This window comes from Sturnus vulgaris, chromosome Z (genome assembly GCF_052056855.1).
Source record: "Sturnus vulgaris isolate bStuVul1 chromosome Z, bStuVul1.hap1, whole genome shotgun sequence".
Lineage (NCBI taxonomy): Eukaryota > Metazoa > Chordata > Aves > Passeriformes > Sturnidae > Sturnus > Sturnus vulgaris.
Genome location: NC_142283.1, coordinates 51,011,901 through 51,156,079, shown reverse-complemented (window position 1 = coordinate 51,156,079; position 144,179 = coordinate 51,011,901).

Genomic DNA, 144,179 nt, shown 5'->3' with positions numbered 1-144,179 from the left:
TCTCTATTTTCTTCCTCTCAGTGATGCAGAGAGATGGGGAATGGGGTTGTGGCCGGTTCGTCACACATTGTTTGTGCCACTCCTTCTTCCTTAGGGAGACCCCTACTCCAGAGTGGGGTGTCTCCCGCAGGAGACATTCCCCCAGAGACGTCTGCAATGCAAGTCCTTCCTGCAGGCTGCAGTTGCTATGAACTACTCCAGGTCCCTTTCACAGAATGCAGTTCTGCAGGAGCAGGTTCTTCCAGCACAGGGCTCCTGGAGCAACCTGCTCCTGTAGAACTGCCCAGGCAAGCCCGGTTCAGCAAATCTAGAATGGGCTCCTTTTTCCACAGGGTCACAGCTTCTTCCAGGAGCCTATTCCAGCATGTACTTCTCATGGTATCACAGCCTCCTTTGGGAGCATTCACCTGCTTCCTCCTGGACCTCCATGGTCTCCTCTCCAGCCTAACTCATCATGGTCTTTGCCATGGGCTGCTTTGGCACCTGTAGCACCTCCTCCCCCTCCTTCTGCACTGACATTGGTGTCTGCAGAGCTGTTTCTGTCACATATTCTCACTCATGTAATCTCCAACCTCAATTACTTTCTCATAACCATTTTTTCTCTCATGTAAATTATGACAGAAATGCTACTGCCACTGCTGGTCAGAGGTGGAGATGGAGATCTTGGAGATGGCCAGCGTTGGCTTTGCTGAGCATGTGGGAAGTTTCTGGCAATTTTTCACAGAAGCCACCTCTGTCATCCTTCCCCTCTGCTATCAGAACCTTGCTACGCAAACCCAACACAGTTGTTATTATCTTCAGAAATTTATTAATAAAAAATACAACTCCAGTTCTCTGAGTAACACTAAATTCATATGTGGCATGTACACCTTTGAAAAGGCAACTTTTTATTTTCATATTTGGCAGCTAATATTGGTGTGGCATGACAATACATGGCAATTATCATCTTCCACACCTTTTTTAGAGTAGAGCCTTTAAATTCAGAACACTGTATGATAACAGCAAATGGTGAGCATGGCTAGAAAGGAAAAAAAAACAAACCAAAAATACCCTACCACCTTGCTAACAGTTGAAAATAATGCACCAAGGAAAAAAAAAAAACAAGGTCTGTTTATCATAGTCAGCTTACATATTCAAGGTTTTTTCTTTAAACTGATAAACCAGCTTCGAGTCTAAAAACTGTCCCACAATTTATTACTAAATATCTACAAGCTTCCAAAAAAAAGCTATTTGTCCTAGAGATAAATGGAAAGGCAGGGTCAAAACCAAACTATTATATATATCAGCATTTTATTTCCACATAAGCTGGAAACCTCCAGCAGTTGCAGCTGAAAGGTACTGCAGTTTTTACATGAAACTCAGTCTGATGCCATAAATGTTATGGCCCATTTATGACTGATGCAAAAAATGCATAAAACCTAAAGGGTTATAATCTCTCTCCAAACACCTTTCAAGCCCCTGAACCTCAAGACAGGGATTGGCAGAAAGATGTCCCATTTTTCTAAAAGAAATTCTGGTTTGAGACCATCTGAGGAAACTGAACATATATGAATTCATGTGACCCAAAAAGATGTATCCGAGTTCTGAGTGAACTGTGTGGTGTAGTTACTAAGCCACTCCACAATATTTGAAAAGTCATGCCACTACCCATGGTGACTAAAAAAGGAAAACGTTACTCCCATTTTTAGAAAGGGTGAAAACAGAGATGCTGGGGATTACCAACTGGTCACCCTCTGACCAGTAAGATCATGATGAAGATCTTTCTGGAAGACATGTCAAGGCATATGGCCAGGAGGGAGGTGATAAGAAACATTCAACATGATGTCCTTTAAAAAAGGACAAATTACACCTGACAAGGCTGGTGGCCTCCTGCAATGGAGTGGCTGTATTATTGGATAAGGAAAAAACAACTAATGCCATCTGTCTTGACTTCTGCAAGGCCTTTGTCACAGTCCCACACAACATGATTGTCACTAAATCACTGAGGTAAGTGCTCAGTGGACAGACAATTTGATGCATAAGGAATAATTTGGATTGGCCATATGCAAAGAGCTGTAGTCAATGGCTCAATGTCCAAATGAAGAACAGTGATATATGGTGTCCCTCGGGGGTCAGTATAGGGCTGTTCAATGTCTTTATTGATGACATGGACAGTGGGATTGAGAGCACTCAGCAATTTTTCTGGTGATACCAAGCTGAGCAATGCAGTTGATAGACATGAGGGAAAGGATGACATACAAAAGGATTTTGCCAGTCTTGAGGAGTGCTCCCGCAAAACTTCATCCAGTGCAGTAAGACAAAGGGCTGGAACACTTCTCCTATGAAGAAAACTGGAGAGATTTCAGGTTGCCTCACCTGAGGAAAAGAAGGTTCCAAGGAATCCTGATTATGGCTTTCAATATAATAAAAAAGGCTGATAAGAAAGACAAAGACTTTATAAGATGGCCTGTAGTGATGCAAGGGGGAATGGTTTTAAGCTGAAAGACACTAGATTTATATTGGTTGTAGGGAAGAATTTTTATTTAGAGCTTTGTTAGACACTGGAATGGGTTGCCCAGAGAAACTGTGGAAAAAATTCACTTTTAACTCTTTTATGTTTTATAAAATGAAATTTTCACTTTAGCAGTATTTCAAGGACAATTATCAATATAATAATAGCAAGGTTAGATTTTACTTACTTATTTGCTTCTTTTGGCCAAGATTTTCTGTGCTGATCCTCTTTAGCAGTAGATGTGGTATGAGATACTGAAGCATTGTAAAGAAAAACTGTATAACATCTACATTAGAATAAAAGCCAACAATGTAAGCTAAAAATCAAATATTTCCTACCAAAAGGTGTACTGAAATATTGGCTGAAATTCAGCTCTAGTAAGTCTTCACCAACAGTGTATAAAGTTTTATATGACACATTGAGATTTCTGAGGCATCTGAGAAAAGACAGTAAAGTCTGTCAATGTTTTAAATTTTGTAATTAATACTGCATATGGCTTTAATGTAAACCTGGACAGCTTCATTATAGTTGCCTTTGTTCACACATAACTGCAGGCTACTTGTTTCACATGGTTTATAAAATAATCAGCATCCATCTTGCTTTCTACAGCCTCTAGATCTCCGTAGGACATGATGTCTAACACAAACCATGTTTTGCAGAAGAATACTTTGATAAATATTATTTAATATGAAATATATTGTGTCCATATTTTCCTGATCCTTCAGCATATTTTCCCCTGTATAGTAATGGCTATATATTGTTGCTATGGAGTATGGCCATTTATTATGGAGCATTTGTGTTGGCTGATCTCACTCTCTGTGTATATTACCTAGCCAGTACAATATAGTATTCACAGTACAAGTACCTAACTGTCAACTGCTGTTCATAGAGAACATCTTTTTTTGGGCATGTTAAAGATAAATTGCCTAATCAAAGGACAGCCTGCCAAAGAGACACCTCAAACAGCCAGATTTATCACTGTAGGGTGATTTAGAGGGAAAATAACAAGAGAGACACAGCATCAGGAAAATTTTACATTCAAAATAGGCAACCCTACTTCTGTCCCTAGTGAGCTTCAGCATAATAGGTTATCACACAGGAGTGTATGAAGTCATGGCTTTTGCATATATTTCTACTAAAGTTTTGTTTTGTTGGTGTAAGGATACAGAATATCTTGTTGACATCAAAGTTTTAATTGTAACCAAGCTGACCTCATAGTCCTATAGTAAGGGATGTCCTCAATCACTGTAGCATTTTTGAGTGCCCTTGTCATCATAAAGCAGATAGGTGTATTTTATTTTGTGCTTTGTTTTGCTGTAGTAAATCGCTGATGATTGATTGGAGAAAACAGCCATGGAAAACTTGAGCCACTAAAACTAGTGACTGACAAAGAACAGAGTCTCCTTGACCATTGTTCCCACATGTCACCTCCCTGTTTTTTTAAATAGCTGTATACTTGAATATTAACTTCACCAATCAAGTGCCATCTTATTTGGAAAAAGGTACCTTACTAGATACGGTAACTGTGATTTTGGAAGTCCTTAATATGGTACTAATTGATGACACTGCATTTTCAGATAATATTCTGTACTATTGCAAATTCAGAATTCCTCATTCACAGTGTTCAAAAACAATTTTTAAAAATAGCTTTATTACTCAGTACATCAAGGTTTGATAGATGTGGGGGAAGAGATGACATGCAGAGGAACCTTGACAGTCTTGAGGAGTGGTGCCATAAAACCTCATCAGCTGCAAGGTGCCAAGTGTAAGGTCCTGTAGATGATCCAGAGCAATCCCCAGTGTCCATACAGGTTGGGGGTTGAAGGGATTGAGAGCAGAGAAGGACCCGAGTGTACTGATGAATGAAAAAACTGTACAACTTCATTGAAGAATTCAAGATTAGGTTGAATGAGGCTTTGAGCATCTTGATATGGTGAATGACATCCATGTCTATAGCAACAGGGAGATGACCAGACAATCTTCAAAGGCCTCTTTAAATCCAGTCTAACATATTTTTTTCAATATTCAGAAATAATTCTGTTTTTTCTTAGAGTGTCCAAAGAGTTCTGAAAGATCAGAAGAGACCAGAAGAGCTGCAGTCTTCTTTAATAATCAAAATGGTAGTTAAACCTTAGTAAAAGCATTACCCACAAGAGAATTCCCAGATCCAGATAGTTCCAAACTGATGTAACAGAATATACCAAATCCAGTGCCAATAATCAGTGCTTTTCGGTCAGGAAAAAAAATCTGAGTTCAAACAAAATAATCATAAAGTTAGTGTGCTGGAAGTAGTAATGGCAAACAAATCTGGATGCAACCCTACAAAAATTTAATACTGACCTGTAAAAATTATATTCTAAAATTGCCAGGATATTTAATGCAATATAAGCTACATTTTTTCCATGTTTGCGCTTTCCAGCATTTGAAAGATTAGTTTTTTGAGGATTCACTTTACATTCTTTAATAATCAATTTATGATATACATACATAAAAGGAAAAACCATGAATAAATTAATTTTGTAATACAGTCAGGCCAATGTTAATCTATGTCTTTGTAGATGTATTTTTTTTTTCTCATAGTCTGGGATATACAAATTTTCTTATGATGTTTTCCAGTCTTAATTTAGGAAATGTCCTGAAGTTTCCAGGTACAATTTGTCCTGATCAACATTTCCAAAAACACTAGGGAAGTCAGAGCTTCCAGAAAGAAGCTCCAATCAGTATTTTGCAGAAATCCATGTCTGTTCTTACTGCACACAAAACTATTTTACCCAGATCATAGCTGTTCCTATTTTTTTATCCTCTCCCTGTATTTTATACTTCCATTCATGCAGATAAATGGATGTAGGAACACAAAACCAAGTGTTTATTTGGTTTCCTTTTCATGGAAGAGATTCATTTTAAAAAGCAGTAACAAATAAAATTATGTATTCTGTAGTTCAAGAAGGGGCAAAGGTAATCACTTATGTGTGCTTTGATCAACTGTGTCCTCTTCTATCACAACCAAAGACTATTTAAAATGTCCTTCCAGCTATGTTTCTGAGGGCAACCTGAACATCACACAGCATTTCTCCTAAGATTTTAAAAAAGAAAAATTTTACCAAGAGAGATCATTCCATTTCCAATTAAAAGGGAGTGAGTCTTTTGAAGATTTTGTCGCTAGAATAATAAAAAACAAGAATAAGAAAAGAATACACCAAAGAAAAATCCATGACACTCGAACTGTGGATTTTGAACAGGAGAGTGGTGGAGTCAGAGTTGTGAAGATGTTCAAGAAATGAATAGACATGGCACTCAATGCCAGGGTCTAAGTGACATTATGGTGATTGGTCAAAGGTCAAACTCAATGATCTCAGAGGTCTTTCCTAACCTAAACAATTTTATGATTTATGATTCTGTGGTTCTATGATGTGGTTCTGATTCTATGATAGTAAAACAGGACAAGCTTCTCTGTGAAACTTATGAAAGAGTGCAATCTAGCAACTTCTTCTACCTACAGTTAAAGAATACATATTTTTGGGATAATTGAGCAAAATCACTGTGGCTAAATATTAATTTCATGTAAACATAAATAAGTTAATGAAAATCTGAGCCTGAAAGCTGTTGTATACACAGAAATCCTTTTTCATTAATATCTTGTTGCTAGTGACTTTCCCAAAATTCCAAGGAATACGTCTTGTGCCTTTTTATGCTTATTTTTTAAATAAAAAAATAAATTTCCAACCTTAACGATTCTGTGATTCTGATTCTGGTGATTTTGTGTTCTCCTTTGGAATAATTTAGCCACATAAGACATTTATGTGTTTTTATGAGGGAGAGTAGGTTTTATATTACATTATTGAGAATAGTTCAAAATTAAGGTGGTCTACCAATGCCAAGAAAACATAAAGACAGCTTGGGCTAAGAATTTTTTTAAAAATTTATAGTTTTCTTAGAAAATATTTTAGTCTTTTAAACCTTCTAAATTCAATTTTCTTTTAAAACCTCTGACCTTTTCCAAATATAAATTCAATACAACTGTAAATTCAAATTATTTTCTTCCATTTTCAGCTATTTTTTTCCACTTTCCAGCGCACAAGTTGCATATTTTTAAGCTTCATTTGCATCAGAAATATTGAAAATGGCAAAAGGAAAAAAATTAAACACAAGTCAATGCTCCTCTATTTTCTATTGTAAGTAAAAAAACCCAGGATAGTAGATATGAAATGTTAAATGAAAAATTATTTTATAATATATAACTAATATTATATATAATACTTATTGTATAAAGTAGTATCAAATATCTATGAAAAATATTGATTTAAAAAAAATTTTCTTTTCAAGAAATAGAAAATTATTCCGAGTTGCACAGACTACTTCCCAAGGTTTATGAAAATCCTTACTGCAGGTTTTTGAAAACCTCCAGATAAAAACATGACCATGAACAAAGGCTGTCAAGCTCATTTTCAGACAGTTGCCTACAGCTAATCCATATTCTTTGTAAAATTCTTCCTTCTTTTTATCCTTTCCTTCCTTTATTTTGTTTTTTTTTCCCCTTTTTCATTTTCTGTAACTTAGAATAAGTTAGATCCTGGCATAGAGTTTTGGTGGGGTGGTGTTTTTTAGTCTGCCTTTCTCTGTTACAGAGGCATTGCAATTGACTGCTTACCTCACTCCAAGGTATCTTTTAATTTAGAAGGCCAATACGGTTTTGTGAACCCACAAACAAGAATTGCCTTACACAACACTGCCTTCGACCTTTAGCTCTACATCACCATTCTCAGCAGAAACGTATCATGTTGAACCGAGAAAAAACAAGCAGCTTTTTAACCTACAGACATCTTTTTGTTCACATTAATTGATCCTTCACACATATAAAATGCAAGCAAAAACCCCCAAATATGATACCTTCTCCTTGATTTTGGGCACTAGTGAATTTTTAATCCTTACTGTTAATGAATAAATTAGATAGAAAGTATTACACAAGTTAATAGTTTATTATCACTAATTAACTTTCAAAGTAGAAAAAGGGATACCATTTTTCAACATTGTTTATCAGCATCATTTTACTTTACTTTCCAACTCTGTTTTCTGAAGATATTTTTGCTATAGTGACTGGTAATATGCATTCATGGCTACTAGAGCTTGAGGAGGCAAGATCCTTTCCCATCAGATGGAGATGGACAGAAGGAGCAGAAATCTATGGCAGTTGCTTCCTCATTTTTAACTTCTACTCCTCCTAGAGGGAAATGTCTTGGGGAAATGATAGTCAGAAGTAAGGTGATGGCCCAGATGGAGAGAATGCTCACAGCAATTTCATTTCCACTCTGCTCTTTTATCACTCCCACAGCTCCTTGGCCCACTCGGGGGTTGTTCAGAAAAGCAGTTCAAACTGTCTGTATTGCTAATTGCACCTTCACTGGTGAGTATGCTTTGAATGCAGACCTTTCTTCTCCAGAATTTTGTTCCCAAATTAAAAGCACAAAGAGACAAACTGACAGGATTTTGAGGAGCTCAGATTACACTGCTTTTTAACTCCACTGGCTGGCATTCAGAGACCCTGACATAACACATATAGATAAGACTAAGAGGATAATCTTCTCTGTTTCTATTTTGTGTTACTCTGTTTTGTACTAGTTGATAACACTCCACCTTTAAAGCAAATACAGCTTTTAGAAGAATACTGCTGGAACTGAACACTAATTTTTTGATACCACCCAGATACTGAAGAAACAGGCAATGTTGTTTGAAAGAACACTTTCTCCTTACTCACTTATCCCTTAAACTTAAAGAATTTGGTTTAACACTGTAGTTTTGGATGTGTAGAAAAAAATCCAAGTTATTTCATCCTATTTCACTGTAACATAAATTTGGCAGGTAAGTTATGTGACTTCTCTGGAATTATATTTCCTGTAATTGTTTTGAAAATCACACCAATACCTTACTGAATGCGTGAATGTAAATACCATAAGAATGGTACTTACATACTTTGAAACTTTGCCACTGATTTGTTATTTTCATATTATAATCAAACATATCTTCTTGCAGAATCTAACACTGATAATTTTAATCTACACTTCTAATAATGATATTTATGAAAATTTACTAAATCTAATTGCTAAAAATCTAGTAAATAAAAACTATGACCTATTATGTTGTTTGTTTTTCCAATCTGGTGGCCTCAACCCTCTAATTGCCTGGAAATTCCTTCTTTTTCTATTATCCAGGACACAGCTTTTTGGAGCTGTTGTTCTAGGATGTCTTACAAATGCATCCAAAATGTAACACGATAAAAGCAATTATTGGACTCTTTTCTACCTAAATAAAGGGGTTTTTTTCATATTAGAATTCAATGCAGAACTACATTTCAACAGTCTTATTCCTTCCGCAGCATTATATGTTACGTAAAGGGTCTTCTTCATCAAATATATGCATACATATATAACTATTAATACATATGTATGAGCAAAAAATAATTTACAATGCTATAGAAAAGTTTTGTAAGCACTTCTATATTCTTTACTTAATGCATCTGCTTTTCTTTATTTAAATGCTCTTCAACATAACCAAGGAATTTTATTCTAATCAACAACTGCTTGTACTGAAAATATACCTCAAGATTATTAAAGGAATTGCCCTGATTTGGGAAAAGAACTGAGGAAGAATTCTACTCCGAACTGGTGGTTAAATGTCAGGTACTTAACTGAGCTAGTCATCAAATCTGTACCAGAGATGCAGGTAATTCTATATCTATAATAAACGTCTGATTTGCTCTGATTTCTCTACCTTTTTTTTTTTTTCCCTAGGCATGTTTATCAAGTCTTGGGTATTCACAGTATGGAAATACTTTTTTGCGAAGTTTAATTTTGATAAACTCATGGAAATATTAACTTGCAGAAAGGAACTTAGATTGTTCATTGCAATTTAAATTCAAGGGCTGCCTCTTAAGGCAGGATAACAAAAACAAGGACAAAAAAATCAGATAGAAGACATAAGGAAACAAAGATACAGTACAAAATTGAAGAAGAAAACAGAGATATAGCACAACATTCCAAAATCTGACAACACACAAACTGACAAGTTTCTTCAGAATTGCTATAGATAGCATTTTAAAGAAATGAAAAAAAATTATGTTCTCCTCAATGGGATGGCATAAGAAGTCTAGCAGGGCTTCTTGAATAAATAAGAGAAGCACACAACCAAGCTACTTTTCTAAAGCTGGACTTGCTGATCTTTAGTGCCCCACTTGAGCTGTTCCTTCAAACACAACCTGCCCTAACAGGATGATTTGAACAGTATACCGCAGTTAATGCAATAACAGCCAGGAAAGAGGTTTGAAGGGTTATACAACAAGCTACTGACCTCTATTAAATTTATTCAATGTATTTGTGGGAGATGGAATTCTCTAAAGGATAGGGTTTCTTGCTTATATGATCTCAAGAACAGAAAGCTCCAGTTTATTGGTTCAGATACCTACTTTCACAAAACATAGATCTTTACTACTGCATATCACCAGTAATACTGATGTGTACTAGCTTTCAGTGCAATTAAAGCAATCCCTATGCTACTCTGTATATGAAACAAATCCTGAAAATCAGGTATAGATTGTATAGATTGTATACAAGTATACAAGTACTACAAGTATAGATGAAGTATAGAGCTTGAATCATCATGGACTGATAAGGTTCACTGTGCTTTCTCATGTTGAGTTTCAGATTGTGCCCACATTTAACAACTGCAGAGTGAAGAACATGTACAATAAAGTACATTTCTCACTCACTGACTTCATGAGAAACCAGATTCTCTCCTCAGATCACCAGACCAGGACCGCATTTCTCTTCGAGAAACTTCACCTTCAACCAGTTGGCATCCAGAATGACTTCATTCCAGGCATTTAAATAACAAATAAATTAATGATATTGCTTTTGAGGAGACAGGGTTTGGTGCTTTAGATTATGATAACACATTTTGTTAAAAGAAATCACTCATCAGGCACTACTATAACGTTTAAAGGATTAAAACTGTCACTGAGAAGTTACACTTAATAATTCTGAATTCCTTAGGACCTAGAATTCGAAGATTACACAAAGGATACAAAAGTGTATACCCAGGCCTTACCATGGTAAAATTAAAAATGGAATGGTTTAGTCAAAAGAAAAAAAAAACAACAACCTTTCCCTCCTCCAAAACAAACTTATCCCAACTCCAAAATATTTTCAATTCGATAGTTAGCATGTAAATAAATGACTGCAAAACATTTTCATCTGAAGTGTAATCAAACTTAAAAAGTCAGCTTTTGACAGGATATGGTGAAACAGCAAAGGTAAACAAACTGCATAAAAAAATCAAAATAGACAAAGTATGTAAAGAATGAAGATGGGAGAAATGGCATTTGCTACATTGAAACCTTAAAGCTTGCCATGAGTTCAGTAATTTTTAAATTATGGAGGTGATTAAAACTCTATGTGGATCTGATAAAAAAGAAATGGTTTATGAAAAGGGTGATATGTTAGAAGGTATTCCATTTGAGAATAAAATTACTATATACATCTCCATCCTAGATTAAGAGAATGAATTTTCCCATACAGGGCTTTTTTTTAAATTCAGAATACTTTTAAAGAGATTGTCAGCTTCTTCTGTTAAAATAACTGTTATATTGAATAAGTATTTCACATTGTTCTTTTCCTTTTGTTAAAACCCTTCTTTTTTAGAGAGTTTCTTTCTCTAGAAACCATCTTTTTTTTACATACTTGCCCTATACATTTGTATACAGACATAAGTATGGATTGAAATGATAAATTTTCTTGAATTTGATTTTTTAAAAAATTCTATACAATCAGTTATTTAATGTAGTGCTAATGAAGGGCTGTAGTTTTGTTTCCTTTCTTCTACAATACGTATGCAGACATGGGTCTTTCTATAATATTTGACTACTAAGTACTTTTCTAGTAATTTAACTGGTAAAGAACACATTATTTTTGTTGACTACACTTATTTTTTTCTCATATTATTCGTTTTTCCAAAAATTTCTAAAATATAAATAAATGTCTTGCCTGACATGATTTATAATGCATAATTTTGTTGACCAATAAAGACCAGTATGTTTAGAAACCATCATAATTTTCTCTAGATTAGAAAGAATATAACAATTATTTAACTTCTTGTATAATAATTCAGATTACTTTTCAGTGTTCTAATACAGAGATACTTATTATATAGGTATTTCTAAGAGAGATACAGAGTCTCTCTCAGACCATTTTCTCAGCATTACTATTACTGAAGTTATAGACTTCTGGATGTTCGGATCCAGTAAATCATATATGATAGGCTACATCAGGGCATAAATTACCTAATCACACAACAATATTTCTTTTGTAGTAGAAGATGGTGCTTTATAACATACGGCCTGCTGCCAAGCCATGCTCCCTACTAGGAGAAGTAGCACTTGTTACACATTGGAAGACATTTGCCTTTAGATCTAAGGCAGCTATTGAGGGGTCACCATCAGGAGGGATCTCTGAAAGATCCCAGGTGATCCACCCTTGTGTAAGGCTCTTGTAGCCACAGTGGCCTATCTTCTACTTGAGAGATAACATGTGAGGTAGGCAGCATATATGGAAGACCAAGTGCAAGGTCCTACCAAGTGAGTTATGGCAACACCAAGCACAAATACAATGGTAGAATACACTGAGAACAACATTAAGGATAAAACTTGAGAGTGTTGGTTGACAAGAAGCTCCACATGACCCAGCAATGAAGACCTGCAGCCCAGAAAGCCAACTGTGTCCTGGGCTGCATCAAAAGCAGCACGGTCAGCAGGCTGAGGGGGGGCATTCTGCCACTCTGTTCTGTTCTTGCAGTACTGTGTCTATAAGGCCCACAAAGATGATAAGAGGGCTGGAGCACCTCCTATCAAGAAGGAGTTGGGGCTATTAGCTCAGAAAAGAGAAGGCTCCACAGAGAACTTATAGGAGCCTACCAGTCCCTAAAGGGGGCTACAAGAGAGTTGGAGAGGGACTTTTGACAAGGGCAGGTAGCTATGGGACAAGGGATAATGTCTCTAAATTGAGAGCAGGAATAGGTATATCTATTGGATTAGATATAAGGATGGAATTTTTTGCTGTGGGCCATGGGAGCAGGTTGCCCACAGAAGCTGTGGTGGGCGTCACAACCCTGGAAGTGTTTGAGGCCAGACTGGATGGAGCTTTGAGCAATCTGTTCTAGTGGAAAGTATCTCTGCTCATGGCAGGAGCATTGGAACTGGATAATCTTTAAGCTTCCTTCCAACCCAAACCATTCTGCAATTCTGTAATTCTATGCTTTCAACTCAGCCTACTTTTATGATTTTATGATTCTATGAAACAATTCAGGACTGGCTTGCCACCTGCCCCTTCACACGATGTTAGACACATTCTCTTTGTTCATGTGAAGAATGAGAAGTGTCAGCATAAGCATTACCACACACTTCTTAGGAGCACCATAGTAAATGGACAACTTTCCCTTCAAATTATGAATGGGAAAGGAAATTCTCTGAGGGAATCTCACACAGCTCATTTCATATTTTTCATGCTAGATGAAAAATATGAGAACTACAACTATTGAGCATAAGGCTATCCTCATTATTATAGTCACTCTGTCACCTTTCCACTTCTACTGCATTTAGGACTAGAAATGTGTCTTATGTTGTAAGACTTAACAAATATGCAGTATGCATAAAATTCTAGCTCATGGTATGCTAGACTTTAGGTACTTTACTGGTAGTTGAGGGGTTTCCTTGCACCAGAGTTCTCAAACAGTGTTACTGTCTTGACGTAGAATCATTCTTCAATAAGGGACAAATACTTTTTCCTGATGCATTGCTGTGGTGGATTTGACTTTGGCTCTCTGAGACCCCAACCCAGTCAAACTCTTCCCTTACCTCTTCAACGGGAAAGGGAGAAAATACGGTGAAAAAAGCTCATTACTTGATAGATCACTCACCAAATTCCATCACAAAGGAAAGAGGCTCAACTTGGAGAAGATTTATTTTACTTATTTTCAATTAAAAACAAGGTAGGATGGTGAGAAGCAAGGACAAAACCAATAGGTTTTTTAGTGGAACTGGGCAGTTTTCCCTCCATCCCACCTTCTTTCCGCCCTCTTTTTTTAACTTCACTCCTGACTTTTCTACCTCTTCCCCTCCCAAGGCAGTTTCTGCATGGGCTCTCCATGGATTTCAGCTTCCTTCAGGTCATATCCACCTTCTGTGGTATGGGCTCCTCCATGGGCTGCTTGAGAACCTGCTTTATCATGGTCTTCTCCATGCAATTCAGGGGAACATTTGCCCTAGCCCCTGAAACACCTCCTTCCCCTCCTTCTTCTCTGGCTTTAGTGTTTGCTGGGCTGCTTCGCTCACATTTGCTCACTCCTCTGATTTATTGCACAGCTGTTTTTATCCTTTTTAAAGTAGACATTTCTGGAGACTCCACCAGATGAGCTGAAGGAATCAGCTATGCTCTGCAATGGATCCACTGGAGCTGGCTGGAACCACTCGTATTTGGCACAGGGCAGCCCTCAGCCTCTCTTTTTAGAGGCTGTCCTTGTAGCCTACTCCTCCACTGCAAACAGCCTGCCACATAAACTAAATATAATTGTAATTCCATAGTGTGTCACACCAGATATTACAGTGTAGTTTAATGTCTTATAAGCCAATCAGTTAATACTTTGACTCTCACTCATTAGGACTAACAAAATCATTAGTAAAAGAATTCATGCATCTTCTACCCTTTATGAAGCATCATTTTTTTGTCCAATTTCTTCAATTATTCAATTAGAAGCGTGAATTTTAAAAACATCTGTGGATAACTTACAGGTGGATATTTCTCATTTCAAGCTAGAGACCTATTGTTGACATACTTTTTAAGAAAGCTCGCCTGCTGCACCCTCTCCAATGTTTCCAGGACAGATGGAAATAGATGGAAGTGTGACTCCTAAACTGTTCCAGTGGCAGCAACATCAGCTAGAGTTTGCTTAGATGCCTGCAAGAGCTGAGAGTATTGAATCATGAGAAGTGCTCTAGCAATGTTCTTTATACAAGACTTGGTATCTGCTTCTGTAGCTTACTGTAGTCTCCATATGGAAAACAAGAATAAAGCATGTCATTCTACTATTTCTAGCTTTTTTTTTTCTGCTCATCCATTGAAGAATAGTCCTTGGTTAAGTTCAGGTTAACTGTTAGGAGGTTTTCCTGCTATGAGGTAAGTCCAGAGCCTTAAATTATTTATTTTCCTTAATGCTGCATGAAACAAATGGTTTGTGTGTTGCACAAAAGTCGCTTAGACAGACTTACATACATAAGCCTTTATTCAGATGCAGCATTGCTGATAACAGACATAAATTCTAAGTGTGAAAGTAGCTTCTGGGGAAAACAAAAAAATAGCAAACAAAACAACACAAGAGGAAAGTGTAAGGGGTAAGCTTCCCAATGACAAGTCAAGAAAAACATGGATGTTATTAACCTCTTCCCTGTGCATCCCTCCAACGTAGCAGGTGGTAAAGCTGAAGGTTGTGAGAATGTTGACTTACCACAGATGTCCCTACTCCTGTACAATTTTCAGCCTGATCCTCTCAACTGGATTGTCACTGCCTATGGTAATGTTAGTGTGGATTACAGCATGCTTCATCAATCATGAGCACTACGTGCTGATTGACTATTAAGTTCTCTTGCATATTAGGTATTATTAGGTACTGCTTAGTGCTTATGTCTGAGCAGTGAATTAAGAGAATAATGGGTAAGAGCAGATCCAAATGGTATGAGAAAAGCTCCTGACATTTTAATGATAGGAAACCTAAAAAAAAGTTCAACCTTTACATGTGATAGACAGTACAGTTTGTTCACATTGTTTTCATAAGTATGAAGATACCTCCTTTCAGATAACTTCCTTTTTTATGTGTGCCAGTAATAGCAAATTACATTATTGTTCCTCAAAAAAAAATCATATTACATTGATCTCTTTAACTTCTCCTTATTGTCTGAACAGATGTTTTTTTATGATCTCTCTAAATGTTAAATTACTCTAATAATCCTTCTGGACTATTTTCTGAATCTTTCTTCTGAATCTGAATTGGTTTAGTCTTTCTAATCTATACAGACAAAAATGCCCTTATTCCATATATTTAGGTCAGATCTGTATTCTATATGTATAAATGAACCTTGCCAAGTGAGTATCAGAGTGGAACCCACAGTATATTGAATCACAATTTAGGACACTTAAGAGTTTTTCACTGCACAGCCACCATTAAAGGACCATATTGTTATAGGAGATTTATTATGCAAGCAGGTTCTGCTGAGATAAAATATTTTTCATTTCCTCAGGAAGCATACCTTTATAAATCCCTTTCTTGTGGAGATTTCCAATCTGCAGATCCAGCAATGTGGTGCATGAAAATGTTCTGCTCTGCCTGCCTGAACCCCTACTGACTCAACGGAGACTCCATTTTGAAGTACAAAAATTTTTGCATGTGTATTTTCAAAGACCAAGGGTGATGCAATGCACAAATAGTCAGATAAAAACTGAGGAGATTTTTATGGCATAGCATGGCAGAAAAGGCATCAGGCAGCTCAGTAAAATACTCATCTGGCCTGTGGTGTTAGCTCATTTCTCCTGAGAATGAAAATATTTTTATTGTTCTTGCTAGATTCTTCACTTTCATTACACCCAAACAAGTATGTGGGTAAGCACACAGAAACTGCAGAAGATATTAAACTTCTCCCAATGTTTGGTGAGGCTGGGAAACTATTTGTAACTCACTGTTCACATAACAAGCTACAGTATTAAAGATGGAAGAAAAAAACGTAAAAACTGATCATATGTGATGATTGTTGACATCATTCCCGATATCACAACAGATTTCGGAAGAGTAGGAAGACCAGGCAAAGGAAATTAGTCCCTCAGAAGTGACTTAAAAACTGCTTCTGAGCATCCATGGAGGAGCTCAGCTAAGAGTAGACTCCTCTTGTCAAGGGTAAGAAACAAAAGAGAGGACACAAAGTCCCATTTCAGCTGTGATTTTGTGCTGCTAAAGAGCCAAAATATCTTGCTGAGGTTTGAGACATTATTAATCCCTCTCATTCCTGAATGCTGCAAAACATTTTGTTTGTTATCTCATTGATCTTGTATTTAATTTGCCCCAAACAGCTTGAAATATTTCATACTTAACCTGAGTATTTAAATCAACCGCAGCTCCTGCTAATATACTTATGATCTCTCTTATTAACTTGTTTTTGTTTTACTTTCACTTAGTTTTGGTTTATTTTCACACAAAATATCTTCAGTTAACTTGATAGCTTCAAATATTTCTTCAGAAAAGGAATATCTCAAATTAAAACTTCACCATATTTGCAAGTGATCAAATAACAAAGGGGAAAAAGTTGTGATAGAAAAATACAAAAAGTCCTTTTAGTCTCCCAGCATATGTATGGCAGGCCACATATCACAGCCTAAGGATGAGATGCACATTTTTCTAACTAGGAACTATAGAGAATAAATCAAATAACCTAATTTCTATTGCAGTACAAATCTAGAAAACAAAAAGGCCTTGTTTCTGCAGAACCTTTGAAAATAAAATATTCACATTATGAAGTTAGGTCAATATAAATAAGAGCCTGCAAATTTAGATAAAAGTATAAAAACAAAGGAATTAGCTGCAAGAAAACATGGTCTGAAGTTATGCAAAAGCATACTAGTATTATCCACTTACAGTATCATATTTATATGCAAAGGGACTTAGAATATTTTCCCATATCCATAGCTCCACAGGATGTTTCCAGAGAGCTACAGTAAGTACCATTGTTTTCAGACTACCATTCTAGAGAAAAATTATGCATGGGAAAAGGAGTATTTTCTAGACTCTGGACAGGTTTTCCTCTAAAATATAAATCTGCAAGAGGACATTCTTCTCATCAAGCAAACAGAATATAACATTCAGCATATGTTTTCTACATATCAGTGAGCATCACCACAGGGTCAGTCACAGGATGGCAAACATAAAGAAGGATTATTTTTATTGTAAGAATTTTTTTGAGGGATTAATCAGATTCAGCTGTGTGTGGGACCTGTCTTTGGGTGAATAGTGTTTAGTAAACCGGATAATGCAAGGCAGAGTCTTTCAGTACTACCAGGTCAATGACTCTGACCTTGCTTTAGCTGGTGAAGGCTGAAAATGTTTTAATAAGGGTGCTGTACACCTTTGCTTGTGCAAAACAAGCCGATACTGCCTCTCCCGCTCCTTGAAGACAAAAATCTGAGATAAAGCTACCTTCACAATTTGTCTTAGAGATCTGTCATCCATGTTAGTGGTGCCAGCAGTGAAACAGAAGCCTGCATAGACAGGAAACACAAGTGTCTCAGAACTCTCAGAATTATCTTTGGGTTCTTGTCGGTACATATTGGAGAGGGAGGCCTATGCCCATCACTTGGGAGGTTAATAGGTCTCATTGCTAAGGGCAGTAGGCTAGTGCAAAACATTAATACAGTGTAAAAAGGGAAAATAACACTAATTTACAAGCCTATTTTCATGTATTACATTTTTAATTCTAGTAGGTATTAAAGCTATGTATGAACATGGCACTTGGAAACAGATTCGAGAAACCTTTGGGAATTTTCATCACAGAAGCCATCAATAAGCAATTGCACTTTAGTACAGAGGAGGTCATAGTTATTCTTGTGCCAGGTGATGATTATCTAAAGACAAATTGAGGTGATGAAATTTAATATTAATGGGCCCCTGAGATATATAAGAATCTCTTTTACGAGCTCATAGGGACTGGAAAAAAGTATATATGTACTAATAATTTCCAATAACATATACAAATAATTTTCAATAGCAGCAGCATTTGGTAAACTGTTAAGATGTCTTTTGGCCTGCCAGCACCTAAAGAGGGCTACAGAAAAATAGGAGACTTTTGATAGGGACATGTACTGACAGGACAAAGGGGAAAGCCTTTGAATTGAAATGCAGTAGGTTTAGATTAGATATTGGGAAGAAATTCTTTATTGTGAGGGTAGTCAGGTACTTAAACAAATTGCCCACAAAAGCTGTGGATTCCCCATCCCTAGAAGTATTCAAGGGTAAGTTGGATGTGGCTTTGAACAGCCAGTACGAGTAAAAACTGTTCCTGTTCATGGCATGAGGGCTGAAACTGGGTGATTTCTAAGGTCTCTTTTGACCTAAATTATTCTGTCATTGCCTGATAATCAAGAAGAGATAATTACTTGTGTCTCCATAACTGAAAAAAAAAAAAAAACAAACATCAACAAAAACAACAACAAAAAATAATCAAAACCTCAAACACAATAAAAATCCAAAACCAAACAAGTAAACAAACAAACAAAAACAAACAAAACCCCAAGTCATTTGTTCAATGGATTTTAGGTACTTAGAAAGACAATACTTACTAAAAAAACTTTTTATTAAAGTGAAATATAATTCTACAAAACCTTCTCACTCCATGGACTTGACACTCATGCAAGGACTGAGTTTTCAACAACTCTGAGAAGTACAGCAATGCTGAGAGAAATATAAGCAGCAGTAATAGTGTGATTCTTGTTCTCAGCACACAGAAGTTTCTTGATGTCAGTTCTTTAATCAGAAATTCCATGTAATTTTTTGTAATATTGCACCAGAGACCTAGTCTCTGTTTCAGAATACATTTAAGATGGAGATGTCTTCCCTCTTAGACCTTTCTAATTGTCCAATATAAACATATAAAAAATAATGCTAGATTTCAAAGAAGTCCTTATACTGCATTTCTAGCTGTCATTGTTCTTTGTTGATTGCTTTTAAAAGATGAAGCAGCTTCTAAGCTAGTCACATGCATTATCAATTTTCCTATTTTTTCAAAGACCATGGTGTTCTTTTTAATACGGTGACCTTAAACAATAAATGCTTTAAAAGTGGGTTTGTTTTTTTTTTTTTAAGTTAAGGTGCCTCAATACATGGACTAATGGCCACAAAAATAAGTCCATATCCCTATTAATTGCTTCTCAGTTTGGTATTGAAGGCATCTGAAACTGGTGAGCAGTTTTGTTTATGCATCACTTACAAAAACTCCACAAAATATTAATAAAAATAGAAAACAAAACATAAATCTAACTGAAGTAACTTTCCACATTTTCTTCTCCTAACCATGCTTGTGTTTGTGATTTTTATAATTTATTTCATAAAGTGATCTCACCTTCTTAAGAGAAAATTAAAATCTTAAACCAGAAGCCTCCTTAACTCTTACTTCAGGGAAAAAATAAAGCTACTTTCTTTTCTATTTTATAAACATCAAGCATTTTAATATTCACCTAATTCACTAAAGACTTTAAAAAGCAATTTTCTTCTGGGGTATTTTTCTCCATTAAGTGATTCACTTAGCAGTATGGTTTTCTAGGCAAACGAAGTGTGGCCTGATTTTATACTATGTATGAAACAACCAGTTTTCATGCTTATCAAATACACATGGAAAACAGAATAGTATTCACACCTGTGAATAATGTTTTTGTTTAATCTATAAAAATAAATACAAATAAAATTTAAAGAAATAATTCTGTATCTTTTTTTTTGCAAATGGAATCATAGGGAGAGGCAATTCCTATTATATCAAATTAATCAGTAACTTTCTTAATTTTTTAAGATTTTGCTGAGTTTTTTGCTGTTGTTTTGTTATTCTGAGAGAGGAAAAATACAAAATAAAAACAGAAAAAAGGAGTCAAACTCAATGTGTCATTATATGTATAATCCTTGCAGATATATTTACTGCTGATTTTTTTTTTATCCTGCTTCTATCTATTTCTACTGTTATTTTTTTCTCATAAAACTCTTCATATGTATATTTTTTATTATTATACTATAAATGATTAGTCAACAGAATTCTCTTAGAAGATCCATATTTACATTAATATCCATGTAGCAAACTTAATTGAGCAACCGAAGAGTGGTTATTTCGTTATTGATGTCTTTGCTGCATCATGAAGGCAGCAATTTAGCACTAAACTATAAATAGAAAAAATACAGTGGATGAAACTAGCTTGTCTTGTGTTTTTAATATTCCCTTCAGGGTAAAGTATGACATAACCTAATTACAGTGGTAGAGATTTCACTGCAGGGAAAACTGTTGTTATTCCATTTGACAATCAAGTAATTATCTTCTCCACTGGATGTTTTACTGGGTACTACTAATTAAGTAATCTGCAAGAATTTATTTAAAATTTAGGAAATGGTAGTATTCTTATAAAATTTGGTCTTCAAGAATGCCAATAATTTTTTAAAAACTCATTCTTTTTGGTGGAGTTTTAAAAATGCTACCTGTCAGAGTGCTTAGTTAAGCAGAAAGCACGTGTTCTTTCTGAGTACACCACTGCTTCTAATTTCAGGGCATGGACTCAACTTGCAGTTGCTTCATTCTCCTTGGGGCTGTAGGGCTTCTGCTGAGTGTGCTCAGAGCAAGTACTTAGAAACAGTAATGAAAGTGATGACAGAGCAGAGTAAGAGAGAGTAGATGATAAGCAGCAGAGTTAGAGGGGAGACAACAGGACTCAAAATTCCATTTAATCATCCAGATGTTCCAGGAGAGGGGAAGACCTTAACACAGTATCTCACTTTATGAAAGGATCTGCAAGCAACTCTAATCTGCATCTCCACTTATGGGAGAATCTGCAAGCAACCCTACTCTAACCTTAATTTTGTGGTTAAAATTGGGTAATTACATACTCCATCCTCATCCTCAGCTTTTTTCTTATTTCCTCTTCAGTTTTCCCTTATGTGCATAAAAGATTTGTTCATTCTTACCGGATTAAATAATCTTAAGAAAAGCCAACTATCTGATTGTATGACAAAGCATAACATGTCAAATCTCTCCGTCTGTTTCAGAAATAAGGAACTTTTCACTCATTAATGTAAGTTTATTTGGGCTGCTTATTATGAGTTAATAACCAAAACCAGTAATTAGAGTTTTCTTTTATATTATCAGTACTGTCCTCACCCATAATGTCTTTTTGTTGCCAAGAAGATATCTTTTTTTACCTTGCAGAGAATACGTTTTAAGAGATTACATCAAGGTAAATATTAAAAATAGAATCTGCCTTTTAATTTCCTGAAAATACACTAATGCAAATTTAGGAAAAAACTTTATGAAAATATCACTTGTATCTTATCAAAAACGTATCTCATGTATACACCTCTTAATTTTTTTTCTGAAATATATTTTCTTATCTTTAAACTACTTTCTCTGTGATCACATTACTGGAAATAAAAATCATCACACTCTTCATTGTATAGACTGAAAGAAAACATTCAACTATGCCTAAAAGATGTTTGCACCTATATTCTCATTGTCAGAAACCTAAAGAAAGGAAACATGTTTCCATGAAAGTAAACACTGGAAAGGGCTCTATTAAAACCCTGACATAAGTACATAGAAGTTATACAAAAGTTATTTCTCATCTATATGTGCTACATAAGCACACAGCACTTAAATGCATTTTATTGTACAAGTATAAAACACTTCAAGCAACATGAAAAAATGTAATTACATATACATAATTGATGCATTTCCCTAATGTAGCAAAATTGACATTTCAGCTCTTAGTTAAGTTAATGTTAGGTGTATTTAGAGTTGTAGGTAATTTCCTTTTCTGGATTTAGCTCTGTTATGTTTAAATCTAGTCAACACAAAATATACTTGGATTGAATTTGCAGTATTGAGTGTAGCATTCCTTTGACAGTTAGATTATAATTGTTTTGCTACTTCAGAGTAAATGTAAGCTAAGGATCTTGTTATTTCTAGTAAGTGTTGTGACTTAGAAATGAAAATATGCCATTCTGACTTGGTGCTACCGGAAAAGGGTGTGGAACCATCACAGACAAAAAGAAAAAAATGTTTCATCACTTTCATTAAACTCTAACGGATTAGGAGATTTGTGTTTACGAATTTCTAATACTTCTTGTTCAGAGACTCCATAAGACCTCAAAGCAAGGATAATACTGGGCACCATTTAAAAAAAAGAGTAAAGCATCATAGAATGTCTGTCTCAAACAACAGAAAACTTTCCAAAGACAAAACAGAGTATTTTTCAATCTCATACTGTCAAGAGAAAGCAAAATATACCATGTATGAGAGTGAAAATAAACGTATTACAACTCAAATTGTTTTTCCTAAAACAACTAACTTCTGCCTTCCTCAGCTCCTAAAAAGATAGCTTTCTTCACACAGGAGAAAATCTAGGCAGGTACTAGAAAGAAAATATGCACACAAAGGTCTGTGAAGTTAAACCAGCGATGCTCATGTCAGACTGCTGCAGCTACTGAATTTGTAGCTGATGAATCCATTTCTTTTATGTATGTGTTCTTTCATCAGAAATTATTTATGTTCTACTTGCAAACAGGGGGGGCGAAGCATGGCTAGGGTGCCATTCCCTACCATGCACTTCATTCCTGGGATGAGCAGGAAGAAATGGATTAATGTACGCCTAAAGTGCACCACTTTATACTGTTTCTCCCTCAAGGAAGCTTCCAGAACCAGCACTGCGGACTCCGTTCCCTCCTGCCACTGCTGCTCATCCCCTCCTGGCCTTCAGGAGGATGCGGCTCTGGGCAGCGATTGCAGCTGCAGTGCCTGCCCCACAGGTACGGGGAAGGGAGCAGCAGGAGCCCCAGGCAGGGCGAGCCCGGCCGAACGCTGCCGAGCCGCGGGCACAGCGCGCACACGGCCAGCGCTGACTAACGGAGGAGCGGCAGCAGGGAGACAAACCCCAGGGCAGTCAGCAGCACAGCACTGGCAATCCGGCTCTTTAGGGCTTTGTCTGTCATTGCTTTTTGGTAGCTCAGGCTCAGGGAGGGGGAACACTGGCTGCAGACAGCATCCGCCATCTCATCTTTATCTCGGGCCACACGGTGCATTCACCATCTTGTCTTGGTCTGGGGAAGAACGGTGTCACCGCCAAGCTGCAGGGACAGCCACCAACCATCTTGTCTTAATCCCAGTGGCCACAGGAACTGTAACAGTGGTTGAGTACCTCTTTGTGTGTAAATCACCTTCCTTTCTTGTACACTTACTTTATCAATATTGTTGCTGCTACTGTTCATTTCTCATCCATTGCTGTTTTCAGTAAATCATTATCTCAACCTGTAGTCTCTGCCTCAGTTCCTTTCTCACCAGAAGGATGTGAAGGGGAAAGGGAGAGGTTAATTGAGAGTTAATTTTCCAGCTGGTTTTAAACCACCACAATACCAAAGCAAAACACTAATCTCTGTGCTTCAACACTCTGCATTGCCTAATTCACTATTGAGTTTCACTACAGTGCCCATAGTATCACTTTATTTAAGGTCTGTCTTATTTCTCTTCAAAACAACAAATATGGGTGTATATGGACTAGTTTAGTAACTAGTTGAATCTCATTTTCAATCACCTATTAACAGGTTTGAGGATACAGAAATAACAGCTGTTGACTTTAGAAATAGCTTGGAATACAAATCCTCCACTACAGACCTGGTGGATCAAGTTCTCATTCTCCAAGTTAGCAGACCCTTGAAAAAAAGCCACTTTAATTTGTGGTAAAATTATTTTAACCTTTGCACTGAAATGCAAAATGTTCTTTTTTTGTTCCTACTGGAAGTCTGAACAAGTTCTGGGTAAGAGCTAGAATGTGTCTGTGTTGGAATGGTTACAGGTTACTTCAACATGGGTATCAGGATGGAAAAGCTACATCATCCTTAATTCCTTAAGGAAATGCTTTTCATGTGATACATGTCATGATCGTCCAGGGTGATAACTTCGTATAGCAGTGGTAACCATCCCAAGTGGAACAAATCCAAGTCTGCAATGCACCGTGTACACATTCCTCTAAGGTAGCTGCCATTTCAAACAGTGTTGAGGCTGAACCTCCATCTCAAAAGCGAAAAGCAGAAAACTCCCACTGAGCTGGAACAGGTAGTTGAGAACAGTTTAAAAAAAAAAGATAAATTTGCCCATTAATGTTCTATGTATAAGGTCTATGGTTTACAAACCACATCTCTTGTAATCACATGTTCAGAAGAAGTGAAAATTTGGGGTGGTGATAGGGGAACAAAACTAGAAGATAATAAGTTCTAAGACTTTCTCTACTCTACCAAGACACTGTTAGGCAGTATTGACAGTACTGTCATGTTTTTGTCTCCAGTTCTTTCTTGATATTTACAGCAATTAAAGTATTTTTTGATGCAGTCAAATTCTACCAAAATGAGCTACAAAATCTGGAAGTCATATCTATTTAAATGATATAACAAAACAATGTAAAATTCAGCGAAATTCTCTATTTACTTATCTATTTATCTTCTAGTAAATGGACAGCAATGAATTTACTGGCAACTATGCTCAGGCAAGCACATCTTTAAAGGGAGGCCTAACATTCTTTACTTCTGCTTCCAGCTCATTCATTTATAGCTCATGTAATATTATTGAAGTGAAACCTATTGAACGAAATCTGTATGATAAAGCACTTTATCAAATACAAGATCCGCACTTTCCTTCAGTATCTGCTTTCTGATTGCCATCAGTGATAATATACCAGGGCGCTCAGCATTACAGTGCTGGTTTTCTTTCCTTAACCTGTTGTTATTGAGGAGCAAGTTCTGGCTGCTCCCCATGGGGAGGAAGCCAGGAGCTGAGGGCAAATGCATGGCTGCCCTCCACTTACATGGACCCAAAGAACTGAGGATGCAAGTCAGGTCAGAGTCAGAGAATGTGGCCAGCAAGAACCTCGGTTCAGTGACAGCCTGGCAAGGCTACTGGGGCAAAGTAGGTCTGAGACCAGGAGAGAAAGCCATGTCCATGCATCCAGGCTGGGTTGGGACTGGGGTCATATGAAAACGGGCAGCCAAGTCAATCATTATTTTAATGGTCTGAGAGTGTTGTCTACACATTTCATCAAGCAGGAGGCCTTTTTTTCCATGAGAGTACCAATACAGCTAAACACATTTTAGTTCAGGGGTTTTACTGAAATATTCCTTGTGACGCATAATAAAACTCTCACTAATAATTAAAATCAGTGCATCATATGTAACTAGAAAACAACTGTCAAATCTAACATTAAAAAAAGAAGAAAACAGAATTCATTGTCTTCATTAATATCAAGGCAGAAAGACTTCTTATGTCCAGCTTAGACAATATTTAGTGAAAGTCTGCATTTTAGGACACAAGCCTTCCTGAACTAAACATATTTATATGTAAACTATTCAACAGTCATAATCCGCTATTTTTTTCCCCCTAATTTTTATGGGTTTACACACTAAGAAAGACCATGCATATCCATCAGGAAGTACCATAAATTTTGTGTAAGTATAAATTAAGCTGTAACAGAAAGAGTAGAATTAAAATATTTCAAGCTCCCCTAAACCTTCTGTTTTATCTATACTCTGTGTTCATCTTTTCCTGAACATCAAGCTATTATCACGAAATAGATATGTTTTAAACATTGTGCTTTTTCATTCCCAAGATGCAAATTCATTATTTTCTATGAAATCTAGACAATAGTCTAAATTATTTTTATGACTGCACAGACTTAAGAAAATAATGAGATTGATATATCACAACCGTGCAACCAAAGAGATGTTCTAGTGAGCTACAAAAGTCTCCAAAACAACCTTCACAGAAACATGTCAGAGAAGCTAAGTAGAACTGTCTATCCCAGGAAAATCTTGATTCCAAGTAAGTCTTTCCAGAACAAGTGCAATGAGATTCTCTGGTTAAACTCTTTTAACCTGTTTTACAACCTCTGCTTTAATGACCTGGTATGCATATGATAGATACTGTTGTGAAAGAAATTACATTCAGACAAAAAAAATTAAAATTAACTAGTTATTTCACTTTTTAAAAAAGTAATTTAAATTAGTTATGTCAATTTATTTGAGTGAATTAAGAACTTTTTTTTTCTGATAAAAGAAATATAAAAATTGGCTTTTTTCTATATTCCAAAATGCATTCAAAGCTCAAACATACTATGTCAGCTAGATTATGCTGGACAAAGCCTGTAATGTGGTAACTTGAGCATCACTGTCTGTTCAGCAACTTACTTACTACTTACTTGTTAACCTGGTAGAGCAAAAATAAAATGGTATTTAATCAATCCTTGTGACTGATGAAGTAATCACAAGTGTAGACCTGGTCTCAGAGTTGTATTACACCACAAGTGATCATGTGAAGGTTTTTGAGTATTGCTTCAATGTTACATGTAATCATTACCAATTAGAGTCTCTAGAATCCAAATATCAGAACTTGGAGTTAAAGCAAGTCCAGAATTAATTTTAGAACTATAATTTCAGATAGCAGAATAGATGAGTGGAAGCTAAGATTCTCACTGAGTTTAAGAATAAACAGATTTACATGGCTTGTATTTTATATTACAAAGAAGAAATATGGTGACTAGAACACTGATACTAATTCCTGTACTGATTCTAAAACAAAGGAGGTGGGCTGCAAGTGAAAATGAATTAGATGGAAAAAAGTGAAAATGGAAAAACTAAGACATTAATCTTCAAGTTAGAACATGCTAGGCATGGAAGAGTATATGACAAAAATGTGCTATTTGTTCCCCTATAGATAAGCATCAAGAGTAAGGCAAACTAAAGAAAGCATTCTATCTCTTTAATTCACTGTAAAGCTTGTTTGGGATGTTTGCTGTTTAGAGACTTTCATGGACAAGGGATGGGTCTTCAAAGACAGGTTTCCCACATGGATACAGGTTGGTGTAGTCGGCAAACAATTAAAAAAGCCTCAAACAAGTGGTTAACATCTTGAAAGTTTTAAGAAACAGTTAAGATATTTCGGATGTACTTGCATGTTTTGTGTGTCAAACTACAGAAAACATAAATTTAATAAAAATTGAGGACTAGAAGGTGATACTGCATGTCACAGCGTAGAGAGCGACAGTAAAACCCTAGTTCTGAAAGAAACAGAGGACAAAAATGTGCTATAGTGAATGGAGTGTATTGTAGACCAGCTAGGATACTGAGACTCTTGCTGCTGAGCAGAAATGACAAATCATCAAGCACTTTTCTACTACTCAAACCATCTCATCATTAAGGAGAATGGGGATGCACAAGAAGCTGAGATGTGACAGAATCTCACACAACTGACCATGGGGATGTCCTATATTGTATGACATCATCCTCAGCAATAAAACTGGGTAAAAAAACCAGAGTGGGGACATTTGAAGCTATGGCATTTGTCTTTCTGTGTAACTTCTACATGTGATGGAGCCCAGCATTCCTGCAGATGGCTGAAAACCTGCCTGTCTATGTTACGTGTTGTTACATGTTGTTTTTGTTTGCTCACACAGATTTTCCCCTTGCTTATTTAACTGTTTATCTTAACCCATATTTTCTTACATCCACCTTTCTGATTTTCTTCTCTATCCCACTATGGGTGAGTCAGTGAGAGCACAGCTGTGTTGGGTTTAGCTGCTGGCTGGGGTTAAGCCATAGATTTTGTGAAGCATTTTTTTTTTCCCTCCTTAACTAACTTACTTTGCTTTTTCTTTCCTCTGCATATGTTTGCTTGTTTTTGTAATTCTTCATCTTAATAAAAAAGCCATTATTAAAACCATAAAAATTTAATTTAATCCTTACCTTTGAAAATACTACTTCTTACTCTAAGTTCAGGAAAAGAGGACGATCGTAAGCACTGGTGCTAAGAGACCACGAGTGAATTTCATTCTTCACAAATTATGGACCTTCAAAGGAAATTTAAAACTCAGAATTCCAGAAAAAAATAACTAAATGAGTTCTTAGATCCTTCATCTGCCTTTGCTTTATATCACTGTTTCTTAATTCACCACCCCATGAAGCCTTTTTTTCCATAGTGGCAATTTGTTACTGGATAGATACTCCTTTTTCATGTTACTTTCCAAAGGTGGGTGTGGACAAGCTTCTTAGGAAACTCCATATGGTTTCCTTTTTTTTGAGGGTGAGTCAGGAGAATGACAGTGGAAGTTACTTAGCTAAAAAGAAATATCCAAATCCCAGACCTCTATTTCAACAATTAGGGCAGGTCTTCAAATCGTATTTGATTTACAAGGCCTTGTAAAAATTTTGAATTTTCTTATGGTATGTCATTGCTCTCCAAAGCTGCAAAAATGATGATGCAGATAAACTAAGACCATGTATTTAATATTGATTCCATCATTAAAAAAGATCGCAGCATCACTTAGACATGAAATTACAAATATTTTTAAATTAATTTTATCATCAGGAGAAATGACAGTTCCATACTCCAGAATCCATTTTTTTCTCCTAAAGTCATTCAGAGCCACTCTGGCCTGGCATAGAATGAGTATTTGGGACCTGGGAGTGCATTCTGTGTGAGGGAGAATTACCACTGTTGAGGGACTGATAAAAGAGGTGTCATTAGGAAGCAAGCATAAAACAAAGTACTTCCATGAAATTAGTAACACTTTTAGTTACAAAGTATTTTCAGTTACAAAGTAATTTCAGCTAACAAAGCAAGAGGAAATTTTAATTTTTTTCAATTATTATTTTTCAGCATACTAGCATCACAATCAACTAGACATATTGATGAAACTTTAAAGTTTCCTAATTCTCCTGGGCATGGAAACATTCTTTTTCTATGTCTTTTACTTCCATTTCAATATGTTCCAAATTTTAATTCTACTTTCACATTCTATTATTTTGTTGTTTGTTGCGGTCGAGGTTTTTGTTGAGGTGGCGCAGGTGAAGAAGCCTTTGTGAGGGTTTCACAGAGATGTTTATTTCAGCCACACGTGAGCACAGTCCTGGAGTTCAGAGGCAAAGGCAAAAGCAATGTTTTGGGGCTTTGGGTTAGGTACATGGGGGTGTTACAAGGATGGGATGAGGGCGTAGGGGCCAACAGGGAACCAGGGTGGGTGTGGCTGGTGAGGTTTTGGGGTCCCTTTGGGATCCCTGAGACTGCTTCTGCAACCCTCAGCAACGGAGCACACTCCTGAGCCTTGCCCAGATAGAATTCTGGCCCACGGTGAGCTCTCAGACCAGCGGGGTGGAGAGACTGGAATGTGTAAAAAGGCACAAATCCATAGTTTATTCTATGAAGGCATCCAATCCAGCATATTCGACTGAAATTGTTTTACAGGTGTTTTTATATCTTTTGAGAGTTTTACAGTTTGCACCAATTATCAAGGGAATTCTACATTATAACCAATCCCCGAGGGATTTCACATTCAAAGCTAGCCTATGGATACTAAAAGAAAATGAACCACTAATATTGAAGATAGATAAGAGGGTCTACCAGGGGGTGGGAGCTGGATTCCTTTTTGTATTCGTCATTTAACAATCCATTTCTTATCTTTAAGCTATGTTTTTCCAAGGGGCTTGTTCTGAGGATGCAGAGGGACTTTCTTCTTTATGAATGTTTTCTGCTCCCTCCACAGGTGGGAGTAACCAAAAGGCTGACAGAGAGCAAGGGGCTGTCCTAAGGAACAGAACAAGGGTTGTCTTGACCTGATAGAATAGGATTCATTATCAAAAGGAGATAACTGAGAGCCTTCTCCTATCTTTCTAACTGGGAGTGCCTTTCAAGGTCTCCACAGTTGTTTTTGTCTATTTGTGATAAATTATACTTACTAAAAGATGGTGTCCTTTAAGTGCTGTTGGCTTGGATTCGTTTCTTTAAAAGGACAGAATTTTTTCTGCTCTGCTATAGTATTATGCCCATGCATGACCCACGATGACATTTTTCCACCAGCTTCTCCACCAATAGACCTGCTCAGAGTACTCTTGGGATCTGTTTGGTATTGTTTTAAAGTTTCCCAGGCACGTTGACTTTTGTGTATGTCTGCGGGTTAAAGACTTTGTGTATTTTTCCTGCAAGATATATTGATGATTTTAATCTTTAAAAAAACAGTGATTGAATTTGCTGTAACAATATTATTGTCTCTTCCTTTTAGTTCTAGGTTTTTGTTATCTCCCATCTAGTTCAGCTAGAGGTCTCTAGGAAACTTCCTGAATAAAGGTCAAAAGCTTGCCTCTAACCAGTGTATCTTGTGACCTTTAAAAGGAAAATGTCTCTTGCCTCTTGTTAATTATAGTATTTATAGATAACACCAAGGTGAGCAGTGCATCAGGGATGCCTGAGGGATGGGATACTGCTCAAAGACATCTGAACGAACTTGAGAAGCGTGCCCATGGGAATCTCATGAGGTTTAATACGATCAAGTGTAAGGTGCTGCAACTGAGTCAGGGCAGTCTCCTGGTATCAACACAGGGGGATGGACAGATCAGAGCAGCCCTGCCCAGAAGGACTCGGGGGTGCTGGTGACTGAGAGGCTGGACATGACCCAGCTATGGGCACTCACAGCCCAGAAAGCCAAACGTGGCTGGGCTGCATCCAGAGCAGTGTGGGCAGCAGGGGAGGGAGGGGATTCTGCCCCTCTGCTCTGCTCTGGTGAAGGGTCATGCTCCAGCTTTGTAATCCTCAGGACAGGAAAAAGTGTTGAAGCAGGTCCAGAGGAGATAAGCAAAAATTATCAAAGGGATACAACACCTGTCCTAGGGCTAAGAGAGTTGTTCAACCTGGAATAAAGATGTGCCCTGTCACTATATAAAGGGGGCTTCAAACAAAGAGAGAGCAGACTTTTTACTAGGACCTGTATCAAAAGAACAAAAGGTAACAATTTTAAACTAACAGATGTAGATTCAGACTAGATACAAAGAGTATTTTTTAAAATGGAATATGATGAAACACTGGGATGAACACTGTCCACGTTACACAGAGATGTGAATGCACCATCCCTGGAAACACTCAAGTTCAGGTTGGACAGGGCTGTGACCTGACGTCGTTGAAGATGTCCATTGTCATCACAGGGAGGTTGGATTAGATGACCTTTAAAGGTTCCTTCCAACAGAAATAATTTTATAATTCTCAGATTCTATGATTGTGTAAGATTCTTGATTGCTCACTGCCTTCTCTGATGCTCTTTTCATCAGGTGTGGCCAAACAACCTTTGTGTTATCATTGGTAGCTGTTGGAAGAATTTAGATTAACAAGTCGTCTTTTCTATCTTTTTCAATAAACGTCATGCATATATAATGAACCAAATCTCTGACTTTTTGGAAGCTACATGAGTTGAAAGGCATTAATGTAAGCACAAGACACATTCAATTTCAAAATTCACCACCATGCTTACTCAGTGATTTTTTACTCCATGTTACTGCAGTTTTCTTACAGTATAATATTTCAACATGATCTAATTCACTTCAAATCTTTTATTTTAGTATTTTTCTTCAATAATAAGAAAAATAAGCTGTTTCATTAAAAAAGTAAAGATAAATCAGTCAAGTACCCTCTGCAGGGTTTGGAAACTATTTTTGATAAATCCTGGAAGATTTTTCACACAATAGTAGAAAGGTAATTATACTTTTCTGTAATGTACTCAGTTAGGAGGGTAATTGATACTTATTGTGGCTCATAGTTTATATAATTGTGTCACTTTTATTTACCATTTTGCTTCCAATCTTTATTTGTATTTGAAGAAGATAGTGCTGTAAATTGTGAAAAATTAGTGCAGCAATCACAAAGGGATGAAATACTTCTGACTGCTATTGAACAATAATCTAGTACTTCAAAGTCAGACATGACAAAATCAGTGGCACTGTACTATTACCTTTATTATCGATCCACTAATAAAAAAGAAACTCTGACCTCGGATCTCTCTCTGGAACCCAAGAGAATATTCTTTTCTAAAGATGCATCGAAGTTTGCGCATTTTGCTCTAATGTGAGATTAACGATACCTTAACGGCTTAGGTATACCTAAAACTTGCTAAAGAAACAGGCTTTAAGACGCCAGTTATGTCAAAGTAGCAGGTGATACTCCAGATTAGGGAAAAATTACCTCTATGAAATTGATTTTATTCCTATTTTTAAATTATTCAGGGTATGTTATTAATAGTGATTCCTAGAGTTGCTACTGAATACTTCCCCTAAGCCTATTACTGCAGACAGGCGATCTTCACAAATTACTCCTATTTTTCATTACATTTCTTCATGAAAAAAAAACCAACCTGTTTATTCATGTTGATATTGTAATATTTTCAAGTAGTGCTAAAGAAGCACATTATGAAATGAGTGTACTCTGTGGAATGAGGACTTTGGGGGAAAGAAGTCTAAAAATAAAAAAAAAAAAGAAAGGTCTCTGTCTCAAGAACAAAAATATTTACCTAGAAATACACTAGATACTGTATACAAAATACTTACCCCTCCTCTGGTCTAAAAATCCCTCAAAACTCCATGGAATCCATCTTGACCTCTGATTTTTAAAATAAAAAATTTTCAACGGCTTTGAAGGTAATAAGATTGAATGAAATTATCAGATGAAATCTTACTGTATCTTTGCTTTTCAGAGAGAAGCAACTTTCAGTCCTGCGAGAAAGCCCACTAGGTCCAATGTGGCACTGTTTCTGCTGCACCCAGTGGTGTGTGGAGGAAACATGGGTTCAGGGACCTTCTCTGCTACAAATACCATCTTATGGAGGCAAAGAACTCACTGTCTCTTGATGCCAAAGACTGCCGGACTCCAGATACTGCTGGAGTCCAGGGAACCATTTGCAGGTTATGAGGGCTGTCCCACACCTGTCCTGGTCCTGGTGACTTCTAGAGAAGCTAAGGATTAGCACTAATACAGATTCCCAGCCTTATCTACATGAGGCCTTTAATCTTTCTGTGTTTAAAATGCATTTTAAAACTGAAGAGTAGTGCCTTCTCATTTATTTATCATGTCCAATATTCCTTTGTATTTTGACATGGTTGTATGGTGCTTCACACAACAGCATTCCTAATTGGTTTCAGTGGGGGTACAGAGACACAAGGCAGTGGAAAAACACTGAAATGCACAAGCTTTCAAGCAAAATCTCCCTACCAATAGCCACAGATACATGGTCCTGTCAATGAGAGCAAATCATTGCTTTCTGGGTCTACTACCAAATTAACAAGACTTAAATAAAGTCAGAGGCTATCAACATGAGCCACATTTTCAGTTTGAAAAAAGGCAGAATTAGGTAGTCCAGTATTTGGTGGTCAAGGACTTCACAAAATTCTCTACTCCATAAAGCAGGCATATCCTGAACTTTTCCAGAACAGTAGTGTTAAAGCACTAGATACTCATGTAATCTTGGAAACATACTTTTTACCGACAACCCCATGTTATGATGAAAGTATTTGGCTTCCTAAGTCCCAAACCTGTGCAAGATCTTTCTTAGGAATAGAGGTTTATTAAGTTTTTCTATAGCCTTCCACTATGGAAGAATTCCAGTCTTACTCCCACTGTCTTTTCCCATCCCATGGTGTTCTGAAGTGTTACCATCAGTAAGTACACACAAATGATGCTGGACATTTGGAGATCAAAATATAGAATATTGACTTTTTTTCCCCTCCAGCTACAACAGAGTGGACAGGGGTCTGACATTTCTAATAAAGCAGCTGACAGTAAAAAAATGTTTCTGTCATTGGCAAGTCTGAATAGGACAACAATTTTATCAAATTTTGCACCAACAAGTTTTGTTATGTAAGAACAGTATTTCTGTTTCGAAATACCTCAAATCAGTTTTAGAAAGCTTAAAATACTTCAATATACTTTTTTTAAAAATTAAGCCTCTTAACTGACTTAAGTAAAAGTTCACAAAGTGGTCAATAAATAAGAATTACATCATACTCAGAATTTGTTCAATTATTCATGTAAATTAAGAGTAAAAACTATACCTTATTTTTACAGATCCTGGTGGATTACCAGCAGAAAGGCTGGTGAGCCTGAACAGATTCTCAGGGAATGAGAAGTATGACAAACTTCAAGTTGTTAGTAATTTAATCTGACCTCTTGCCCTCAAAAACATAATGTTAAGTGTGAAAATACAGTAGTGATGTGTAAGTAGTTCCAAGCAATAAGAATCATGCTTTCAGGCTATTTAGTAATAAAAATACAGTCCAAAGCAGAGAAAAATGTACTAAATTCAGTTTCCAACAAATGGCTTCAGTTTTATAAGGAATCTTCCCAATTTGTAACATTAAGAAAAAATGTTCACATTAATTGGTCAACAACAAAGGATATGATGATTAGAAAATTCAGAAATCAAAGAAGGAATATGTAAGGGAATCACAGAATATGATGAGTTAGAAGGGACTCATCAGGGTCAGAGTCCCCAAGAGTCACACCATCTGCCTGGAGTATTGTCCAAACACTTCTTGAACTCTGTCAGGCTGGTGCTGTGACCACTTCCCTGGGAAGTTATTCCAGTGCCCAACCTCTCTCTGGGTGAAGAGTTTTTGCCTTCTATCCAGTGTAGCTGCCCTGACCCAGCTTCATGCTGTTTCCTTGAGTCATGAGAGAGACAAGTTTGGTACTTGCCCCTCTGCTTCCCCTCATGAGGATGTTGATTTTTTTTTTTTGTTTTTTGGATGAAAGAGTAGCATAAAATCTAACCAAGGTTCTGGGTGTATTCTTCTGCCTTGCAATTCACCTTTAATGTCAACGAGTATTTGCTTTTTCTGTTATTCTATCCTGGTAAAGTTTTTCTCAACCTGTGCAAAGGTTCATGAAGAATGTGGGCTTCTTGGTAAGTAAGATTTAATTACTTTCGTATCACCGGAAGAATTTCTTTACGTAGTAATGGGAAGGTGCAAAAAATTTACAGAAATATCTGTATCCTCTTGCTCTCTCGCATGAACTTCTGCAGAAATCCTATAAATTGACATAATTTAAAATGCACACCGAGAAGAATGTATTTTCTAACAAGTGAATTCCACAGAGTTATGTAAATACTGTGGCATTTCATAAGATCTATTTGCATAGGTCAGCAGCCATTTCAGGTCATGTACAGATAAGATAGGAGACTAGGTGAAGTAATTTTGTTCTTGTTTCATTTAAAAGACATTACACATATATGTATGCATACACTGTTGCAAAAGATTCTTTTTGGCCTTTATATACATAGTACTTACCAGATGGTTTTGCCTAATGTGTATGGAGAAGGAAATAGTACTCATTTATCTTAGGCTCTTCAAAAATAGTGAAAAATATTACGTTAAATAAGACTGATGTTATGTTTTAAGTACTAGGGACAGGCCTTAGATTTCTTTCACATTACACAGAGTGATAGGATGATTGTAATATGGACTGTGCCTGCCATCACTGTATCAATTCTTCAATGAAATCTTTAACAGCAATTTCACATATGGCACTGTAAAACCCAGAAGCCCACATAAAAGAAGTGAGAAATGTTAACTCTCTACATCTAGCTAAACCTCTCATGAAAAAAGTAATTCCATACTGTGTGTGACAACCCAGTCCTGAGGGGAACAGATGCTCTGCATTTTTCAGACCCTATAAGTTCTGCCATGCCATAATAATGTATCTGAAAAACCATGGAGCAAATACTGTGTTGATGCATTCAGGTCCTACAGTAGATCAGGCTCTACACCATCATCTCAGGGTGAGTCAATAAATGGAAGAAAGCCTTGAATCCTGAAAGCAAGGACAAGTTTTCACTGTGCTTTTGAGCCTATAACAAGAGTACTAATATTAAAAAAAATGAAAAAGAATATTAAAGCTACTCTAAAGGAAAGAAAAATTAAGAGAATTGCAGCACTTCTTTCAAACTTCAGAATCAAAAAGTTTTCCTAGTTTCTTGATTTTTTAAGTTCTTCTTCCAAGATTAAAGAGGAAACCAAAAGGTGTATTCCAGTTGCAGTACCTGTTTATGATCTTGACCAATGATCATCCTCAAAATCTTCCACCTTCATTTGTGTGCATATGCATAATCACCCAAATACAAGAAATTGACTGCTCAAATGTTCATAGGCTTGACCTTTTCTAGAAACTCCCACAAACTATGGAAGTTAAGGACAGAATGGTATAAGTTTAAAATTATGAGTCATAACTGTGTGTCGTAGTAAAGGTAATTACCATGTTACAGTTGAGTTTCATTTTCAGTCTTATGATCACCAAAAATTATTATAATTCTTGATTATAGCCTCTGCTGAATCACCTAACAAATGTAACACATTACAAAAATGCTAAATTTTTAGCCTTCTCTAAAGAAAGAAGAAACACAAAAAGAAGATGAAAAAAAATCAAAATCCCCAGAGAGTTGCTTTTAAATTAACTGACCACCCTCTCACTAATTAACTCTCCTTAAGCCCCTCTTTTGTTTCTAGCCCATATGTCAGTTCTAGTCTTTTAATTATCAAATGGTATGTAAGCCTTTTGTACAGTATTTTTAAGCTTTCAGAGAGCTCTGCCAAGCTGCATCATGCACCTTTTCCTTAAGCAAAGATAAAGAGGACTTATAATAGACCTGTTAGTCCTGCTAATTAGTTGATGCTTTTGACACTCTCTCCCTAAATGCCCAAACATTTGTGAAAGATGTTGTCAGATCTTCCTTCTGTGTTCTGATGTACTTTCCATCTTCATGGCTACTGGCCCAAACCGAAGTAAAGCACCTATACAATCCTTTGAACATTTTCAAACTACTGAGGGAGCAAGATGAAATGTGAGTACATCTACAAGCAGACTACTGTACTCCAAGCATATGACTATCATAATTACAAAAATATCCCGGACACGTTGGTGAAATTTGAATGCTGAAAAATGAGGGCAAGAATCTGTGCAATCCACTGAAGGAGCAATTTGTTTTACCTTCCATATTTTTTTTTAGGGTGAGAAAATCTTTTAAGATATATTTACAGAGTGGAAATTATGTACTAAACACAATAAACAGCATGACCCTAGCCTAGCTGCTGTGCAGTGCACTTCTATGCTTGTAAATAAAAGCTGCAACCTACACTCAGTCAAATTACTTAGGTATCTATGTCGTAATTTCATCATAGTCAGTATGGCAGTGTTTCTGCCCAGGACAGTTTGACTTGTTCAAAACAGATATCCTGTAAGAATACAGAGAACAGCTAAAAGTTGATCAGGAGATGAGTGTGAACTTACAGTTCCAGTTACGTGGGAATCACCAGGAGCTATGCTAGTCTAAGTTCTTGTCTTACCTTTAATTTAGAAAAAGGGAAAAAAAATAATGTGAAAGTCAAAATAATAATAATGTGAATGTCAAAAACAACAAGAAGACAAGGTAGGAAGGACATGGTTTGCCACAAAAATATTATTGTGTTTTTGCCTTTCTCTATCCATTTTTATACCTGAAATAATTTACATAAATATATATATATATATAAAACTAGCTATGTATCTCATTCAGAAGAAGGATGCCTTATGAAAGTATTTTAGAGAGCATGGAGAAGAATCCAGAAAATTTTATTTGCGGGCAGAAGGCAAAAAAAGACAAGTATTTAATAAACCTACTATTTTATGCTGTATTTTTATTAACTCCTTGCAATACACATGCTAAACACAAGGGCTGCACCTTTATTTCCCTACACAGAATTACATAGAAAAGGGATTCGTCTAAATGAACATATTAATTTCTCAGAGATTTAAACATGTCGTTGAAGTTTATGTCTTCTGAAGCTCTGTGGATACAAGTATACCAGGAAGAATGATCAAGTTAATGTGCAGTTCCTGGGAGAAGTTGCAGAGGAACAGCAGGAGAGTTACTATGGTCAATAACATTCCCTAAACTTCTTGGCAAAACATAGCATTTGGTGGCTGATGATTTTAAATTCTGCCATGGTAAATTTATTATTGGGTCCTAGAATTAGAAATGACACAAGGACGGTCAGGTATCTTCCATGAAGAGTCATCCTTCAGGAAAGCTCAAGAAATTCTTCTTCCCATTATAAAGGATCATTTTACCAGATTTGTACACTTCAATATATTCAACACATATAATGACAATGTTATTTTTTTTCTCTTGGAAGCACATCTTAGAGAAACACCTTCTTCTGCAAAGATATTAAAAAATCTACACTATTTAGAAATTTCTTTTTATCCAAGATTTTATCAGTGGAATGCTATGATTTAAGATTAAATATGAATACTTGCAGGTATGTGCATTCACAATACTGATAGACAAGATAAGGACATACAAGGACATAAAAAACCTATAATCAGTTTTTGAAGGTTGTCCTCGAAGCAAAAGGACCAAAACACAGACTTTGAAAACTGCAACTCTGCCTGAAAATCAGTGTTTTCAGTGGACTTGGAAGACCCTGAAAGAATAGAAGATAGTAATTACAGGACTGTCAGGGACTTTTTTTCTAAGGATGCATTATTCAGATAATCTTCCAGGTGACAGTACCAAACTGCACTAACCAAAATGAGTGTTTGTGCTCATACACAGATTAATCCAAATCATTGTCAGGGGTAGGGTTTTAATGAAAGCAACTAAGAGATTTACAATAGCAGTTTAGATTTATGATGGATAAAATATGCTCCAATTGTAAAAATAGTAAATAACATTAGTACTGCTCTTTGTTATACTTTTGATCCCAAGAGGCTTAAAGCAAAATCTTCCATGGGTTAAAATAGAGAGTAAAGAAAAACAAAAATACAGTCCTCTTGTTCATTCACCCCCTTTGTTCATACAAAGCTGTGCCATCTCTTCTGGCTCTGTGTCTTATGCTATTTTGATTTCATTCCAGTTACTCAATAGTCCCTGATTGTTTTCTTTTTATTTCTTTTGTTGCCTATACTCTCCACATATATATACACACATATATTTTAGTCATTTTTCTCTTCTCAGTAAAATGCTAATCTCATCAATAAGAAGAACAAACTGTCTTTCATGCATCGTCTCCTCAATTAAAAATTTGATACATTTTTGTCATACCAAAACTGTGTAATTACTTCTTTCCCAGAGTAATAAAAGAAAAAAAAAATTTCTACGTTACCTTGTCATTCTGTCTCAAAGCAACTTTTTCACTTCTACTATACCATTTTCAGGTCAAGGAGGATTAGACTGGCACATGATATGCAAGATTTGGACAAAACATAGAGGTGTACAATGAGATGCTGATGTTATTAATTTTTCTGTACAAATCCTGAATAATGCTCCTTGAATTATTCTGAGGTTTGTCTTTATACTGAGTTATTTCTACATTTTGAATTTTTCAAGGTACATGCATTCAAATGTGAGTATGATGGTATAATTTGTGATGTTATAAAGACAATAAAAATAAATCATTGGAGAACTTTTCTGACATAAGCTCATACTGTACTGACTAGCAAACAGCATGTGCTTCTGTTTCTAAATCCACTTCCCTGATCACATAAGGGCTGATTTTGACATATATAACTTTTTAAGTATTCTTGCACCTCTTTGTTCTTCCTTCCAATGGTAAGGCTTCTATCTTCCCTTTCACTTCTACTTTAGCCCTTAGGTTTTGGTTATACTTATTTCTTCCTCTTCTGCCAGACTTACATTATTTTGTATTCCCTCATACCTTCAAATGGCTTACAGTGTATTCGATTCTCTTCCCTAGACCAGAGAGTTAGAAAACTTTCATTTTGTTGCTGGCCTTTGTCCACTGATCAGGGTATTACACTACTGCTTCCCTGTACACATCAGCTTCCAAGCACTTAATTTAATATTCTCCTAGATCCCACAGCCCCTGCATTCAGTTAAATAAAGCGTGTTCTTTCACCAGCTCCTTAAATCTTCATCCCTAGTGTCTCCATCATAACTTACCAGAGGTAAGCAGTCAAGCTTAATATTTCAGTCACATCTTCTGTGTCCAGAGACATTAACCGCCTCTTGTAATTTCAAACCCTCAGTGTTTTTTCAAAAGTTCTCTGGCTATTACAATAGATTTCAAAAATAAAGGGGAAAAAAGTAAATTCAATCCTACATTTATAGTATCCTACCATCATTTGTTGACCACCTTGAGACTTCTTATTTAAATGACAAGTATAACCAAAAAGACGGCAGACTGGGAAGCTGTGTGCCAAAAATGACCAAAGGCAAATAGTCTCTGACACTTTCACTTGGTGGGTCTCCTTTCTCATCATGTGACATAATCCCTAGAGAGTGACTAGCAAGCAGTTAAAAAATAAAAACATTTCCATAAAAAAGTAACAAAAAAAAAAAGGATTCACTTGTTTCTCCTTGAAGAAAAATTCTATTTGCTGACTCATTCATAATTATCAATGGTTTATATCTCAATTACTCAAGAGTTGCAAAATGCAAGATTCTACAATCCTCCTGTATTATATTTTCTAATAATGTCATTATTAGAACATTTGGTAAATTAAAAATTAAAAGACTCTTACAATATTACTTCTAGTCAACATAATAGAGAATTGTCACAAAAATATTTTGCAATATACAAAATCACAGTAGGTCCCTGAGTAGGCTAAGTTTTAGCCTACAGTTTTAGGAACATATGGTCAAGTTCACACAGATTAGCCACACTACTCACCTTGGAAGCACAGAAAGAAGAATTTAAACCAAGGAAAAACTAACTGTAACCAGTAGCTTAGTACCCTTAAATTACCTATAATATGATTTAGGGTATTTTCTATCATTGATTAGAGACTTGATTTCCATCTCACAAAAGACACCGTCTGACTTTTTGGCTTAGCATTTCTGCAGAGTGCTTTTGACCAAAGATTAAAATTTATATTTCTCAAAGGTCAGATACTTCAAGAAAATGCTCTTTGATAAGACAGATAGTACCTGCGAGCTTCCAATCCACTCTGCTCCAATCCAGGATGTACCTTTCAACGCAGACCTCATAGTCTGCAGCCCTCCTCTAGTGGGAAAAGTCAGGATGCAACTCTCTTTGGTACCTCTGGATCTTTGTATTTGAACAACGGGAAGGGAAAAGAAGATCAGGGTAACTCAGGGAAAGGAAGCTCAGGAAAGCTCAGGGAAGAGAAGCTCAGGGAAGGGGAAAGCTCAAGGAAGAGAAGAGAAGCTCAGGGAAGTTCCGGGAAAGGAAGTTCCGGGAAGGGAAAAAGATCCATGTTTTTCAACATTTGAAATTCAAAAAATTCTAGGAAATTTATATTATTAATCTCAATATTTGAGAAACATAAAATCTATGATTTAAGTTTTTTAATAATAGTAAACATTTCTATATTGTGAGAGAAGTAAGCAGATTTAGCGACAAATATTTGTGTATTATACCTTTTCGTAATTGTACACAAATAATTTTTTCTGGTACAGGTTATTTACCAAATTCTTTGAAATTGGTATTTGTTCCGTACTTTCTTTTTAATGGACCAAAATGTCATCAGTTTTTTCTGGACTCATATTAATTATCTTACTATGCAGATAATATGAAAATGACATTTTAATTCACCAAGTTAAACCTTATCAAGTAAAACTATCCTTTCAGTTTTCCCTGGTAAACACAAATTACTGATAATAAAATGTGCTGGGTAGATTTCTAAATGACAATTCTCTTTAAGAAGCATTTGTAGAAGGAGGAGTTTTATGATGCTTGAGTTAATTTAACATGTTAATATTTTCAAGTGCTGGTTGCTTACAGGACTGATTTTTGGATGTAAAAATAAAGTTCACTGAATGCAAGCACTTAAGTAATTTATTTACAATTACAATTATATAGACGTTTGAATATACAGTTTTGGGTGAAACACAGCAGTATTTCTCAACAGGCTCAAAATCAGATGACACATAAAATGAAGAGTATATCCAATTGGGATTTTTTACAATTTGAATAATTATTAATATTCTCTGAATCAATGTCTTGCTATAGAAAAAATAGTAAAAACACCATTAGAATTTTTGGAATCTAAATATTCAAAATGAATGCACACATACAACACATCATCTGCAAGATCAATATATGTGAATCATGTAGATGCATAAAAATATTGTACATTAATCTTACAGTGTTCAGGGTCTTATTTTATAATTCAAGGCTCTAAAGAATAGATTTATCATGAATGGTATGTGACATTGGAACAATAGTTAATATTTTCAGATCCTAACTTGGAAACAAAACAAAGCTGCTTTCTTTTTTCCACAAGGACCTCTACGTTGTATGGTATGTTACATGATAAGGAATTTTACAGACTGCTGCACTGTGAGAAATTTTACACAGTATAAGATGCAGAAAGAGCTTGCAGTTGCCTGACTCAGTGAGTTTACTTTTATAATCTGTTAAAGAAAACACACTTTTAAAAAAAATTACTTATAATCAAAACACTCTTTCATTTCACAGCAGAGGACTGCTCTTTTGTTTAAATAAATCTTAGAGAACCATTTTAAAGTGCCATGCAAAGTTCTCATCCCGGCTACCTTCTCTTTATGGTGTAGAATTCTGTTCACAACACATGCAGACAAGTAATTTAAACTTTAGGATTAAATAAGATGTTTTCACAAGAAATAGAACTGTTATTTTCACATGGCTTACAGTAAATGTGCCATAAATTACAAAATCTAAGTTAACTAAGAAAGAGTTGCAATAACATCCCTGAAAACATTAAAAATATAAATCCATAAGCAATATAACATTAATCTCATGTTCAATTAATTAACCACAGCAAACCAATCAGGAAATTTGTCTTTTTCTAATGCACTTACATGATTTTGGAATTAATGCACAAAATTATTTCTCTTCACCTTATGAAATGGGGCATTTACTAGCCATGGATCTGCTATGGTAAATCTAAGTAGAGTTTAATTATGAAAAAGCATTAAGAACAGAGAACCATGTGCCAGTTTTTGAATTATTGTATTTGAACACAAATAGTTTCTTCATTTAACATAGCATTTTGAAATTATTTCAGTGAAACAGATATTTTGCTGAAACACTTACGTTGTTCCATCTTTGTCACAACATTCATTTGATGAAAAACCAATTTTTGATGAAAACTTTCAGAATTGTTGTGGTATTTAACACTGGGAAGCCTTTAGCCAATGGCAATATTCTATTGCATTGAAATTTATCAACGAATAAAAATGTTATATTAAATTTAATGATATATTTTCTGCCATCCTGGATCCAGGATTTTGTGTATGGAGCTTGTTACTTAAGAACCCTACTTATCACTTTTCCTGATGGCACAATTTCATTGGTACATGCTGGCTATACCTCTCATTTACCTATCAGCTCCTCACGGGATAGGATGTTCATTATGCTTTGGTCAGATGCTCTGATCACTAACAAATAGAAAAAAAAGAAGCAGTCTTTAGAGGCAAGTGATAAAGAGAAAGGATTATTTCAAATAGTGATGAGGAAAAGGAAGGGGGAAAGGGAAGAAGTTTCTGCTGATTTACTGTCCTAGTACATAGTTTCACTAGAGAAAAAAATACGAAAATTATTACTCAATTTTAATCAGGTTATTCAAAGAAAAGAACTGCAATTAAAGGTTGTCCTTTAGCCTGAAAATCAGATACTGAATTTCCTATGAAATTTACTGCTGGAGGGTCAGATATGAAGAAGCCTTTCCCCATTTTTCCCATTTTTCCCCATTTGAAATAAAGAATCAAGATATGTTCATATCTTTAACCAGTTAAAATACTTAAAATGCATATTATTTTATGTACTGCTCTGCACAGAAAATTTGAGCAAGAAGGCTTTGATAGAGGTGGAAAAAGCTTAGCAGCATCTGCACTCAGTATAACCACAGCCCCTGGTAGTCTTCAAGCCTCTTTGGAAGTCTGAATAATTTAGCCAGTATCACAGTGAGTTCATGCACTTGCAAAACATACTTCTATAACTGGTGTGCTAATGGTTACATTATTCACATTTCTGATTTCCGCCTTTCTAGACAGAAGTACGGGATAAGAAGCACATGCCAACTTTGGCCCTGAATGTCCCAAGACTACGATTTGGAAGATTGACATGACTACCCAGGTTTATCTCCTGTAGTTTAGCTTCCCTTCACCATGAAGTAACAATTATGAACTCACAAGTTTTATCTTCTTCCCATCACTTCTTTCTCCCTCCCATTTGACATTAGAGAGAAATTATGCATTTGATTATAGCAACTAAATTCATGACGGTTCTTATCACGAGAATTGGTATCATATAGCTAACAGATCATTAGTAACCACTGAAACTGTTAAGAAAAGACATTATTAATTCTCTAATACCATGTCATGCAATGGAAGTGCTGTAAAATATAAATAATCAGATCTTTGGAAATTAAATCCTGTTCATACATTTTTGAATCTGCTGTACATATTCAGGGGTCCTGAAATGTACCCATTTTCTGGGGTCTGACATTTGAATTTATTAATTTTCAATATATTATACTTGGCATAATGTCCACAAAAGAAAAAGCATGGGAGATAAAAGCAGAGTGAGGTGGTTTAATTAATGTTAGCCTAACCTTGGAAAAAGTAAGAAATGTCAGTTTTCTCTGTGAGCCACAAACAGACTGAGTTTAGTCTCCAGATACAAAGGCAAGCAATTATGATTTGTTTCTTATGGACAGGGAAATTTATAAAAAAAATGGGCCTTCTTCCTTCAGCATTTGTGAAACATGGGCTAATACTTAATTTCACTGACTCTCATAGTAATAAAACTCCTGATCCTAAATCCATAAAAATCAATAGTGTAATTGATTCAGGCATTACCTCTGAGCTTACATCATTGCAAAAGTTTTATCAGCTGCCACTTTCTCACCTAAGTTGTTGTTCTAAATTGTAATACAAAAAAACATTGAGTAACCATGTTATAGGCTACCAATGAAATTGCTTTAGGATAGCTGGAATTGACTCACACTTAACCTAGCTCTTCTGCTTGTATACTTAATTTTAGGGTGGCAATGCTATTTTTTTTGGATGCATGCAGGGAACTTTTGACTGGATGGGGCTATTGAGTCTTTATGAGAATGCTGGTTTTTATTTAATGTAGTAGCAATTTTCATTCTCTGTGCATTGCACTGCAGTGGCATCAAGCCACTCCTGTTTTACACGGTGTAAACCAAAGTGATGATAGTGTATAGCAGGGGAAAATTACAGTAGAACAGGAATACTCTGGTGACTTCCCAGGTCAAAAACTGGTCAATAACAGGTCCACTGCTAGGCAGTACCAGATCTTTTTATCTCACTGACGTTTAAATATATTCATCACAGGGTTCATTCAGTTCCATGCTGCTAGAGTAATAAATAGCTGTTATTCAAGAGATATTTTGATCTAATTTATCAAGGCACTTCTTGATACCTGTTTTTCAGACCCATTCACATTCCTTGTGTCTACTGCTGCATATGAGATCTTACATGTACAGTTGCAGAATCACCATCTGAAACTGAGGAGCTAGACACTCTTTATTAATTATTATTTTTTTTATTTAACATTTTCTTTCTCAGCTTCGCTATAAATAATTTCTAAGACATTGAATAGAAGTGTAAAAGCTAAGTTGCCTTTTAATCGCAATAAAACTGCTGCTAGTCACTAGCAACATTTATGGTATCCTAAAATGCTACGTACAATTAGAGCTAATCTTCAAGCATTTAATCCATTAAAAACTGCTCAATCTGTATATTCAAAACCACCCATTAATTTATAAAGACCTTTGCCAGCAGGAAAGTGGTTGTAATCCCAACAGGAATCCTCCAGATAGGGAAACTGAAAAAATTAGCAGACTACCTCATCATTACAGAAGAGCCTCTTATTTCTGGGGAAAAGGAGAGAATATGAAAGCTTAAATGAGATTTGGCTGTTACCATGCCCTGGAAAGAATTTGAGCAAAATTAGCTAGGTCAGGAAAACAGAGTATAACCGTGAATATCAACTTCTAATACACAGAGGCAGATTCAAAATTATTTGGCTAAACTAGGTGCTAATACTTTCTGGACTTTAAGTGTTATTTTCTTGATAAGGCTAGTTATTATATAGGGGAATGGCACTGGGCCTTATGTGCTCTATAAAACAAGGAACAAAAACTTCGAAAGTTCAAAGGTTCAAAACATTCCATATGGACTATAAAAATCTAAAGAAAAGTACAGTATAGTAGATCTTAATGAAGCACAAAATGTATAGTCCAGCTTTATGAAGAGAAGCAGAAAAGTAGATTAATTAATATTTCTGTCTGCAAAAAATAAAACAGAAAATTCTTTTTCCCTGAGAACACCTTTTTCTCATTAGGAATAAATTACTTCAAGCATTTAAACAACAGCTATAGACACAACAAGGAGCAAGGAAGCTTGTTTTTTTACGCATCTGTTTCTTTTGACCTATTTTACCGATAAAACACAACTGTTTTCTGTTCTTGTCATTGCAACTGACTATGTGTGGTAAGAACTCCAGCCTATGGCACTTTATCTATAACCCTCAAAATGGTAAATTTAGATGACAGTCACACTACCCTTTCCAAAATATAAAACATAAGGCTTGTATTCAGTTTCAAAATTCTAAACATTAAACTCAGAACAACTTGTCTTTGTTTCTAAATTCACCAAACAATGGAAAAAAAATGAAGACAAAATGACTACAGTACATAATCTCTTCTGAATAGGAATCAGCCTTATCTTAATAACTACCAAATGGGACTTGGTCAGCATGACTTTTTCACAAGCACAAATCCCTCAAAAACATCAGAAATGGCAGATGGGTGGTCAGTACCAACAATAAGCAATGTGTTTGGGGGTTTTTTGTGAGACAAGCTGCATGATTCTGCAAAAATACAGTCGTTAGTTTGTGGAAATATTCTCACCCCTACAATTTCTGCATGAAAAAATACAAATATTTTTTCTAAATAATTACAGAAAATAACAAATGGAAGTTTCTAGTGCAGACTATATAGGCCTGCTCTTGCTAGCTGGTCCAATGTGCAAATTAACAAGGTCACTATTTTAAGCAGGCCACTCAGTAAGAATTAAATAATAAAAGAAAAAATAGCTGGTGCTTCATTTCAATTTCTTAGGACAGTAATACCACTTACTCCTGTTTATCACACACTAATATCCAGAATGTAAGACTTAAATATATGAATAAATAATAGGTAAACTATGAATTTAATTGCACAGGAGGCAGGCACATTCTTCTGGATTTGTCCAAATCAGTAGAGTCATAAATCCAGGCCAATGCAGGCATAATATAAAAAAAAAAAAGTCTAAAGTCTGAAAGTCTAAAAAAGTCTACTCATAATGGTTAGTTAGGAGAGTGTGTGTTCAAGGTAATACCAAGCATCTAAATTAAACTCCTTTGGAGACCACTGTTGAAGTACGTTGCATTGGTTATGCTTTAGTTGTCTGCTTCTGGTATATAATGTGAATAATTTGGTTTATTTTTTCTTTGCTTTAAGAAGTTATTAAAAATAACTCAGAACAAAGACTAAAATGATAGCTATTATGTATCATTGACCTCCAGGTCATAAAATATGCAAATCTGTTTATATATATGTCCCATATTTACATTTAGTGTATGTATACATGTATACATATTTAATAAATTAATTACATGCACATACACAGACATAATAGAAAATAATCTGGTAATGTGTAATTTAGAAATACAAGCATTGACTTTTTTTCCTAATACATTCTCTTTTCACCACTGTAAATTAATAGCATTGACCCTTAAGCCCAGATATTACAGACCACATTAATTCGGAGGACTTTTTAAAGTTAATTATAAAACTTTTTAGTATTATTTGGATGACGCCTGTTCTCTCATTTTGTTGGTGTGATGCTGCTTAGAATCAGTTAAAAAAATACCCAATAGAAGAAGTTGTCATCGTCCTTCTCTTTTATAACCTGAAATATTTGCACTGTTGTATACGTGCTGCTTTTCAGGCATCACATCAGAAATTTATTTCATGTTATGCTTTATCTATGTACCCTAACATCACCTACTTTGTCTGAATGAGACTTTGAAGATACTGTAAAAAGAATTTAGGTTCTGTAAAGATACATGTATTTCATAAATCTGAAAATTATTTATCACTGTGAATTAATAGCCCCATTGACTTATCAGAGAAATCTGGGACTGTGTTTATAAGTAAAGCAAGTTTATGAGTAGCTTTAGCTTTGCAGTGCAGCACTTAGCCCACTCATACATTGTCTTTGTATAGAAGTTTAAGCAGAAGGATGTGTTAACTTGCCACATAAAATGTAATTTTCACTTTGCTATTTGTGTTGTAAAATCTTCAGTGTAGTAGGACAGAGATGTCTAAAGTAAGATGCTTATACAACTAATCTTCTTTTGATTTCATAGTTTCCCTAGTTCTCAACATAATACAATACAGATATTCACTGCATAATTCAAAGATACTACACTGTGTTCCATCATGCATGGTAAATTAAAATATTCCATTAACTAAACAAATTTCTGGTGTCATAAATCAAAGCACACTAAGTAAATCACAGTAAGTGAAAACAGAATTGCAATTACATCATATTGATTAAGGAGAAACTAGAAATAGTAAGATTTATCATGTTTAATGGGCAGAGATTATTATGAAACGCAGTTTTCAGGCTTGGACTTTTTTGATATTTATATTATTTTTCTGAATTTCATGTATAGTGTTTTTTTACTTCAAGGCATTATTAACCCAAAGGAAGACATTTTGAAATTTAAATGTTTGCAAACTTTTTACGAAGCAAGTTATTGCACAGTGTTGAAAACAGATACCAGGGTAATAGAATCATATTCATATAATGATAGTGAAAAATGTCTCTTAAAAGAAGTGATATTTACATTAAATATGTTCTCTGTATACTTCAGTCCTGCTTTGTGTTCTATAAAACAAACAGAGCAAAGTAAGAAGTCGCTCAGCAGAGCAGCAGGATGATATAGCTTACAGAACCATTTAGGCTGTTGTATGGGTGCATCTCTGGAGGGTACATTAATAATATAGAGTGCAGCCAAATCAACTGATCAAATTGAACATTGTAGTTGGACCATACAACAGTATTTGTATCCATCAACATATTTTAATGTAATTTAAATACCGATATTTAAACATGCAAATGGGGTAAACAAACGTGCAAATGGATTCTTAGTCTCATTTATCAGTTTCTTCTGGGCACATATCTTCTTTTACACAAGACTGACAAATACTGGAAGATTGCAGTATATCTGTTGTAATGCAAAAATTTGACTTATGACATGTTGACTTACGAAATAACAACATCCATTACTTTTGTCCTCAAAATTGTTGCTAAAATGAACAGATGGGAAATCTGTTTGGTGGCTTGGTTTCAGTGAGTCTCAGGAGTCATGTTTTAAAATTTTGGTTTGAAGTGCTCAGAAAAATTACTTGTTAGGTTTCTGAGCTGTTCAATTGAAATCTACTTCAGGTAAGAAGTTTATCATAGACTTTTTTTGTTAGATATTTATAAGCTCCTGCAAGCTTTTATACATTAACCTTAGTCATGTGTTTTTCAATGATGCGTGTTTCAAGATCTTCCTGAAAGTTTTAGGCCTGAATTTCCCTCATATTCTCTTTGTCTCTCATATGTACCTGGCTAGCACAGCTGGAAAATGCCTAATATTTATTTAAAAGATGTTTTCACTAGTTTAGAATTGCACTAGACTTCATTATTAAACTATTCCATTAAGTGGCAGCCTTATTGAAAATTATATTTAGTCAACATGATCTTGCCATACTTTAGAGCAGGATTAAGGGAAGCAACCTTGCTTTCTCTACATAACTGCTAACATTTATTTAATAAATTCAAATATAATTGGGATTAAAACTTGAAGTTTAGTGCCTTTCAGTAGCTTCCCTCTGTGAAAAATCTGTTGACATCTGTAAATTATAAGACTGGATATTCTGTTTGCAAATATCATTGAAAATTCTTCATGACTGCACAGCAGAAGTCTTAAAAAAATCTACCATGAATACACCTTGCTAACCTCAAGATTCAGTGTATAATCACCATATCTGCTAGATGACTAAGCATTCTTTCCTGTAAGTCAGTAATTAGGTGAACTTCTCTTCCAAGTATTAATTTTGCCAGCCAGAAGCAACTGACACATCAGGTGCAGGAATGCAGTCATCAAAATCACACTCCCAAGAAAATCCCAAAGGCTTTTGTCTGGCTTATAGCCATAGGAGGAAACAGAGAAAGCCACCTGGCTGGAATACAGAGGGTAATGAGCTGGACTTTTCATAGTAATGCCAAGAGGAATTGGGATACTATGATTTTGAGGGAATAAGAGGGCGTATTTTATGAAGAAAAGCTGGTGAATGTGGGAACAAGTGTCTATCCTACTCCACAAATTCACAGAATCACAGAACTACTAAAGTCAGAAGGCACATCTAGAAATCATCCAATTATTTTGGAACAGTGTGTGATGGATGCACGCCTCCTGTTTGAGAAAACTGAACTTTGATCCAGACAGACGTTCAGCAGGTGGGCTTAACTGAAGTTAATCCTGTTGACTTCAGCTATCAATAAGACAGCACCAAGGCCCCCAAATGGCTTGGCTGCATACCAGACTGATAAGCATCCAAAGCTTCATGAATAGAGAAAAAATTCTGACAGAAAACCAACCACTTTATGCTATAATTACCTGCAGGCACCAGGGTCCATTGAGCTCTCCCTTCATAGCAGCTGTCTGAGAGATACTTATCTCCAGCTGCTGGAAGATCCCTTGGTCAGCACTGGGTATCACTGGGTTGGTGACATATTAAGCATTCATGTAACATTTAAGATATGCATTATAAGTTTATATGATAATATTCATATCCCATACTAATTTTAATTTTAGCAAATGGTACTGTGGAGTAAATAGCATTGATTGCCAAACTGTAATTATTAAATGCTTTATATACCTAAATTTACTAAGTAGACATCAATAAACTTCCCTTCCTGGAACTTCCTTTCCCTTCCCACCTTCACACAGACCTTTATCCTGAAAATACCAAACTCTTATCCTCCCATTTTGAGAAGAATTTATGTGCACCCTAACTTCAAGCATGTGTTTTCTGTTTTATTGTAACAGAGCCAATGTGTTCACACCCCACAGGTCTGAGCTCCAGCCCTATTTTCTGGACAGCGCTGACAAAAGTTAAAACCTGTGTCAAAACTAGTTATTAGGAAAGCTATGCTGAAGCTTATATACATAAATTCTTCCAATGTTGCATTGATACTAAATAGAATCATAGAATAATAAATTTACAGAACTGCCTGGGTTGGAAGAGGCCCTAAAAGTTATCTAGTTCCACTCCCTCTAACGTGGGCCAGGACAGTTTCCACTAGACCAGGTTGGTCATAGCCCCATTCAATCAGGCCTTTAATGCTTCCAGGGATGGAACACACCCATAATTTCACTGGAGAACTTGTTTCAGTACTTTGCCATCATCTGAGTAAAGAATTTCTTCCTAACATCTAATCTAAACTTGGCTTGTGTCAAGTAAAAACCATTTCCCCTTCTCCTCTCAATTTTCTGGCTGTATAAAAAGTCTTTCTCCCTATTTTCTATAAATCCCCTTAAGGTACTAGAAGGCTGCAATTAAGCCTTCTCTTCTCCTCACTGAAAAATCCCAGGTTTCTTATCCTGTCTTCATATGAGAGAAGCGTTCTTGGGCCCGCTTCTGCATTTACCCTAACAGACCTCTGTCCTCCTTGAGCTGTCGACCTCAAACCTGGACACAGTAATCCAAGTGGGATCTCACAGAACCAGAAAAAAGTGGGAGCTGGCCAAGCCTCTTTTGATGCTGCCCAGGGTAGGTTTGGATTTCTGCACTATAAGCACACATTACTGGCCCTTGTTATACTTTTCATCTATGAAGACCCCCAAGTTATCCCTTCCTTCTGGTATGTCAACTGCACCACTCAGCTTCTCACGCCCTGCAAGCTTGCTGAGTGTGCACTTGGTCCCACTGTTTGTGTCATTAATAAAGATATTAAAGAGTACCAGTCACAAGAGAGAGCCCTGAGGAATCCATCACCAGCCTCTACTAGCCTGCACCTTCATCAGCCTCTGAATTCCTTACCCACTGAGTGTTTCACTCATCAAACCCACGAATCTCAAATTTGGAGATAAGGATGTCATCTGGGATTGTACAGAAGGCCTTACAGAAGTCTGTGTAGATGATACCTGTCAGTCTTCTTTTGTTAACCATTGCCATCACTCATCATAAGAAGGCCGCTAGATTGGTCATGCATGATTTTCCCTTTGTGATGCCATTCTGGCTGCCTTGCATCATTCCTCGTGTTTTATGTGCACAAGGATCTGCTCCATGATCTTCCCAGGCACAGAGGTGAAGTTCACAGGCTCTGGGTATCTAAATTTTCCTTCCTTCCCTTTTACAATAATGGGAGCAATGTTTTACCTTTCTACTCACCATGTACTTGTCACAGTTTTCCAAACATGATGGAAAGAGACTTGGCAACATTAAACAGCTTCCTCAGGATCCTTAAATGAACGTCATAAGGTTTCATAGACTTATGGCTATGTTGGTTTTGCATGGCCTGGTTTTTGGCAGCAGGGGGGCCACAGAGGTGGCTCCTATAAGAAGCTGTTGAAGCTTCCTGCCATGTCCAGCAGACCCAATCCCTGATGGCTCTGAAGATGGTCGTGCTGCTGGCCAAAGCTGGGCCAATTAGAGAACTTGGTAGTGCCTCTGTGGTGACATATTTAAGAAGAAAATAAAAACAAAGTAGACACACAGTTTTTTTCTACCCAGAGAACAGGAGGAGATGAAAACATGTGAGAGAAAAAACATGGTGAAACAACAACCAGTGTCAGTGGAGAAGGAGAGGAGGGGCTCCAGGTGTTGGAACTGAGATTCCTCTGCAGGCTGTAGTGAAACCATGGTAAAGCAGTTGTGCCCCTGCAGCTCACAGGGATCCATGGGGGATGCAGAGATCCACTCACAGCCCACGGGGATCCACAGGGGATGCCAAGATCCACCCACAGCCCATGGGGATCCACAGGGAAGGCAGAGATCCACCCACAGCCTGTGGGGATCCATGGGGGATGCAGAGATCCACCCACAGCCCATGGGGATCCAGGGGGGATGCCGAGATCCATGCACAGCCTGTAGGGATCCATGGGGATGCAGAGATCCACCCACAGCTCACAGGGATTCATGGGGGATGCAGAGATTCCCCACAGCCTGTGGAGATCCACGGGGGATGCAGAGATCTACCCACAGCCCAGGGGGGAGGTGCCCATGCCAGAGCAGGTAGATACCTGCAGAAGGCTGTGATCCAGTGGGAGACCCAGTGGAGAGAGAGTCCCTTGCTTCCAGGCTGGAGCAGCCTGTGCTTGGAGCACTGCACCCTGTGGAAGAATGACCCAAGCCACAGCAGTGTGGGAGGACTGTGTTCCTGGGGGAGGGACTCACATTGCAGCAGCTTTGGTGGGACTGCTGCTCATGAGATTGGACCCACGCTGGAGAAGTTCATGGAGAACAGTCTCCCATAGACCCCATGGTCTCACAGGGGATGGATTCCTCTCTCTGACCAGTGGAAGATCTTGATGAACTGACCAAAACCCCCACGCCTTCTCTCTCTGCACAGTCTATGGCAAGAAGGGAGGGATTAGGGAAAGCAAATGCGTTTTGAACTTGAACCTAACCCTTTGCTTTTTTTTTTTTTTCTCTCCTCTGCCCAGCTGTGGCAGAGAAGGGTGAACAAGTGGCTTTTGTGGGTGCCTGATGTTTGGCCAGCTGTCAAACCATGACAGTGGCTATTTACCTTCATCAAGTGGTCTCAAACCTGTTCTTTCATTGTAGTTGTTGTAGGGAATTCACTCGCCCAATCCCCAACCAGAAGATCAGAAACTTGAGACGAGTGGGGATCCTGACTACCAGTGGAGATGAAGAGCTCACTGATTAAGTCAGCCTTTTCCACATCAGTATCACCCCTTCTAACCTCTCATTTACAGAGAAGGCATGTAAGATTGGAAAGAAAAAACAAAAAACTGTATGACACTTTGACAACTTGAAGATTCAAGTAGCATTCTATAAAAACTAGAAGGGTCAATTTTTGTCTTGAGCAACTATCATGAAAATACGTCAAAAGATGACCTTTCTTCACACCAAACCCAGAAACAGTAACTTCCTGAAATAGCTCATCAATGTTCTAGTTGTCTGCTGATTGTAAGTAAAATTAAGAGCAATATATTCCACAGGTTAACAAGAGAATCTGGAAGCAAAGAATAAAATCTAGTTAGTCTTGAAGAAAAATTTGTCTACTTGGCAGCTGAATATTTGAACCCATTATGGGTAAGTAATACACATTTTTATATATCATTGTATTTATGTATGTGTATCTTCTGTATTGGTATAATGAGGTTAGAACTGCCTGATTTAATGTCCATAATAAGGAGGAGACTCAGGCTCTTTTTAGAATGCTAGTGGATCCCCAATAAGGTAAAGAGAAATGACCTCCAGCTTCATTTACGTGTGTTGTAAATTGCAGCTTGGAAAAATTTATAGTGTAACAACTACAACAAATCAGAAAGAGTCCTCTGGTAACTCACTGATTCTGACCTGTCTATATCTTCCACATACATGGAGAAATAGGCAATCAACTTCATTTGCTCTTTTCCTGATACATACCCTTAAAAACGCTGAAGGAGGTGTTCTGATGTGGTGGATGATTTGAAGGATGTAATTATCAGTATTTAGCAAAAAAGCTGTTTGCTCTGTTTATGTGCAGATATGCATGTTGTGTATGCTCGTGTATGCATTACTGGTACTCCATCTTCAGCCTCACCAGCTTTCTCCTTCAGCCAGGTGGGCATGGAGCTGTGGAAGACTTGGCACTGTCAGCATGCCAGATTTGGCAATCACTATCAGAAATGCAGGTGTCAAAACTCTTCAAAAGTTGTGAGTTAAGGTTACTGATTTTGGAACATTGTTACACTTTCAGGCTTAAGATGAATAATATTTAGTCATTAACAGAAAAATAATTGCTAAAGCTGGTGAAACAGCAAAATAAAACCATTACTTGTTCTGCTGTCTCAAAAACCTTAAGTATCAGGAGTAATAATGTGTGGAAACAAACCAAGTAGATCCCTGATAACATCTTCCCAGGAACTCAAAGGGAAAAGAAAGTAGGCACACCCTTTCTACCTCCCTTCTGATCGGTCTTTCCTGTTCTCGTTGTCACTTTCTTTCCCACAACTCGTCTTTAGTTTAGCTTACAAAAAATACAGCTTCAACCTTCCCAAGCACACAGTGACAATTTGAAAAATTGATCCATTTTTCTCAAATAAAGTATCTGATCTCAAAATCCTTAGTGAAGAAAAACCCCAATTGAACTCAATGAGTTAAAGGAATGGCGGGACCACAGAAACCAAAGCAACCTTCTTCTGGCACGTCCTATGAACCTACAATACATTTTCCCCACCTACCCCCCTCACAATGTGACACAGCCACCCGAGCCCAGGCTAGCTCTTTGTGTGCACACTGGCGCTGTGGCCAAGTGTGGAAAACTACCCTAGAATAAGATTTCCTGGAGCCAGAACCTTAAGAACCAGTAACTCTTCAGCGTGGCTTGTATCCAGGGTTGGGCAAAGGAGACGAGGAAGACTCTCCCCTTCTGAGATTCCAGACAGTTTACTAACATGAGAAAATTCAGAGGCAAAAAGCCTGAAAACCTCCTGTGCTCGAGATTAAATATGGGGGCAGATCAGGGGGTGGGTACAAACAATTGCCCAGTAGGGAATCCTTAGGGAAGGAGGGGAGGGCAGGATCTTACAGGGTTACAACCAGTGAGGGAAGCAGGGGAGGAGAAAAGGTCACAGGGGCCAATGGGATATCGAGAAATAGCGGACTTCCAAAGGGGTGGAACAACTAGGGATTGGCCCAGGGTAAGACTGACAAGGAAGGGGCTGGAACAAGGGGCGGGGTTACTATGAGAGACAAGGGACTGCAACAACAATGCACTCTTCTCAAATTTCTAAATGATTGACTTCTGCCTACAATAATGCTTCTGCATTATCCAGGAGAAACCAGCACTATAGTAAAAAGCAAAATAAGAAAGGACGGCTTTTAGCTTGAAATAATTCTGAAAATTTTATAGGTAAATAAGTTGCAAATTTCACTTGTACATCTCATGATAAACAAAAAACAACTCTTGAGTATTACTCAAAGTAATATAAGTTATGTACACTGGCCATTCTTTTTCCTGATTATAAAATTAATGTCTATAACCAGGCAGCAAAACAAATGAAAAGATACGTTCCCTTTTCCTTCCCCACATTATGCCAGTGCTTGTCTCAGTTGATTTACTCCTACAGAATAGTTCCAAAATATAGCAGCAATCTCTGAGATGCTTTCTCTGTCATATAGCATTTAATCTGTTAGTGCCAGACAGGAGTGTTTCAATTTGAAAGGTGTTTATCTAAAAAACCCAACAAAATCACTGCTTTGTGAAGAAGAAATTCCCATTTTCTTGTTTTAAGAGTGGCAGGGACAGACACAAGAGCAATCAAAGGAAACAGCTGACGATTTGTTTGTCTTCGCAGAACAGGATTTTAATTTCAGGAAGAATTTGCTCTGTGATTGAGTGGGAATTTAATTCAGTAAGATCTGTTGGACTTCAGTTTAAAAAAAAAAAACAAGAAAAACAACAAAAAACTTAATTAATTATAAAAACAACTGATGGTCTTGCCAAATTGGAAAGTAAGCTCAATGATCTTAAACTGAAAACAAATGAAGACACTACAAAATAACACTAACATTACAATGGGAATACAATTATAGATATATAATAATTGTGAAGCAATGGCAGATACTGTAAAAAAGAGAAAGATATCTATGTGCTAACAGTAAGAAGAATCTTGTACTAAAAGAAAAAAACATTTTCAGACACCAGCATGTGACTCTAGTCAGAAGTCAGCCTCACCTCTGAGTCTGCTATATGTCATGGAGCAGATCCTTCTGGAAGTTCTGCCAGGTCATATGCATGACAAGGAAGTAATAAGACACAGTTATGTCCACACAGGGATGATTTAGGCACAATTTGCCTTTTGTGAAGGCTGATGGCCTTCTACAATTGAGTAATTGCACTGGTGGATAAGGGCAACTGGTGTAATCTGTTTTTACTTCTGCAAGGCTTTGATATGGTCCCGTCCCTCATAATATTACTGTCTCTAAATTTTCAAGATATGCATTTAGTGGATAGATTGCTACGTGGATAAGAAGTTGGACGAGTGGTTGCTTCCAAAGAGCTGCAGTCAATGGCTTAATATCCAGGTGGAGGCTTGGTGATGAGTGGCCTTCCTGAGGAGGACACTGTATGGCGATGAGTACTACTTTGTGCCTTTGTTAAAAACACAGACAGCAGGACCGAGTGCATCCTCGGCAATTTTGCTGATGACACAGCAAAACTGGCACTGAATGATGCTGCTGAGCATACCTGGGGGAAGCAATGCTGCCCAGAGGGACCCTGAGAGGCCAGAGATGTGGTCCCGTGCAAACCTCATGAATTACAACGAGGCCAAGTACAAGTTCTGGCGCTGGCAACACTCCAGTATCAGTAGGGACTGAAAAGTTAATGGGTTCAGAGCAGCCTTGAGGAGAAGGGCTTGGGGATATGGATGAATGTAAAATCTGGCATAAGTTGGCAATGAGTTCTTGCAGCTCAGAAAAATTATTCTATCCCAGAAAAACTGTAGCCAACAGACTGGGGGAGGCGATTCCGCCTTTCTGTTCTGCTCTACAGAGCCCTCACATGGAGTGCTGTGTCCAGTGCTGGAATTCTCAGCACAACAGAGATGGGGACCTTTCAGCGGAGGTCCAAGAAAGTCTTTAAAATTGATCAGAGCATTGGAACACCTCTTGTGTGAAAAAAAACTGAGGGAGCATTATAGTTTAGGTTTGCTAATTTCAATATACTAATTTTTTGTTGTGAGACAGAATTAGGAGTAAAAGCAAGGCAGGCCTAAAACTTAAAAAGGTATGAAAGAAAAACTTTACTAACAACACAAAGAAAAGTAAAAATAAATAAATTCAGAATAAGATCTTCAGACTGTTTCTTCCTCCCCTCTCCTAGCCTTGTTAACAACAACATACAAAAAACACTTCAGTCAGTTCCCAACTTAAATGGACCTTTTCAGTTCACTTCAGAGAAAGAAGTTTCCTCTTGTCAGGCCACAGAGACTTCTCCACAAAAAAAACCAGTTCTTTTGTGGCTTCACTTTCCATGAACTCCTCCCATCTTCACAGCTTTCCCAAAGCTATGCTTATGGGCCGTGTTAAACTCAAGGGGTATTTACTTTTAAGAATGAACTGTTCCAAAACAAAAATTCTCTTCATCTCTCTTTCTCTCTATTCATGTTTCATCTCCAGAAACAGAGACTCCCTTTTCTCCTTGGGGCAAAGGATTCTCAACACAGATACTTTTGGTCAATAATCTATCAAATGGAACACTCCAACCCCGCCCATGTCTTTCTCCATAGTTTATAGGAATTTTCAGTGCAGTACAGTCCACCCCTACAGGTTACAAAAGGATTTTCAGCCAACCTTCATAGCATCTCCTCATTCTCCTTCCATCTAAAGGAACTTAGCTCTTACTTCACTGACCTTCGTGTCTTCTCTCTATTCTTTTTCCCTCTCAGGGGAGGATTGAAGGTCTGCAAGTCTTATCTGAGCATTAAAAGAGTTAGGATCTCACACAGGGAAGCTGCAGTCAGGCCATGCTGGAGGTGTGCCAGGATCTCAGGAGACTCAGGCCGTGCTGGGAGGGTGGGGATGGGGAATGGCTGAGATCTCACTCAGCCTCCCTGGGGCTGCAGCACCCACTGCCCATGGCCACCCCTCCTCCCTGCCGGGACACGCCAGCTTTCCAAGCAGGGGGCCCGGTCGCCTCCCCCAGGCTGTGTGGGCGGCTGGGCAGGCTCAGCCACCCCTCGCTGTTCTGAGCTAGGGGCAGGGCCCTGCCGAGCTGCCGGCCCGCGGGGGGAGGAGAGAAGGCTAAAATCTTAGCAACAGGCTTTTTTCTCTCTCCCTCCCCGACCCGGCCATTGGGGCCCCCAGAGTTGAAAACAGGGCCCAGCAGCTTCCTGAGCCCACCTCTGCCTGGTCCGGGCATTTCACCTGGGCCAGATTGGCTACCTTGAGAGAGGCAGAAAATGAAAGAGACCTTTTTTTCCGGGTTACTTCCTTCAAACCAGCACAGGGAGTTGGGGTTGCTCACACTGGTGAAAAGAATGACTCACAACCCCTTATTGCAACCTTTCAATATGTAAAGGGAGCTTTTAAGGAAGATGGAGAGAGACCAGGGCCTGTACTGACCAGACAAGGGACAGCATTTTAAGACTGAAAGACAGTAGCTTTAGACTGGACCTAAGGAGAAGAGTTTTTTTATTATAAGGGCAGTGAACCACTGTATCAGTTGCTCAGAGATGTTGATGCTGCTTCATTGAAAGTGTTCAAGATCGGGTTGATTGGGTCTTTGAGAAACCTCGTCTATTTTATGATCCATGGCAGAGAAATTGGAACTAGATGATCTTAATAGATCCTCTCCAACCCAAACAATTCAGTGATTCCATGATGATTCAGTGCTGTGATTCTGTTACACAAAGAACACGTAAATTAAAATATTTTCATAACTGTTCCATGAGTCATGCCAATAGATGTGAACAAGATGCACAAAAGGAAAACAAAACAAAGCAAACAAGGAAATCACTGTATCTATATTTCATCCTATATCCTATCACTATCTCTATATTTCATGTTCTTTGTAATTATATGGCAGCTGATTTTATTCAAATGAAGCAAGAACACTACTTTCTCATTAAACTTTTGAATTCCACCTGGGAAGAAGCCTTCCACCACAGAAGATTGATGTTGCGCAGAAGTAGACTTGGTTTTGACCATTATTTTGCCCCAATGACTCTTCGTAGAATTGCAGACAGTTGATCCAACTCCTTGAGTTTATGAAACACATTGACTGTGATGTGCTGGAAGTAAAACTTAAAAATAATTTAAAAGTGAATTTTTCATCTACATGTGCATAGAGTACCCAAACCTTAAATCCATTAGACTAAATGATATATGATTTATACCCACAATTTTAGCAAATTATGCAATCACCACAGGATCACATGATAATTCAGGCTGGCAGGGACCTGGAGAGGTCTCCAGCCCCAGACTGTGCCCAGAGCAGGCTCAAATACAAGTTTAAGTGAGGCTGTGTAAGAGTCAGTCTGGAGTTTCCCTCATTTTTGCCTCACGACCGTCGCAAAAAGACCCTGAGGACTCCCACACAGGTTGACTCTGGACAGTGGTCTTCTGGCCTGCTCGAGGTGGGTGCTTGCCAAGTGACTGTTTGCAGCTGTATTGTGCTCACTGGGCTGTGCTGTCATGGTACTACCTGAAGCCCACATGTACTGCATGTAACACCTGTCCCTCTGAGCACCTCACAATGGTCCATAAATCTTCCCACTTCTTGGCCAGAAGCCACTCGCTTTGGAAAAGGACTGTAAAGGAGCGATCCTCCGGAGAAGACCTTTGAGATCTCCCCATGGATGAAGACCCGTCCATTGGCTGGACCATGAGGATGTCCGTCTCGTCTGTTAGTAACTGTTTTCCCATTCCCCTCTTTTTCTCTCTCTATATTCTGTTTCCTATATCTCTCCCGTCTATTGCAACTGGCTTATTGGCATTCAATAAAAATGCATTGCTGTGAATAAACTGATTTCGTCCCCTGCTATTTGCCTATTAGCACCTCTGAGATCAAACAAACCATCATGACCCCCGCCCTGTGTTGGCAGATCATGACAGGCTGCTCAGACTTAACCCAGTCAAGATGTGAGAGCTCCCAGGTAAAAGGTGGAGTAATGTCCCTGGGGTCTGGCTTCACCTCTGGACTGTCTGCACTGGGGACAGGCCTCCTGTCATCCCCACCTTAAGAATTCTGTGTTTCAATTTATGCCACTACATTTTGCCCTCTGGCATAAGTTCATGGCAACCATGCATTGCTGTGAAGAGCTTTGCCTTTGTCTACTCCAAAACTACTTTGCTACTCAGCAAAAGTTTATTTAAGCCCTGCTCTAGGTGATTCATTGTGCTCTGCCTGGTACTGCTCAAAATTATATTAAAGTAAATTTGTGCAAGATGTAAAACAAAGGCCTAAGATCTTAAAAAAGTGAGTGTAAAGCCCCAGTCAACTCGCTCAGTAAGAATTTTGAAAGGGCTTATAGTGGTTCAATGACTCTAAGTTGGACATATGGGAGAAATATCATCAAGATATGCTCAACAGGTCAAAACAACTTTACTGGCAAACATTGGAAAATCAGGGAACTTTGGCAAAAGATTTAATACAACGTCCAATCAACAGAAAACAATTCTCACGGCATTAACTTGGGTCATTCAACTTACCAAACTTTAACCCATCTTAAGTTACCCAAGCCCATGTTAAGTCACCCAAAATATTCCAAGAAGAAGGAATTAGAAGGAAAAGAAAGAAAGACAGACAAGATACAAAAAACCACACAATTAGCTACCTATTTCTGGGTTCCAGTGATGCTCAGATAGAAACTCCCAGAGGAACGTAGGGTCAAGAAAAGCACAACAGCCTCCCGCTTGCCCTTAAATACCCCTCAGCCTTCATGGCCCTCCCCCTAGGTGGGACTTCCAGTCATTTGGCCACTGAGAAGCAGGGCTAGAGTAGAGTAGAGCCCTGCCTCCAGTGTGCCAATAATTGTCAGGCACTGCAGGGCTGGGATACAGGCTCTCAGGCTGGGGGCCATGTTGAGCACTTCACTATCTTGCCAGGGCAAGGCCTTACCTGCTCTTCTCCCCCACACACATGCATCCCAAAATGTCTTGAGACATCAATCCTTCCAGTCCCTGACAGTGAGACATCATAGGACTTCTTTCTATACAGGGCTATAAGAAAACAGTTTCAGTGGTCAAAATTATTAGGGATGAAATGGAATATTTAGTTTGATCTGAAACTAAGTAAGTCTCTTTTGGATGCATATTTAGAAACAGATCTTTAAAAATTAAATGTTGCTTAAAGAAAAAAAAAAAAAAAAAAAAAAAAAAAAGATTGGTATGAAATATCTAGAGTTTTCAATTGATTACAATTTTTTTTAATGAAAGTTACGTGTCTGAACAAGCATTTGCAGCCCAAATGTGCATGTCATAGAGTTAACATATGTAGCATTTTTCCTTGCCTTTGTCAGGAATAGTGTGGCTGGCAGGACCAGGAAAGTACTTGGCACGGGTTAGGTCACAGCTTGAGTACAGTATGCAGTTCTGGGCTCTCCAGCTTGGGAAGGACATTGAGATGATCAGACATGTCCAAAGAAGGGCAGCAAGGCTGGAGCACAAGTCCTGTGAGGAGTGGCTGAGGGAGCTGGGGTTGTTCAGCCTGGAGACGAGGAGGCTCAGGGATGACCTTATCACTCTCAAGAACTGCCTGAAAGGAGGGTGCAGCCAGGTGGGGGTCGATCTCTTCTCCCAGAAAACCAGTAGTAACAGGATAAGAGGGCACAGCTTTAAGCTGCTCCAGAGGAAGTTTAGGGGGAACATTAGGAAAGAATGGTTCACAGAAAGAGTGATTGGGAATTGGAAGGTGGTCCCAGGAAGTGTTTCAGAACATATTGGATGTGGCACTTTAGTGGTGTGGTGCAATCAATAAGGTGGCATTCCATCATAGGTTTGACTTGATGGTCTCAAAGGTCTTTTCTAACCTAGCTGATTCTGTGACTCTGTAAATGCGAGCTCTGATTTATGTGATTTTTCTGTCATAAAATGTTATTTAATTGTAAGACTCCTTATATTCCAAACCAATCACTGGATTTAATTTGAATGCAGTATCAATAAAAGGTCTGATAGAAACCCAGACTTTCTCTGACAGCAATTTAAAGACTTGCTCTCTTCCACAGAAAGGCTACAGTTCAGGATTCTTGGATAGGAAAGCACTTCAGTATATTTTTAAGAATGAAAGTATTCCCAGTCACTTCAAGGTAAGTGTTATTTTGTCCCTTAAGGACACACAGGGATTTAAATCACTTTACTGGTTGAGAATCTAAACATTTCCTATGAGATGCTAAAGCCCACAAAATTTTCTTATGTGCAGAATATTATCTCAAGTATTGCAGACAGAAGCTGGTAAAAAAGAGATTGTAAACCTCCAAATAGCTTCTTTTGTAAGAATACTAAATTGCAGTACAGCACTTTGAAGATATTAGGTTTACTGTAAGTAAACACATCTGCATCAGTAATAATTTATGACTCTTTTAGTCAGAAAGAGACTCAGAAGAGTGAGGCACGCTATTAGGCGTTATAAACACAGGGTCTAACAACTTAGATATTTGAAGAAGAGATAATTTCATACATGTTAACAGAAATTATATATCATATTTTACTTTAAATTCTATTAAAACAATCTATAACCAGAAATAAACTTTGTGGTTAACAAAATAGACTTTCTCTTATTAGATGAAGCTGAAAGTAGCTGTCCCCTTTGTTTCTGTCTCCTCTCGGTCTTTGAGGCATTATTTATATTCAGGTGATCACATTATGCTAAATTATATAGATTTGTATGTAATGTCTCTTGAATCACATGTTGTGTGTTTATGACTTTTAATGAATCATTTATATTCTATCTATTCAACCACAAACTTTCTTGCTATTTTATTATTAAAGGAGGGGATGGACAAGGTGAGACTGCCTTTAATATTTTCATTTTGAGGAAAAATACTCCATTTTTAGAAAAAAGTGCAAAGTTGTTTGGAAGAATAAGAGGATAAGCATGAGAAATACTAAATAACTCACTCTGTTTCCTCTGGATTTTTTTTTTTTTTTCATTTATTGAATATTGAATTAGAGAATACAGAGAAGGAGCATAGTACGTGATCATTGATTTCTTTTGACAGAGAAGTTTAATGGTCTCTACTTTCCAGTGTATATCAGGTATTTTGAGTGTATGTGTCATCCTCAAACAGATGCACTTCTTCAGTGTGACTCTTAAATCAGAAAGAAATATGTAGGCACACATGTATACTTCTGTATCTTTGATCTAATCACTATGAAGACTAAATTGACATGTTAAGAGACTGCAAAGATGACAATTACAGTGATTATTAAAGGAAACCATTGATTGTTCCTGGTTTACAGGGTGGAAACTTGTTCAAATATGGGAAGAAGTTTAACAAAAGATACAGAACAGAGAGGAGAGGAATAGACAGTAATGTAGTGCATGAATTGGGAGGAAGAAGAAGAAATTGAGATAAAGATCACGTGTTGCAAGACCTTGAGGACAAAACTGAACTTCTGAAGTTAATATACGTGTGCGTACAGAGTCAAATGATACTTACCCAAACAGAAACATTGCAAGGACAAAAATAAAGAGTAATAGCAAGGTTAAAAAAAAATCAGAGAAGTTTTGGTACTCAAGAAATAATTTCAAACTTCTTGACGCAAAGCAGCTAGTATGCAAACATACAGGTATGCCTGTGTATATATCTCTTTTTGTGGGTTCAACATGCAGTGACAAATACCTACAAAGAAAATGAGTGCCACACACTCTCTTAGAGTTTTGCTCAGTCTAACATTTTTCAATGCAATCCACTATTTTCTCTTCATCCTTCCAAAACCTTAGGAGCCTACTTTTTCCAAGCTTGGAAGGGGCACATTTATGCTTCTGCAGCAATCTATCCATGGCAAGCCTGCTGACTGCATCAATTGTCTATCACATGAAAAGGGATATTTTGCCAAACCCTTTGTGTTTGATTAGTCTATCAATACCCCAGCTTAGTTGAGACCTTTGTGCCCGACCAACCTGTCAGTGTTGCATTATGAGGATGCTTCACTGGACAGTCTGCTGGATTGAAGGCAATTTGACTAGCACTTTCAGAAGCACATGCAAACGGAAAAACCCCTTCCAGGTCCCCACACCTTTAATTTTGAGTGCCTCAAGAAAAATCTGACACACACTAACAACATGAGAGAATCATCTTTCCAGACTGCAACTATCAACTATTACTGACTGCCAGCAACTGTTAGTGTCCTTGAAGGATGGATGTGTAAAAAAGTTTATGGACTAGCACTCCTTACTAATATAACAGAAAATTGTGACAGGTTAAATTCAAAAATTGTCAGTCATAGTATCTGGTTGCAAAAATGTGATCAAAGCAATATACTTACAAGGCCTAATCCCTAACAAAAGCTATTTCAAAATTATTGTTTATCCTGCATAGAGTATGGTTCATATCCAATAACTGTCGCTATGAGTGAGAAGACAGGTTCAGCCTGCTAACTGATCCAGAAATTACAATGAAGTCTTCTCTATATTCTTCCCATTTTAAACTTACTTTTATATTCATTTTTATGTTTAAGTGGAGTTTGAATGATTCTAATAAAATACATCATGTTCAGTGGGGGTAGTTGTACTTTGGAGATTGGTAATGTCAGTATTACATTGGAAATAACCTTTGGGAATGGAGGTGAGCATCTGTGATCTTGGCATGGTTGCTGGTTCAACAGCAAGAAATGTTTTTTCTCCCTCTGTTGACAGCTGCTATGTGGCTTATCACTTACAAGGTACCACCATGTTCTCCCTCTTGCAAAGATTTTTACAGAAGCTGGCCATGATGTCTCCCCTCCACTGTCCATTAGGCCCCCTTAGCATGTGTGGAAAGTTGGGCATGACTGTGTTCCATTCAGGGAGTAACAACCTCATTTTCTCCCTATATCTTTCTATATTATTATAATTGTGTCTATAACTGCTCACACCCTTCCTTCCTCTCCTTTTTCCATATTCATCCCCTCATAACATGTGTGCTGACTGCAATTTTTTCTCTCCTCTTTTCCTCATGGGTGGTCACATTAATTATTTGCACCTGTTACAATTCCAGTAGGCAGCTTTATTTTCCATCATCGTTCTTTTCTCTGGAAATGAATAACTACCACCTTTCCCCATTCCCCCCTCCCCCCCAAAAAACCCAACCAAAACTCAAAACCCCACCAAACTAAAAAACAACCAACCAACCAACCAGAAAAACAAAGCCCAGACAAAAAATACAGAAAACAAACAAGCCAACATCCCCAAACAAGCAAACAAACAAACAAAAAGCCCCACCAAACAAACCAAATAAAACTCCTTGCTTCTAGATATGATCCTGTACAAAAACATGGGAGAAATTTTAATTAATGGCATTCTTACACACCTATGAGTTCAGTGAAGGAAATCCATACCATAATATCTGAATATGAAATTTCACTCTTGGGGACATAATATAAATATGACTTATTTTAAACTGAGTGAAAAAGCCTTTATGACAGACTTAAGACAGGAAGGGTTCTTTCTTTATTACATATGGAGTTAAGTATACTTTTTTTGACATCTAGCACGTATTGTATGAAATATGCTTCTGAAACAAATAAGCAAGGCAACAAACAAACAAAAACCCACAATCAGTTTCACTAAAATGTGTGCATGCAGTTTTACCCAGTAGCAGTTTAAAAAATAAAGTGAAATGTATTTTTTGCAGTCATTACACTGATGGGGAGAGCAAGAGCCCTGAGGTCTTGCAGGAATCTATTGTTTACAGTGTGTATCTGTGCAGCACAACTGCCAAATCATTAAACCACCTTCAAACAAAAGTCCTAGCTGAGACAGGTGTTAGCACAGTGGGTACTGAGGAGGATAGAAGTGGTGTTGGATGCTGTAAAAGACAAATATTTTACAACTCAAATTATGGGTGGACTACTACAGATCTTGCTACAGCTGAGCAGGGCTGATGCCAGCCATTGATTTGATGTTTACACACACCAACCCTCACTAATTCAAAGAGGCAAGGTCATTTTAATTCTCTTTGTCTGGTTCGGGTTTTTTTTTGCTTTTGTTTTTGTTTTTTTTTTTTATTAAAGCAGCAAGCGTTAACAGGAAGTCTGCAAAAGTGTTAAGTATTGTGTTTATATTTTAGCTTATCTGCCACAATTGGAGGACAGATTTCCAGTGGCACAGGTGTTACATAAGAGTCCTTTGACTTACAGAGCCTTTGACATAATCACACAATTATTTAAGTGAGAATTTGTCCAATACACAGAAAACAGATCAGTTTATTAATTTGATTTCCAAAAAAGAAGAGGGAAATAATACTGGGAGATCTCAGGTCTCACTGTGGCTTTGTGCATGTCGATTTAATGTGGATCTAATTCTGAGAACTTTCACCTTTTAGAGGAAAGTAGTGCTCCTGTAGGGTAGTAGGTAGAGGTGTATGTCATGAAGCATTAGAGAGAAGAAAATATACATCCCATGAAAACATGGGATTGCCATATTGCCTCTGTAGAATTGTAAAAAGGACTGATCAGCCTAATTCAGAAATGTACATATAGCTAAATAGTTGTTTTAACTGAATATGGAAACCATGTCCTTGTAGAAAGAGATCTGAAAAATTTTTGTAGGATCTTTTTTTCTTATTCAAGCTGAAAAATGTAGGTTTTTTATGTTGAGCTTGACAGATAATAATACGTGTACTGCTTTTGATATATTAAGGAAGGCCAGAAATAGTAGTTAACATGACAACACGGAGCAAAATTAATGTTGTATGCACAGAAACTAAGTTTCAAAGAGGTATCTCAGAATTGGAGTTCATAAAGGCGTTTGAGAAAAGTGTCCACTAAAATAATCTGATTAAAAGATTCTCTGAGGTGATGTAATTGCTAATAATTACTAGTTGTTGATCACACTAGTTAAGAAGATAATATTAAGACAGAGATAAACTTAACCTTTCTCAAGGAAGGAGGCATACGGAAATTTCCTCCCCGAAACCCAATTCAGTTTTTCAAACTAATTTGTGAAACTTGAAGTTTGAATACCATGCACTCACACAGACTTAAAAATTGTTACAATGGGAATTCTTCATCAGAATTTTTCTGGAAGCACCTGTAAGTTCCATCAATCCCACTGTCATAAGAAAGTAAATAGTAATTTACCAAGAATTTCAGCAATTTTTAAACCAAACAGAAAAGACCTCTGCAAAATTTTCTACATTTAATATACATTTAATATTGATCTATAGAACTTTTCTAGAAAAGGATTTTTACAATGTGTCTTCTGCCTTGCACTAACTTTTTTAGCTGTCTTATTGAGCAAATGGTCTATCAGTCTTATATTTCTGCAGTCTAACACACCTAGACTTCAGTCTCAACAGGATGACAGTACAGTGTAAAAAATTGACTATAAGAATTATAAATGGTGGAAACTCTAATAAGTTAGTGAACAGTGAGAAGAAAAAAAAAGGTTTATCCTTTTTTTTTTTCGGTTTGGCTTTTCTTCCATGAAAAAATGCTGGCATCAAAATCTGCATGATTTCAAGGTTCATTTGTAAGTGTGATACAAATGATATTCAAATCAAGTACAATTAGGAAACACGCTGTCCCTGTTTCAGACAGTAAATCTGTTATTTCTTCTTAAAAATTTATAATGGAATAGAATAGACTATTTTACAAGGTTGTTTCCCACCTTATATAGAGTTGACAATTCCTGAGTTTATATCTATTCACCTTTATTCTTATTTGTCTTCATTCAGTATTTTCCAGCCTACTCACATTCTACCATTCTTTCAAATTTCAGCATACTTGAAACACTTTCCTGCCTGTTACCTGCACATTTAGGAAATTTATTCTTTATTATTCAGCCTGTTGATAAAATACCAAGTATTATAGGCATATGGAAGATCAAATTCTTTCTTTGACATCAGACTATCTAATATGATTCTCCTGCATTATCCTTTTGAATACATTTTACGGGTGTTACATGAAGGTCATATTTTTCTTTCTTATGACACAGAGTCAGAATGACTAGCAGACAATAAAGACACCAAATTGATTGGTGCAGTTGACACACCTGAAGGATGGGATGCCATCCAGAGAGACCTGGACAAGCTGAGAAGTGGTCCCATGGGAATCTCATGAGGTTTAACAAGACCAAGTTCAAGGCACTGCACCAGTTACCAACACAGGCTGAGGATGAACAGATCAGAGCAGCCCTGCCCAGAAGGATTTGGGGGTGCTGGTGGCTGAGAGGCTGGACATGACCCAGCCATGGGCACTCACAGCCCAGAAAGCCAAACGTGGCTGGGCTGCATCCAGAGCAGTGTGGGCAGCAGGGGAGGGAGGGGATTCTGCCCCTCTGCTCTGCTCTGCTCTGCTCTGCTCTGCTCTGCTCTGCTCTGCTCTGCTCTGCTCTGGTGAGACCCCACCTGCAGGGCTGCATCCAGCCCTGGGTTGCCCAGGACAGAGAGCTGTTGGAGACAGTCCAGAGGCAACCAAAATGATTAGAGAGATTAGCACCTTTCCACTGAGAAAAGATTAAGGGAACAGGGATTGTTCAGCCTCAAAAGGAGAAGCTTTTGGGGTGATCTAATTATGACCTTCCAGTACCTAAAGGGAATTTATAAGAAAGGTGGAGAGAAGCTTTTTACAAGAGCATGTAGTGACAGAATAAGGGGGAATGGGTTTAAAATGAGAGTAGTTTAAATTAGATATTATTAAAAAATTCTATGGTAGTGAGGCACTGGAACAGATTGCCCAGAGAAGATATGAATGCCCCATCCTTGGATGTATTCAAGCCAGATTGGGTGGGGCACTGAGCAAGCTGGTCTAGCAGAAGATGTCCCCATCCAAAGAGACTAAATGATCTTTAAACTCCCAACTGAAACCATTCTATGATTCTGTGATTCTATGATACTATTCTATGACATGTAACATCCGCTGTATTTAGCCTAAAAGGGCTGACAGCTTGTTAATTCAATTTTAATCCACCATGTCTGTGTATAAGTAATTTTAAGTTTTTACTGTGCGTTATATATTTCCTTCTAATTATTTACAAATAATTCAAAATTTTGGCCTAATTTTTTCTAGGAAAAAACACTTAGGTAAAATAAGCTGTAATACTGATGTTGCTCTTTGTGAAAAAGACTCATGAAGTGTAATTTTAAAATAAATTAAACATTGCTGGACCCAGTATTGAACCTTTTGGGACAACACTGGTGAGAGGCCTCCAATGAGACCCTGTGACACTGATTATTATCTTCTGGGGTCTGCTGTTAAACCAGTTCTCAAATCAAGTCACTTCCCACTCATCCAATCTGGATCTCATCCAATTTCCTGGCTTTACCTCTGAGAATGTTGTGAGAATTGCAGAATCAGAGGTTGTAAAAGACCACCAAAATCATTGTATCTGACCTTGGACTGAATACCACCAGGTTACCTAAACCATAGCATTGAGTGCCATATCTAATAATTTCTTGAAAACTTCCAGTGATGGCGACACCATTACCTCCCTAGGCAGCCTGTTTCAATACTTACTCACTGTTTCAGTGAAGAAATTCTTCCTGGTGTCCAACCTGGACCTCCCCTGGCTCAGCCTTTTCCTCTTTGTCTGTCACTGGTTACTTGGGAGAAGAGGATGACCCTTCCATCTGCGACAACTCCTTTCAGGCAGTTCTAGAGGGTGATAAGGTTTCTCCTGAGTCTCCTTTTCTTCAGGCTAAACAATCCCAGCTCCCTCAGCTACTCTTTAAACCCTTCAGCAGCTTTATTGCCCTTCTCTGGATGCACTCCAGTTTTGCCCGTGAGTTTTTGCCTTCTGATGCTGAGACATTCTTTTACACTTTCTCACACACTCTTTCTGATAAACAGTGGATTGTTTGCATTTCTCTTTGGAGGAAGAGAAAATTGACTGACATTGTAACAAGCCAGTTGGAGTCAGAGGTTCTTTCAGCATTGTCCAATCCACGGTCATTGTTGGATGTCTTTAAATAGACATGCCATGTAAATAAAGCTCTTTTTTCCTGTTCATCCAATTTGGAGTCAGGTCTCTCTGTGTGCATCACAACTGCCACACTCCAGCACCTCAATGTCTTATTTTAAGGGCCCTGCATTGGAGGGAGATCCTCACCAGTGCTGAGTACAGAGGGACAATCACTTCTGTAGTTCTGCTGGCTGCACTATTGCTGATGCAAGCCATGGTGCCACTGGCCTACATGGCCATCTGGGCATGCTTTGACTCAAGTTCAGATAGCTGTGAACTAACATCCCCCACAGTCCTTTTCTGCTGGGCCACAGTCCAGCCACTCTGCTCCAAGCACTTCCTGTGCCAAGGACAGGACTCAACACATCTCTGTATTGAACCTTGTACCTTTGTGTAAGATTGTTTAAGGTTTTTCTGGGCTTTTCTGCACCATTATGTTAGTGGTTTGTCTCAGTCTCATATGTTTCTGTTTGGGTCCAGGATTATTAGAAAGACAGTCGAGCCGGATTCTTGTGTTCAGACTTCAGTGTTTATTATATCTTATCAAAATTTATAGAAAGCATAACAGCACTTCTAGCTCCCTGCAAGAAGAAGGAAAAATGGCTGCAAGCTGAGCCTGTTTCAAGGCCTTTTAAAGCTAAACAGACCAAATAAGAGTTTTACATCTATATTATTTATACTTTTAACCCAAGAATAGATTCCCGTGACTCTTAGAGTGACTTTCAACTGACCAATCCAAAGATAACACCCTAAGTTCCATGAAGAAGCAGGAAGAGAAGAAGATGAACAAGATGAAAGACACCACCCAAAATTCTCCATCTTGTCCCCTAACTACCACTATACATAAAAACCTCAAATTTAAAACCCATCTCCCAGTGAAAATGCACACATCTAACCTACTACACATTTGTGATCTCTAACTCATTTTTTATATTTACAAATCTTCTCCAAGGTTTCAAGTCCAGTGCAGTGTTTTCCAGGCAGCCTGTGCCAAGAAGCACAGAAAACTCAAAAACTCCATATTTCTGAGATCCAACACCTTTGGTTACCAATTTAGCCTGTCCAAATCCCTCCGTAGAGGGATCTTCTTGCCCTCCAGCAGATCAACACTCAGCCCCAATTTAGTGTCATCTGTGAACTTGCTGAGTCTGATCCTCTTGTCCAGATCACCAGTAAAGATACTACACAGGACTGTCCCCAGTACAGAGCCTTAGGGAATACCACTAATGACCACCCAACAGCTGGATGTAACTACTTTCATGACTGGCTGCCCAGCTAGCCAGTTCTTGATCCAGCAAAGAGTGTCCCTGCCCAAGAGAAGGGCTGCCATCTTTGCCAGGAAAATGCTGCTGGAGACTGTCAAAATCTTTGCTGTAGTCCAGTTGGTTTCCTCCATAGCCTTTCCCTCATCCACTAGGCAATACATCTGGTCATAAAAGGAGATCAGAGTGGTCAAGCACAGAGAGACAGTGTCAAAAGCCTTGCTCAAAATTGAAATAGATTATACACACTCATCTCCCTGTCATTAGCAGAAGGACTGCAGAGACACTAAAAAATTTAGTATAGGTCCTGCTAGCATACACAAAGAACTCTGTTAGAAGTCGCGATTATTTTTGCCAACACTTTGTCTGTAATAGTATTCTTTTTCTTTTTTTCTTCTGTAAACATCACATCTTCACATCTGGGAAAACAAATTCTTTGATTAGATGTTTTGATTTGATTTTGGACAGGAATACATTTTTGGCTTTGTGTAGAAAGTATGTTTCTTAGGTCTGCAAACTGAAAAGGGTCAGTCCAACAAATCAGTGGGGAATGAAGGTAACAAGATTTATTTTTAAATTGTTGAGAAAATGAATACTTGTGGTATTTTTTATGAGCAGACTTCTGCAAAAGACTATTTTGAGCATTAGGCTATGGCAATCAAAGACCAAGATGTATGCGTTCATATGGTACTTCTTTATTGATTAGCATATTTAAACATTTCCAGTTCTGCTTCTACAAATATATTTATAGAATAATCTCTTATTAGAAATATTAATCACACATACTGCATTTTATATGTTGGCATTTCAGATTTTATCCTTATGCTATTAAGCTAATGCTCCTGATTGATATAACTGTACTGGAGGTGTCATGCTGACAGAAGCATATTTTGGACAGCAGAAATGAATTAATATCACTCCATAAATACCTGATAGTTCATGTGAGACATAAAAAATAGCTTAGGACAGCTTGTGATCTATTGAAGAAACCCTGTTTATATCCTCAACTTTTAGAATTATCTGATTTAAGTATTGATGTTAAATTTTACACAGAGTAATATGCAGTAACCTGCAACTAAGTCTTCTATTTGAAGGTACATTTTCTTCTTTCCATTGCAGCTTGTAGCAGCAACAGACAACATTAGACAAAATATTTCTTCATCAGTACATTGTGTCACTTAACATTTATAAATGCTATTTCTTACTGGCTATTTAATGATAGGATTGACAACATGGTGCTTACAGGATGGAGAGAATTACATCAATGAGACCAAGTAATCTAATTACCTTTTCATCATAATAAACCTCCTGTGAAATACAGAACCTGATTCACGTTTCATAAACTTCCACTGAATCTGTCACAAACAGGCATTAGTTGAAAATTTGAGGGTTCTGAAAAGAATCACAGAATACCTGGGTTTGGAAAGGACCTCTGGAAACATCTAGTCCAGCATGCCCTGCTAAAGCACGTCCACCTAGATCAGACTGCACAAGATCACATCTAGGTGGGTTATGAATATCTTGCAAGCAAAGAGACTCCACAGCGTACATGGGTAGCTTGTTCCAGTGCTTGATTAAAAAACCCAGAAGATTTTCCGCATATTTAGATGGAACTTCCTGTATTTTCGTTTGTGTCTGTTGTCCCTTGTCCTGTCACTGGGCACCCCTGAATATAGTCTGGTCCCATCCTCTTGACATTGTCCTTAAGATATTTGTACACACTGATCTCTGCTCAGTCACCTCTTCTCCAGGCTAAATTAGGGGCCTAGCTCCCTCGCCTTTCCTCATAAGAGATGATGCTCCAGTCCCCCAATAACCTTTGTAGCTCTCCACTGAACCCTCTCAAGCAGTTCCTTGTCTTTCTTGAACTGGACATCCCAGAACTGGATAGAGTATTCCACGTGAAGGCTCAGAGTAAAGTGTGAAGTGTAGAATAGAGGGGCAGGATCTCCTCCCTCAACCTGTAGGCAATGCTCTACCCAACGCACCCCAGGACACCACTGGCTTTGCCCACAAGGCCACACTAATGGCTCATGGACAGCTTGCTGTCCACCAAAGCCCCCAGGTCCTTCTCTGCAGAGTTCCTACTCATCAGGTCACCCCCTGTGCTGGTGTGTGGGGTTATTCTTCCCCACGTGCAGGACCCTGCACTTGCCTTTGTCAAAATTCATTAGGTTCCTCTCTGCTCAAGTCCTCATCATCTGCAAACTTGCTGAGGGTGACTGTCCCATTATCCAGGTCATTGATAAGGAGCTGAACAAGACTGTACCAGTACTGACCCCTGGGGAACACTGCTATGGGCCTGCAACCAGACTCCACAGCCAGCCTCTGAGCTCTGCCATTCAGCCAGATCCACCTCACTGTCCACTCATGCAACACACATCTGCTGAGCTTACCTGTGAGTTTGTCATGGGAGACAGGGTCAAAAGCCTTGTGGAAGTCAAGGTTGACAGCATCCACTGCCCTCTCCTCATCTACCCTGACAGCCATGCCATCAACTGAAGGTAATCAACCTAGGCAGGCATGATTTCAAAATCATAACATTCCACTAAAAAGCAAGTTATTCTTACAGATTGTAAACGAGTGTCTTTGACAATGTGAATACAGATTGTCTTCCTCATTGCCTTTGCTTTTTTGCTACACTTAATACCTTAAAGACATATATATTCCATGGTTTTATTTAATTCCTTCAGATTACTACTGTGATCATACAAATAGATAAACATATTATCCAGAGCCTTGTAACAAAATCAATACAAACATTGTGAAAAATGAGAAAAGGATAGAGAGACTAATGCTGTCATTTCACTAGCAAAGCCCAAACCACAGAAATGAGAACACTTGCTATTATGAAATGTTCTTTAAATATATATATATATCCTACATGTTTCTGAATAATTAAACCAGTTCCTTCAAATAATAACATGGGACTTGAAGAGTCTACCTGTTTTAATTTATAATGATTAGGATTATGGAAGAAAAATACTGACGGTAATGCCTTAAACAGCCCCATCAGCTTTCAGGAAAATATTCTATGTCAAAAATTATGCATACTTATATGTATGGATTAGAAAAATTTTCCTTTTTTCCTTTTTTTTTTTCCTTTTCTCTTTTTTTCTTTTTATCCCCCCTTTTTATTTTCTCTTTTTCTCCCTTCTTCCTTCCTTTTTGTTCCTTCTTCCTTGTTCCTTCTTCCTCTTCCTTTTCCTTTTCCATATAAGAATAAGCTTTTGTGGAATTTTATTTTCTTTTAAGACAAGGTATGGGAGTGTTCATTAAATTATTGGATGTGTCACTTAGTTCTATGGTGTAGTTGACAAGGTGGTGATCAATTAAAATTTGGCCTTCCTGACCTCAAAGGTCAACCTAAATGATTCTCTGACTCTGTGATTCTATGATTCTGTGATTCTATGATTCTTTGAAGTGTTACAAAATATATGTTTTTGAATTTATTTGCAAAAAAAATCCTTTTAGATCCTTCCCAAATTCTCTCATTTTTCAGAGATTTTAAATCTACTTTGGAGGAGTAATGAAATTCAAGATAAGCAAAATGTCAAAAAAGAGCAAGGCACAGGTTATGGTGTTATTTGCAGCTGCAGAATGTTTTTCCCTAATGTAGGATGGAAAGTACACACTGTGCTCAGAGTGAGTCTCTTTAACACAATGCATTTAATACTCTTGAAAAAGTCTTTCTTGTGTTTCTGTTAAGTATATTTAACACTTTATCTACAGTATCTTTAAATGTCACTTGACTATGGCTAAAGTACTGACATAATATTCCACTGCTAAAAAGATATAGAAGAATTGAAAGTTTTCCTTCCTGGCAGGGCCTATTTCATTCTATCATACAGATAAGCCATACAGGAAAGAGTTTCATAAAGATGATAAAGGTGGTTTGGTCCATTTCCATTTCATGAGTGTAATTTTTTTTTTCTCTTGTCCTGTTTAAGTCCTTGCTTTCTGAACATCAGCAAATGTTTTATTCTCACTATACTAAAAGCATTAATTTATTTCTTCTTTTTATTTTTTGCTCATTATTATGCCAAGTAAATGGCATAAAATATTTTCACAATGGCAGCTTCTGCTTTGAAACTGCTCCTTTTACATACACCTGCATGAATATATGTACTGTCACAAGTACATATTTGTTACTGCAGGTTCAGTGATCTACACTGATGAAGAGAAGTTTGTGAAAAGCTTGAATGTACATAGACCTTCTCCACCATTCTCAAGATGCAAAGTTTTATGAAAAAAATGCTTTGATATCTTATCCTTAAACGTAGTTATACAAATAAGCTGAGTCAGGATATGAGTTCTCCCAGTTCCACATTTCCACAAAGTTAAAGTACTGTACATCATGCATTGACTTCAGCAGCACAGTGAGATAAAGGAACAACAATTAATTAAATTGCCATAGATTGCCAGTGTCATGTGTCACCTGCAGAAACCAAATTTGCAAGGAATCTCATCAAGAAATAATTAACAAGTGAACAGATTCTACAGAATATCAACATCTCAAATCTGCATGTTTCCACTGGGAATCAGAAGTTGACTGTTTCTGTACTTTCATCAGAAAACCTGGTCTTTACATTTTCTACAACTTATGCTTAGAACTGCATATTAACTATGTGATGCGACTAACAGCAATCCCTCTGGCATTATCTTTCATAACTATTATACCTCTGGGGTGCTGAACCTCCATTTGCCTGGAATTTTCCTGTCCCCCCAGAGCATAGGCCACAAGCCTGGAATTTTCCTGTCCTTTCTCCTTGATTCTCCGCTGCATATTTTAAGTGTCTTGATTCAATTGGCAATACAAAAGCAAAACATATACTCACAGACATGAAAATGGGCTACTCCTTACTTTAGGATGGAATACTGTTTTAGCACACTAAATTGTTTTCCCTGCCACTGACTTCAAAGCACTAGAAAGTATGTTCTTAGTTCTGTACTAAAATACTATGAACATATACCTTTACATACGAAGTACACTGATTAATGTAATTTAATTGCTTTAAAGTTTGTTTTAAAGTATTGAATAAAAAGATATGTATTTTCTCTGCAATATGCATAATTTTATAAAAGCTGTTTAACAATAATGTTTTGAAATGATTCAGGAAAAATATTTCTACAAGGAGTTTACCTTTTGTTTGGGTGAATAAGAAATTTAGAAACAATTAGCACTGAAATATAATTACCTCACCTAGGGAATTCTTGATCTGACAGGCCTATCTTTTAGCACCATGCATCATATTTAAAATGAAATGTTTTGTTCAGCACCTACAATCAATCAATTAATGTAAATTATCTACAATACATTAGTAGTGCCAACTTTCCAAGGGAATATATTTATGTAGGTTATTTTCCCAGAAGAAAATAAGGGGTTTTGTGTTTATATGAAATAAAAAAGCCAGAATGGCTAGAGATAAATAAAGTATAAAACTAATAAAAACCTTCTAGAAAGAAGTCATCCTTCAAATTAAAGTTGTTTATTATTTATATTATTTCAGGGGTCTATCCACTTTTCTTGTTGATCTTTTTTGTGGTATCTGTTCTCTCAGTTGTTACTGGATTCAAAATTTTTAATGATACTTTGGGGTAAAGACAGATCAATTCTGTTTTGCACAAGGAAAAACAAATCCACAAAATCAGCTAGACCTCCTAAATTTTCAAAAGGATTTTATTTCAGTTTTTATTTCAGCATTTCAAGCATATTCTTCCAATGTCTAACCCATATGAAACATGTAAAAAAGTTTCAAACTAAGGACTCCTTTCTTTTTTTTTTAGTCAAAAGAATACCCCATTTAAGAACTTTGTTGATGTTGTTCTAGGAAATATGCACTGAGTTGTCCATCTGTAGCAAAATGTATTTGGCACAAGCAAAGCAGGTGAACTCCAGAAATAATAATAAAAAAAAATTTCAACTGGAAATGAAATTTCTCAATTTCGAAGTCTAGGACATATAGACCTTTTAGCTTAAGATTTTATTCATGATGGAAAAAAGGATAGAACTAACTCAAGTAACAGAACTTCTGAATTAGCCAATTGCTACAATTCTGTTTAATAATTTTCCAGTTGATAAGTTATTTTATTGTTTTGACATATATTCATATTTTCATATGATTAATTATGACCATTTCTGTTTCTTCATATTTCTCAGCATCTAACATTATTTCCAATGTTAATCTCTTATGGCACTTATAAGAGATTCATATTAAGAAAAATTATTCATGTTTTATGGAAAATTCCTCTAAATGTAAGTGAACTATATTCAGATTACAAGCCAGTACTGCTAGTGAACTTTGCTCAAGAGTCAGTAATTAGTAGCAAATTGTCTCATAAAATTGCTAAGGAAGTGCTCTTTTGCTACTTCAGTTAAATGTGTTTGTAACTTATGCACAATATTGTCCTCGTGAAAAGAAAGCCCAGCTGTCTGAAATCTGACATGATTTATGGCATGTTATTAATAATGAACTTTAACAAAGCAGACAGGATGGAAAGATACTGATGGGAAACTTCAGATTTTAACAAGTACTTAGAGCACCTGGAGCATGTAGATTTAGTTTCATCTCTGTTCTGAAATCCTACAGAAAGCTGCGTATACACACAGAAATATCTATGTATTATCATTACTCAATCTGGAAAGTCAAAAGCAACTAGATGTGATATTAGTCACATCAGGATGTAAGAGCTGCTTGCTACAGAGACAGATGCTGCTTCAGTGGACTAGTTGAAGCACTCATTAAATGGGCATGCCTTATTCGTTATATTAAAAACACAGACATGTTTCCAGGTTTTCATTGCCACCCTAAGGCCTTACACATTTAACACAGAAATACATACATAGCTGTAATTGCCTTCCTATTGTTGGCAAACACCTTTATTTCAAGGGAGGTGTGGTTGTATCTTGTGCCAAAAAAGCAAAACTGATATTCGTATAAAATTGGACATAATTTAGTTACTAGAATCAAGATTTCCAAATAAATTACTACCTCACAACAGTACTTTGATAAAAAGCATTTGAAAACAAAAAGTCTTGTAAGAACTGAAGACATTTTAAAATAATTTTGAAATAAGCAAAAATAAAGCAAAAAATAAAATTATTTTGTCAACATGCTGAGGAAGTTTATATTGAAACTCCATCCTGTTTTTGCAAATACAATTAAAGACAGCTAACAGTACAACTTTTAATTTAAAACCTTCATCTTACACAACACTTAAATATGCATTTTTGTCCCCTGAGAAACTATAAAAGTTTTAATGGTTCAACTTTAGCCGTATTTCCTTCATTTTAGTGATTATACTGGGAAAAAGAGAAGGTGTGCTAATTTTGCATTAATTGAGTTTTGGTGAGAAGGGAATGAGCCCAGCCACAGAAGCGATGTTCTAAGAGAAGCTGCTAACAGCTTCCTCTGCGCCTGGCAAAACCAATTGCTGGCTGGCTTTGAGAACAGGCATGCTGATAAGCCAATTAGAGAGGTAAACACACCCCTATGAGAGTCACATTTTAAAATGAACAAACCCCGGGAACGTCTTTTTTTCTTTCCCAGCCAGGCCAGGCCGGGCAGGCTTTGCCGCAGGGCTGGGTCCCTTCCCGGGAGCGCACCCGGCGCGGTGCCGGCAGGGCTGGGCCTTGCTGCGCTGCAGCGCTGGCTGGGCCCGGTCCCCCTCTCCCCAGCACAGCCACACTGCCCCACAGCTCGGCTGAAATGCTGCTGAATTCCACCTGAAACCACCGGGCAGGGGAGGAGGAGCCATCAACCCATGGGTGCTGCCCTGTGTGCTGGCTTGGCTGCTGAGATCCTAACTCCCCCCCACAGCACAGCTGCTGAAGAATTCTCCACCATAAACAGCTCCGGCCACCACCCTGCAGGGATCCCAGGACCATCTGCAGGCCTCAGGCAAAATATTAACTCTTTCAGTGCACACATGGGACTTGCAGACCTTCCATCCTCTCTCGAGTGAGAGAAAAGGACAGACTGAAGACACATAGAAAAACAACACGAAGACACCAAGGTCAGTAAAGAAGGAATCAGGTCCCACATGGGAGGAGAATGAGAAGATGCCTTAGTCTTTGGCTGAAATTCTCTTGTAAGCCATGACGATGGACTAGGATACGCTGAATATCCCTATAAATCATGGAAAAAACATGGAGGTATGGAGTGTTCACACTGTAGACATGAGCAAAGGCATCCATGCTGAACAAGCAGATGTTGAAGTAGCTGTGATCCCATGAGAAATTTGAACAGAGAGAGAGAGAGAGAGAGTGATGAAGGCCCTTTGCTCCAGGGAAAGAAGAAGAAGAAATCTGCTCCCTGAGAGAATCTCAGATATAGGGAAAGAGAACCTTTTCTTTTGAACAGCTCATCCTTAAAATAGTACCCCATAAGCTGACCTGGCCCATGAATGCAGCTGTGGGAAGGCTGCAAGAGATGGGAAGGACTTCATGATTGCTGATTTCCAGGTGGCTGCTATATGTGGAAATTTGTCCTGGTTTTGGGCAAATTTGGGGGAAAACCTCCAGAAGGAGCCCCCAGACAGCAAACCCCACGACTCCTCCCCCCCCACCCCACCGGGTTCGGGAAGAATTTCCTCGGAGAAGAGTGGGAGAAAAAACCTGTTTATTTAACAAGCAAGACACTCCCCAGCACAGGGAAAAAAGACAACACCAGCTGACAAAAAAAACTCTTTCACCGTTCTGAAGGGATGACAAACTCAGTCTCTCTGGCGAGTGGTCGCTCAGTTATCAGTCTCTGGCGCTGGGGATGACTGCTGCAGGTGACAAAGTGTAGCCTCCCGGTGTTTCTTGGGGTTCCCAGGTCCCCGTCCGTTCAGATGGTATCCAGGAGAGGGAGGGGACGGGGTGGAAGAGAAAACAGTCCAGGGAAAAAGTTGGACTGCCTAGCTGAACTAACTAATAAGCAGAAAGCAAGGGCAAAGCGAAGGAAAGAAAAAGGCAGAAGCGAGCAAGCAGACAAGCAAGCAAGCAAGCAAGCAAGCAGGCAAGCAAGCAAGCCGAGCTAAAACCTCTCCTAAACATAGACCATGGGGGAGGTGAGCCGGCTGATAATAAGACAAAACAAAGCTTCACTCTCAGACTCAGTCCTGGAAGCACAGGACATAATACCAAACATAATCAGGACACTCGATTGGAGATAGAAACACCATAACATCACCCTAGGACAAAATTAAAAGCCATGAGAGAACTGTTTTCTTGTGAAGAAGTTTCCATAGCATGACAAGAGAGACTCCTCTCCCTAAGAAGAAAGAGTGTTCTGGAGGTGATAAACTGACTGAATTGCTTCTGTATGTTGTCAGTGGGAAAGAAAAGAAGGTGTGGGGGGCAGGAGAAATGTTCTGAAGGTTTTATTCAGATTCTTACTATTCTTTTAGTTCTGTTAATAAAGTTTTCTTTATACCCTTTAAGGTTTGAGCCTAATTTGTCTTCCTCCTAATCCTGTCTCACAGCAGGAAATGAGTAAATAATTCTCTTGGGCACTGGACATTTGGCCAGCACTAAACTCACCACATAAATTGGTGCATTGACTGGGAAATCTCAAATAGGTGAACTAAAATCACTACATGAAATTGGTTGTTTCTGCCTTTTTTTGAAACTGCCATAGAAGGGAAGAAACATTTTCATTATGAAAGGTAGGTGAAATAAATAGTCAAAAAGGAATAAAGAGTGGGGTCTGTTTCTGAGAAAGCACATTGATGCATCTTTTATGCACAGTACTTCCTACTTTTGCTATAAGAGTAGCACAGACATTTCATACTAACCAATAGTGGAATGTTGATCTAAATAATAATATGAGCTCCAGAAAATGAGAGGCATATTATGGAACTTATATTTTTGTGAGCATAGGGTTTTGGATTTTTTTGGTTTTGAGATTTTTTTATATGCTATCACAAAATATGAAGTCAAGTGTTATTGTGTGTAATTCTTGCACTTGATATGCATACTATTAAATAAGAAGACAGCTCTCTAAAAATAAACATTACAAGATACAACCTATATATACCATCAAGAAACTATGTCCTAGAGATCTTCAAATCTGAGTGGGTGATCAAGCTCTTTGTAGCAGACACTGAAGCTTCCTGTTGACATTCTTGTGCAGAAAAAGAAAGTTACCAATTTTCCTTTAAATACTATAATGCTCTTAGGTTAACTGCTTTGTTAATGAAATAATTATGAAAATTTTCTATAATGGATTTCTTTGTCAATTGTCAATTATTTTTATCAACATTGGTTGACTCATGATCCATGTGATGCACAGCCCCACAAAATAATATATGGTACGCCCCTAGTTCACTATAATCGCTCTGAAAATTGACTCTGCTTTGGCTTTCTATGCTAGTGCATTTATAATGGAGTAACTCATAACAATTTTATTATAGACAGAGGACTTAGCAGGAAAAAAAAAAAAAGAGGAAGGAAGCATGTGAAAACATGCAGACAGACTCAAACAGGGACTAACTAATTCACCAAAATTTGTAGAAGGAAATGGGACAGAATCATGAGCAGAATGGAAGTCTGATGCCTCTCACTACCTCCCACTAGTCACTACAACATGATACCTCAACTTTTCATGGCTGAAATAGTGCAGGCTGTCTGAGTGAGATACTAGGATAGTATTTCTTCCCTCCTATTATTTAATTTAAAGTTCTTTATTGCAGTACACTGGAACCAGGAGATAAAGGTTTATTCTTAAAATATTCTGAAATGTGTTTCAGGTCATGTTAGGCTTGCTTGTTTGTTAACTTTCCTGAACAAGTAAGTGAGATCTATTGTGCTCCATACTTGCACATCAACTATTAGTAACATTACAAGGAAATATCTAAGGTAATAAGAGAATATAAATCTAAGTCTGGATTACTTCAGTAAAAGTGAATGATCATTAGTTTTGCTAATTTTGAGTAAAGGGTATAGAAAAAAATTAGGTAGGGAAGAGGAGAAAAGGCAAGGAAAGATAAGTACATGAGGAGGAAAAAGAGACCTTAACAAAAAAAAAAAAAAAATTAAAAAGGAGAGAAAAAAACAAAGCAACTTAGAGACAAATAAATCAAGAGTCAATAAATAGAATGAATATAAAGAAAAAAGTGATATAAAAACTTGAGAACAAGGTTGAGAATAATTCATATATGGTCATAAACTTTTCAACTTCCTGTTGCTCATGATATGATAGAAATTTACTTTGCATTATATCTTTATAACATTATTTAATAATACTTGCACAATGCCAATGTTTGCGTGTAGACAAAATATAAGCTATTTCTCATTCCCATAATACCAACACTTTTTATTCAGCAGCTTTTTAGAAGCTGGCATCAGTGATATGTGCTTTTTTATGGTTAGAAAAGTTGATTACTGATAAAAGGATCATAAAAAATTCTACTTCAAATAAAGACTACTGAGTATATAGAAATAAATTTTCATTAAACGTGGTATTGAGTTTTGGAGAAGAGGAGAACGTACATTTTATAACATAATCCTACAATAAACCAGCTGTAGGATGACTTTAAAAAAAAAAAAATCAGAATTCTTTCCTTTGAGAAGTCACATAATACTGCTCTGACTACTAAAGACATTCCTTTATTTTCTTTCTCCAAGTGTATCTCTATCCCAGTTGTTGGAAATTAACATTTACATATCTTTCTCTCTCAGTAGAGCCAGGCACAAAACAGAAGGAGGGGAAACTTCCTTTGAGAGCATAGTCCAACAAAAGCCATTGTAGAGTAGAACTCAGGCCTCATGAACTTTGTGCCACTTAGCAGTACTACAGATAATTTCTTTCTGGCTTTCTGATGGTGAGATCTCTGGCTTTACTAAATATGTTTAATAGGTGTGTCATTCTTAAACCACTGGAGCTCTAAGAACTTCCATAGAAATTTCCTAGAAAACAGCTGCAGTATCCTGAACACAGTGTGACAGCAGATTTGTTTTCATGAAGTTTTATGAACAATATGTTTTACAAGAAAAACCAAACTGTTGAAACTGGCAAAAAAAATTAGAGAAAAATAAAAAAGAAAGAAAAAAATTAAATAAAGGCTGTAACTGGTGCTTTTAAGAACCTCTCTGCCTGAATCCAGATGAAAAAAGCGATGTTGCCTGTCATTCTTGTCTGCCAGCTCTAAACAGTTTTAAATACATTTGGAAGCATAAGTGTAAGACAGAACATCTGTCCAAGCTGCCCTCAAAACCCTGCCTGTTTCTTAGCAATTTCTCTGCTGCTAAATAATTTTTCATCTTGACTCTGCTTTCTAGGAAGGCAGCCCTGGAACAGGATATAACAAGCTCTTCCTTGTCACCTCTGAGCCACAGCCCATTGATTAAAATGGTCTATAGCCTCCCCCTTTCTGCCATCCTCCTTCCCACACAGTCTTTAAAATTACCCTGGGAAAAATCTAAAGGAAGCTGAGTGGGTGAAGGGCTGTTTTGAAGAAGACTTGATTTCTAAGACCTAAAAGGGGCTTAGCAGGATTAAATTTTCCTTGCAACTTGGATGATTCTACAGTAAGATAAAAGAATTCCCATAAGGATGTCTAGAACTGAATCTCAAAACTGCTGTTATTCCCTTGTGTATTGCATCATTTCTAATCTACTTGCTCTGGAGGGACATAGTGACACCTCAGCAACTTTCCTCTTTGGAAGTTCCCCTTTCTGCTATGAGATTTCTTGAAAGAAAAGAGCATGTGTAAATACAGAGGGTGACAGTGAAAAAATTGCTGACACTGAGAGAGGGATAAAGGATGATAGATGTGTATATATATATATATATATATATATATATATACATACACATATACACATACACACACACACACAAGTAATATAAATAGAGTAATTATATAATTAATTAGATGATTATATATTAAAAACTTAAATTTGAGGTTTTGAAAGATAGCTCATAGGCAGTATGAATTGTAAAAAAAGAAGTTAAAGATTTCAAAACATAGACTTAAATCTGCATCCAAATATTTTTATATATTAACTTATTTTGCATATTCATCCTTTTATAAGTACAGGTTTCTTTATATCCTTCAGTTAGCTTTATCATATTAAATACTAAAAGTCAAATAAGATTAAGCCACAAACCCCACTTTTTAATCTGCATAAAGAAAACAGAGATGACAATAATTTCTATTATATTTTTTCTCCATATATCTCTTTAATAATCAGTGTTCTGTTTTCCAGTGTTTGAAAGATTTTGAAATTCTACCAAATCAAAAGACAAGAACAGCAGAATAAAATATTGACTGTCAAAACGCGAATATATAAGTAAGTTACATTTATAGAAGTTTTCATGTGATGAGTATCAGATAGTTGAGATATGATTCAGCCAGGCCTACATGGGCAGAAGATGATACAAACACACAAAATTTATCTCCAACAGTAAGAAAGCCATGAAAGAAGTCCTGAAATTGCAGTATGAATTCCACAGACTCCACAGAAAGGAAGACAGGTATTTTACTCAGGTCCCAAACAAGTGTTAATTCTCACTGATAACAGATGCAGCCAATAGAAACACAGCCTTATGTCTGCAAGGCACTCTTACATATAATTAATTTAGTTCCAGAATGTGGGGGAACCAGCAGTTCTCCCCATTTGTCCAGTGACATCAAATTAGAATCTGAGATACTGAGTGGCTTGAAACGAAATGTTTTCATATGAAGATCACAGTTGAAAACATAGCCAAGAATAAAATGTTTCCCTGTTGTGAGGTCTCACTCAGCTCTGAATCCCACATTTACTTTAATTCATGGGCAATCTATTTGCATTAAATACATGTGTAATAAATGTCTCAATAAGATACTATGTCAGCCTTGTAAGAGTCCAGGCACCACAATTTCTATGGATGTAATTCATTTCCAGGTGTCATGAGACAGATTTCCAGAAACCTATTTTGGTAGGAGGCTTCTGGATGAGAATTTGAGAACACAGCTGTTGTTGCTACCAGCCCAGCTGCTTGCTTTTGCATATGCTCCCATGAACCACAGGAGGCTCACAAATGTAGGTTTTTCAGCCAATGATCCACAGACAGATTGCTGGCAGTTTTGCAGCTACAAGGCAGAGGGGACCACATGTGAGGATACAACAAAGATTATCATTATTTAGGCATACAAAAGATTTTCAGACTGGTATTACAATCTTACCAGAATTTGCCTGCTATCTGCTTTGTGCATAAGTACTCTTCCTTCCTAGACTCACATAAAACACAAAGAGTTCAAATATACTGTGATCTCTACAACCCTTCTCTTTTTCCTGGATCTTTTCCAGAGCATTGCTCTTTAGACATTGGCCACACTTCATACATGGACCACTAAGGAGAAGACTGGAAGACTAAAGTTATATTGCACAGATCAAATGAAGAGAATAATACCCTGTGATAAACACAGTTGTAGTAATATAGAACATTTTCTGTTTCTGTCAGATATTTATGTTCAAGAACCGAAAGATTAACTGTTACTATCTACAGAACATCCATACACTAACCACTGAAGAGGGTCACCCCTCTTCACAGCTTAGGGAAATTCTTAGTAAATGACAGAATTTACAGACATGACAAAACTGCACCTTATGGTGGACCAATCTTTTGAGTTCATTGCTTGATGAAACATCACTACTGTTGAGGAGCAGTAGAGATGCTTGAAAATTATTAAAAATCAAAATACTAAATATACTGATTAAATAAACACCTTAGAAAAGCATTCACATGTTTGAACTCTACAGTGGCAGGTCAGGGAAATCTATTGATGCACTTGATCCTCAGTTTGTCTTCATTTCAAATGCAATTTAATTACTGACAGTAACACTCATAGAATGAATTGATTTCAAGGTAAGAAAATGTAGATAACAATGCTGCTCTTTTTTTTTTTCTTTTTTTTTTTTTTTAATAGAGAACATAGAGAAAGTACTCTTATTTCCCTGATATTTTCACAGACTCAGTACTGACATTTTCTGAATCTTTCTTGTTATATTCATTTACCAGACAATAGCAGCACAGGACAAAAGTGTATAAAATCAGACTCACAATCAGATATTGATTAGTGCCTTAGTTATCCATCAAGAGTTTAGTATGCTGACTGTTGTAAAATGAGACACGACAAGCTGATATTGATAGTAATAGGCTTTGCATCAATTTGTAATAAGATAAGAATCTGTGGTTTTGGTCAAAATATTAAGTTATGGCTCTGTCTGGATAGTATGACATTTCCCTCAGTTACTGGCGAGGTAAAGAGCATTCATTTGCAAAACAACCTGGAAATAGTATACTAATTTTACTATATATATACTAGTCTTTGGGCAATGATCTACTCTTTCATATGCTTTTATGTTTTTATGTTTGTATCAAACTACATGCACTTAATTTAGCATATTGACGAATTATGTTATGCCCCTCAAGTTGCAAATTTTTGTTTGTACATGCTTGCAAAATGTATATAGCAAGATTGAACATGCATGATTTTATATGTATTTACAATTGCTGTAAAATATATACACATTGCAATTCAGTAATGCATGCATGTATTTTCGACTTTAATGTATTAATTATAAACATACCAGTAAACAAACAAAAAACTAAGAAAACACAGATTGATTGGTTGATCTCCCTGTCAGGGAACCACAACAAATAAAATGAAATAAAGATGCATATGAAGCAAAAAGGAAGAAAGAAGAGCTTAATAAATGTAAAGTCCAAACCTTTAAAACCCCTTCCTATACAGTCTGTACTTGACTATTTCTCAAAGCGTGAATTGAACTATTTCTTTAGGGGAAAAAATGCTTGTGTGTGTGTTGTAGTTAATAATTTAAGTTCTATGAAGAGCAAATTATCTAAATTACAGCAACTATAACCCATCCTCTCCTGTTTTTAAAATTTATCAAAAGTTTTAATAATTAACTTTTTTTTGCTTATTCTACAATCCTCCAGTTAGCTTCAATACTCAATTACAAAGTACCTTACAAAAGATGCTCTTCATTTGTGAAAATATGTTCTGTAGCATGTCAACAACTCTTGAACAAGATTTAAGTCAGTTACAAAATTTCACCAAGCAAAGCTGCAGGAAGGAATATTTATGGTGACATAAATACCACAAAGATTATATTACAATGTGACTAAAAGAAACATGTTTTCAAACTTAATTTTAGTTTAAAATGCAAGTTTTATTTAAAAATCAACTCAGATACACACACACAAAACTGACTTCAAAAGTATACAGGTAACCATGCACATATGTGTGTCTGTGTGCACTTCACCCCATAAATTTGTGAACAGAATTTTTACGTATTATATTGATGCTAAAATACTGATTTATGGCTTGCCTGTAGATAAGCTACAGCGTCCAGATTACACAGACTTCATACACCTCAGTTCCCTCATCTGTAGAAAAGTTACCTTCCTCAGACAGTGTTGTGAAATTGATAAACCACTTCTGATCTGATAAGTGTAAGAATTTTAAAAATATAAATATTTGTAGCTGTGAGAAGCGTACTTTTTCTCTAACTAATAAAATAATACTAGAATCAAGTCAATACTGTAATAGTACGAATGACTTTATTACAATTCTGTTCAGGTAGATTTAAAGTGAAAATGTTTTTCTGCCAGTGGAAGTGAAGTATATTTCAAAATAGTTAGTCCATAGGGAATGCTATAAAATATATTTAGTATTTTAAGACTTAGAAATAGCATTTTCAGCAAGTATCCTCTGGGGCAAAGACCCCTTTTCAATGAATGTGAGTGGGAAAAATATTCTAGATTGATATTTTTTCTGCTTTTTTTAGTCTATTTTACAATGTGCAATTCCTTTGTAGCCAGTCAGAACTTCTGTTTGAGATAAAATGGGCCAGGTATGCCTTTGGTCTATTCTAACATAGCAAAGTCTATATTCCTATGAAATAATCAAAATGAAGAAAAAACATCAAGATACTTGAAATGTAACTTATATTGTAACTTATATTGATGCAAATGTAGCTAGCAAGACAGTAAGGTATTCTTGAGGAGAACAAAACAGAGTGCAATAATTTAAAAATAATCACTGGTATCATTTTGAAACTCGAACCTGGATACACCAACAGTCATAGCCACAATTTCCTTAATAGCACTGGCAGTAGTAGTATATCTGTTGAAATGCATGTGACCAAACATCAACAACCAAGCTGCTCAACCACATGGAGGTTGGTGAAGTAAATTGAACACTCTCCCTTGTTCTTTGGCTACCAGCATAATTTCATTTTCTTGCTAGAAGACCTTGGATCATTTTATGTGATTTTGTTTTCTAAAACTTTTTTTTTTCTCCCAACTGCTACTAAAAGTGACAAGACAAACATTCCTTTTAAGACACATAATTTGATGACAACTAAGTGTAAAGTTTCTTAGTAAATTCTAACCTAAGTTTTCAGATTTATTTTTTTCACTACTCACAACTAAACTGGTTTTAAATGTACATTTTCAAGAAAATAACTAGTAAGCTATTCCAAATCACTCTATTAATCCTACCTCTCAAAGATGGGAATAATACATCAATCACTACAGGTTGGGAGCAGAGTGGCTGGGCAGTGGCCAGGCAGAAAGGGCAGAAAGGACTCACAGCAGCTGAACATGAGCCAGCTGTGCCCAGCTGGCTCACGTTCAGCTGGGTAAGCATTGGCCAAGAAGCCCAATGGCATCCTGGCCTCTACCAGCAAAAGTGTGGCCAGCAGGACCAGGGCAGGGTCTCCTGTACTTGGCACAGTTTAGGTCACAGCTTGAGTTCTGTGTTCACTGCTGGGTCCCCCAGTTGAGGAAGGATGTTGAGATGCTGGAGCATGTAAAGAGAAGGACAACAAGGCTGGTGAAGAGTCTGGAGCACCTGTAAGAAGCCCTGTAAGAAGTGGCTGAGGGAGCTGAGGTTGTGTAGCCCGAAGAAAAGGAGGCTCAGGGGTGACCTAATCACTCTCTACAGCTCTCTGAAAGGAGCCTGTGGCCAGGTGAGAGTTGGTCTCTTCTCATGGGCAACCAGCAACTGGAGAAGAGGACACAGGCTTAAACTGTGTCGGGGAGGTTTAGACAGGACATTAGGAAGAAATTGTTCACAGAAAGGGTGACTGGGCATTGGAATGGGCTTCCCGGTGATGTGGTGGAGTCACAGTCCCAGGAAATGTTTTAGAAAAGATTGGATGTGAGGTTTTAGTGCCATGGTGTACTTGACACCATGTTCGGTCATAGGCTGGATTCAATGATCTCAAATGTCTTTTCCAGCCTAGCTGATTCTGGGATTCTGTGATAAAATATCTGTATTGTAAAGCTATTTAGTCAAACATGGTTTGCCAAATCAGATCATGGTTGTGAAGTTTAGGTGAAAGAAACATCAGTCCATTATGTCAGAAAGACAAAAAAATAGAAAAAGTGTTACAGTTGACCAAATAAACTACTTCTGTCTTCAGAACAAACAGAATCTGTAAGTTTACAGAAGTTGCAAAATGTAATCCTACCACTGTTGAGTCTGAGGTATTTGGATCCTAAAGATTATTTCGAAACAATTCAGTGGGAGCTGAGTGGGGTGTCTCTGTGATCTCCATACATTTCTTTTGGATACTTTGCATTTTTCTATAAATTTTGTATTAATAACCTGATCTTCTTCTATGACATGGGTAGGAACTAGATGATCTTTAATCCAAACTGTTGTATGATGATTCTATGACTGATATTCTTTTATATAATAAGTGACTCACTTAGTAGATGAGGGAAAGACTCCAGACAGCGTCTATCTGGATTTTAGCAAAGCCTTTCCCAGCATTTCCAACAGTAGTCTCCTGGTGAAACTGGCTGCTCACAGCTTAGACTGGTGCACTGGGTAGAAAACTGACTGGATGGCTGGGTCTGGAAAGTGGCAGAGAATGAAGTTACATCCAGCTGGTGGCAAGACACTTGTGCTCCTCAGGCTCGGTACTTTTAAATATCTTTATCAACAATCTGGGCAAGGGGATCAAGGGAACCCTCAGTCAGATGACTCATGGCAACTTAGGCAAGAGTAATTTTTTTGCTAGTAGGAAGGTGCTGCAGTGGGATTTGAACAGTGTGGATTGACAGGCTGAGCCCCAGGGTATGAGACTCAATAAGGCCAAGTAATAGGCCCTGCCCTTGGGTCACAACCCCATGCAGCACTACAGGCTCATGGCTAGAATGGCTAGAAAGTTGCTTAGTTGAAAAGGACCTGGGCTTGCTGAGCCAGTGTGTGGCCATGTGGGCAAGAAAGGCATCCTGATCTGGATCAACAATAGTGGTCAGCAGGACCAGGCGTGCAAACATTCCCCTGATCTTGCACTGGTGAGATTGCACTTGGAATTCTGTGTTCAGTTTTGGGCCCTTCACAAAAGGAAAGACATTGAGGTGCTGAAGTGTGTCCAGAGAAGGGCAGCAAAGCTGCTGAGGGGTTTGTAGCACAAGTCCTGTGAGGAGTGGCTGAGGGAAATGCCTTTAGCCTGGAGCAATGGAGTGTCTCAGGGGAGACCTTACTCTCTAAAACTACCTAAGGAGGTTGTAGCCACATGGAAGTCAATCCTGTCTCCCAAGTAACCAGCAACAGGACAAGAGAAAATGGTCTCAAGTCACAATGGTAGAGGTTTAGACAGGATATTGGAAAAAATTTACTTCATGAAAAGGTTTTTCAAGCACTGGAACAGCCTTCCGGGGAAGCGGTTGAATCACTGAATCAGAAAGTATTTAAAAGATGCATAGATATGGCACTTAGGAGTGTGGTTTATTGGTGACCTTGTCAGCCTTAGGTTTACAGTTGGACTCTATGATCTTTGATGTCTTTTCCAGTCTAGGATTTGATGATTCTAATTAATTGTGTTTATGTTTTATGTCACTATTTCACATTAATACTCATCTGAGGTCCACAACCAACCTAAACACTAGTTTATTTGCAGGTTTTATAGTCATTTGTGTCTAGCTTTATAACCCTGGAATTTTCGGAGTTATTTGAGGCATGACTATTTCATATTTTCTTCTGCCAGAAAAAAAGATTGAGGCTGAATATTCAAGCTTGCCAAGTTTCTGTTACACCTTTTGAAGGTACCACACTAGGAATAATTTGCTACCAGCTTTCCTATGCATCAGACAAGCTGCATTGCAAAGTGGTCAACAGCGTCTACTAACATCATTCTTAGCTTTATGGTTCCAGAATAAGCAACTTCATAGAGACTGGGAAGTAGATTTTAGAACTGTAGAGAACTATATTGTTTCACACTTGTATGCACATGTATTTTCTGAAAAATTTCCAAACTAAAATGAAATCTACTCTTCCTTTCTCCCGGGTTCTTAAAAAAAAAAATAAATCTTTGTATGCCAAATTCCATCTCTATATTTTTTTCTTTTGACGAGAAAAAGAGAGAAGAAAGTAAAACACCTTGAAAACTGTCGATTAAGAAAAATATGGTATATTTGGGTTTGTTGTAAGGTATATATTTATTTGTACATATTCTGTTAAAAATTTCTAAGTGAAATTGGAGGTAGTATGATTGAATTTGAATTTTTTAAAAAATGCATCAAATTTATTAGTTTCCATCTTAAAAGACAGTGAAATGAAGCCAAGAAACCTGTGGTGCTATGGTGGAAGGTAGATTGCTGGAGGATTAAAATGTGCACTTCCTGCCTAATGCTCGTAACAGACATAACAAAGTAAAAAATACCAGTGATCTTCTAAACAGCTAAGCAAACAGACATCTTCATGACTTGTCATAATCAAAAACACACTGGCACTCCTCAGAAGATGAACCAAGGTTAGATTTGAAAAAGTCCAATTTAGTTAGTTGCAATCTGTTCACACATATTATTCCTGCACTCATGTTTTGTATTTTGTTGATATTTTGTTGGTGATGATTTTTCAAAATTTTTTTCTGCACTGTTTAAATGGTCACCATTCAATTCTTCATATAGAGTACCTCATGAATTAATAATTTCTTGAAAGCTTTCCAACTAAATTTATTGTAGAAATGTAATAGATTTCTCTTTATGTGAGAAATGAATGAGATATAGTATCAGTCAAGATAGAAGAAAAGACAATGAATGAGGTGATTCAATTAGGCCATAATTTTATTAACTTCTCTGGGAATTTCACATCAATAAATCATACAGCCCAGCTAGTTATTTCTTTTAATAATTTGACTTGGTGAGGGTTGCTATCAGCTTTTGTCAACATCCTACAGCCATCCTACTATTACAAAGGTTAAAGATAAAGACAAATTACTCCTTCCTTTACTGTATCTTTGTTTCTGATATCTACTCATTGACTTTCATTCCTGCTTTTTATTAAGTGTTTCTTCCCCCAAAGCTGATTAGGGAAGTAAATTGTGTTAGAGAAATGAACACGTTCTGCCCACAGTTCAGCATCTGCAAAGAATATGTATCACTGGCTAATAACTGAACTCTCAGAGAGCAGAGTCCCTCCTAGCACGCAGCAAGTCTGCTGGTAAAATTGGGTCCTGCTCTGATGCAATCAGTCACCAAGTCTGAATCTCCTGGCTAGTAATGTGTCCTTCCTCCTTTAAGGGCTTCCAAGTTGGGAAATAGATTCGAACCCTGAGAGTTAACCTCTTTATCTGTTGTGAAACTGCCTGTCTCATGTCTTATTCTTGTTAATATGAAAAGATTTAGAAAGAGGGCAGAGTTTCCTCTTTTCTTAATCAGTGGCATTTTTGTAAATATGTGCATTTGATCTAGTTGTGTGCCACAGAATAATAATGGATTTGCAACTACACTAGTAAGTCAATCTTCACAGAATCACAAATATATATTGTATGGCATGACCCACTGAAATAAGAATTCAAATAGGAGCTGTGGTTCTTAGCTTTCTTTTGTGTTCAATTTCACTTAATAATGATGTTCATTTTAATTAACAATTTTGTATCTATATGGATTTCACAGCAGCCAATGTATAAAGTTTAGGCAGATCTAAAGAGCCCAGTGGGAAAGGACTGGCTTAAATGCTTTTCTTTCCTGTAAACCACTGGTAATGTGATGTTTTAAAACAGTATTTGAAAAGAAGGCATATACTTTCTGTATATGTAAATTAATAAAATAATGTTCTCAGGGTAAAGGAAAAACTTTAAGTACTGCTGGAGTTCAGATGTAAGGTATGTATTAGACCAGCAGAAGCAAGACTGAATGAGTCACAGTCAGGAATACATTTAGGTGTAACCAGCTACTATGGAGAACTTTTTTATACCATCTTTTAGTGGGGGATAACCAACGCCTTTCTCTCTGAACCACAGAGATCAGTTTTCCTTCTTTGCACTCCCACTGTATCACCAGTAAAATACTGGTATCCTCTGTATATTGTGCAAGAGCTGGAGAAGAGATCTTCTAGTAGACATTCAAACCCAAACTCATGATGATGTAAGTCCATTAAGTCATTTCTCCAGACTGGATTGAAGCACTTACTCCCTAAATATCATCCATCATATTTCTATAAGAATGTATTAAAACAGATGCAATGATAAGAGTGCTGCTTACTAAGCCAATACTTTCAAATATGCAGGTTGTATTACATTAAATGCTTCATTTCCCTAGAAAATTAGGTATGTGCATTCCCAGTATTTGTCTGTCTACTTACCAATGTCCTATGACACTTCTAATGTGTTGCTCAATTTCAGTTATATATGATGAAGGGATTCAAAGCTTAAAAATGTCAGATTCCTACATGCTTCACTAAAAGGCAGATACAGGAGTCTTATCCTATTAACATCTGACATCCTTTTAGAGGAAAAAGTACATTTTGCTTTTAGGAGACATAGAAAAATTGTCCTGGTTCAGGCCAAGATAAGGTTAATTTTTGAAGTAGGCAGAAAGGGACATGGCTAGGACCTGGAGATTATTCCTTTTTGAAGTAGGCAGAATGGGACATGGCTAGGACCTGGAGATTATTCTTTAGTACCTCATGTCATTCTTCGGGGGTGGCAGAAAGGGTCCCTTCCAGGTTGAGTAATGTGGTGTCAGTTCAGATATTGTCGGGCTCCACATGGTGAACAATCAGGTGTGAAACACTCAAGTCTTTCTTGTCTGCTTTGTTATTAGTACTGTTGCTGTACCAATTAATTTTCTTATTTCATTGCTTTTTCCAGTCAAATATTCTTATTTCAACCCACAATCTTTTTGTGCCTTCAATCCTCCTCTCAAGCCCACTGCAGAAAGAAGAGCTGGAGGGAAAGGGTCGTGAGTGAGTGGCACATGGCATGGAGGGTTTCAGTGGGAGCACTAAACCGGGGAACATCATTCCTAGACCACAACAAGGATCCACAAAGCACATCATGACAGTTGTTCATGAGACAATTTGATAGCAAGTAGCAATAAAAAAATTCATTTTGCTCCTCCCACAACAACTTTTTCTTTTTTTTTTTAATAATAATTATTCCCTTGTACATTTCTTAATCTCTGCTTTGTAGACCTGATTCAGTAAGAGTCTTCTATCAGGTATAAGCATTGTGTATTTGCATCTCTGAAGCAAGTCTATAGCTTATAAATAAGCAGTAACACTATTGCTTTGGTGTTTATATTAGAATAAAGATGCCTTGCAAAAATGCAAAGTAGTTTAACAAGATCTCTTTTCACCAGTTGTACACATATGATTATCTAAATCCATACTGGTCACTCAATTTTTTTTCCAAAATAAATGCCCTTGCATTATGCATTATGACAGGACTCCCAAATGTTTCAGCAAAGATAGCATTGGGTACCTGCCATGTCAGAAAGACTATCATAAAGACTTACTCTTGACATTTTCATGTTTTCATTTTTCTTATATCAGAAAGAACAGGTTCATCATAAAATATTTGAAGATTGCAGTATAAAGTATATCATTACAAATGATGCTGTACATCATGCCCACATTAACAAACACTGCTCTTGTCATAAGCAGCTGAATAACACTAAGATAAAAGAACAGAACAGGGGTCCTAAGAGCTAATTAACCAAAATCATGGAGAAGAAAATGAGGTCACTCATAGCACAGCCACTTTGTGCCTGGACCCTGTTTACACGAGTATTGTAAGTGAAATCCAGTTATGGAAGTATTTATGTTTCTTGCAATTATGTATACTCTTGCAATTATGTATATGTATTCACCAATTTGTCATGGATTTAGCATTGGCCAAATCACCAGTGCACCCATTAGAATTATTTACTCCTTTCCTGCTGAGAGATAGAATTAAGAGGAAAGAAAAACAGGCTAAAACTTTGAAGGGTAGAAAGAAAAACTTTATTATTAGAAACTAAAAGAAAAAATAATAAAACTCAGAATAAAACTTTTAGAACAGTCCTACTTCCCCCACAACTTCTTTTCTTTCACACTGAAAATGTACAGAAAACCAATCAGTCAGTTTACCATCTTTAAAAAGAAGTCTTTCACCAATTTACTTGGGAGAGGAGACTTCTCTCTTCAGTCTATGGAGATTTTCTACACAAGAAACAGTTTTCTCATGGCCTCGATGTCAGTGAATCAGCCACCTGGGAGAATGGAAATCTGATCATTGTGTAAAAATTCCTTCCTCGACTAACAGTTTTCTCACAACCATTATTGAGGACCATGTGTCAATATACAGGGCACACTTTAAGGACTATAACAGTTCAAACAAAAGCTCTTTCTTCTTCTTCTTCTTCTTCTTCTTCTTCTTCTTCTTCTTCTTCTTCTTCTTCTTCTTCTTCTTCTTCTTCTTCTTCTTCTTCTTCTTCCTCCTCCTCCTCCTCCCCCCCCTCGTGGGGGCCAGCAGGGATCTTCATCTCCTCTCCATTCAAACTTATGGGATTACAGTCATTTTAACATCTGCTTACACTAATACCAATGCCTCTGCTCATATCTACAGTTAAAACATTAATCCACCCCATAATCTCTATGTGTTATTGGGAAACAAGAGTCTCTTCTCCATAACTTAAAAAAAAAAAGAAATTTCAGTCCATAACTCTACTCCTTCCCTCATGTGGCACCTGACACTTCCCTTTGTCTGAGCGTCTTCATCTTGGTCCTCTTCTTTCACTCAGGAGAGAGAACAAAGTATCTGCAAGTCTCATTCTGGGCAGTGAAAGAATTAACACTTTGCCTGGCAGTGGACGGTCATGTGCTTTCTTTCAGGTGGCAGCCCAGAGCTATTTACAGTAAAGTCTTTCAAGGCCATGCTGGTGCTGGGCTAGGATCGTAAGAGCCCATCTAAAAAGCAGCGGTGTTTTTTTCTGGTTCCATGGCTGTTTTCTGGCGTTTGCTACATCCAATTCCAGCCGCGGGCTGGGGTTTTCCCTGCACCCAGCCCAGCAGGCGAGGGTGAGGGGCGGCCTTGCCCGAGCGGGGCCCAGCTGTGTCTCCCCCAGGCCGCACGGGAGGGCCCGGCTGCCCGGAGCTGCTCCGGGCTGGCAGCAGGGAAGGGATCTGCCGAGCCGTGGGCTCCCTGGCTGCACCGGGGGGACGGGGGCAAGGATCAACTGAGCAGGCCTCTCTTCACCCTTTCTATTGGGGACCCTGGCCGAAAACGGGGACCAGAGGGCTTCCTGAGTGTCAGAGCCCACCCGGCCCCAGTCGGTGCTACCTTCTGAGAGGTCGGAAGGGAAAGAGAACTTTCCCAGGGTTTGTTCATTTTAAATGTGAATTTCACAGTGGTGTGTCCATCTCCTTCGGTGGTTTAACCATTTGTCAGTTCTCAAAACCAGTCACTGATTGGTTTTTGTCAGACACAGAGGAAGCCTAGCTGCTCCGCTCAGAGAAAATCACTTCCTTTTGTTGTCTTTAGTGCCAAACCAGCACATCCATTCTCACACCTGTTAATACTATCTTCTTCTGTTGTCTCTCTAACCATACCATTTTGAGAATTTCATTTGGACATTAGGAAAAATTTCTTCATGGAAACAGTTGTCAAGCACTGGAACAAGCTGCCCAATGACGTGGTTAAGTCACCACCCTGAGAAGTATTTAAAAGAAATGTAGATGTCATGTTCAGGGAGGTGGTTAATGGAACTTTGTAGTTGTAGGTGAATGGTTGGACTCTATGCTCCAAAAAGTCTTTTCCAACTTCAATGATGCTATGATTTTATGTATTTTTTAAAGTGTAGAGTGGGCAGTGGCACATTTTGGCTCAGCTGGACCACTGCATGATTGTTTCTCAAGGGCGCTCTTGTTCCATTATATGGAAGGTAGAACCTTCTTTTCTTAAAATACTCAAGTACCAGGCAGTGGCAAAGAACACCTAGAAGGCTTAGTGAAGAAGTCCTCATTTCATATGAGATCTCGCATCCTTTCCTGTGAAATTATTTTCTTGAGCCTCATGATTTTGTTTTATGTCAATCAGCAGTGCATTGCAAAAATGAATTCAGCCAATTGTTTTCTATGCTTGCAAAATATGTTCGTAACTGACAAAGTCCCACTTTTTAAAATTTGGTTTTCACCATGAACTTTGATCAAAAGCCTAACTGCAGTAAAGTTTATGACAGTAAATGTATTTAGTAAAGAACCACAGAACTATAGAATTATTTAGGCGGGAAAGACCTTAAAAATCACTTAGTTTCGAGTCTCTCACCGAAGGCAGGGGTGTCACTCACTAGATCAAGTTGCTCAGTGCTCCATCCAACCTTATCTCAAAGACTTATAGGAATAGGAGCACCCACAACCTCTCTGGGCAACATACTACTGTGTCTCACCACCCTATGAATAAAGATTCCTTCCTGACATCCAATCTAAATCACCCTTCTTCTAGTTTAAAACTATTCCTCCTTGTCTTACACCTATGGGCTTATGTAGAAAGATACTCTTCCTCCTTTTTAAAATCCCCCTTTAATTACTGGAAGGTTGCAACAGGGTGTCCCCAAAGCCTTTTCTGCTACAGGCTGAACAACTCCAACTCTCTCAGCCTATTTTCATATGAAAAGTGCTTTAGCCCACTGATCATCTTCATAGGCATCATCTGGACTTTCTCCAGGAAATCTGTATCATCCTGATGTTGGGTACATTCAGTACTCTAGGTAGGAACTTACAACAGAGAAGGAGAATCACACTCCTCATCTTTCTGGCCACACTTCTTTTGATGCAGCCCCGAATACGCTTGTCCTTCCAGGCTGCAAGTGCACATTGCCAGCTCATTTTCGTCCATCCCCCAAGTCCTTCTGCACAAGGCTGCTCTGAATGAAGTATTCTCCCAGTCTGTACTCATTATAGGGATTGTCTGAACCTGGAGGCAGCACCTTGCACTTGTACTTGTTAAATTTCATTAAGCGCTAATGGAACCACTTTTCAAGTTAGTCCAAGTCCTCTTGCATGTATCTTAACAGTTCTTCCATAAGGACTTCCTTTATTCAGTTCTGACTAATGGAGAAGTTTAATATAAATTTCTTAAAAGGATGGCAAAGAGGAAGTCTTTTCATAAACAGATATGCTCATTGTTTTTTTCCTCTCACGTTCCAGACATTTTTGTACCTACCATGCTTTGAACTATTTACCCTCTCAATTTTTTTTTTAATTCCATCCATAAATGTGAGGCATATTTGATTGGATTTTAATAGGATGGTTACTCCTTTTTTAGCATTAAGTTTAATGGGAGTGTAATTTATTCTTGATAAAGTATGGGGTGCTGGATCCAGCTACTAAATAAGTACTACAACTCTTTTTAAAACCTATGTCCTGAATGGTATTCATATTCAGAAAGTAGATGCATTTGAAGAAAACTAGAGGATAACTTTTGTACTGTAAAAAAGTATACACAGGTGTACAATAAGGAAGAGGCAGGTATTGAAATGTTCAATAGGTCCTAATTAGGATTTTTATTTTTTTTTTGTAGAAAAATATGTTTTATGTAATCTTTGCATCAAGTCTGTATGGGAAATAACATTTTCAAAGTACTGTTAGGTCAACAAACACATATTCTGAAAAAGAGTATCTATTAGCATGAGTTTAAATATAGTTGACCAAAACAGAAAAAAACATTCTAAACATATATTTAATGGAAAGAACTTTCAAATGGTAGCAAAGAGACTATCAGTTATTTTGCCATCATTATGTATAACATGATAGTTATGCCTAAGATTTCTGAGATATCAATTGGAATGAAAACCCTCCTTTACCAAAACATCACAAAGGTGTAAAAAGTGGAACATGCAGCCAAAAACCCCACGACATGTACACATAGCCACACATTCCCTACACAAAGCCAAAAAAATAAAAAACCACAAAGGAAATGTAAGAAAGGAAAACATGATAGAAAGGTTACTACAAAACTAAAGGTATAGAACAGACTTCAAGTCACATTGTTAACATTGAAACACATAATCACAGAAAGATTATATGCAGGTGCTTTATTGAAGAGCTGTGGAAATCAGGGGTGCAGACCCAAATCTGACTCTGATATGGATCCGAGATGAACATGTTTTTATACCCTTTTTGTTATATAACTATATATTAATTATCAAACCCATATTGTTCTATTGTATACATTGATCTTAGCCAAGCACGATTTCTTGTAATTTTCATTAGGCTGCCCTAATATTCTTTCTCATGATTCTTGTTACGATTAAACAATAATCATATTCAATTACCAAACAATTGTTACATTTAATAATCATATAATTTATCATATGATGATTATGCAGGTGTAGCTTCACATGATCTAGAAAAAACCAAAGCTCAGTATTTGTTCCCAGGGCCTAGTTCCCTCTCCCCGGCCTACCCCCTGAATCTATTGTATGCAGTTCCCATGATTTTTAGAAACATTTTAACCCTATGCTATCTACATGACATATCTAAGCATACCGTGTCCTAAATCTCAGACCAAGACAAACACATCATGTGGTTTATATTTCAGGGAGCAGAGCTCCAAGTGCATTTGGCATCCTCTGATTGACTAAGCTGTTTAAAAGACAATGTGAGCAATCATGGTTCTCTTCAGCACTTAATGTGAAAATGTAAAAAAGATATTCAAATTAATCCAAACTACAATAATATTTATTTCTGGTTGCACTCAAGTAAATGAGAAATACAATTAAAAAAACCCCATTTTTATAGGGAGCAAAATTTAACAGGGGTGATTGATTTCGGGCATTTATAGGAAGAGCAAAGCAAATGAAATTCTCTTTGTCTAAACATTTCTTAGTAAAGGTAATTCATTTTTAGAATATGAAATTGAAATTCAGTATCTTCATGTCACTTTGGAGAATAACACAGTCAACAAAATGCCTATTTTCTGAAATACCCCGTATGTATTAATTTTTTCTCTTTGCACTGGAGCAAGAAAGTGTACTTAGCTGGTTCATTTGTGGTGTAGTCTTACTGCAGAGCTAATTGTGGTACTCAGTGGGATGACTATTGCAGTGTTTAAGATTTCAAGGAAGTGGAACAGCTCCAAACAAAAACTATTGACTTACTGCATAGTCTCCTATATTCTAACCACTCTGTAATGTAGAAGTGTTTCCAGACTTTTAAAATCTGAAAATAACTAATTAAGAAGTGAAAGAAAGCACAACTCCAGTGATTTAAACACTATAAATAAAAATTACAATTTTGTCAAAAAAGCTCTAAAAATCTGGGGGTTGTATTTTGTTTTTAAAATACAGTGGGTTTAGAGTTTTCTAAGATATGGAACAACTGGATTATTTTGATTTTAATTTGAACAAAATCTAATATCAAAAGTACTGCATCCTCAGTAAGCCTACTGTGGTTTACAGCAATTATGAATGAGATTCTTTGTGCAAAACATATTTATGCATAATAATATTTGACTACAATTTTCAAAATTACCCAAGGACACTGCATAACTGATGTATGCAAGCATATTGAGCTTGTAATATTTCAATATTGGAATTTAAAAAAAAAAAAAGATCTTTATACTTTCAGGAATACAGGAACACAGATTTGGTAAAATCTTTGTCAAGTATAACATGCCAAGTCTGTATTTTGGTCATATAAATAAAAGATAAGCAAAGCCTGTTATTTCAATCATGCTTTTTTTAAATATTAGCATTTGTATTATCATTGAGAACGTTACAATTTTTCACATCTGAAGAGCTTATATCTTTTTAAAACTGTGTCTATGCTATTATAAACATTAATATTATCAAATTCACATTTTCCTGTTCAGGATAGAAATATAAAATGCCATCAAAACTCGGCTATTAGCTGTTCATTGAATTTAAATATGTTTTCGATGGTAATTTTTTATGAGATTGAAACCACCTTTTTTATTACTTTTCACTATCCTATGTCAATAACTCAACAGTTAAAGTTCAAGACTTCAGCATGGACCATGAGCTTACAATTAAGCTTGTGCTTTGATATTAGGCTGAACTGCTGTCTTGAGGAGATGCCTTGCATTCATGGAAACTGTTTGTAGAAATTTTCTGTCTATTCCTGACATCTTTTGAAACACCTAATGTGAAATGCACGTTCTCTGGATCTTTTCCCACAGATAATTTTGTTCCTCTCAAATAAATAAGATTTGGGTAATGCTTTCAGGATAAATTACCAAGATGTATGAACCTCATGAAGGGACTTAATTGTTTCTCTGGATTTGAAAGCAAAGGCTTTAGGTATCCCTTAAAACAGAAGAATCTAGATATCGTTGGAGATTGCAGAACAGTCTTCCATTCATTTTACAAATCTGTCTGATAAGAATGTGAGATTAAAATCTTATACTAGAAAGCTCTTAAAATGTTTTCCTTCATTTCTGAGACTACAATTGCATAGAAACCTCAACTATTGCATCAAGCTTAGTAATACTACTATAGTTGCAAAGACACTAAATGCTGATTAAGAAAAAAAAAAAAGAAAAGAGCTTAGTCTCGGATAGGGACTGTGTGTTATTAGCAACATTAGACATATACATAAACTTCCCTGAAAAAGAGAACGAAAAACACTCTTTACAGAATATTTCCTTTCAGCAACACACTCAATGAATTGTTAGAGAGAAAGGAAGTTGTCCTCTTTCTACTGTCTGTGCTGACTGGAATTTGTTCATTGGCACAAAGATTACATTGCTAGTCATTACATGGATCAAGAGAACATAACTTGGCAGCATCAAAATTCACTATTCATTCTCCATGTACTGCTTTGATTAAAGGCTGTAGCCTTCAGTGCCATCTGGAAAGGATGTGAGGGCTATATTCCCTGTCCTCAAACTGCATAGTAAATTGTGAATGTAGATCCTTGTCCCAGCCTCTGAAAGTGAGCTCAGATGTATTACTTCAGACACCAAGGCCAGATCATTCTATTCCTAACCTCAGGTTGTGTTATAAAGTTCTTTTATTCAGAACAGATGCAGGCCAATATTTACTCACTATGAATGGATTAACCTTCTAATGTCCTGGTAATTGTTATCACAGTATCACTTTTCTACCATTGATTTCTTAAAATCATTATAGCAGTTTGTTGTATAATCATATAATCACAGAATTGTTTGGTTCCTAATATAAATCTACCTGGTCTTCTGTTGAAAACCATTGCCCCTTGTCCTATCACTACCTTGTAAAATATCCCTCTCCAACTTTGTTTTAAGTCACCACACAAAGACTTCCTTCTCCAGGCGAAACAACTCAAACTCCTTCACTTTGTCTTCAGAGGAGAGGAACTTAAGCCCTCTTATCATCCATGTGGACGACCTTGCACTTGGCCTTGTTGAACTTTATGATACTCTCATGGGCCTCCCTCTCAAGCCTGTTGAGCTAGGATGCCTCTGGATGCTATCCCTGCATATCAGTGACACCACACATCTTGGTGTCATTGACAAACTTGGTGAGGATGCACTCAGTATCACTCTCCATGTCACCAACAAAGATGTCAAACCACTTCCAATACCAGCTCCTGAGGAATGCCATTTGTCACTCATCTCCACTTGAACATCAAGCTGCTGACTGCAACTCCAGCTAGGTGCTCCCTATGGTCCCTCCAATTGAACTATATGTTAAATCTCCATCTCTCAAATTTAAAGACAAGTATGTCTTGTGGGACAGTGTTGAATGTTGCATGCATCAGTCCAGACAGATGGATCAGTTGCTCCTCCCTGTTGTTCAGCAGTATATCTCCATTGCAACAGACTACTATATTTTTCAGACACAATTTGCCCTAAACTATGCTGACTGTCACTAATCGTCTCTTCATTTTCTATGTCTTAGCACAGTTTCCAGGAGGATCTGACCCATGATCTTAATGGGCACGGAGATGAGCTGACTGACCTGTAATATCCTGGGTCTTTCTTTTTTTCTCTTTTTGAGCGAGTTATGTTAGTGGGACCATTGCCAGACTGCCATAACTTCTCAAATTTAATGGAGGTGCTCAGCCTCTGCATTCCCCATTTCTTTGGGAACTCACCACAGAGTTTATAATTTTGCATTGTATAAATAATATTTATTTGAAATAAAAATACACCAACAAATAGTGGTGGTTTTCTTGCTCCTTTGAGATTAGGTGAAAGCAGAATATGTAATAATAAAAAACAGAACTAATGTCTAAGAATTTTTGAGTTAGTTGCAGAAAGCAAATATTCTACACGTTAAAAAATCCCCTTTGTCTGCCTCATCCCTTCCTCTCATATTCTTCATTTCTCAAAAGGAACAAACTCACCTTTCTTCCCTTGATCCCAGCAGGCATATCTGCATCATAGAGATATTGATACAAATACAGGTATATAGATATATAGATAAGCAGGCATAGTGGTAAGGAGACAGGCAATATGATAGATTAGATAGATAGATTAAATAAAAGAGTTTTTTATATATAAAATGTATGAAATAGATTACTCAATCTACATATTTGGTAATATATGTTTACACACACGTTACTTCTTAAATTGTTTTTCAGTGAGAAACAGGAAATTAAAGTAGTATATTTGAGGAGTGCTGTCATACAACAAAAATCAGTTTAGAAAGACTATTTCAAATAAGATTTCTGAGCATAAATATACCAATACCTTCATAAAAATGGGCAAAGGAGTTTTTCTCAAATGATTGACTAAAAAAATAAAAATACTTTTTTGACATAGTTTTTCAGAGATCATTAATTAGACAAATAGTGGAGAAAAAAAAATTATAATTCCTCCCCAGAAATTATCCCACACTCACAATCCAAAACAAAGCAAAAATACCTTTTGTTTTGTGGCTTATCAAGGCACTGAAAATAGAGAAATAACTTCCTGATTCCCACAATGTGTAAAACTATTAGGTCACAAAAAATAGTGTTTTTATTGATGGAAGTGACCTATTGTAGATCTACCCTATGTAATGTCATGAAAATACTAGCTTTGTCACTACAGTTAGCATTATATTCCTCTCTCATTCCCCTTTGAAACAGAAGACAGAAGAAAAGATAAACCTCCTCATAAATCTTAATCTGACTTGTATAGAGAGAAATAGCAGCAATACGTACACATGGCTTCTCAGCCTAAACAAAAGCCAGCTATGAGTGTTCTCTCTGCTTAAAACTGGAAGTGAGGAGGATTCTTATTGGATTTAAAGATAGGGTCTCCAGAAGGGAAGCATGCTGAGTTAATGAAATCCTTATTCCTGTTCTCTGGTTTCGGACTTTCCTAGAGTCATATGGGGAGAGTACCCATATGCAGAACCTTAAGAAAGCCAGGAGAACACAAGTACATTTTTCTGTAAACAAGCTAAGGTAGGAAAAGTGCGCATATTAGTTAGACACAGTTCCACTTTAGAATAATGAGACGCATTCTGTAAGACTTTACAGGAACTTAGCAAAATCTGTTACTATGCAGTGACATTGATAGTTAAATGTAGCATACACTTACCACGTTTACTTGAACTTCAGAAAATTTGCCAAAAACTTGCAAAACAATTAAAATTATATTGGGGGGAAAGGGAAAAGGGAAAAGGAAAGGGGAGGATGGCAGAGGAGAGGAAAGGCAGGGAGGACAACGGAGAGAAATGGAAGTTAAACTGGAAAAACAATATAGAAGTGCAACATATACAAGAATAAAGATGTGTGTCTACATTTAAAGTCAGATCCAACTATATATTGTTAGGTTTGTAGTTTGGAAAACAGGAATGTGAATTCAGAAAAGTCTGTTGAAGCAGATCAAACCTCATAATGAATTAACAATCTAAAATTACAAACTAAAAGGCATGCAGAATTTAATTCTCTTGTCCATAAGCTGAGACACTGAGTCCAATTATGACTGTGGAAGATTTTAGATGCATTTTCTGATTATTTTTCTCATTATTGGATTCTCCGTTCCAACCTTATTCGAAAAAAAAGTTAGAAAACTGGGGACAGATCTGGTATGTATTTAGAAATTAAGAAGGTTGCTGCACTGGAGGAAAAGTATTTTTTGTGTCCATCGTGTGTAAAATGAAACAGCACCACAACACGAAGAGAAAGGTAAAAAAGTGAGGAAAAGCTTCTAGTGCTCAAGATAACTCAAGAAATTTCTTGCAGGGGTTAGGGAAACTTCAGTTATGACTTTAAGAGTCGTTAATATTAACAATTATATTCAGAAATATATTTGATCCTGCTTTGGGACACATGAATGTATCAAGTTTTTGCAAAGTTTATTTCTTAGATATTCCTCAATACTGTTCTTGCATTTTTGATAAAGTATTTAAGTTGAAATAATAACTAAGGAAATTCTTTTACAAAGACAACTGCCACTACTCAGCTATCCACCTCATGGCATTTGATTGCAGCATGCTTTCTATAAATTATTTTAAATCACTGTTGCAAAGGATGACAGGACAGCTTAATAACCAGTGATTTTCTGTTCTCTGTGACAAAAATGCAGTAACAATCCTCTGGAAGTCATCTCTCATTATTCTGCAATTTTGTCTAAATTGCTGTATTTCTATTATACCTGTCTCATTCTCATTGTCATAATTGAAAATAAAGAACAAGGTTTAATATACAAATGAACTTATATTATTATATCACATGAAATCTATGTATGTACTTGCATCCTATGATGCCTTTTTTTTTCCCTGTACCTCAAGATCCTTACAGGATTTGTAATTTTTAATGCTGTATAGTTTTCTTTGCCACCTCTGTTTCATTTCTTAACCTCAGCATTTTTGGGAAGTATCTGAATATATTGAAACATCTGAAACCACTGAACTATTTTCTCCATGTACTGAGAAAATATCTTTCTCCTTTTAATCAGACTAATTTTTTTCTCTAATACGCATTCATACTCAGGAGTGATATTGTTACCTGAAAATTTAATATAATAATCTGAATCGATACTTCTAATTTTGATCTCTAATTACACAGGTTTTGGATATATGTTGTAGAGGTGATTTTCAGTAGATGAAATTGCAAAAGAGATTTATATCAAAATAATTTACTTTCACATACCAGTCTGTTGTTGGATTATAATTTTGGGTGGTTTGTTTTTGTTTGGTTTTTGTTGTGGTGTTTTGTTGTTTGTTTGTTTGTTTGTTTGTTTGTTTGTTTGTTTGTTTGTTTTAAAGTCTTTTCATTTATGGCAGGCAGAGAAAAGGGGGAAAGGATAAAAAAGAATCTGAAATGTATCGTCTAGTAGTCACGTTTTGTTCTTGTCTCATTACCGATTAGATATAAAAATACACTTAAAGAAAAAAGATCCTTCATAGAATTTTCAGTTATAAGGAGATACTTTAAAATTTTTGCCCTTAGAATTTAACTTCAGCACAGTAACTAATTTGCCAATACCAAATGTTAATATACAAAATTATAGATCTAATACATTCTCAATAGGGCATATATACTTTGCTAATTTTGTAGAGAGGAAAGGAAGAAACTGCAGTCATTAAAACATGAAAATGCAAACACTTCTATAATACTTCACTTCTCTCATTTAATTGCTTAACATAGCTGAGGCCTCTGGTTCAATTTCTCAAGTATGAAAGACTCATATTGCCAGCTCTACACAAACACATCATCTGAAGAGAACAGAGATGTGCTTGTAACAGTCACTGAGGTGCAGAGAGACAATAAAAGGCTATACCACAAAACACATACATGAAGAATTAGGCAGAAGTTATGTCATATACCTTCTCTTTATATTTCTGTAAAATAAAATGCTAGTCATTTTCAAACTGTGTACAAAATTAAAAACATAACATTTATTAAGGGAGAACATTACAATCCAAGATTTTATTCTGTATCAACATCATTTTCTGACTACTTCTGATTATTTCTTCCTTTTGAAAAAGAACCTGTCATTTCATGATGTTAAAACAGCAAAGAGAATTTGACTGTAGGGTGTTATGTTAATAGAAGTTCCTTTTCTTCACCCATGTGAATGAACTACCAGAAGGGAAGAGAAACAATCACAGATTTTTCTCTTTCCAATAAATAGTAAGTAATGTCTATGATAAATTTCAAAGGCCAAGGAGCAGATTCTTGTAGGGAGCTGGAGTGAGAAATCTATAATTTTTTGCATACCTAAACAAATGTGGTATTTCCTAACCAAAGAAGGCAGAGAGATCATTTGAAAGCCAAAAATTAAATTCGTAAGAATGTGGTATGTAACTTTTTTTGGTTTGTTTTACTTTTTACTAGAATAAACCAAGAGTTTTAGGCAGCATTCAAGAGTCTGGAAAGAAAAAGAGATAGGAAGGATACACTGCAAAGAACCTGAGAGTTGATGCAGCTTGCTGCAATTTAAGAAAATAGGAGAAAGGTAAAATTTTTTGTTAAAAGATTATATTTTTGTTCCTCAGAGACAAATCATGTCTAGCTGGGATAATTAAGGTGTTACTAGCAAGAGGTTGAACTGCACAGGGTAACAGCAATTCTCCTGACTGCTAGTCAATTCACTAGTGCAATTCTAATAAATAGTTTCATGAAACCCCAGGAAGGCCACTCCAACATACAAATTTTACAGTCACATCTTGTTCAGAACTAACCTCAGCCTTTGGTCCAAGCTCTTTGAAGAAAGCAATATAGATGTAGCAGTGAACCACCAGCTACCTATTCCCTAATCTTTACCATAAATGCATTTTAAGTCATGTCCCAAATTGAGGTGTAGCTTTCATTTTGTATTAATGATTATTCAGAGAAAAATCCTGCACTGCAAGTGTTACTTTTATGCATAACAAATGAATAACAAAACACGCTTCATTTTGGGAAAGATCTGCTATAAAAAACGAACAGAAAATAATGATCTCCTATTGTCCAGCCATTTTATTGACTTTGTTATAGTGTACAAGAGATAAGTGAAACCAAGGCTCAGCCTGTTTCTGTTTCCTTTCTGCAGCCAATTTCTGGCTTAATCTCTTGCTAGAAATGACTTCTGCATGGACCTTGCTTTTCCCATCAGGTGGGACTCAATAGTTAGTATAGTCACCTCAATCTTTCAGATACATGAAATTTCTCTCTCTGTAAGGGTGCTTGAAAACACAGAACAAGAAACAGAACCATGAAATAGATGTTTAAATCCTTGGCGTATGACACATCTATCCTTTCAAAGGCCTGTAGGATTGCCAAAGTCTGAAACAGAGATGGCTTTGCTTCAATTATAGAACACTGCCTCATGTGCATGAGGCAAATACTTTCATAAAATCCCTTCAGTGTGAAATCTTAATTCTGCAAGCTCTGAAAAAATGCTGCCAATAGAAGAGGAAAGGCAGAGACACTGGTTTTATTGAACAAAAGAAAACAAAAAGCAATTTAAAACCAAGAATAGCACAGCAGCAACTTCAGAAGTTCCAAAACCTTTCCATTTAAATAATATTATGCAAAAAGTGAGAAACCTATTTTTGAAAAACAGACACAGTTTCATTACCATTCCTGACTTTTTGCACAAGTGTCCCAAATTTCTAAATTGTTGGCATTTTTATAATCAGCTTCAATATGGTACAACTGCATGGTACAACATACCACAGAATATTTCGAGAAGTATAAATGGAAGATATTTTATCATTATCGACTTCTTTGTGTGTTACTTTCATTAAAAATTGCAAAGCACTATTAGTACCTTTACACTAGTGCTTGTTTCTTTTAAGGAATGGTTCTTTACCTTTCTAAGATCTTATTGGTGCAACCCTTTGAACACGATTCAAATGTAGTTGTTTTCTGGTTGTTTCTTTGTGGTTTGGGTTTTTTCAGTTTTGGCTGAGATCATTGTTTAGTTGGTTTTGATGCTGGATTTTCTTTTGTTTTGTTTATTTGAGTATTTGGAGGGTTTTTTGTTGTTTGTTTGTTTGTTTGTTTGTTTTGTTTTCGGATTTTTGTGTGTGTGGGGGGGGTTGTTTTGTTTTGTTTTGTTTTTTCTGGGGGACTATAAGGGATACATTAATAGATGTTAAGGCTCAAAATCCAGCTTTCAGTTATATCTATGGAATATCAGAGACCAAACCTTGACAAGACTTGGAAAATTGACAGTAGGACAATTATTGTTCCACTGACAAACTGAAACACGTAAAACAAAAAAATTTATAAAACAAGGAAAACATTATTCCCTCACATTAGCGATCTGATAAATATCACTGGATAGATATGCTCTTAAGAAGGATTATTGTCTTGTGCACATTGCAGCAAACTCTGAACAGTCAGTGCAAAAGAGTGGTATCTCCTTTTAACGAGTTAAACAGTCAATTCCACTGCTACTACACTTGGGGAAGAAAGGGTAAATATAGTGTGACATATCTGAAAAGTTATTTGTGAAATAAATATATTGTATAACACATTTTGAATAAGAAGGATAATGTCCTTAATGTGGCTGCTCTTCATCACAATTGTTTCACAGTCAGTGTTCAGGCACATTCAGCATTCACAAATGCAGTCCTCAAAAAGAATGCATCCCAGGTTGTATCTTATGTTTAGTAAAAACTGATGCTGAAAGCTGGGATCAGAGACAATGGAGAGATAAATGAGAATAATATGAAACACAGAAAGCTTAAGCTTGATCTATAATAGTTATATATGCTCTATACCTTACCTTATCTCCCTTACTTAAAAGGAAATTTCGAAACTAAGAACATACTTAGGTGAAAAAGGCACATAAAATTTGATAACTAGCTCCTTTCTTTTTTGAAGGAAGGCTAGTGGGAGTGAATAAACTACAAAATTCATCTGCTTTTATTTACACAGAGGAGAAAAAAAATCCTCAAAACTCAGAAATCTTTCTTATGGATGTCTGTGTACAGAGACACAAAACTTTTATTAATCATGATTATAAACAAATTAATGCCCCAAATGAGGCATCAGTGTTTAAAGTTTTGAAGCTTCTGTTTTAATTTTATCAGCTACAGTTTTCTGTCACAATGTTCTATCCCAAATTACTTGCCTTAGGAAGAGAAAGGAAAAATAGTAAAAAACAAGACATGCAGAAAAAAATAAAAGGAAAAAGAAAGAATGAAAGGAAGAAGGAATGAAAGAAGTGAAAGAGAAAGAAAAGAAGAAGGGGAAAATTCTGGTACTGCAGTTACAAATTACGTACTTCATTGTTTTCACCTAGCTGCCTGGTGTTCAAGTACCTTGTCATATACTAGACAGAGCATAAAATTATTTCATTTTTCATCATTTAATTGGCCAAAGCCACAACAGCTGTCACTTTTCATGTGAATCAAATTTCTTCCTCAAAACTTGTATCAGAACATTGGCACCTTCATAGTAGTAGTACCATTATCTCTCTTTTTTAATCTATTTGGCTTCCTCCCCCACACCTTTGCTTTTTCCTTTTATTGGATCTGTCACAGAAACTTGTCTGGCTATTGATTCTGTAGAGTATGCCTGTTCCGTATTGCAAGGTCACTCATAATTGCATCTAGATTGTTTTCTCTTTTCCTCCCTCCTCCTCCTTTTTTTTCCCAGTCCCTCCTCTTTTCTCTAAGGAAGGTAACTGTTCTGAAAAACAGCCAGTCTGGCATACTCTGAGAGGGAATTTTACCAGTAATAAAATGAATTGTGACCATTGAAGGAGAAAATGTGGAAAGAGAAATTAAACTTATTCTTAGGGTGGTATCTTTTTTACAAATAGGACACTACAAAGAGAGGAACAGAGAAAAGCAGTGCCTTTCAAACATATAAACTGACTAGTCTGTAGTAAAATAAAAGCTAAGGTAGACAGAATTTTACAGCATCAAGGGCCTAAAATTTTCTCCCTTTGGGATTTTGTGATGTCAGTGTTTTGTACTTCTCTTTCAGTTACCGACAGGGATGGCATTTGCAGCTTCATGCCCTCTAGTCACATTCACACCTAAATGACAAAGTCAGGCTTTATACTTTTCTTCATTTCCTCTTCATAGTCCACAGTAACCTTACCATAGATCTGTAAAAGAAGAAGAAGGGACATTTTCTTCCTTTTGCCCTCCAGTTATGTCTTGAATGAGACACACAGACATACTTAATCCCAACAGAACCAGCCAGCCCTTTTGCCTTTACTGTATTTATATTTTTATTATTAGAGGAGAAATTCAGGTGTCCTCCATAATCTTAGTACAGTATGTAGGGGAATCACTGTCAAGAGGGTATACATTGCCAGTAGTCCAATGACTCTCAGGGCAAAGAGAACGTGGTCTCTATGCACTTTATGTGATCACACTGATTCTGTCTCTTGATGGCACAGGAGCAATGGAAGTGAAACTTTTTTTTTCTAGCTACTATTTATCTTCTACATGACAGTAAAATTTATTAACAGCCCTACACTGAATTCTATAAACTAATAGAGCTAATGGAATCCATGGGGCTAAACCTAGAGATTAGTTACAGAGTAAATGTGAATCCACATTTCTGGGACAGTAGCAGTTGGACTGCTACTCAATGCTAGTCAATGAACTTAGAGGGCTTTTTCAAGTGATGATTCTGTGATTTTAAGATTAACTTTTAAGTTCCTTTATTTTATTCTCCAGACCAAGTGTCCTTTGCACCCAAGCACACTGTGTCCTGGTTTCAGCTGGAATAGAGATAATTTTCTTCTTACTATTGGCACAGTGCTGCATTTATATGCTGGATTTAATATGAAAACAATGTTGACAATACTCTGATGTTTTAGGGGCTGCTAAGTAGTGCTCAGTCTAAATCAAAGCTTTTCATTTTCCCATGCTCAGATACCAAGGAGATAAAAAAGAAGTCTTGAAGGGAGCACAGCCAGAGCAAGTGACTTGAAGTCGCCAAAGAAGAATCCAGATAGTAAATTGTCATGTTCAATAGACAAACTGGGGGAATTGGTTCAGTCACTGATCACTGCTTGAGGACAGGCTGGGGAGTCATGGGTCATGAACAATTGTATCATGAAGCATTTGTGCATCTTGTAGTTTATTCCTCTCCTTCTCCCTCCCTGCCCTTTTCATTATGATAACAATAACAAAAATAGTAATAAGTAATAGCTGTTATTATATAATTTTACTTTACTTCAGTTATTAAGCTGTTCTCATCTTAAACTACAAATTTTTACCTTTTTCTAATTCTCCTTATCCCACTGCAAAGGAGTGAGAGGGCACTGAATGAGCAGCTGCATCACACAGTTTTTGGCCGGGACTAACACATCATCAAGTTATTCCATCAAGGGTCATTTCCAGAAGATATCCCCATAAAGTTAAAAAGCGTAAAATGAATGCAATGGACAGACTGTGTCTTCTTATTTAATTTTTCTCTTGTACCAAATCATTGCAAATACTGACTCTTTTGAGAGTAACTCTTTAGAGAGTGAATAGGAAATCAGTAACAAGGATTCCTACTTTAGCATAAGGAAAGCTAACTTTACCCTCAGATAAAATCATCCAGGAATAGATGTTTTAGCAAGGAAGAACTATTACCTGCCAGCATAGAATTAGTTTAAACTTTTTCCAAACCATCTCTTCTTTAAGTAATTGGCTTGGCTGAGAAATCAAGAGGATAAAAATTTCATGTTCACATCTTTCCCAGTTTATAAATGCTTCGACTGTTATATTCAAGGACTAAAATCTTTCTCTTAGTTTGTAATATCACATGCTTACCATCTTAGTAATTCTTATCATAGTAATTCTTATCATAAAACTATTTAGATTTTCTGTCAAACTATTAAAATGAAATCTGCAACTTCAAAATCAAACATAGGTGCAGACCACACACATTCAAGTAGTTGAAACACACAGAGTGATTTTGTTTATTCCCTACTAAACTCTCCCACCTTCCTTATTTTTGAGGAGGTCATCCAAAAACCAGATTGAAATTTTATATTGCATAATTTCCTATCTAGGATTTTGTGAAGAGGACAATCAAATTCCACGACCTAATTTCTGTGACTGAAGTTCACAGAAATTATTTTTTTCAGTTCATTGAGTTCTTTATTGTAGTTTTTCACTGTGTACAGATTTTGCTAAAGAGCAGGCACTGTAAGACATCTTTGTCTCATTGTTCATCAACTAAATTAAAAAAAATAACTAAATTGAAGATCTATGTTATTTCAATATATTTTCACTATGAAGTCACTTTGGTGCAGAAAACATTTTATGGTGTATCACTTAAGTGGAGAAGCAGTAAAAGAAAAAAATATTAATCTAAGCAAAAAGGTGTCCTGCATCTGCATGTGGTTATTGTATAGTATTTTACAGTACTCTAAGATGTGAAAAAAAATGGAAATAATTACTTTCTTTCACTTTTGTGTCTTGCTGAGTTATGAAGACTATTTGATCTCATGCTCTTATTTTCATTTCAATTTTTTTCCATCATGTTTTTCTAAAGGAGTTTCTACTGTAGTAGTGAATTATGATCATGCATTTCAAGGATCCTAAAGCTTAATGCATTGCTGACAGCAGCTTGCTGCAATATCAGGAAAGTTGTGAAGGAATTCTTACTGAGTTTATATTGGTAAGTCTTTGAGAAAAAGGAATGGTCTACCAGTTGAGATCCAGTCCACACTAAGAATTGCCTACAATGTTTAGTATCAGATAACTTGTTGCATGGTGTAAAAATTCACTTCGTAATAGTATGGCCTGGCACAAGGGTTGGGGGAAGAAGGGTGGGATGGTTTGAGACCAGGAGAAATTATTTTCTGGTAGTATTGATAGGTAGTGTTGATAGAAAATGTCAAATAATTAACTGGCACAAACACCTTTATTTTTAACGGTAATCTTTGATGGCAGCCCAAACAATTTACTTTTGAAGCTGCTTGGACAATTATATTTAAATATTAATTGTTATTTTGATCAGGCTAAAAAAAAAGTGTATCTCCAGGAACACTGGTATATAAGCATAATTTTGGTTATTCCAAACTGGATTCTAATGAGAGCAGAAATTGCAAAATAGTTTCTACTCAAAGAGAATTTTTATAGTGACTTTTTGTTATAAACTTGCAAAATGAAGACCAGGTATCACTCCTTTAGTTCTATAATCAAGTGTGAACTGTTTGGAAATAAATCCATTCTTGATTTAAAATTAATAACTTTGAAGGTTGTCACACAATACCTAAGGACTGAATAGAACTTTGCCAATTTTCAAGCAGAAAAGAAAGTCCAGCTTTTAGACTATAATGTACCTTATGAAGAAAAGAAACATGAGGAGCCTACAAACAAACTGTTAACTTTGAATGCTTGTTTAGAGTCTGATCTTGTCTACAAGGGGTGTTTCTAAATGTAATGCAGGTCAAGTTCCAGGGAAATCTTTTGCCTGGATAAATTCTTTACTAGACTTTCCTTGTTTGGAAAATCCTGGTATTTCATAATGAAGATAGGACTATTTTTCAGTTCACATAGAGAAGAAATTTGGTAAATTTTTTATTCAAGTTCTAAGAGTAGGTTATTTCCATCAGATTTTATTTCTCTTTTGGTTTTTTTCTGTTTTCTTTTTTGTTTTCTTTTTTCTTTTTCTTTTTCTTTCCCTTTTCCTTTTCCTTTTTTTCTTTTTCCTTAGAAGTATAACATTTACATCAATTGCCCCCAGGTTGTATTACTCCTATGACCTTGGCCATTACTGTGAGTGCATTGACCCATAGGTTTGATTGGGGCTTTTGTTTGCTTTATTTGTTTTTAATACAAAATTGGAGATATTAAACACGTTAGAAATTATGAAATTTTATTTTCTGATGGAGAAGTTATAAATCCTCATATGAAATGGTTATAGTTTGAAAAATTTGTAGCTTAATTATTGACTACCTCAGTTCGGAAGAATCATGCTTTACTATGGCAAAGCTAAATGGAAATATTTCCTGCTATGGATAACAGAATTTAAACTACTATTTGCAACAAATGTCTTGAAAATAATTCCCATATCTTCCTTTTCCAATACCTGAATCGCTGCTATCCACAGCAGAGGAGTAAAAAATGAGTCTCAGTACTCTCAAAAGTGAAATCAAAGGTTATATAATATAACTTATAATATACATTTATATATCTTACCATATACATTTTACTGAGCTTTCTTGGTGTACAGTAGCCGGCATAAAATAGTTGCCTACTCAGTTGCTTATTATCTTCTTACTATTTTTTAAATGAAATTATTTTAAGCTAAACACCTTATTAATTTAAAAAGCATTGGAAGTATGATTATGGTAACTAGTAAGATTACTCAGGGAGAAATCAGTTAAACCTGTAACTGAAAACATTAAAGTTCATTAAAACTATGAAGATAGGACTAAAAGCGTCTAAGTTGAAACACATTTTATTTATACTTGGATATGCCAATTTAGCAGCTTTTTCTTGAAGTGCAAATATTGAAAACAGAGGGTAAGGAAAGCAGAAGTGCAAGAAAGGGATAAAGAAAAAATGTCTACTATATTGTCTGGAACTGGAAAACAAGTATTAAGTTCTATCAATTTGCTAAATTGATGTTTAGGATTTGTAGGAAGTTTGAATCTGCTGTTAACAGCTTGACAACAACTAAAATAAAGATTCATTTAAAAAAAGTTTATAATTAAAGAGACAGTTTTTATTACCCAACCTATCTGTTTGTCAAAGAAGGAATGTTCCACATTGCACTTAATCTGCAATTCTATTTATGACAGTTCTAAATATAAATAATGGACTGTTAACAACTTCTGTTGCTCATTATTTCACAGATCAAGTGGAAAAACACGTAATCTTCCTGTATTTAATATATTTTTGCAACTCTTTGACTATGGCCATATTTTTGAAACACTTTATTGACAATTATTGAAAAATCTGTTTTATTTATGAAAAGCTATATGGGAAAAAAAGAGAAAAAAAAAGAGAAAATTGGATTTGTATGAACTTCAGTGATGTATTCTGCAAAACTTGTACTAATGAAGAACAGCATCTGGTTTTAAAATTCTAGGTAAATATCTTTTTTAAACACAGACAAAATACAACATATCCTTTATAAGGATATATTTATAAGGTACTTTTACCCTTGAATCCAGGAAAATTTTCACACTTTGATGATGCCTTTTCTACTGACTTTTTCCTTTTTCATTGTTTTTATTTGAGGACAAAATAAAAACAGGTGAGAGGAAACCGATATATGATCACATTTATACTTTAAAATATTTGTATTTGAATCAAATGCAAATAAAAATTCCTGAAAATGTCACTTAGTTATGTAATTATATGGATTTAAGAATGGACATCACAATACTTTCTGAAAAGTATGTCCAAAAATCCAATCATTGAAACTTTTCCATACTACTGAAAATCACATTACTCTATGAAAAACCTTGCTTCATTTTTGCTGTGTTGAACCATCATATCCCACAAATCAGAAATCCCACAAATACACGTGAATGATTTGGAAAAGATCATTCATTGTTTTAGTTTAAATTCAGTATGCTTATGTGTTTGAAACTAAGCTTCCAAACTAAGCTCAGGTGGATTGCAACATTAACAGCAGACTTGGTGCTAAGTTTCTTCTTGTACCCCATCAGTCATGACCACCACAGCAACGACTCCTTAACAACATCAGCTACTGTGAACCACCATGTAACTAAACCCATCTTGTTTACTGATGTGGTCCTTGATGATCTTAGATGTCAGGGCTCTGTCTGCCTCATGCTGCAGAATGTCTAAAAGAATCATTATTTTAGAAGGCAGCAACAGTTGTCTTATCTTCTTGCTCCACTGTGTTTCTTCAGCATTTTGCTGTGTATTGTTCTCTTAGAGGAAAAAAATCTTTTTTTTCTCCCCTCTGCTCCTCAGTGTGCATATTGGGGTTTTTTAATGACCTGGAATTATCAGTGAACTTTTAGTGATCAACTGTATTCAAAATGTAACCATACTTTCAAGGTCTTTGCTGCAATATTCAATTCAAACTATATGTCAGACTCATAGAGTGATAGAATGTTTTGGGTTGGGTTGGCAACACCCCTGTGATATGCAGGAATTTCTTTCACTAGGTCAGGTAGCTCATAGCCTGTCCAACCTGGCCTTGAACACCTCCAGTGGTTCAGCATGCACAAATCCCTGACCATTAGTCCCAATGTCTCACACTCTTCTAGTAAAAACATCCATCCTATGGTCTGGTCCCAGTGCCTTTGGTCTGTCATTAAAGGCCATGGTGAAAATCTCTCTCTGTCTATTTTATAAGCTCCCATTATGTATTGAAAGGCTGCAATAAGATCTCCCTGAAGCCTCCTCTTTTCAAGGCTTACTAGCCTCACCTCACACCTTCACAGCAGAGGTGTTCCAGTCCTCTGACTGTTTCCATTGCCCTCCTCTGGACCCACTCTCATAGGTCAGTATCTTTCTTGACCTGGAGACTCAGAGCTGGGTGCAGCACTCTAGGTGTGGTCTGATGAGAATGGAATAGAAGGGAAGAATCACCTACTGGCCATGTTATTATCATAGGGCACAGCTGCCATCATGACTGTGAATGGCTAAGAGCAATTAGAATCATTACTGGCAAAAAAATAATTTAAATAGTTATACTATGTTAGTGTGTCTATGATTGAGTTCAAAATAGGTAGAAGTAATACCTACTTTGCAATGCTTTTACCTTTAGGGGTCTAACTGGCCTTTATTCTTTCATTGCAAGCCAGCACTCCTAATTCAGTCACAGGGTGTACGTTTAGGATGTATATGACATATTGTTTCAGACAACGAGCATTCTCATTATGCAGGGTAAACAAATTAATGGGCTACATTTATTAATATCTTATAGCGGGTGTGATATCAGGAACTGCATGTTTTTAATATGGGATGTAATGAAATAGGTGAGCAGTTCCCAAACTCAGAGGCTTTTCCACCTCTTTTCTGCACAACACTGAATGAATCCGTGAAAATATGTAGACTAGGAAGAGGAAGAATTGCTTGAGATGGATTACTAGGCAATGAGAACTAACAGAAAACAAAAGAAGGAGAAATGTTATGAGAGCACAGTTCTAAGACTGCTTGCAAGACCAGAGCCTCAGAAAGTAAAATTTAAAATTTAACACAGCAAGGTTAAAGGTAGAATTTAGAAAAAGATGACACTACCAAAATGAACCCCTAATAGTTTGATTAGGCAGAACAATGTAATGAAAAACAAATGTCTCAGTCAGCCTTGTTTGTGGCAAGATATCTAGGAGAACTAACTTTACATTCCAGTATAAGTATAGTATTCAAGTCTTTTTTGAAACTATAATTAATATTCGCATGATCTCAAGGCCTAATATAACTAGGAGCTAGGAGATATATACATACATACATACATACATGCATACATATATATATATATGTATATATATATAATATAGCTATGCTAGGAGACTATGCGATGTTTATAACCAAAGATATTAGAACAGGAAATGGAGGCAATACAGAAAAACTGCAAGCAGTGAGATTAGCAAAGGACATGGCAGTAAAATTAAACATTGGCAGGTAGTACATTGTGTCTCTGGTATTAGAAGTCCTTTGTTTTAGGCCCAGAGCCTGCTGCTGGAATATGGAGAGATTTCAGGTAAAACTTGTATTCTGAATGAGATTTAAAAATATAGGAGAAAAAGTTAAACATCTCTGTCAAATGCAATGGACAGATCTGCTTCCAAAAACTAAGCACAGAGAGATGATAGATAGACAAGGCGAATAGGAAGTTGCAGTGGCATTCTCTCCTATAATCAGTTCTAAATGCTTCCTTTCTAACTATATACAACTGGCTGATTAAGGAATATGACTTGAAACTCACTTTTGACAGACGTCGCAGATACGTAGGGGCACCAAAACAGACCTAGCAGTCTTCAAACACTAGTTGCTTTCATTTTATGATATAAAGCAATTGTTCAAGAAAATTATTTTAACAGTACAGTTGAAGTACAGTTTACTTTCTATAATAAGCAGTCTTATACAAGAAAGAGCAGGGTAGCTCATTATTCTTGAAAGAAGGGATATCCTAGAGACAACAACTCATTTAAATGACAGTTTTCAGCCCTCATGCTGCACACTTTTCCCTTTTCCAACACTGAGTATTCTATTAATCTTCAGTGCTCATAAACTGTAGATGAGGGAGACACAGACTGAAAAGATGGATAATAAGCACTAGGATAAGCCAAAGTACGAGGTAAGCAGCTTTATTTGGTTGGCTTACAGGAGATGGAGGAAAACAGTTGATGCAAAAACAGTATGGACAGAAACAGTTTATTTCAGAGAAGATCAAGCAAGTGACCTCTCTCTGTACTACTTTCAATGCAGTCTTCACCATATTTTTGGAAAATAAAAACCAGCTAGCATGTGAAAATTCATTTACAAAATAAAGTGCAAAACATGTTGTATATGCCCATTCACTACACTTAATACATTAAATGTTTTGGTACCACTGCCAAGTAGAATACAAATATTAATAATGATATTTTTATGTTTTGCTGACATAATTTGTGATGATATCGTGCTCTTGAAATGTTAATGTGACCAACAGCACATTCTTGGTTCCACATATACAGTTTTTTCTCTTTTGTTTATCAAGATTTTCAGTGTAAGAATTTAACTTCTCTATCATATTAAATTTTAAAAAAATTGTTCAAAGAAATTATTTTGAGTAGCAAGTCAGACTTCCTCTTGGTTTAATACTAGTCATGAAATTATGTCCTTCTATGTCTAATTTCTCAAGTCATGCATCAGGTTTAAAACTATTTAAACTGTTCTACCAGGCCACTATAACTTTGTGAACCATGCAGCCTTCCTGCTTCCCTCTTTGCAGAATGAGCAATGTCCTGCACGTGTGTTAGGTAAAAAAAATTAAGAGATTATTCTTATACAAATTAAAAGCAAGTCCCAAAATGCTCTTTGTTTTGTGGATTAGAATAAAAAAAATATTCACAGACAGTTGAAACTGGAAACCAATAACATTGGTACAGCATATATGACAGATTGGTCTGTGGATTTTCTAGTCAGAGACAAGTTTTCATCTGTTACTCCTTCCTGGCAACTGTAGATTATTAACACTATCTGCTGAGCATTGTCAGTTGCTGATAACTGCAATGTGTTGTTAACCTGACTGTGGGTTGTACCAGTGTTTGGAGATAATGTGTTCTCAAAACAGCACAGTATGAACACAGCAGGTACCAAGTAAAAGCAATAGGAAGAAATTGAGCAGATCTTCAGCACTATGATTATTACTGTGGTCTAGTTTTCATTTGCCTTTTGGAAAGTCTGTTTCTTGAATATCTTTTGTTAGAAAACCCTCATATTTTCTCTCCAGGCAGCAGAATTCAAGAACTGGAGGAGAGGAAGTATTCCAGCAATTTACTGGCTTCAGGTGATTTTTAGTTCCAGTTAGTTGAGCAAGAGAAAAAATCTTTTAAGCTACTGACATATATCAGAAAATATCCATCTAATTTGGTAATGTTATTACATCCTTAAAAGCACTGGTAGGACCTCTGTAATTGATAAATACTTACCTATAGTAAACAAATAAGACAGCACACAGGATAAGCCTTTTGACTTACATCAAAACGTTCACTACAAGAATAATCTTGCAATGAAATTTTAGACCAAAATGAAACCACTAAATTACTTTAGTGAAACAAAAATAGCAGAATCCAACCCACGAAACGTGAGAATTAGATTAAACAATCTCAACTGAGATGTACATGGAATAGAGGAAGTCAGGAAGGGGAAAAGAGACAATAGGGACCCACACCGGGGCATTGCCGTGGGTTCCGGTAGGCAGGCACCTAAGAAGAAATTAGGGCTGAAGAATCATCAGTCAGAGTGCAGGAGTTCCCTCTTTAATAAGCATTTAGACTGTATTTTTTGACCCTCAATAAAGATGTATACACCAAGATTTTTGTTCATATATGATAGAATTTAATTTTCCTCCTATTGAGTGTAGCAGTACACAGATTTTGAGTAACTGAATTAACAATGCACTTGCAGTTAACACCGTGTTGTCATTCAAACTTTAGTCACTGAAACATGAAGTTTTAATGTTCCCTGAAAGTTCATTTTCAAGCCCTGGATTTAAGATTACAGAATCACAGAATGTGCTGGGTGGGAAGGCACCCAGAAGGATCATCAAGTCCAGCTCCCAGCCCTACACAGGATCATTCCCAAGAGTCACACCATGTGCCTGAGAGCACTATCCGAACACTTCTTGCACTCTTAGGATTGATACTGTCACTGCTTCCCTTTCTGGTTTCCAATCACCCTCTGGGGTGAAGAACCTTTCCCTAATATCCAGCCTAAACCCCCCCTGACACAACGTCATGCCATTCCCTCAAGTCCTGCCATTGGTCAGGAGAGAGATGAGATCAGTATCTGCTCCTCCTCAGTTGCAAGGAAGTTGCAGACTGCAATGAGGTCTCCCCTCAGGCTTCTCTTTTCCAGGCTGAACAGACCAAATGACTTCGGCCACTCCTAATAAGGGCTCCCCTTATTGTTGGCCTCCTTTTTATGCCCTCTATTCTTGTATCGAGGTGACCGAACCAGCCCCCAGCACTGGAGGTGAGGCTGCCCCAGCTCAGAGCACAGCAGGACAATCCCCTCCCTTGCCTGGCTGTGATGCTGTGCCTGATGCCCCCCAGGACAGGGTTGGCCCTCCTGGCTCCAGGGCACTGCTGGCTCAGGTTCAGCTTGCCATAGACCAGGAGCCCAGGTGTCTTTCCATGGAACTACTTTACAGCATCTCCTTCCCCAGTGTTTCCCACATCCAGGGTTGACTCAGGTACAGAATCTGGCACTTTTCTATGTTGAATTTTGTATGATTGGTGATTGCCAGCCTCTGATTTGTCTCTGCAGGGAGTCAAGAGCTCCTTCCAGTTTTCTGCAACCATGCTTAGTATCTCTTCTGGTCCAAGTAATTTAAAAAGATTTTAAAGAGCACAGGGCTAAAGAAGGAATCCTGTGGAACCTCACTAGTAACAGGTAGCCAGTCTAATGTAAACCCATTAACTTCGTGCCCATCTTGTGAGCCACCTGCTCATCCACTGCATGATATGTTTATCCAGCACTTTGTCCAGATGGGTACTGTGAAAGACAGTATCAAAAGCTTGGTTCTGGCCAGGATTGGGTTAATTTTTGTAGTAGACATGAGTGAGAACTGCTAAGACCTGGAGATTATTCTATACATCATCATCTGGGAGTGGAGGAAGTGCCCCTGCTGGGTCACATAGTGTGACAGCAGTTGAATTGAGCTTTTCAGTGAATATTTTACATGTGAATCACTGTCTCTCTCTATTGTACATTTTTGTTATTAATATTGTTTCTGATAGCGTTTTGTTTTTCTTATGTCATTGCTGTTTCCAATAAGTTGTTCTAATCTCAACCCATGACCTTTACTTGTTCTACCTTCAATTCTCCTCTCCAGCCCTCAGCTGGAGGTGTGGGAAAGAGGGAGATAAAGGAGCAGTGCATGGTTTTAATGGGAGCAATGAATTGAAGAATACAATTCCTAAACCACGATATAAGAGAATATGATACACAACAATTAAGAAGACTTGTCTTGATCAAGCATGACTTAATCTTTTAACACACACACAAATAACCATGGGATGTGGAAGTCTGAATACCAATTGTATGTATTTGTATGTAGAGGCCTGCATTTAATAGTGATAGTCATGGATGACTTAATGGCTTGCATTTATACCAAAATAACATTTTTTAAATACATGTTGATTTTATTCTCAAAATACTTATCTAGATGTAAAATAATGATTGATAAACTTAAAGAAATCCCTTATTATGTAAACATATACCATTTCAGGAAAAATTTTAGCTTGAAATCAGCAGTGAGTTTTCTCTTCTGAAAATACAAGAAAACACCAAAACACCAGAAATTTAGTCCAATAAAAACAAACAAGAGAAAACAAAAACAACAAGAGAAAAAAAAACAAACAGACAAAACCTCACCAAAACAAAACAAAACAAAACCACCAAAAACCCCCAAGTAAACCAAAACTCCCAACAAATTGCAGTAAAAGATGCTATTACTGCAGACAAGTCTCTTACTGCAGCCCAGGGACCCAAAAGCAATGACTCAAATAAGCATTACAAATTTGGTGACTCTATTTTCATTCACTTATCTACCAGTGCCAAATGTAGAATACAGCAGTAAAAAGAAAGAAAGGAAAGTATCTGGTCTACATTTACAAACATGATTTTAGGCATACAAGATAAAATGCAAATAAGAGCATTAATGAAAATATCTGACAAACCCTCTTCAAACTAGCAGTTCATTTTGCTTCTGCTTACTCCTGCACTTCCTGGAACACGTCAGCTATGAGATTGCCACAGTGTTTGCAACAGTGTCAAAAAGAAATCAGTTAATGACAGTGTATCGCAAGGCATGTGTTTTTAATGCCATTAGTAAAAAGCCTAAAGTTTTGTACTGGTCTGGCAGTGCAGGAACTAAGGATCTGTCTTGACTGGCCTTGGCCCATGTCTTGCTTTTAGTTTTTCTTAACAAGCCATGATGGCCATTGCCAAACATGCTGGAAGATACAGCTCCAAAATTACTGTATCTGAGCAAGACCTGAGCATCCCAGGTCTGGAGGGTCAGTACAACCAGTAACTCCTCTTGTATCCTCAGATGTGGGAAGAGATGGTGAACCTGCCAAGCTCCAGATGAGAAGCAATGAGAACGAAGAAGACTGTAACCTGGAAATATAAAGAAATAAATTACAGTCCATCTGGGACAGAAATGAAACCCCAAAACACACACCAATCATCCACCTAGTAAAAATCTCAAGAGGCAGGAACTTGTCATCTTATGCCTCTTCCCCTGTACTTCCACAGAAAGTGTGAACTGTTGGTACTAGAACTTGGCGAGTTGTTGGAAAGCTGAACACAACGCCAGAGCGACCAGGTAAAAATTAACAAAGTTTCCGTATGGCAATGATGTTATTAATGAGATTTTCCCCTTTTGCTGAGCTAATTCTGAATAGTGTTGTGCTATTGAAACATTAATGTGATTAACATCTTTGTCTTGGTTCTGTATAACTCATTTCTTTTTGTCCATGACAACAGTTTTAGTGTAACATTAAATTCCAAAGTCCTATCCTTAAATACCACATAAAACATATTTTCATTGTATAATTACACTGGTAGTTGTATGTGCGGTGCTCAGAATGATCAATAACCATTTGTAAATGACCTGGACAATTTTTGGCTCAGAAGTTAACAGAGGTATTAAATTCTTCTTGTGTTAAGAGCTGGGAGACAACAGTGAATCAAATGCATATATATATAAAATTAAAAGAATCTCAAGCCTATGTTTAAAAGAGAAATCAGCTCCTTATCTAGACTTACTGTAAAAAAAATCACTCCAAAACATTATTTTACTATACAAAGCACATCAGTGCAATTTTATAATTTTTAAAGGTATTTGTATCCATCTGGTATCAGAGAAGTACACAGGTTCAGAGAAATCGTATGAGTAATTTGGTATGATTATCTCCTTGTTTTAGGGTATCAGATGCTGCTTTTGTTTTTAAGACTGTATAAATGGTTCTCAGTTGCAATCAGAATAAAAATTTTTTTTCTCATCTCCCCACCCTTTCATTTAAATGTTTTATTTTTTTATCAAATACATTCTTCTCTTCAGCTATCATGTTATATTTTAATAATATAAAATAGCTTATAGAATATCTTTATTTCTTCTTCTTCTTGCTAGTATTATTATTACTACTACTTCTTAGAAAACTCCAAACATTAATAAGGAAGGTCAGAGAAGCATGCATGTAATGCTTCAGTGAGTCTCATTTGAAAACAGTAAGTCTTGAACATTCAAATAATCTTAAAAATTGAAGATATACGTCTTTAATATTTATTAAATCCTGTGAGACTGATCTATTATTACAGTTCTTAAAAAAAAATCCAAAATCAACTCTGACCACTTAATTCAATCTTTCTAATTCTACTTTATGAATTAGAAATTTATGGAAGTCAGAGGCATGAAAAGATTAAGAAAACAGGACTTGGCAGTTTATTTAACTCTATTCTGTCCATCTATAGCAAGGCAGGTTACTTACCAGTATGAATGGGTACTAAAAAGATAAAATTGAACTTTCTACTTACTGATGCAACTGATTTCAAATAAATTCTCAAAATTTTCATTATTAAAATATACTTTGAGATAAGACATCAAAAGAAGGAGGCATTTAAAATGCCTACAAATGAAAAAGAAGACATTTTGTCATCACATTCTATAACCTTACCCCAGTTTTTCCTAGCTCTGCAAAACATATTGCCATGTTTGTAAGCCCATGTCCCCTAATTCCCATTAGTTAGTATTACAATTGTTTGTACTTCAATTATTTATGAAAAATTTCCCCACAAAGATTTCACCTTTATGAGGAGAATCATTTTACTTTGTGTTCAAGCAGTAACCACTCATGTCTTTGCAATTAAAGCAGCATGTTTCAGTTTAACATCTCTAACACAAGAGAACACTAAATGTGCCTTTTCCATTAGGGATCAAAAGTAAACTACAGCAATAAACAGGAAAGCAATTTCAGCAATGCGTCAGAGGATCAGGTTTACTGTTATCACAGACGCAGACACTTGTACACGGGCCCTAGGGCGGTCAGCTCTACACTGGTGGGTAAAAACTGAATGAGTGAGAAATGGCACTTGAGCAATTATTGGGTTTACACTTCTTAGGCTCACTGCTACTCTGTAATTGACCTCATTTGGAAAGAATTCCCATTTGTTTTTTTCAAAGGTTTTGTTGTTGATAGGTTTAACATAACACGGGACAATCCATCAGAGCTTTCTGTATCTTCAGCATACACCTTGAAAAAATAGGTATTATGATTTTTTAGCATTATTTCAGGTGATACCACATAATATATTTTTACATACTTCTTTCCTTTTCTTCTATTTTTTTTTAACACATTAGGAAACAGCTGCTCTGGTTTTAAAAAATGTGTTTGTTTACTGGTGTTTGAATCAACATTGAGGCTGACCCTATATAGTAGATTCCCTTCCACTTTCTGTATTAGCCATTTAGACCTCAGTAGACATAGTCAACTTTTAGAGTACTTGATTTATCATGTTTAACCATTTCATGATACAGGTCTAGTACTTTCAAGCAAATATTTCATTGATAACTTGACTAGGAAAAAGAAATATTTTCATTTCAACACTGATTTTGCTTCCAATATACTGCAATATTTAAAATAAAAAATTTATTTTTCTCACATCTCTTTACATAAGAACAACAAAAATCAGAGCCAGTGCTGTATAGACATGAAGGTGCAATGATAATCTCTGAAATTAATCTACCAGATTAACATTTAACTCGTACAAGTATAATAATGCTAATATTAATGTATCTTCTTGTTTTGGTCGGGGGGTTGGTGTTTGGGTTTTTGGGGTTCTCTTAAATGGAATATTGGTCAATGACTGCCTCTGGGAGCATGATTTCAAGAGAATCACACAGAATGAGGAAGAATAAAATGTGTTCTTGAAGACCACTCAAGAACAACTTTAAAAATATAAGAGCATTCTGACAATGAAAATAATGTTTATGAGATGTTGAATCCGTCTGTTTCTCACCTGCCCCACCTTTTTATTTTCATAAATGTATCCACTTACTCTTGTCTCTTAGAAACTTGAAAGTTTTTAAAAATTAAGTCTGTGAGCCTTTGTTCCCATCAGACTTCCTCTACCGTGTCACATAAGATCTGATGTGAATTGGCAGGAAGTTTAAAACTTCAACAGAGAAAAACTTAGGAAATTAGCCTTTTAAGAAAAGATTTTGTTTTATGAAAGATTCTATCAGTATGCAAAATTATTCCCTTAAACCCTACTCAAGTGTTCTAAAATGATGAACAATTAAATTTCAAAAGAAGATAAAAAATAAATGGAACCTGTATTTTGCATCTAGTATTCAGGTACTCTGGATTATTCTTTAGCTCAGTCCCTTAAAAGTAGTTTATTTGTGTATAGTAGCAACAATGACCAGTAAATTATGAAGGGTTTCTGTAGAAGAGTAAGAAATATCACCTCTAAAGCTAAGACTCTTCATTTTTGTCTTAGAACATGGGAATTTATTTAAAAATAAAAGAACAGCAGAATGAAAAGTGACTTGTAGAATACGAAATCATGTTTGATACTTGAGAGCGTTCTTTGGAAAAGCAGGAAACCAACTAATAAATGGTGATGCAAGATTAGCTATTATGCCTAAAGAGATGTTTTTGTAATCTAGATTTAAAACACCTTACTTTTTGGGTGGGTACTGGACGTAGAGTTTCATTTTACCACTTGATTCTTACTTGAAAACTGAGGAACTAATATGCCTTTGAGTGTTCAGATTTTTAGGATTCAGCTTAGAAAAATATTTCTTCAAGCAGTTTTCTGCTAGATCTTGAAACTGTTGGTTAGTTAAAAAATCTGTTAAATTTACTGGTGGAAAGAGTCACAAAGTGAGATTATAAGTATAAAAATATTGGGTTGATCTACAATGTACACATATGGTTTTAGACAGGTTTAAATGTTTTATTAAGTTCCAAAAGTCTTGAAATTTTAATATGTCTGATTCTTATTGGTAAAATATCTTTATTAAAGATGCAGATTACTGAGGAATCTAGTGGGGTTTTTAAATTATTTTTTTATTATTTTATTCAAGAATATTTCTGGAGGAATTTCATTCTCCTCTTTATAAAATTCAATTAAATACAAAGTACCGTAGAATTCTACCTTTTTTTTCTGCCTATACAGTCATTTCTACATTCTGTTATGCAATCTAACAAGCATCAAATGTTTCAAACATTTCCTCACAGTAACATTTGGAGTCTCTAAATTAAAGACTTGAAATTCTCAGGAGTATTTTTAATAATGCTTTGATTATTCTATTTCATCCTATACTTTAGTTTTCAAGGTTATGGAGAAACAGTAAATGACCCAAAAAAAAGAGAATTTAGGTCAATCAAGTGTATATTTGAAAGAGCTGTAAGATTTACTGTGCCAAAAATTACAGAATAAAATATAGATGAAAATTAAATAAATTAAAACAAAGATACAGATATATCAAGTAACTGAGGAATTCATGCATTCAATGTACATTTTCAGCACATTATGTAGCTAGAGACATTCCCAAGTATTTCCAAGTGTATGGCTTATGTTTTTAAGTTAACTGAGAAACTCATGAGACTTTGGACAGTTAAATTACTTTTAAGGAAGGAATATTATCCTTTTCATAAATGTGATTTTTTTTTCCTTTTCTTTTTTCTTATGCAGAAAAAGCTTTGAAACCACATTTAAAAGTATCTGTCGAATTCACCAGCTTGCTTCAGGTGGCTTATTTCTCTAGATCACTTCTGGAGTGGCCAGTGATCAGTGGACTCATACTTTCATAGGGCTCATATAGGTATACATGGGATACCTTTGCATCTGTGAGGGCCAAGACTATTAATGATTAATGACTCAAAACATTTGACCACTTGTGGAGGCCCCAGGGTGTTTTGCTGAGGCCAGGCTTGCATTCCTCAAGGGAATGTTTTTGAGGGTGTAATGGCTGGCCAGCATACACAGAGGAAGTGAGCTGATACTGTCTGAAGGCCAGAAAGGAGGCCTTGAGGCTGCTAAGAGGCAAACCCTGCAAGGCAAGATGCTGCCTCTTATCATGTCAATTGCCTTCCCTTAACACAACTCACTCCATTGCAAAACTCCCTCTCCTCCCCAGGAAGGCCTGATAGGGATTTTGACTGCACTGATGTGAGACAGCTGTCAGGTCTTAGAACGTGTCATAAAGCCTCAAAGATCACCAAAGAGTACCCAGATTAATTTCTGAGGCCATCCACCAGCGGACTGGAGGCTCCCCAACCAAGACAGGTACCTAGGTATATTTTGAAACATCAGACACAAATGTTTTGCAGGCTTTTCCCTGCACCCCCAGTGGATCAAGACTGTGACCATGACTTCAACCAATAGATATCTAGGCTGCAACAATCAAGTCTCTTCACAAGATATACAGATGGTGATGTTTTTACTCTTATTTTGTTCTCTCTTTCTTTGTTTTCCCTTTTTGATTTTCTTAAGTAATTTTTTATGCTTTCATATTGTTCTATTCTTGTAGATAGTAATAACAGAAACAGATACGTATCTGCTTTCCATTGCATCTAAATTGTTCTCAGATAAACCCTACATATATGCAGGGATTGAGAGACATGGACTCTGCCATGCCAGCATGGCAAAGCCATTTATTTCAACAAGTTTACAGTATTTATAGATCACTACGTTCGTACAAAATTTTCCACCCAGACCCTTTTGCCCTTAGAAACACAATCTTCCCTATTATCCTTTTTACACTAGTAATGTCCTTGTTACATTCTCTCCCATCAAAGCAGTCAGCATAACCAGACATGAAGTCTGCACTCCTGTTCTTGCCTTGAGTTTATCTCTCCCACAGTTTTCACTGTACCAGGGCCAAAAGAATTGTGGCACCATCCAGTTCAGCTTCTGTAGCTGTCTGGTCTTCCACACATATATATTGTTGCAAACACTGAACATTCATTGTTGTTTAATTCACCCCAAGGGACCCATTACCAAGAACCTGGGTTACTCTTGCTTTCATGGGAGCACGTTGTAACAGCAACCCAACTTCAGCGGTCGGTTTGGAATTTAAGGCCTTTGTGTATCATTATTATACGGCCTTATGAAAAGCAGCCCTTCCCAGCTGCTCTGCCTTAACACTGCACTTTTTTATTATGGCATTTTTTTATTATTTGTTAAGCTGTTGTTGGGACAAGAATTCCTAGTTCCTTTAAAGCCACCAGTGCCTGCCCCACTGATGCCATAGGACATCCATCTTAATAGCCCTGCCCTGCACAGCCATGGACCCCACTGGGTTTGGCCTATCCCAGTCTCCAGGGACATGTCTGATAACCTGTATTTGGGCTTTCCCTGGATGCCCTTCATTCTGTACTACTCCCTGGCTGGCGGCAATAGGATGAGCTCTGCCTGTCCGGGTCCTGCTCTGCCATCCTCTCAGGAAATCAGGGAATCACAAAACCACAGAATGGGTCAGGCTGGAAGAGACCACAGTGGATCAGTTAGTCCAATCTCCATACTCAAGCAGGGTCATCCCAGAGCACATTGCACAGGAGAGACATTCCACAACCTCTTGGTTCCAGTGGGTTGTCACCTATGCAGTAAAGAAGTGGAACTTCCTTTGAATCATTTTCTGCCTATTGCCTCTTGTCCTATTTCTCAGTACCACTGAGCCTGGCTCCAAGCTCTTGCCACCCCTGCTTCAGGTACTTATGTATGTTGATGAGGTCCCCGTTCAATCAATCACTTCTCCTGACTGAATAGGCCCATCTCCCTCTGCCTTTCCTTGTAAGACGGAGATACTACAGTTCCTTAACCATCTTTGTCACAGTCTACTGGACCTGCTCCATGAGCATCGTATCTTCTCTTGAACTGAGAAGCCTAGAACTGGACACAGAAGCCCAGGTGAAGTCTCCCCAGGGGTGAGTAAAGGGGCAGGATCATCTCCCTCGACCTACTGGCAGCGCTCCATTGGCCTTCTTGGCCACCAGGACACACTGCTGGCTCATGGACAGCTTGCTGTCCCCCAGGAACCCCAGGCCCTTCTCCTCAGAGCTGCTTCCCAGCAGGTCAGCCCCAGCCTGTGCTGGTACCTGGGGTTGTTCCTCCCCAGTGCAGGACCCTGCATTTGCCCTTGTTGAATTTCAGCCAGTTCCTCTCTGCCCATCTCCCCACCTGCCCAGGCTCTTCTGAAGGGCTGCCCGGCCCTCTGGGCTATGGCCACTGCTCCCAGCTCTGTGTCAGCCATGAACGGCCTGAGGAGGCACCTGCCCCTTCATCCACGTCACTGATGGAGAAGTTACACAATACTGGACCCTGCATTGGTAGAAGTCGCATATTCTTTGACTTCAAAATAGGTAAGAAGCTCACATGAAGATCAAGCTACAGATTTTTCAGTTCTTGAAAGACAAAACAAGAAACAGGCAAGAACCCAAATCAAATGACTAAATGTTCCTTTTCTTGTGTGTCAAGAGTTAGAAACATGAGATTTTGCCATTGTTATTCACCTTAATTTCAAACAATTTTCAGTGGATTTATGTGGGAGAAGATAGAGCAACATGTCCCAAAGAAAAGTAAAATGCCTAGTAATAACCAAAAATATTAAAATCACATATTTATTAGGGAATACCTGTGTTTTACATAGATTAATAAGATAAGAGGAGTGGCAAAACATGAACATATTTTTCAGGTGGAAAACCAAAACCTGTTGGAACAAAACCAGGTTCCAAAACCTGTTGAAACATTTTTTTCCATTACAATTAAAATTTACAAGACATGCAAGGGTTTCCAATGGGCTTAAAAATAAAAATAAAATAATAACATACTAAATCTATTTAATTATTATGTAAATTGATAGAAGACAAAACACCAATTTCTTCCCTTCACTGTGAAATAACAACAAAAAAGCACAAGTAAAAAAAAGACACTGAAAGAGCAGACAATATTCTTGAAATTGAAAGGCATAGTTACTATTAGCTGGGTGCCTTTTCAATGTCACTTAGCACTGATTAAAGCCAAAACCTCAGATGATATTCACAGCTGCAATAAATTAACTTCATTTGAGCTGCAGTAGTTAGCAAGGATAGAATATCTGTTCCCTGTCCTCTGCCTGAGCATTTCCATATCGCAGAATTCTCTTTCTCACATTCCAGTGAAGTTAACACAGAACTTAGGATGCAGGTGCTCAAATACAAAGGCCCATGCAGACCTGTAGAAAGTCACTGCATGAAATATATAAATCAAATCTCTATTTAAGGTACAGATTTTAAAGCAATTTGAAAACTCTCCTGAAAAGCCCAGGAATTTAACACTGCGATGTTCAACAAAACATTTTCAGTTCCTCCCTTATGTCACTGAGAAACCCTGAAGCCCTTTAGGTTTTCAAATATTATAGAGTTTAGATTTCTCTTTATAGACCCCTTAAAAGAGGGGATTATCTATTGTGTAAAATATAAAGAAATGGTGTGAGAAAGCACACGTCCACCAAAGAGGAGGATACAATATGAAAAATCGAAAATTCACCCTAATTTTGAAATCATTTTAATACAGCAGTTAGAGGGGAATCCAAGGAAGCATGATTCAAAGCAAAAATTAATTGAAAGGTATTACAAATAAAAGCATTTATGATAAATATCTCTAACCAGAATTTATCTTTTTCTGAATTAGTGAATGAATAATAATTTTACCAGAAATCAACATATTGATAAAGACTGCTAATTTCTAACCACATTTTATAATACGAGTGAATAAAAATTTGCTGGAAAGTCTGCCTATAAATTTTCAACAGCTTCATGCTTCATGACATGAAAACAGTGTCAACGGTTTTTATTATTGATACTGATAAAGTTAGGGGAAGCAAGACTATTATTATTTTTTTTACCAAGCTGAGGCATGTAGACAAATATCATATTACTCCCAGAAGAGCTAGTAATTTAAAGGTTTATGTATTATAGGTATTATCTCCGACCTAGCAGGAGGTTTACAAAGCTGGGGGAGAAGAATGTATCAGTGATAATGGACACAAAGAATCCAGAATTTATGGGTCACCAGGAAAGTAAATTCAGCAAATTTGCTGAAATCAGCTACTACTGGGCAAACATAATTCCAGCAGAGGGAAGATCACAACTGCTGACTCACAGCCCACCTACTCAATAAACCCACTAACTGAACAGAAGAGAAAGATTAAGCATGGGACTAATTAGCATGAGAAATGAGGAAATCATTTAGCCAACGGAATAAGAAAACTCTGCAGCCAATGAGCACTAACTCCTTTGTTAGCTAAAATATATAAACAATTAAAAACTTTTAATGACATTGGGACATCTACCACCTAGAGTCCCAGGGTGAAGGACCAGTGGAATGCTACTGTATCCACTAAGAAAACAAGGTGGTGATTATCTTCTGCTTTCTGTTCCCTTCCACCCCTCCATCTTTTCTATTTCTATTTTTCCACCTCATATTCATCATTAAATAAAATTCATATTATTGACTTTGCCATATGGTCTTGTTTGCCCTTTAGTTTGGGCAGAAGCATCTCTCACTAATCAGATCTTAAGAGAAGAAAAAAATTACTTTGAAATGTTTTTAAGATATTTTTAGACATGTATCCATTTTGATGGGCTGTTTTAAGTTCTTTATGTGTAAAAAACCAAGCAAAATGTAAGGCAGAATATAGTTGTATGAAATTGGATGTGATCACTCCATCATCTAACACCTTTGTCTATTGTATGAACATGTGTAATGAGTGTGTTTGTAGTCAATATTAATTACATTTTGGCAAATGTTCATATGCACATTTTGGTAAGCTGTTTCAATGGTAGCTTTATTAATACTATAAGTTGTTTTGTATTTCCTGGAAAATTTCAATTGAATTATTCACTGATTTGACACAAAAATCACAAGTATGAAAAAATAATTTGAATAAAAACCTGACATTATGTGCAAACTATTTTTAACTACCTCTATACAAACTTAAACCCCATTTCAATCGTATTTACCTTTTTAAAAAAATCAGCTTAATGCAATGGACATTAACATCACTGTCTGTGAAAAATTAATTAGTCCTTTACATTAAGAGAGATTACCTATTAATTTCATTGAGAAATCCATCAGATCACACTTTTTAAACTAAAACCTGCTTTACATTCTAGCTAAATAAACCACATAATCAATAATTTAGAATATGTTTATTCCAGGTTTACAGGTTTGTTGTTGTTGTTGTTGTTTTGGGGGCTTTGTTGTTGTTGTAGTTGTTTATTTGCTTTTTTGCTTGGTTGGATTCTTTGTTTGGCTTGGTTTTATTTTGTTTTGCTTTTCTGCTTGGTTGATTGAAGTTATTTAAATCCTGTGCAGTTAACTTTTCGACTCCTGTATGGAATAGGGAAAATAAGGTAGTTCATTGTAATTCTTTTTTTGAGCAGACATAGAAGTCTATACTGAACATGAAGAAGAGGCACATTATATATTTAATAAAAAGTCTAGGTTCTTAAGCGGCAAAAACATTTTGTAGAAATTGTTTCTGCTTTTAAAATGTTTTGAAAAATTATACCTATTTCTGAAGACAGCTCACCATGTGAATCGGTAAAATGTATCTTATAATTCTATGGCATTTTTCTTAAATAACTATGTCCACCATTTAGCAGGTGCCAAAATACCTGATTAGCATTCAAGATAAAAATTATCACATGATAAAGAAAGAACAGGACTTTTGCATAAAGATTTCCCTCCAAGAACTTCACACTGAATACATTATACCATTAACTGGATCTATTAATGATGCAAGGTGCTGCACACTTTCAGCAAGAGATCAGAATTACACAGGATTATTAAAAGGGCTATATTTTACCATTTATTATTATCTGATATTTACAGAGACAGAAACAATTATAAATGACACATTGAACTGCTGAAAATGTTATGAGAAGGCCAGTCTGTGCCAACATGCATTTTAACTTTGTGCATTATTGGTGTGCAGAAATTTTCATTAGTTTTCAACCATTTATTCAAATAAATTAATTCACAGAATAACAATGCCTGAAATTAACATTTTTATCTGTTATTCAAGTAAATCTGTAAAAGAATGAATTTTACCTGTGAAGTTTTGTTCAAAACTCATTTCACTAATTTTGAACTAGAACTGTGAAAAAGGCAAGATTTCTTAAACAAATATTTCTGTCCCACATAGCTCCTAATTCTTCATGTCTTAAGGAAGAAATATGAATTATAAGAGATTTCTTAGGGTTTCTTTCATTTTGCATTACAGCTAGGTCAGAGAGTATATTTGAAAAGCTAGGAAAAGATTTTCATTAGTCTTTTGGGGAATTAAAGAAGTAATCAGACACACTGGAAACACGGTTTTCATTATAAGACAGACAGAACATAAGCAGTTAGTTGCCAAGGTTCTAAATGCATAAGGATGGTGCAGTTGGCCATATTGAGTATGTTTTGTGGACAAATAAACTGATTTGTAGCCTATTGAAGGACTATGGAAATTTAACTACTTAATTTAGCAAATTTCAGATTTTTTTTTTTTTTATTAATAAATTTTAAATTTTCTAGTGTGCTTTTTTCACTAAATAGAAGAGACACTTTTTCCAGGGATGAAGTGTATGAAATCTAGGTTGGATAAGATGACTTAGATACTACTTATATATTTCTGTACTTTACAGACTCTTAGGGAATGGTGGAGTCTGTTGGACGACATCTCCTTTGACCTTCAAGTAACTGCAGTACTGCTGAGGCCAGTGTTCATGGGGCAAAAGGTTCTTCTAAACTTAAATGCTATAATAAATCACACAGAAATAGGCATAGCAAACCAGATCTGTGGTTCATTGAATCCAATATCTTGTCACACTGGCATGCAATAGTGGTTTCAGAGGCAAAGGAGCAAGATACACCATTTATTTCTCCAAAGTGCAGGTTGTAAAAGCTGGCTTTTACTCTGCCTTCACAAAAGCAATCTCCCTGACATTGTGAGAGAGTGAATAAAGTGTCTGGCACATGGACAAGGTCTGTAAAATCTCTTTGGACTTTATTTGCTCTTTGCAATTAAGGTGTAATTAAGATGGGTTAGATCAAATGCTTATATTGAGCTCTTTACAGCTGCCAATACTATATATATATGTTACATATATATGTACATTTATTATTAATATTATACATATTTTTGACAGTTGAGAAGATGTTGCAGTTGGAGCAGAAGTTTGGGAGTTAAGCTTCTGCTTTTGGATGCTCTGAAGATCTTCTCATGTAAGTTTAGACCAAACACCATCTCAGTGTTTTTCTGAAATAAAACTGAGTCAAGTGCAAAACTTCCAGAGGTATGCACTTTCACTTCAGAAAGTACTGCTATAATTGCACAGCCAATACAATCCTGAGATGAAATTGGACTCTTCTGCAGTTAACGTATTTCCTGAACATAATTGTAATTAGAAATCTTTAGTATCAATGGTGATAAAGGATCTAGAAATAATGTTTGACTTTCCAAACTCATACAGCATTTGAAAGGCTGAAAATTGATAGGAAGTGGAAGAAGTCTGATTAAAATTAATCTAGGAGACATTGTGAGGTTCCAAGTTTATCTGTCATTCTATGTCTTATGTCTGATACTGAACCTTGAGTTTTTCTCTTCCATAATATAATACCATTTCTGACAACAGAGAATGAATTGCATGAGGAACATCTCTGATGAAATACTTATAGCAAAAGAATGTTCAGAATTTCGTGCAATTTTTTTTCATGAACACCATATGCCTTTTATATTTCTGTAGCTTTATTGGTAAATTACCAATAAAAACAAGGGTTATGCAATGCATTTGTTGAATTAATGACCTTCCTATCCTAACTTTTTTACAAGACCAATAACCATACAAATGTTCCTCCTATTTCATTTGGAATAGTTAGGGTAATAGCTATAAATGAGAGGACCTGTAACATTGGTTGCTGCTCCAGCACTTCATCCTGGTGCAAACACTATGATTTAATGGTGTCTGGTACTAGTAAAATTCTTTTCACCCTTTTCTATCAACATCCATATTAAGGAAAAAAAAAAAAAAGGAAGAAAAAAAGGCCTTTTTCCACACATGCAACTGTCAACATCTTGTCCAAACCTCTTAGTTTTGTTTGTGTACAGATTACGGCTGATTGGTTTTCAACACTTTAAGAGCCTAATTCCAGCTATTGCCCACTTTCTTTATCTCATGTTATTATTTTCACTGTTGAAATGCAGCCTTTTGGACTGGAAATAGGTAATTCATAATTTAGCACTGAACAGTGAGAAATATTTGCCAAAGGGGTTTGTTGTGGGGATTTGTTTGTTTACTTGTTTGTTTTAGATGTTTTAGCTTCCTTGTTTGTTAGTTAGGCTTTATGATTCTCTAATATTTTCTGTAAAACAGATTACAATAGGCCACACATGTAGGAGGGAATAAGTCGGCCACCTGGCTTCCTCAGTGGTCACTGAGCCAGTAATTTATTCTTTCCTGATGGTCTAAAGCACTAATATATCCATTCCAATTCCATTTTAGGCAAGATGGCATTGATTATCCTTGGAACCACCTATTGCCAGACATTGAATTTACCTAACAGATCTCTTTACAGCACAATATGGTCTTTCTTAACATGACCTACTGAGTTATATTTAGATGGAAAGTTTGTGATAATGTTTTATTGTGCCATTGTTGTTGGTTTTTTTTTCCTTTCTGTTTTTAACATTAAAAAAATGAGCAAGAATGAGGCAACATTTTTGCTTGAATCGTTTTCCTGTCTTCATTTGATTTTAAGAGACGGATTTAAACTCTGGTGTCCCCTGGTGTCTTGGATAAATGGTATGTGGAGCACACATATTCTACCCCAAAAACAGGAAGAAAGAAGATGAATCGTTTATTCTAGAAGTTAATACATATTTCTACAGAGTGATAGACAAATTAAATTAAATTTAATTAAATTTAATTAAATTTATAGTGCTTTATCGAACAAATCATTAAATTGACCATATTTTAGAGACAGAAAAATTAAATATCAATAATATTTATAACCCCAATTAAGGCTCAGGACTCATACTGACCACTGGCATCAAGATAAGTGCAATACATGTCTTAAACAGGCCACCTTTTTTAGCTGCTTTCAAAAGATGACCAAAGTTGCTACCTGACAATGCCTTCATTTCAGTGATGTCATTCTGTTTCCCTCATTTCCCTCTGATGACTGAGACATCCGAGTTAGATAGGGTTTTAATATCTATTTTGAAAGGAAAGGAAAAAAGATGTGCTAACATTTTAATTTTCCTAATTGTATGTGGCTTAAAATGGATATAGGAAAGCTTTTCTTCAACACGTTAGGTTTGAAACATAGATTAATTTCTTGATAAAGCACAAACAGATAGAAAAATGTATGTAGAGCCTATCTGTTTGAAGTCAGTACCAAACCTGAGACATCCTGAGCTTTTCTACTTTGGTATATAGAGAGGCTGTACATACCAGGTTTATGAGAGGCTGGGAAGGGGCGAGTAATAAGGAATTTCAGTGAAATGTAATGGAACTCAAATCATGCGAGTCATTTCCTTTTAATAAAACGTTGAAAAGGAGCTACACTACAGACCTGTAGGAAAAGGTTCAGATGGTCATCTTTTCTCTGCCTCATGTATTACAAAAGGATGCAAAAGACACAGAATAAAAAACACTTAGTCTGTGATCTCGGATTATGTTTTTCTTTCCTCCTTTCCTCCCCTCCTTCCCAAATGCATTTGAATAAGCAATCTTAGACAATGCATAGTGAAAAATCTGAAATTCCATTGAAGAATGTGGTTTAGTTAAGTTTTACAGGTTCTAGTAAACTTTTTCAAAACACAATCATTGACAGCACTTTTCATGAAGTAATGAGGTTTCAGAGAATCTATATCAGGTTCAGTTTTAAAATTCAGGATTCTTTCACTTTTAGGCAATAATTTCAGGAAAAAGCAGAATGAATATCCATCAAATGTACTGTAATGAATACTAAAAAAAAATTCTTAAAAATGTGATCCACTGATAGCATTCCTGTTGTAATTCCAACATTCTAGAGTAAATTGATAATCTGTATTTAATTTAGACAACTACTCTTTATTTTGTGATAACAGACAAAATTCTGTACAATGAACTCAACTTCATAATCTTCCTGCCCATGTTTCTCTGGAAAATGGTGATGGCAGGGTATTGCTTTCTGGTGCTTTGACAGAGCCATTGTAGGCTACTTAAAAGCAGTTTTGATGGGGCAAAAGAAGAAGGTTTTTAGACTCTCCAGCCATAGAAAAAGTCTATGATGCAGCAGTTGTCCATGGAAGCATGTCAAAGATGAATAAAAGGGCTATCCATGGCCCAAGAAACACCCAAACATTGAGGAAGCTTCTTAGATAAAACCTTAACCTCCCAAACATACTCTTTTCAGATTGTTAGCTCTAGAGCTTAACTCTAATCAAAATTTCTGCAAATTAAGAGACCTCTTTTTCACCTCTTCCAGGCAATATGAAGTCAAGTTTCAGAGAGTAATATCACAACAGGGCTATTAGAATAATTTGAGGAGGAATGAAAAACCAAAACTGTGAGACTCACATAATTTTCATTTAAGCTTCCCTGTTTAAGCAAGTCTCGTGGTTTCACTTTCACGATTTGCATCGGCCCGAGAAAAAAAACTTGCAAAGTCGTGAAGCTCCTCCCATCTTCACAGCTTTCCCAAAGCTGCGACTATGGGCCATGTTGAATTCATGGGGTTTTACTTTTAAGAATTAACTGTTCCAAAGCAAAAGTTCTCTTCATTTCTTTTCTCTTTGTTTATGCTTCATCCTCAGAAAACCGAGATCCCCTTTTCTCCTGGGGGCGAAGGATTCTTGACACAGGTGCTTTTAGTCAAATGATCTATCAAATGTAACACTCCAACCCCCCATGTTTTTTCTCCATGGTTTATAGGAATTTCCAGTGCGATATCAGTCCATCCCTACAACCTCACGAAAGGATTTTCAGCTAACCTTCATAGCATCTTCTCATTTTCCTTCCATCTAAAGAAACTTAGCACTTGCTTCAATGACTTTGTATCTTTTCTGTTTTTTCCCTTTCATTCAAAAAGAAAATCGGAGGTCTGTAGGTCTTATCCGAGCAGTAAAGAGTTAAAGTTTCACACAAAAGCTGCAGGGGCTGGGCCAGGCTCAGGCCGCGCTGGGGGGGCAGCTGAGGTGTCCATCAGCCTTTCTGGGGCTGGGCCGCAGCCCCCCCTGCCCATGGCCCCCCCTGCTCCCCACACAGGCCCGGCTGCCTCCCCCAGGCCGTGCGGGGCTGGGCGGGCTCGGCCCCTCCAAAGCTGCTCCGAGGCAGCAGCAGGAGCCGGGCCATGCCCCCAGAGCTGCGGGCCCATGGGAGAGGAAGCCGGGCTAAGGTTTTATCTACGAGCCTCTCCTGCCCCCGGCCATCGGGCCCCCTGCTTTGCAAACGGGGCCCAGCGGCCTCTGAGCCCCCCAGCACGGGAGGGAGCCCGGGCCGGTGTTACCTGCTCAGCCACCGGAAATAAAAGAGCTTTTTCCCGGGTTACCTCCTTCAAAATGTGTGTTCACGGAGTGAACCAACCCTCTCCAATTGTTTTTCCAGGCTGTCAATAACCAAACCAGCCCTCAATTGGTCCCATCAACTCACAGAGGAAGTTTTCATAGAGAAGAACCTGAGTCTGTCCTTCCCCAGGTTAAACCAGCACAGCAAGTAATCCCTTGATCTAAAAAAAAAGTATATATATGAATTTGTAGCAACTAATTCTTGAACAGCTTAATAATCATAACAACAATATACACATATAAAATGCTTTTCTCCTTGAAGCAAATAAGATGACATTACAGTTCAGTATTGAATCATAATTGAATCCTGTGCAATCTCACTGGAATTACAAAGTACACCATTTACATATTTACCTAACAGTACAGCACTGAGTTAAAAGCACATAAAATTCTGCCAGTGTTTGGCTGAAGTATGTTATGTAATCTGGTAGATCTTGCAGTGCACTTAAACCTGCTAAAACTAATTTTCAGTGCTAATCACTTTTATTCAGGCTATGTCAAACAAGTAGGGAAAGTTTAACTAAATATTACATTTTTCATATCCTATATTTGTATATTTAAATTTAGGGGAGTTTGCCATCACTTGTGTTTCTTGTTTTCAACAGCAACAGCAGTAGAATATGTAGCTTCCTTCAGTGCAGCTATTCTAATTCCTTAACATAAAAGATGGGAAAAACAAAGCAAGCAATAAACAGTTCAAGAAATTTGAGTGAGAATATTTGGCTTTTTATAATTTTGTTTCAAGTTTAAGAAAAAAGAAATTGGCAGTAATGTTAAAAAGAGGCTCTAGAGAATAACATCAAAAAGACAAAAACCTAAACCAAAATCATATAAGCTACATTTAAAGCTAAGCTTTGTTTAACATCCATTTTTAATGCCTTGGTTTCTTCCGAAAAAAAGATATGGTTTACCAGGTATAGAAGCACATTACATTTGGGGATAAGAATGAAACAGATGACTGCTTCAGGTTTTGTCCAGAACACTAGTATACATGATTTTACACTTGCAAAATAATTTCCACAAACACTAGCTTGAGAAACTTCTTTTAAAAAAGAAAAGAAAAAGAAAACTTTATCTTTGCATTCTGTGACTCCAGAAGCTGTTCTAACAGAGCCCAAAATACCAGTATCATGATGCTAAACTAGACTCATTCTTAATAAGAACAACAGTGTTGTATTGAAAAGGAGGATTCCACAATTTATCCAGATTATTCCATTCCTGAGTGGGGAAATATCCAAACCATTGCTTTGATTTAACTTTGTCCAATGAGAACACTGACAAGTCATGGCACTTTTATAAAATTCTCATTTAAAGCAGATACTGACTTCACAAAATTACTTTTTCTTTCCTTTTTTTTCTTTTCTTTTTAATTTTAGTGCTACATTGTGAGCAAAAGTTCATGAGTATAGAACAAATATTTCCACCCCATTTTATAGTCAGATCATATATTATATTTTTTAACAGATAATCAAATTATACAGCATTCTTCTTCTTTCACAGCCTTCGTGTGATCTCCAAGTTCTATCAAGAGTTTTGATAGCTAAATGTAGCTTTAAATAATGCTAATATGTTAAGGAACTTGAGTGACAATTCAGTTGCAGTAAGGCAGAATTTATATATTTCTTCATTTTGCCATGGTTAATGGTATAATTAACACTATTGAGGTTTAGAAACCATCCCTGGAGTAGGAGCCAAGCTTTTTCAAACTTAAACAAAGTACATCATACTCTAGACAAATTTCAGGTTCTTTGCAAAACCAAGCCAATTTCTTTTCATTAGTTGTATTTTGATAATTTTGAAATCACTTTATGAAGAAGAATAACAATTGCTAGCTTTTCACTTGTTCATTGCTTTCTTGGTTTGGTTGGAGGGTTTTTATGTTGTTCTTTTTGTTTGGTTTTTGTTGGCTTGGTTTTTGTTTCTTTTTTTTTTTTTTGACAGGTTTTGAGGTTTAGTTCTCTAAGAGAGCTTCAGAAAGTACCAAACATTTCCTCCACACATTTGAAATCAACAAACATACAGAAATGTGTACAAACTGTATCATTTCATACTTTATATTAAAAAAAACCCCAAAACATGAACATCATCCAGAATAAAACACATTAACTGAGCGCAAAAGACAAATAAAAGTCTATGAAAAAGCTGCATAACATAGGTGTTTCAAAAATGCCAAGGCATTTGGCAAAATAGGCAAAAAAATCACCATTGGTGTGCTTTCTTTGTAGTTTCTGTTTATTCCCACGTGACCTGTAACCATTCCACACTTTCGAATGTCTATTATAAAGTCTGGATATCTTAAATTCAAGACAGAGATAGACAAAAGACAAAACTCACAGAATTATGGCCCAGAACAACACTTTTTGATGTCTGACAGGCAACTAGACATGAGAGATGGCTTAGGCTTCCTGGAGCAGCTACATAGTCATCAGATCACTAAAACATTCTGAGAATAGGCTATATCAATAGTACTGGATTTTTACCTTCATCTTTATAAAACATTAATTCAGTCTTCTGCTTCTATAGGATAGCTAATTGAAAGAGGAGGAGGCATGAGACAAGACGCCAATATTA